Source organism: Amaranthus tricolor, chromosome 4 (genome assembly GCF_026212465.1).
Source record: "Amaranthus tricolor cultivar Red isolate AtriRed21 chromosome 4, ASM2621246v1, whole genome shotgun sequence".
Classification (NCBI taxonomy): Eukaryota; Viridiplantae; Streptophyta; class Magnoliopsida; order Caryophyllales; family Amaranthaceae; genus Amaranthus; species Amaranthus tricolor.
Genome location: NC_080050.1, coordinates 25,933,220 through 26,077,398, shown reverse-complemented (window position 1 = coordinate 26,077,398; position 144,179 = coordinate 25,933,220). Strand labels below are relative to the sequence as shown.

At 32.8% G+C, this 144,179-nt stretch overlaps 11 protein-coding genes across 16 annotated transcripts; 7 read left to right on the top strand and 4 right to left on the bottom strand.

Moving 5' to 3' along the window:
* Window positions 1–1,694: 1,694 nt before the first annotated feature.
* Window positions 1,695–7,244, top strand: LOC130811162 (protein PARTING DANCERS homolog). The gene is made up of 8 exons (XM_057677348.1): window positions 1,695–1,995; window positions 3,858–3,982; window positions 4,071–4,159; window positions 4,234–4,329; window positions 4,413–4,507; window positions 4,600–4,640; window positions 4,717–4,800; window positions 5,969–7,244. Exons 1-8 carry the CDS (start codon window positions 1,986–1,988, stop codon window positions 6,116–6,118), a joined length of 690 nt encoding a protein of 229 aa, XP_057533331.1. The 5' UTR covers window positions 1,695–1,985; the 3' UTR covers window positions 6,119–7,244.
* A 3,779-nt stretch (window positions 7,245–11,023) lies between these two features.
* LOC130811167 (probable protein phosphatase 2C 2) lies at window positions 11,024–16,421 on the top strand. Of its 2 annotated transcripts, XM_057677353.1 has the most exons (5): window positions 11,026–11,490; window positions 12,688–12,855; window positions 14,243–14,413; window positions 15,092–15,271; window positions 16,060–16,415. In XM_057677353.1, exons 1-5 carry the CDS (start codon window positions 11,164–11,166, stop codon window positions 16,213–16,215), a joined length of 1,002 nt encoding a protein of 333 aa, XP_057533336.1. In that variant the 5' UTR covers window positions 11,026–11,163; the 3' UTR covers window positions 16,216–16,415. The 2 variants fall into 2 exon arrangements, with proteins under 2 accessions (XP_057533337.1, XP_057533336.1); XM_057677354.1 differs by lacking the exon at window positions 15,092–15,271 and having other exon boundaries at window positions 11,024–11,490; window positions 16,060–16,421.
* A 5,394-nt stretch (window positions 16,422–21,815) lies between these two features.
* LOC130810494 (histidine--tRNA ligase, cytoplasmic) lies at window positions 21,816–30,112 on the top strand. The gene is made up of 7 exons (XM_057676577.1): window positions 21,816–23,281; window positions 25,744–25,923; window positions 26,823–27,080; window positions 27,293–27,427; window positions 27,767–28,048; window positions 28,598–28,738; window positions 29,133–30,112. Exons 1-7 carry the CDS (start codon window positions 21,929–21,931, stop codon window positions 29,436–29,438), a joined length of 2,655 nt encoding a protein of 884 aa, XP_057532560.1. The 5' UTR covers window positions 21,816–21,928; the 3' UTR covers window positions 29,439–30,112.
* Window positions 30,113–30,738: 626 nt separating this feature from the next.
* Window positions 30,739–37,300, top strand: LOC130810984 (uncharacterized). The gene is made up of 2 exons (XM_057677105.1): window positions 30,739–30,915; window positions 34,712–37,300. The coding sequence occupies exon 2, from the start codon at window positions 34,741–34,743 to the stop codon at window positions 34,915–34,917; it is 177 nt and encodes a 58-aa protein (XP_057533088.1). The 5' UTR covers window positions 30,739–30,915; window positions 34,712–34,740; the 3' UTR covers window positions 34,918–37,300.
* Window positions 37,301–41,107: 3,807 nt separating this feature from the next.
* Window positions 41,108–45,739, top strand: LOC130811432 (uncharacterized). Its single transcript, XM_057677760.1, has 2 exons — window positions 41,108–42,073; window positions 45,263–45,739. The coding sequence occupies exons 1-2, from the start codon at window positions 41,396–41,398 to the stop codon at window positions 45,392–45,394; spliced, it is 810 nt and encodes a 269-aa protein (XP_057533743.1). The 5' UTR covers window positions 41,108–41,395; the 3' UTR covers window positions 45,395–45,739.
* A 3,313-nt stretch (window positions 45,740–49,052) lies between these two features.
* Window positions 49,053–63,047, bottom strand: LOC130811431 (SUN domain-containing protein 4-like). Of its 4 annotated transcripts, none has more exons than XM_057677759.1 (5): window positions 62,795–63,047; window positions 55,641–55,731; window positions 50,776–52,148; window positions 50,320–50,405; window positions 49,053–49,453 (listed from the first exon to the last, which is right to left on the bottom strand). In XM_057677759.1, exons 2-5 carry the CDS (start codon window positions 55,717–55,719, stop codon window positions 49,228–49,230), a joined length of 1,764 nt encoding a protein of 587 aa, XP_057533742.1. In that variant the 5' UTR covers window positions 55,720–55,731; window positions 62,795–63,047; the 3' UTR covers window positions 49,053–49,227. The 4 variants fall into 4 exon arrangements, with proteins under 4 accessions (XP_057533742.1, XP_057533739.1, XP_057533740.1 ...); XM_057677756.1 differs by lacking the exon at window positions 55,641–55,731 and adding an exon at window positions 54,844–55,046 and having other exon boundaries at window positions 62,795–63,044; XM_057677757.1 differs by lacking the exon at window positions 62,795–63,047 and adding an exon at window positions 54,844–55,046 and having other exon boundaries at window positions 55,641–56,031.
* A 6,764-nt stretch (window positions 63,048–69,811) lies between these two features.
* Window positions 69,812–72,553, top strand: LOC130811025 (uncharacterized). Its single transcript, XM_057677161.1, has 4 exons — window positions 69,812–69,966; window positions 71,204–71,415; window positions 71,775–71,952; window positions 72,113–72,553. Exons 1-4 carry the CDS (start codon window positions 69,933–69,935, stop codon window positions 72,247–72,249), a joined length of 561 nt encoding a protein of 186 aa, XP_057533144.1. The 5' UTR covers window positions 69,812–69,932; the 3' UTR covers window positions 72,250–72,553.
* A 2,400-nt stretch (window positions 72,554–74,953) lies between these two features.
* LOC130811023 (endoglucanase 9) lies at window positions 74,954–77,571 on the bottom strand. The gene is made up of 5 exons (XM_057677160.1): window positions 77,294–77,571; window positions 76,350–77,003; window positions 75,992–76,103; window positions 75,690–75,853; window positions 74,954–75,600 (listed from the first exon to the last, which is right to left on the bottom strand). Exons 1-5 carry the CDS (start codon window positions 77,519–77,521, stop codon window positions 75,283–75,285), a joined length of 1,476 nt encoding a protein of 491 aa, XP_057533143.1. The 5' UTR covers window positions 77,522–77,571; the 3' UTR covers window positions 74,954–75,282.
* Window positions 77,572–89,860: 12,289 nt separating this feature from the next.
* Window positions 89,861–105,821, bottom strand: LOC130809718 (SCY1-like protein 2 A). Its single transcript, XM_057675494.1, has 14 exons — window positions 105,046–105,821; window positions 104,849–104,953; window positions 102,048–102,149; window positions 101,726–101,908; window positions 100,360–100,486; window positions 98,840–98,901; window positions 98,665–98,751; window positions 97,742–97,828; window positions 95,212–95,325; window positions 92,668–92,796; window positions 92,413–92,475; window positions 91,611–91,772; window positions 91,389–91,507; window positions 89,861–91,282 (listed from the first exon to the last, which is right to left on the bottom strand). The coding sequence occupies exons 1-14, from the start codon at window positions 105,550–105,552 to the stop codon at window positions 90,403–90,405; spliced, it is 2,727 nt and encodes a 908-aa protein (XP_057531477.1). The 5' UTR covers window positions 105,553–105,821; the 3' UTR covers window positions 89,861–90,402.
* A 1,640-nt stretch (window positions 105,822–107,461) lies between these two features.
* Window positions 107,462–125,410, bottom strand: LOC130810609 (uncharacterized). Of its 2 annotated transcripts, XR_009041071.1 has the most exons (21): window positions 125,256–125,410; window positions 124,683–124,735; window positions 123,982–124,023; window positions 123,831–123,896; window positions 121,905–121,943; window positions 121,519–121,629; window positions 120,533–120,644; window positions 119,246–119,291; window positions 119,030–119,101; window positions 118,316–118,378; window positions 118,051–118,205; window positions 116,118–116,182; window positions 113,895–114,045; window positions 111,932–112,037; window positions 111,715–111,850; window positions 110,166–110,230; window positions 109,871–110,035; window positions 109,358–109,430; window positions 109,212–109,277; window positions 108,202–108,257; window positions 107,462–108,100 (listed from the first exon to the last, which is right to left on the bottom strand). XR_009041071.1 is itself a non-coding variant. In XM_057676737.1 (20 exons), the coding sequence occupies exons 2-19, from the start codon at window positions 124,684–124,686 to the stop codon at window positions 109,231–109,233; spliced, it is 1,518 nt and encodes a 505-aa protein (XP_057532720.1). In that variant the 5' UTR covers window positions 124,687–124,735; window positions 125,256–125,410; the 3' UTR covers window positions 107,462–108,100; window positions 109,212–109,230. The 2 variants fall into 2 exon arrangements, 1 of the variants encoding a protein (XP_057532720.1); XM_057676737.1 differs by lacking the exon at window positions 108,202–108,257.
* A 4,155-nt stretch (window positions 125,411–129,565) lies between these two features.
* Window positions 129,566–143,934, top strand: LOC130810608 (uncharacterized). Its single transcript, XM_057676736.1, has 9 exons — window positions 129,566–129,840; window positions 130,954–131,065; window positions 131,271–131,461; window positions 131,806–131,900; window positions 131,982–132,389; window positions 132,664–132,772; window positions 140,912–141,557; window positions 142,321–142,447; window positions 143,435–143,934. The coding sequence occupies exons 1-8, from the start codon at window positions 129,706–129,708 to the stop codon at window positions 142,440–142,442; spliced, it is 1,818 nt and encodes a 605-aa protein (XP_057532719.1). The 5' UTR covers window positions 129,566–129,705; the 3' UTR covers window positions 142,443–142,447; window positions 143,435–143,934.
* Window positions 143,935–144,179: the final 245 nt, after the last annotated feature.

Below are 144,179 nucleotides of genomic sequence, written 5' to 3'. Positions count from 1 at the left end.
TCGTGTTAAAAATAAATAAGACAAGAATAGCAATTTAAAGATTTTTTAAACTTACACTCTTGTAAATTTTAAATATATCGACTTCAAGATGAGTTTAAATAAGGACAAAACCAATATCGACACGAAACCCAATTTAACCGACTCTGATATGAAATCCAAATGATCTCCTTTGATATTGTTTATCCACGCTATTTTCTTATTTGGCTCCGATATCATTGCATAGGGAAAAAAATGTGCCACGCTGAAAATAGTTGGGTATGGTTCCACTAAATCTTAACATGGAAGCTCACAATACTTGCAAAATGCAATCATACATGATACAATTACGGGTCAACACGGTTTGATTTAGTCTGGTCTAACTCTAAAATAAGATCAAACTAAAAATTTCGGTTTAAAAATTTTTCAGACCGGACCGGATCAAACCATTTTGCAAAGGTTTGGTCTAGTCTGATCTGGTCTACGATTATTTACTGTTATATTTTATCCAAATTAATACATGTAATTATGCAAATATTTCACACCTACAATCAATAAATATAATAAATTGTAATTAGTTGATAACATCAGCATCATTCAAGTATATTATTAATATATAAAAATAACTACATCTTGAAATATCTAGGTAGCAACTTATTTTTTCTAAAAAAAAAGTTATGATTTCGACCATAGTACAGTTTGCGGTCTGGCTTGGTCTGAAAAATAAAAAACCGAGACTAGACTGTAAACCGTAATTTATTTTGAAAACAAAAAACTAGACCAGACCATTTAAACCCTATACCAGACCAAATACTAAAATCTCGGTTTAGTCCGATTTGGTTTACGGTTAAAACCAAACTTTGTTCAGCCCTACATACAATCTATTAATTTTATGTATAATAGCATAAGACAGTTTGATTGTGAGCATGACATTTGTCTTTTTTTATTGGACGCTATTAGTAGAATTTGACTAATTGACATTTTTTTTTGGATTTACCATATTTATAAATTTGCATTTTTGGAAAAAGTTATACGTTGATGGATGCCATAAATTACAATTATTCCCATTACACTATTATATATAAATGTACTGTTTTAAAAATTATACAAGGAAATATATGATGTACTGTGTAGAAAATTATATATTGTCTGATAAATTATCGAAATTACAATGTAATATATATGATGTACTGTTTGAAAAAGTATACTGCAAAATATATGATGTACTATGTAGAAAATTATATTGCATAATAAGTTACATGTATTCCAATTATACTGCAATTTAGGAAATTACTAGAAGTACATAATTGCTTTTTTTCCAACAATTGTTCTTTAAAACTGAAATAACATAAAATTTATTTAATAGATCATTAAATATTAATTATTTACATTGTTAGATTAATATATTTACAAATTTGAATTTTAGGAAAAATGTCAAGAATATTAAACCAAATGGCAATTTGGCAACAAATAAATTAATGCAAAAAAGTAGCCAATTATAATCAGTTTGTATGTCAGGCTATCTCAGCTATCAAATATAGTGTAATAAAAATCAATCAACTTAAAACATTGTCTGATTTTTGGTAATGTAATTACTCCTTCTTAAAAATGTATTAGTACTTTAATAACAAAAATTACAATATAAATAGTGTAAAATTTAATATTTTTTATTAGTTTAAAATTTTATTAAAATATCTAAGGTATTTAAAAATTCTGCACGGGTTTTATCCCAGTGTGCTTATATTGGTGAAGTAACAAATGCACTACAAAAAGTACAAACATCTTGCACAGTGGTGACTGGTGGAGCCATTGAAGTACTTCGTAGTATTTTCTTCTCCCTACTGCTAAATCAGTGCTTCTCCTTTTAGTTTTTACATTGCTGCTGGAGTGCTGGTCATCCTTTAATTACTCCCATTAAAAACCCTAGCAACAAATTTGTGCAATTCTTCCATTCGAGGCTCCGTTCGGTTGATCATTCTTGCTGAATACCGAGAAGTTGGTTTTAAGACATGGCTAAAGGTTAATTTAAATATAACTAGCAAAGTTTTTTTAGTCAGTATTCATTTTTTGTGTTCAATGTTGAGCTGCATTGTTGTAGTTCATTGTCCACTTGTTTATCTTTGAATTCACAAGTCATTAATGAGGATTCAATATGTCAAGTTAGGATTGGTAATCAAGTATCCTTGCAGAGATTGTTTGTATTTTGTGGTTAATTAAACCATTACTTTGCACGCCAAATGTTTTTTAAATGTTCAATTGAATATTTGAAGTTTTGTCTCTTATAAATTGGTTTGAGAAATATAAGAATTTAGGTGTGGTTGTTATAGGAATGGAGGTGTTGCCATCATCGGGGGGTTTGAGTTCTTAATTTAAGCAGTTGTTGAGACTTAAGGTGATCCTAGAGAAGTCAACTGTTGATTGGGAGTTTCATGAACAATGATTGTTATTGTTGTAGTAGTATTTCTAACTTTTCGGTAGAAAAGTAGAAATAATGAATTTGATTACTGCTGTCTGTTAATGAATATTGTTGATTTTCTGTATTTTTTTTACGGTTAATTGAGCAAATTAGCGTCTTGCGGAACAAAATAATCAAATATGTCTCTATTTTATAAGGTCAATGTTTTAGTTTTTGCTTGGAGCTTCTAAAATATGCGAGACGATCCTATCTAGATATTTACCTATCATAGGCATTATCTCTTATAAATAGGGAGTTGTTATTCATTCATCCATATGATTAATTAACAAGTGATACACTTCTATATTAGGCCGTGACAATTCATCACATAATGTCACCATGACCCACTTATGTGGACACAGGACACTCATGGGCTCGGGCACACAAACCCACGGGTCAAGGTGTTGACTTGCACATACACTAGGTGAGGTTCATTGTTTCCCAAAACCATATGGTAGTAGGAGAATTGGCCCACCCAATATATATGCAAGTCCACATGGAATCTTGTCTCACAGCGAAGTATTTCCAACACTCCCCCTCACATGTCAGCCACATCATACCAGGAACCACCTTCGGCTCTAATATCATATTAAGTTGTGACAATTCGTTACATAATCTCACCGTGACGCACTCATGTAGACACGGGACACCCGTGGGCTCGGGCCCACAAACCCACGGGAATGAGCGTTCACTTGCACATACACTTGGTGAGGCTCATTGTTTCCCATAGCCATACGCTTTTGGGATGTATATGTCTCCTTAACTTATGAAGTGTGTGCACCTCATAATTCCCCGATAATATGCTGACATTCACAATAAGTCCAGTCTAATTTAGCACTCCACAATCAAGGTTCATCAATAATTAACTACAATTTTACACTACACATATAAATTGTATTCCCTTTAACCACTATTTTGTATCTCGATTGGGTTTATATATTGTGAGAGTTTGCATTTTTCTTATCACCTTAATACTTAGGGTTTTTTGTACTAGTCTCATAATTACATATATATATATATATATATATATATATATATATATATATATACATACATATATATATATATATATATATATATATATATATATATATATATATATATATATATACATATATATATATATATATATATATATATATATATATATAGTTTGTGTGAATTTCCTTGTATCCCTTATCTTGCATTTATTCTCTTTTATCAAATATCTCGATTTACCCATTGCATACCTGCATTTAACCTAACAAGGCTCGTATAAAATGAGAAAAAAAACTGAAAAATTGGTTATACGTCCTTTGGCAAATTATTTTGTACTTGGGAAGAATATATAATTAGTTGAAGGATCTTTCTTCAGTTTGCACTTATGTAGAAATGTGGGATTCCTCATCTTACTTGTAAACATTTGTCCAATTTTGTTGTCATACAGGTAGTAGTGGAGTATGTATGATGAATATTAAGTGGAGAGAGGAGCAACATCCATCCTTCATCAACTTTATCTCAGCATTCCTTAATGCAAACTCTTTCCGACTTAATGTTGTTCCTATTGCACCTGTATTTCACTTGTACCTCTCTTATTTGTTCACAACCTCAATTGTTTTATACTTGCTTATTAATCTGTTCATACTGTCCATATAATTAGGATTTTATTTTCAACTGCGGAGGTGTGTCAGTAGCATTTGTCTTTTTGACTTCCTGGGATTGCACTCATGCCTCACAGATGTATACCAGGTCACCTTTTTATTAATTGTGGCACTTCTTTAAAGTTTAATTGGGAGGGCTCTGACTGTGATGTCTTTCCATAGGGTGCATAAGTTAAAGGAGCAATTTGCAAACCTCTATGTTGTTGTTACCCTCCCAACCAGGGAACAGAATGATTCTTATGTTCGCTCTTACGTTAAGTGAGCTCTTTAATTGATTATACATTTTTGAATTAGCTTGGACTCAACTTGATACTGTGGTACATATCTTTTGAGCTGTGAAGGAGTGGAATTGATATTGGAAGGCCTACATTTCTGCCAGTTCTTGATTTGGAGATGGGATTTGAGAAAATTGTGAAGATTGCTCACGCTCGTGGTGGTAAGTAGAAGAATTTGAAGTGGCTAAAGTGCGATTATTTTTATTCGTTGGTTAAACATTCATTGTTTATTTACTGATGAAAATTTGTTTAGTGTGTAAGCAACAAGATATTGTAGCAAGGATGAAGGCTGAGGTGGGTACTTCTCTCTCAGTGGCATTAAACGTTGTGATATGCAAATTGAATGTGATTTATTTCTTTTTGTCTAAAGAGGAAGCAAGCAGTACAGGGGATGGACGCTTTTCTCAGGGTGATGACATCCATACCTGGCATAGACAACCATGATGCAAATTCGGTAATTCATAAAGTATTATTAAATACTGCTTAGGAAAGAAATCGCTTGTGTTAATGGCTTCTTGTTCTTGTTGTGGTTGAATGTGTTTTACTGCCAATTTGCAGACTACAAAAACCAAATCTGTGAAGAGCTTTATTAATATTTTGAAGGAAATGTGAATACTCTTTTACTTGATTCCATAAGAAGGATATTTAGTCTTTTAAAAGAGAACAATGATTTGCTACCTGAATTACAGAACCTGTATGGCAGTATAGCATTGAGCCCCTTACCCTCTACCAAAAAAGAGAATGCAGAAGACAGTAAGCTTACTCCTTATGAGGAGAATTTGTACAACAATCTGGCTTACTTCATTCTTTAATACATTTTGTCTCTATGGAGGTGAAAATTTCCACCGTCTCACAGTATGGCTTCTGGCTTACCGTGGTTGTTAGGAACCTGTATGGCAGCATAGCATTGAGCCCCTTACCCCTCCCCTCACCAAATAAGAGTGCAAAGGACAGTAAGCTCACTCCTGATGAGGAGAATTTGTACAGCAACAGGCTTTCTTATTTTTTGAATACTTTTTGTCTCTATGAGGGTTAAAGTTTCCACGGACACACAGTATGGTTACTGGCTTACTGTGTTGTTAGGAATTGTCATGCTCATTTTTTATGTGCAAGAATAACAAAAAGTGAAATGTTAATTTGAAGCAAAACCCACTTGCATTGAGACTTTAATACGGTGAATCTGAACTGAAATTATTGAGGTTGAAACTCTTATACGGAGTCATTTTGAACTCGTAGGCGAATGGTTAATTGATCCTATTTACATGTTGCGGTACTTGACAGTGCAACGGCGGTTACTTCCACAAAAAGGATTTTATTATGGAGATTGATTATCCTGTACACTTGAAAACTAATTCTCTTTCCTTTAATCAAACCACTACGAGAAAAAAATATAAATGCTAGTTCTACTTCATCATCCTATCAATAAAATTGCTGTCTCAATTCAATCATCAAAGTATTTTTGTGTTTTGATCATCACTATAATGATTTTATTGATGCAGTCCTGATCTCAGATAGTGACAATGTATTCAAATTGTAATTTTGTTGCATTCTATGTTTTGCATTGCTACATGCATATTTACACTGCTTAAGAATTTGTACTCACACATATCTGCCCTTTCCAGCTCAATCAAGCTATTGGGTCGATCGAAGCAATAGCCAAAGCCTCAAAGGAACAGATTCTGGAAAACACCGATCTTTCAGCTGACAAGGCCGAGACAATTTGGAGATTTTTCCGGGATCCAAAATACTATCTTAGTCCAAAATTGAATTGAGCGAAGATATCAAAGTAGAGGCATGAATTGTCATCAGCTTGCTCTAGGTAAGTCCACTAAATAAATGACCAGTCATATAACATACAAATTCGTTAGAATTCAAGTAACTAAAACTTCAAGTAATGAAACTTTCAATGGATATCTCTTGATCCCAGTCAACAGAGATGTCATGTAACTACTACTGTCTGGTTGTTATGTGCTTGTTTAATCAGTCTGAAACAATGAACTTCTAGAAAAGCTGTGTGATTAGCACTATGTTTGGCTCTGTCAATGCCCGGCTGCCCGCTCTTGTTCTTTCTTCTTATTTTAATCACATTGTGACTAGCTCATATCCAGGCTGAAGAATGAATGTATAGAGTTGGGAAAAAACTAATTTTCTAGCAGTAGTCTTGTGCCCTGTGGGCATTATCTAAACAACCAGATTACACAATGAAATTGACACTGTAAGAGAAAACTGTGAGTTGTGACTGCAAATTGACAAAAATTTTATGTTAATAAATGTGGGTTTGACTTTGTTAATCTCTTCCTCTTAATTTTTACTTACCTTAGCAAGAAAGGGTTGAAATAGACAATGGACTGAAGAAGCTACTACCTAACTTGGGTGGACTGAGTTTAGCTGAAATACCTACCTAATTTGGCTTTTTATTGATCTATGAATGATTGAAAAATGACTTGTTAAGTTTCAATGTAATGGAGGTGATTTGGAGTTATTTTGGTATTTGTTTGGTTAATAGTACTAATTGGTGGTAATGAGAATGATTTGTTTGTGTAAATTTTCATATATATATATATATGATGTCATTACCAAGTTTGATTATAAAAAAAAATTTTTGTTTACAATTTTCCATTACCACCTAATACCACATGTTTAAATGGTAATGCATTGAAATGCATTTTGTGAAGAAATAAGATTGTTGAAGGAGAATAAGTATGGTCATTAAATTTGTCAAGAGATATTCTTAACAAAATTACACTAACATTGTATTATTATTTCCAATATTTAGTATCGATTACCAAAATTACACTAACATTGTAATACATTGTATTAGGGACATAGATGTATAATGTAACGTAGGCAACATATTGAAGTTTATTATACTATACTAGTGTAGAAACTAGTGCAATGCACGATTTTTTTTAATGTCGACATATACAATATATGATATTAAAAAAAATAAAGTCAGAGATATTATGTAATAGAAACACTCAAATTTGACTGTTATATGTATAAATTAACTCTGTAATTTTGAAAATTGTCAACAATATATTATATCCTCTAATTTACTAAATTTAGCTATAAATAAATATTAGTCATAGATTATTTAATTGTAAGATATTTGTCAAGATCAAATGATATTAAATTTATTTTAGGCAATAAACAAATTCGACAAACTCTTCTTAATTGTGACACTTAGAAGTTTTCAAGTTTTTTACTATAGTGTATGATTCTGTTGTATTTAGATGTTTGTAAATTTGATGAAGAGAGAATATTGGGAAACATTAGTGCAAATACCAACAAAAATAAGCTCAACTATACTTGCGATTTTAGTTTGGGATATGTTCTCAAATTGAATCATATACATAAAATAATTGGCTTAAAATGTTGAATAACAAACAGGCAAATAACAAGGATAATCATTGGAAAATTGATCTTAATTTGGATTATATCGAGGATACACCCCATTAGAATTTTTCATGATAATGTATGGTTTAAATCTAATGTTAAAATTTGTAGTGTTTCAAAATTTAAGGGCCTTTTTCTATTCTTTTTGGTTTATAGGTTTTTGTTTTCTAAAAACACAAAACAAATTTCTGTTTTCAGTTTCTATTTTTGACAAAATATCCTTTTTCGAAACCAGTTGTCATATATAATTGAATATTATTTTTTTTAAAAAAATTATAAATCTTGTAGCATTAGAGATAAATTAGATATATGTTTAGATTTTTGAAAAATTGATTCATATTGAGTATCGATTTCAAAATAATACTCATAGGATTTAAAAGATTTAAAAATTTTAAACTTAGATATGATGGATTATGGTCAAAAATAGATTAAGCCTTGTTTTTACTCTACTATTTTTACAATTTTAGAGTCTAAAATGAGAGTAATATGTCTTGAATAGGTCATGGTAGGTTCGATTCGAGTTTGGTTACAATTTAGAGTGAGAGTCTAAGTTAGTTCAAGTTTGTGGATTGAGTTTAGTTTGAAAACATTTGACTCATATCGATTTAATTTTTATTAGGCTAAACCCTTATCCAAATTCATTAATTATCAAAAAGTAAAATAAAAATAAAATACTTAAATTAGGGTCAAATATGAATCCTAAAAGATTTAAAATGAGTCACAAACTCACGTGTCATAGTTCAGTTTTAAGTTGAGGCCTATTTTATAGGTTGGCTCTAGGTACAAGTCGAGTAAAAATTAGTTATAGGTTAGGTCATGGCTCACAACTAAATCGAGTTCAACCAAATTTCACTAATTTTTGGTGGACCTAGACTCGTTGAATCTGATGGGTTTAGGATCCTAAATGAGTTGTATTTTAATTGTTTAAACTTTACTTTTTTTACATTTTTAATGAGACCTTTGTACATGTTAAAACTTTTTATTAGTACTAAACTGGGTCAATAGGTTGTATATAACTTTAAATTGAGTCAAAGTAAATATAAAATAGATTTAAAAGGAGTTTAAGATGGGGTCTAGAACGGATTTAGTGGCTTGAATGAATTTTGCGGGTTTGGCGGGTATGGATCTTGAAAATTGAACCCCAACCATACCTTAATAATAAGGTTGAGTTTGAGGTGAGTCCAATAAAATTTTAGAGCTACGATCATCTTTATATTGGGTACTTGAGTTAGGGTCAAACATGATTTGAAACAATGCATATATATCAATGATTTTTATGGGGTTGAGAAAAGACCCCGACCCATCGATTCTAAAAAAAAGTTCTAGAGTCTAGACCTTTGAATCTAAAATGGCTGAAGAGTCTTGTTAGGTTGAGTCTATTTAGTATTGCTTTAGTCTACAAATCGAATATGTGTTTGAGACTTGTTCAATTGGTCAAGTTTAGTGTAAAAACATTAATGTCATGTTTGGGAACGATGATTTTATTTAGAAATTTAGATTCTGCTCAAATTTATTGTTTGGCAAATTAAAAATTTATAAATTTGGATTTGGATCAAATTTCACCATTGTTTTTAAAGTAGTTAAAATTAAAAATTTGAGAATGATTACCCAAACCTCGTCATTCTCAAATTCTTCATTTATGATTTTATAATTGAAATTCATAATTTAAAATAAAATACTTGTTTTGAAACACTACATAAAGTTAAATGTAATCTTTATTTATTAGATCAAGGTCTCTTCATAAAATAAGTCCTTCCATTAAGGTTTGGTTTGGGGGAGAAGTTTGGGGCAAGACCAACTACGTACTAGATCCATAATTATACGACCATACTTAATTGTCCTGTAATTGAAGGAAAATTTTCTTAAATCCAAATTACAAAACCATAAAATGTGGTTTTCATTTCTATGTTGTAGTTTCACAAATATAAAACAAAAGTTGTTTTTAAAAACTATTTTATCAAGCTAATTTTAGTATATTTTCTAATTAATACATAAATTCTTATCAAATAAAACGATCTTACGATAAATCTATTTCTATTAAGCTGACTATAAAAGCAATAAGTCAATAACTATTGATACCCAAAAGCCAAAGCTATAACTACTTAGATATTCAATCCCTACCTGCATAACTACCTTGAATGGAACACACCCTCTATTTGCATTTTGCCCCATTAAATAAGAAAAATAAATTTTAAAGAAAAATAAAATTTAATTCTAGATTCTTACACAATACATCCAAATTTCCCCTCTCCTTAAAATACTGTTTACCATTGCGGCGACTAATATAAAATGATGTCGGCCATATGAATATATAATGCACTCCAAACTTCTTTGTTTAGAGTTTACCCAGTCGTTTTCAATTGTGCGACCTTAGAAACAAACAGTTGGTATTTATTCTTAATTCCACTATTAATGTTTCTCCTATTATAATCAAAATGTTCGACTATATAATATATTTTGGAGTTTCAACTATCACGAGTTTGAATATCACTCACCTCTGTATAACATATCCTAAGGCGTTAAACATCTCTTAAGTTTTTAGTTGAGTTGGTCATTAATATAAATATCTTTTTTTTAGGCATATTTACATTAACCGCGTCAATTTGATAATATTTTTTCATACATATAATACAGATCTAACTATTTACATAATTACCATTAAATAGTTACATTTTCCTTTAATTTTTCTTTACCTACCCCTCCAACGTGGTCTCATGGTTCTATTCCGTTTTCTTACCATTAACATCAAATTAAATGAAACATTTAATTAAAATAAAACTAATTATTTATTGTAAACACCCAATAAAGTCAACCCCTAGTGAATAAAAATGATCTAATTAAATGCGTCACCGTCCAAGACTATTTCTGTAGCTTCATTAAACCAACCGAACATTCGACCAATTCTTTATCTAAATCTCTCTCCAATCACAAACGTGCCTTTGTTTTATTCAAAAAGACCATGACAAACTTCTCTTAAAAATGGGTGATTTAAATCATTATTAAAAAAAAATAAAAATAACAATAAAATAAATATAATATAATTAAAAATTAAAATAATAAAATTTCAACCTATCAAATCCTGTTATATATAATTGACTTGTTAATTTCACAAATAACTATTATTTACAAAGAGTTTAAAACCTTTTGTCCTATCTCCTCCTCCTGCTTTTGACTGGTCCTAATCATGCCTTTCTTTTGCAATTCCTTCCTCTTTAAGCAACTTTTTATTTTGACTTTTTCCATTTATAACCACTTCTAGCTCCTTGTAATCATTTAGTACTCCTATTTCTAAACCATCGTATGTATGTGTATATATATATATATATATATATATATATATATGTTTTCGTAAGTAAGTTATGATTAAAGTTGTAAATCTATTTACTGTCGTATTTTCTCATTCAAGACTCAAGCTTTAGCAATGGAGGCAGGTACTCTAACCCTTCAAATCCCGTCTATGGTTTCGCTTCCCTTCTATGGAGGGAGGCCGTATTCTAAAGAGAATGAATCGTCTTTAGTTGATGGTAATGGTAATGTTGATTCGATTAAGATACGAAAGAGGCCCACAATGCTTGTGTTGCCTGAATATTGTCCTGAGAAAGAGTTTATTTTAGAGAAAAGAAAGATAGAAAATGTTGAAGTTGAGATTAATGATAGAGATTATGTTGTGTTGAGTAAAAAAGGAACAAGAGAGAACATGGAAGATCGTTTTAAGGTTATTACTCATGTTTTTGGTGATCCTAAACAGGTACATTGCCCTTTCATCTTTTTTTCATCATTATTTTCTAGTTTCTTGAGATACCGTCTCTTTGAGAGACGTATTTTAAGTCCAGCTTACCGTATTTTTAATTCTTACTTATATTATCCTTAATGCCTACTTTCAATATTTTAAATGTCTACTTACATGATTCTTAATGTCTACTTATAATATTTTAAAAAATATATAATACAATAGACCGACCCAATTAAAGATAGTCTCTCAATCTCTCAAAAGAATTTGTGATCACCAAATGGGTCCACTTGTATGGACATATGTATGGGGAATTCGTGGGCTCGGACCTACAAACCCAAGGAAAATAAATGTTAACTTACATATACAGTACTTGATAAGATCCCTTCTTTTCCAAAACTATATGATAATAGGAGGATTACCGACGTGAGATATTTGAAGTATTTTCAACAATTTTCACACCATTATATATACATTATTGACTGTTATCCATTATTAAAATTTAATTTAAATGACTTAAGTCATAATTTATATTTTGTACCCCCTTCGATCTTTTTTGATCTTTCACTTTGGGTTTTTCACACATATTAAGAAGATATAATCTTTGGGTTGTAGTGGATATTATTTTAATTAAATAGTAGTGTGAAGTAATGATTGTATTGGAAGTATGAGATTGTAGTGGGTATTATTTTAATTAAATAGTAGTGTGAAGTAATGATTGAATTGACAGTATGAGAGAGAAAATAATTATAAACAAAAGAAAAGGGGTATATTAAAAGAAAATGGGGGGTTTTAAGGGGTAAAAGTGGGATAAAAATTTTCTAAAAATAAAAAGTATTCTAAAATGTAAGAACTTTTAAAACTACCCATTATAATAATGTGGAAGATCAAACAAGAATAGAGGGAATATAAGGTTAATGTTTTACACATTTTTCTTAAGTACTCATTTTGTCGTATTTATTTTGCATTATTTGCTATTTTAATTCGTTCCACTGATTTAAATCACTTTTATTTTTGAAATTAACACAGCATTTTCTTTTAATCTTAGATCTTAACTCATTCGTACATTTATTACAAAACGTTCATTTTTTTCTTAAAAAATAGGACATAATAATAATACTTAAAATGCTTGGGTTTTCAAGTAAAATTAATTTAGAATTGGAGGAAAATAATATACTTAATTAATGTTTTTATGGAATGTGGGACCATATGTAGGCGTTTTTCAGTGTAATAGACGGACATGGAGGCGTTGGTGCAGCAGATTACGTGGCAGATAATTTAGGGAACAACATTCTCAATTCACTTCAAAACCATGATGGTCAAAGAGTAGAAGAAGCCATACGAGAAGGATATCTAAACACTGATAAAGATTTCCTAACACAGGTAATTATTAATTTATGATTAGCGGATTATTAATTAAATGACGTATAAATTAATAAAATATGTTTGTTTCATAATTATCTGCGTTCTTAATAAATCGGGTACACTTAAATTATATGAATGATGGAATATTTAAAAACGGCAGAAACTTTTTCATCAGGCTGTGTCTAATAATTGGAAACAAGTAATTCATTTTAAATTGTAGATTTTAATTTTAAAATGATATAGGAACAAATTTGAGAATGACAGGGTTTGAAATTCGTTTCTAATTCTTAACTTTACCTACTTTTAAAATAATAATGAAATTGATTTAAATCCAAATTAAATTTTATTGATTTGTTAAACATTAAATTTAAGTCTGTTCTATAATTTAAATGATATTTTCATTTCCAAGCATAAAAAAAATTTATAACAAAATAACAAAAACGGAATAAAATAATAATGATAATTTCTTAAACACATTGATAATGTATTGACTGTGTCAAAGTGTGTACGTGACAATACCGAATGGTACAAGATAAGTATAATTACATTATTATTGACTTGGTCTATGGCTCTTAGCTTGTACTACCTGCCAAGTAACAACAAACCTTAATTAGGGCAAAATATAAATATTTATTTAAATCAAATGGCATTTTCCTTGTTGATTCTTGGCTGCATATTCGACTTTTCATGCAATTTTCCTCTAGACACCTTAATAAAATAAATATTTTTTTGTTTTGGTCAATTTGTTTTATTTTTGGTCCTATTATATTAAATTTATCTCAATTTTATTTTAGATATGATCCTATCACTTCACTCTATATTTTTTTCTAATTTGTAATATCTCATTATTTTAATTCATCATATTTAATTTCTTAATGTTCATAGTAGAAATCAATCAATAAGATTAAATAGATTAGCTATATGAAATTAACAAATAATTTGAGAAAAAGTGAAACAAAATAAGGTATATATAATATATAACCAAAAATAAGGTCGTTTTGCCATGGTAAAATATTTTAGGAGCCCTGAGTGAAAATTAAAAGACGAGCATGAATGTTTCGTTTTTTAAAAATATCATTGAGAGTGTATTAATAGCAAAAATTAAAATAGTTTCATTTTTTAAAAATATCATTAAGAGTGTGTTAATAGCAAAAATTAAAATACGAACATGCATACTTGATTCATTTTTCTAAAAATACACTGAGAGAGTATTAACATTTTTCGATTAAACACTTTGCTAATTTAACCCAATTGACTCATGAAATACAACAACTCGACAATATATGTATTTGACTATCTAGACTAACTAAAGGATTATCTTAGAAAAAGAAAATATTAAATAATTCTGACTAATCATTAACTAATTATTTTTATCGTTCATTATGTGTTTTTGTAATGTATGTAGGGTGTAAGCAGTGGAGCATGTGCTGCGAGTGTAATCATTCGAGGTGGTGAATTATACATTGCTAACGTAGGAGATTGTAGAGTAGTTTTGAGTAAAAGAAGAATTGCAACTACATTGACTAATGATCACAATCTAAGCAATCAATATGAGCGATCTCGTATTCAAAGTTCTGTAAGTGCATCCAACATAACCTACTACCATTCATTTTTTACTTTCAGTAAATCTACTAAATCTACTCTTGTGAGAGACTGTCTTTTTATGACACAATTTAAAAATAAGCAGCTCATATGCTAATAATTTATATGAGTGAGTTTTCATCTTATTATTTATGGGGCGTCTCAAGTAACTGTAAGACCGTTTCATACAAAAAATTTATTCTTTCAGTGAAGTCATACGTACCTTTAAGTGATCAGCTTTTAAAATCCGACCCGTACACCTTTTTTTACTTTTTAAGGATCTTAGCATGATTTTTCCTTTTAAAAACCACCTATTATTGTCAGAATATATAATATATCATTGGGCCTCAGGCTCTCAATCATCAACTTAAGCTTTTGGTTAAATATAGTTTCTTAACATGGTATTAGAAGCCGTCGAATAAGAGATCACTGATTTGAATCTCAACCAACAATCATTTAAACTAGAATATTCATCGTATTGTACGAGGAGGGCATCTGCTGCATCTACACTTCTAGCTCAAAGGGCTCTCGTGTGAAGGGGTGTGTTAGAGTAAATAACATATTTTAGGACTACAACCATTAGCTTAAGATTTTGGTGAATTTTTCAGAATTAAAATTTCTTAATATATTATCACAAAGTTTGTTGAATAATAAAAATAAAATAAAAATGCAGGGTGGATTTGTACATAGCTGCAATGGAGTATGGAGACTTCAAGGTACTCTTGCAGTGTCAAGAGCAATTGGAGACTTGCAGTTTAAAGATTGGATTATTTCTGATCCTGAAATTCATAAAATATCCCTAACTTCAGATTCTGATTTCCTTATAATGGCTTCTGATGGATTATGGGACAAGGTAATTCACAAAGTTTGTTAGGTTGTGACAATGCCACATAATTATTTATGGGCCCATGGGCTCAGGCCCACAAACCTATGGTTAATAATGACTTGCACACACACTTGATGAGGTTTTGCTCTTTCACAAAACCATATAGTCTAAGGAGGATAACCCACCAAACATTACAAGCAAGTTCACAACCTACTATCTTAATGATGAGGAATATTCACCACACGTGAAGTATTTCCAATACTCCCCCTCACATGTAAGCCATATCATATCCAAAACCACCTTCGACTCCGATACTATGTTAGGTCATGATAATTTATCACATAATCATCCCATGGGCCCACTCATGTGGGCACACCCACGAGGTACTCGTGAGCTCGGCCCCACAAACCCATGGATAATGGGTGTTGACATGCACACATTTGGAGGTTAGCTCTTTTCCAAAATCGTATAGTGTTAGGGGAGGATTACCCATTAAACATTATATGCAAGTACACAATCCACTAGATGTGAAATCTGTCTCACATGTGAAGTATTTCCATCAAATTCAAGATCCTAGTATAGAGTTGTCCAAACATCTGTCTTTGCATGTATGTTGAGCTAGCTCGAACTATTAGTCTCCTGTGTTACATGTTACTCAATTTAATATTAATAGGTCTTTAAATTTTTATTATTATGTTGAAGCGGAGGGCACAAGCTTCTTTCGCCCTACCCTAAATGCGACCCTACATAATTTAGATGTCAAATGATGAAATATTGATGCATAGTTTTGTAATTTGGTAAATTGATATTTTCAGGTGAGTGAACAAGAAGCTGTTGATATTGTTTCAATGGAGAAAGCTAATAATGCAATGAAATGCTGCAAAAAGCTGGTTGATATATCATTTAGCAGAGGCAACAAAGATGACATAACTGTCATGATAATCTACCTTCAAAACTTTGTTGTAGCTTAACACCAAATTATTGTTTTCATGTTCAATTAACATTAATCAATTGATTACTGTATATAAACAAATTTAGTGAAAATAAAAAAATATAATTATTTAGATATTATTCATTTATAAACCATTTTTTTAATGGTCTTTTTATGTAGGAGATATTTATTTCTTAATTCTTTAGCAAAATTCTTGTATAATGAGTAAAACAAATTAATGTGAAAGTATAAGAATTTTTTTGTCAAATAGTTCAAAATTAGAAAAAAGGGAGGGAGTATTTGGTGAATTTTTTAGATGATATATAAAATTTGAATTTCATCTCTCTAAAATTAGTTTGATTTGGAAAAAAAAGAAAAAGAAAGAGGAGAAAAGGAATTAAGAAATGTATGTGGGTTGTTTTTAAATCTATTTTTGCATAATTTAGGCTATGAAGCACTCTTGTGTAGGAAGAGAAGTAGTCTTAGTATGATATGAAGCACTCGAATCAATCACCCTATTGTAGTCATCACAAGCTACATTCAAACACTCTTTATCACCAATGAAGAGCAAATCATCATCAATAATTGCTAAAGATGTAGTAGTTTTCTCATCTGACTTCACTTGAGAGATATCACCCTTTCTTTCAATATCTCTTTTTATTTTTTTGCAAAACCTTTTAATATGACCTGACTTGTCGCAGTAATGATAAATTACTCTACTCTTGGAGTTAGACTTGTCCATGGAATTGTCTCTACCTCGGGGAACTTGACTTTTGCTTCTCTCCCTGTTAGACTCTTGTGCTTCATAATTAGCTTCAGAATGATTGGAGAAACTTATCTCTTTACTCCTACTCTCTTCATTCAACAGACTAGCTTTGATATTTTCCATTTTCAACTTACCATGCATCAGGAGCAGAATTGCTTAGTGACATAAATAGTGTGTCCCAACTATTTAACAATGACTTTGCAACTCATCATCTAAAGAATTTTTACTACGAACAATTGATTAATCAAACCCTGAAATTCATTCAAATGTACTACTTTGCTATTACCATTTACCATTATAAAATTCTAACTTTGCCAACTTTCTCATCATTGACACTTTACTTAGAGCATTCTTCTTCTCATATAGTCATACATAGCCTCAAGTTTCTTCCACAATTCATTAGTATTCGTGTCATTTGCAATATGTTGAAGCACACTAATATCAAAAAAATTGTCTAACGTTTTCTACTGGTTGATGGTTTAATATTTTTCATTTACTTTCATCTTGACCAATGGGCATAAACTAATTTAAGATTGGTTCATACAACATGTCCTCCATCTTAGTTTTCCACACAACATAATTAGAAGAGTTCAAATAAATCATACCATGCATATTAGTTTCATCATATAGTATAAACCAACACAAGAATGACACCCAAGAAATATAAACCTTGCTCTTGATACCACTATGTTGAGAAAAAAGTAGCACTATAACACACAAATACTTTCTCCTTTTGTGTTGTTAGATGAGTAAAGTGTAACAACCCAATCAAGTAAACAATAATAATCTCACAATCAAACACAACAATGCAAACATGCAAAAAAGTAAAGCACACACGATATTTATATGTGGAAACGGAAAACCTAAAGAGGAAAAAAAAAAATCATGGCACCGTAGGTGGTACCAAACCCTTCCACTAATCACTAATAAATTAATGAATACAACCCTTAAAGCACCACATTGTGCCAAATTGCTAATGATGCTTGATCAGTTGGGCTACTTTAGCCGTAGATACTTATTTATTGTTGGCTATTTGTTTATTTTATTTCATTATCAAATTAATTTATCTTTTTAATTTTTTTGCTCACATAATCTATATGAGTTTTATTACATTTTTATTAGTTCGTTCCATAGATTTTGTTATATTTTTTTTTCTCATAAGTCATAACACTTACTCTTTCTATAATTCACATTTTCATATTTAACTTATTTTTTATCTTTTATACATTTTTTTTCTTTTTCATAAAACATTAATTTTTCTCTCTTTAGTAGCAAAAGTAAAGAGTAAGAAAGAGTATTTGGCACATTTATTCAAAAGCAATTTCTGGATGCTATTCATAGTTTCCAATCCATGCCCCTTCATAGAGTGCTAATAATCTAGTTTTTTTTTAGGAAATTTAAAATTAATAATCCAATATTTCACTCAAGGTAAAGATTAGATTATTACAAAATAAAAGAGTGTGTTGATAGAAAACTAAGGACAAAAATTAAATTATTAAAAAATAATTCAAAAATAAAATTATTAACAGCGAGTTGAATTATTAATATTAATTTTTCTCACCAGAAATTTACTTATTATAATGTGCACTACACCTTTTCCTTTCTACAAGAATGTGAGCCTTTTGTGCATCATATTCATGGATTAATATACTTGGGCAACAATTAGAATCTTCTATTTTCTTTTTCCTAATATAGAATATAAAATAATTTTTCTGCGCTTAAAAATAGTTTCACCATTAATGTACTTACTATACCATAATCCTAAATAGATGTTCTATTAATATAAGGGCAATAGTGTAATTTTATTAATTTTTTCAAGTTTCATTCCCATTTATCAAATAAGGACATACTCCTTCCGTTTCTCTAATATAGGATTATTTTTATTTTGGATTGTCTTTTTTATTTTGTGTTTTTTTCTATTTTTGAAAATGGATCCATCACTTTATTTTTAATTTTACTCACATATTTTAATCTCTCTCTTTATTTATTATAATTTTATTTTTTATTAAAAACACTCAACTTTCGCTTTGATGCTAAATCAAAAGAAACGAATGTGGAGTAACAAATAAGAGATGAGATCATGACACTAATTTTAACCTTAAAATAAGAAGTCCATAAGCATTATTCCCTTCAAACAAACGTATCAAACAAGCTTTTAAAAATGAGTGTAGTTATACTTTCTCCATTCCAAATTACTTGCGACATTTGCATAGTAATACTATTAATCAACAATTTAGTTTACATAATCTTTACTTATGCGTAAGAAATAATATAATCAGGTGAAATTTTATTTGATTCGCCTTGAAGTCTAGTTTTTAAAAATATAAGTTTCTTATTTTTTATCGAGCAAAAATAAAGATATTTAGTACGTGTAAAAGAAATATTAAAGTAATTTGGAACAAGGAATTACTACCTTAGTAGTTGTAGTTAGGGGTATTAAAAATATCTGATCCGAATTATCCGATTCGGAATATTCTAGGAATATATGATTTTAAAAACCAGATAATTTATCCAATTTTCGAAAATGAGATCCAGATTTGAATATTGGTAAAACTGACTATTCGGATATCCGATTTTCTAAATTTTTATCATTTTTTATTTTTTTAAATATATAAATATTATTAAGGAAAAATTACTTACAATAATCCAATCTTTTCATGATTTTTCTACAATAATCCCACCATTTGATTAACTATGAATAATTCCAATTTTAAAGAGTATTTTCTTAGAATAAACCGGGTAACCTGATAAATTACTAAAGCAAGTTTTATATTCTAAAAAAGGATAAATTAAAATAAAATATCGAAAAAAATATTAAAAAAAATTCTAATTTGTTTTTATTACTCAGAATTTTTTAATGTAAATTTTCAAAATTTTTCTCTGATTTTACATTAATTTTATTTTATTTTTTAGTGAATAACCTACTATAGTGGCTCATCGGGTTATCCAATTTTACTTTAGGTAAATACCCCTAAAGCTGAGATTACTCATGGTTAATCAATAAGTGAGATTATTGTAGGAAAATCATGAAAAAGTTGGATTAATCTAGGTAATTTTTCCTATTTGTAAAGAAATTTTTTGTTTAGGTTGTTGAATTTACTCATATACATTTCTCAACTATAACTAAGTTGCATAACTAATTTATAATAATTTTTAGATTGATTAAAATCGAACCATATTCTCAAAATGATTTGTATTAAAAGTTAAAAAATAAGTTTGATTAAAGAAAGAAAGTGAAATGCGCTTAAACATTTATATGTACAAAAATTTAATATCTTTTTAAAAAAGTCAAAAAAAAATTATATGAATTTTATAATCAGATATACGGTATCCGATTTGAATTAATCCAGATATTCAAATTCGGGTTTTTGAACTGAAACCGAATCATAATATTCACTATCCAAAAATTCAAATATCCGAATTTCTGATTCTGATTAATCCTATATCAGATTTTAAACACCCATGGTTGAAGTTATGATTTTGTCTTGCACTTTAAATTCCACGTGGTAACTCTGAATTTTTGACTTTTCCACAAATATTTTTTAAATCCACTTGGTGACTTTGAACTTCCAACTTTTCCATGTGATAAACAAAATGCTAAGTTTTTGGTTAAATTAAGTACTTATTTCGACTGAAATTCGAAATATGTGGTCAATTAAAGTGATCACGACGTTTATTTTTTGAAAAAATATCATTGCGTTGGGTAAAAAAAGCGTAAAGTCAACAAAAAAAACACCTCTTTTGTTTACCATGTAGAAAAACCCGAAGGTTTAAGCCTAGATTAAAAAAAGAGTTTGTCTACCACATTTTTTTTTGCTTTCTGTGATTGATTCATCTTTCTTTGCCATTATCATGTTTGAAAGTTGGAGACTTTTATTGTTGCTTTGATTGTTTGTCACTTTGTACGAGATTTCTATGGACACAAATTTTCAATGTTTTTGAATATGCTTTTTGCAATTGAAGTTTTATTGTGCAACCAAAATATTGTAAGATGATTATGGCCAATGAAAAGTAATTATTTTTTTTTATTTCATGATCTTTGTTTGATTTTTTTTGTAAAACCAATATGTCTACTTAGAGTTTTAGTACACTCAAAATTCGAAAACAAAACATTTTTAATGGTAGTTGAATTCAATGTTCTTTTACATATAAAATGCCATACAACTAACGGCCCGTTTGGTTGATGGTAATGAAGTAATGGGAATGAAATGTTGTAATGGCAATAGTAATAAAGGAATTGATATGAGAATTGGTAATGAAGATTCTTTTGTTTGGTGTGCATGACTAAAGAATGGTAATGGAAGATAATATTTCATTGATTGCGTTTGGTTGTTAGTAATAAAAAATGGTAATGACTCTTAGTTTCATTATTGTATATTTGTATCTAAAAGCATTATTGTATCTAAATTATTCTATCTAATGATTCTTTTTTTAATAATAATATTTTTTTGGATAATTACATACATTACCTTTTTTTCTTCATTATTTTTTTTCTTCGGCTCGAAACAACATTACCTTATTTTATTACCACAGTAATACTTCATTACCATTACAGCCTAATACCAGGTTGTTTGATGGTAATAAAAATGGCCATTTTTGATAATTTCATTACTTTATTTTATTACCATCCATTACCATTAAAGGCATCCAAACAACCAAATTTTTTATTACTTAATTTTATTACCATTACCGCCCTCTAATACCATGTACCAAACGGGCCGTAAATATAAACATCTATAACTATTTTATTAATATGCAATTTTGTATTTTACAATCCGATTTCACTATTCGACTCTAAAAGTCTTACTACTCATAATAAAATCCCGATTTTAACGGCCTTTGCTAGTTAGTACAATTTGGCGTTATTCTTATTCTTAACCTTTATCACTTTTTCTTTTTTTTTTTGTTAGATATTTAACCTTTGTTTCTTCTCTCAGCAGAACCCTAAAAGCCTCTGCTTTTATTCTTCCTCTTTGAAGCTCCTTCAATGGCTACTCAAATGGCGGCCATTACCATCGGGGGAAAAGGTTCTTCTCTCTCCTCTACATCAATTTACTTTGTATCAAATAAGCTCGCTGAGGTACGTATTGATTCTTCCATTCTTGATAAACTATCATCATCTTCAACCTCATCAATAAAAAATCCATCTCCTTCAATCAAGTACCAGATATCATTTCCTCAATTTCTAACCCTAGAAGAAGTACGAGCTTCTTCAACAGTTTTCTTGTCGAAGCTCGTACTCTCTAGCTCCCCAATTCGTGTTGATTTACCCAATTTGATATGCCAAACCCTAAATTCGAATTTAGATTTTGAATCGACTTCTTTAAATTTTAAATCAATTGATGTTACTGAAGAGGAAAAATGTGTGCTGGATACTTGTTTATCTGTGTCTATATTGGATGGTATTTGTGCGTTGTTAGACTACGGAGCGTCGCGTTTATCCCTTGTATCGGAAGCTGTGGCGGCTTTGTCGTGTGAGACGTCCAAAGCGAAGGATTCCGCTTTTAATTTGGTTGATTCAGGGGATGGTAAGTGTTTGAAGGATGAAGCTGGTGTTGCTAGTGATCTAAAGATTTTGCTTAATGGGTCTAAATTGGTTGGTAAGGTTGAGATTGATGCAGTTTCCAGTATTCCTGAAATATATGGGAGTTTGAGGGAAGCTGTAAGGGTAGTGCATTCGAGAGTGAGGGTGCAACTGAATTCAGTGGGGAAGGGTGTGATTAGTGGAGTAGGAAAGGCATGGGAAGGGGCATTGGTGGCTTTGGCAGCGCCACTTCGGAGTTTGGGGGAAAGTAGTTTGATTCGATTGGGTTTGAATGTTAGTGGTGTTGGTAGTGATGGGTTGAGGTCGAGTTTGAAACTTCTTATTGATGAGAAGTGTCCCACTGAGCAGAGTTTAAAAAATGCTTTCAAGCTAGGTTTAGATGCTGCATTTGAGATGAATTATGCTCAATTTGTGCACAATGTTTATGAATTGTTTTGTTTGGTGATGACTGTGGTTGCTTGGGAGATGATAACTGCTATTGTTGCACTGGAGGGAAGTGAATTGCTCGGTAAGCAGGTTTTTGCTGCTAACTCCGAGGATACAAAAATGGATAAGAGGAGTGATAAGAAGAAAAAGGTTTTAGGAAAGGGTACATCGGCTGTTCTACAACTTATTAGGGAGAGATTGCAGGGTGTTATAGTAGATGGAGTTGATGAGTCTGCTAACTTACAAAACTTGACTGAGAATCTTTGCTTATTTTTGGATCCCAAGGTTCCTGTCTTTAGCGATTTCTTAGAGAAGATAAAAGAAATTGTAGAAAGCAATGAAAGCAGAAGACTCCCAAAACTTGCGAAGGTGATTATTTATTTCATCTAATTATTTTGTTTAGTTGCTTATGTGACATCTTACGCCTGTCATGTTTTAAAACTATAGTGCTGGCTTCAATCTCTAAAAGCTAAAATATTTTAAGCTGCTAAATTTCTATTTTATTCCTCCATGGCTGTAGATATTATGTGTATTCTTGCGACCATATGGTTTTTAGTACCGTGCTGCAATGCTTTGTGGTTCATTTAATTTACAAAATTCTTTAAAGTTTGTGAGAGGTACCATTCCTATTAGCTATCTTAATTCTCATCCATGAGTACTATCTTACGGCTTCAGTATCGCTTTGTCACTTACTTGGGCATGCTTTCCTGGTTGTCTCATGTTCTTTTGTTGTTGTTTGACTCATTCAGCTTAGTTCTCTAAGTATTGTAAGCATGAGTTCAACTCACTATATTCTCTATATGACCTATGCACTTCAACTCACTATACCCAATTTATCTATGTGTCATTTCCAATTGGAGCTAATTGATAGGAACAAAGGAGTATATATGATATATAAAAACATTGCATTTGGTGGAAAATTTTTGCACAATACTAGTAAAGATTTCAAATATATATTTAAGGAATCATTTGTTTAAGTTCTATAGTATAGAAGTAGTAATTCAAGTTGAGAAATGCTCCCTCCGTTCCTAAATTATGTTCTCATTTGCCATTTTGGGAAGTTTCATTTGTTCTCCTAAATAATTTTCTTTTTTCATTCCATAATTTTGGTCATATTTAAGCCTTATTTTTACTTATGCAGTTATGCTGGACAAAATTGTTCTTTCTTTTTTATTATAAAATATCAATAGTCTAGTCTGGTGGTCCCTACATGTTCTCTATTTACGATTAAATCCAATATAAAATATCTAATCCTCTAGATTCATATTTATCATTATCTATTTTTATTTAATTTTATTTACAGGGTCCCTACTCTCTACATGTTCCGCACTTACAATTTAAATCAATATACAAAATTTCTGCTATCTATCTTATCATTACTTTAATCACAATTCACAAAGATTTTATCTTTCTTAATTCCCGTGAACAATTTTGTGTGAACAACGAGAGAGTAACTTAGATGAGCATGACAAAACTTGAGTTTTGGCTGAAGTTACATTACTGATGTTGCGAGTCAAGATGAGAAATGCTCACCTTGACTCGACTGCACTCGTTACGCTTTGTAGGGTCTACTTTGGGTCGCAACTATTCTATGGATTCTATAATTAATACTTATAACAACTACTTACAATAAGAATGAAGCACCTAGAGATTACAGTACTAAGAATAAGAGGAGAAGCATCTTTTGTTGTATAAGTAAATTAATAGCTTTGCTTACATTATCTAAAAGTTCATATTAATTTTTTTGTTGTAGTATCTAATTTTCCATTTGTCACTTTTAAGGGGAAAGGGTAAATTGTAATTTGTAAATAACAAAATAGTTGATTGGTGCAGTTATTCTTAGACAAAAATTTGTCATTCTAGGAGTTGCTTCAATGTTAATATGATGAAATGTTAAAGAAATAGCTATAGAACTATGTAGATAGGTGAATACTAATTGAATGCCCTTGAAAATTAAAATATTATTGAATCATTAAGATTATTAACGTTTAGTGCTACTAATGGAGAAATAGGCTATTACTTTTGACTATGTGTAATGCTCTGCTACATATAAAAGAAATTGAAATGATTGTGGTGAACATGTTCCTTCCACAAGTAAGTCCGGGAAACCTTTCACAGTCGAATTCAGTGGATGTGACATTTCCTGGCTTAATGAGATTAATTTTTTTGTACCACCGTTGTCTGTTTGTTTGTTCTACTTCGACCAATGGAAATTATAAAACTTTTTGTTGAAAGTAGGAAGGGCAAAAAGAAATGGAGGAAGTATCAATAAGACCGATGATTTTGTGATCAAAAAACTATTTGGCAGTTGATTGGGGTTTTAATCTTTAGAATCTAGTTTGGAAATAGAATCCGTGTTTTGAGGGCTGTTTTTATCTACTAAATACATAATTACTGAGATGGATTTTACCTATGGCATTTTTTCCTGATGAAAATACGTTAAATGCAATTTTTCTTGAGTGTTAGTTTTGGGTATTTAATGATGTTAGAGTGATGAAATGTTGTAGACTTGTAGTAGGATGTTAGTTTTGGATTTCTACTCTGGTGAAGCAAATGTCCTTTTGCTCCTTTAGCATGCTTCTTTCCATGTACCTCTAATGTCTTTTAGGCCAGAATTGATTATGCTGTCGTTATGCATGTTAGAACGCCTTCTGTAATAAGCTAGTCACTCATGTATACATGTTAGTGCATACTTTGTTTGATTTCATTTTTTTCTGTTCGGGAGTAATATCTTTTTGTTAAAACTTGTTCCAAGATATCTTGTCCTATTGTGAGCGCTATATAATTCCCTGGACTATTATATCTGTCTCTGACTCTTCCGTGCATTTCAGGGTACACGTGATTTTGCTAAAGAACAGATGGTAGTCAGGGAAAAAGCATTTTCAATCATTACAGATGTTTTCAAGAGGCACGGTGCAATGGCTCTGGATACTCCTGTTTTTGAATTAAGAGAAACTTTGATGGGAAAATATGGAGAGGATTCAAAATTGATTTATGATTTGGCTGATCAGGTACTCCTTCATTCTGCTCCTGCATCTTGAGTCTTGAGGTTATTTTCATTATCAGGAGAGTAAGTAGCTATATTTAATGGCAACTGTTTATGTAGGCCCAAAGGGACCAACCCCCATAAAATTCTTTAGGTTGTTATACAAATGCAAACTGTTGTATAACTATTACAATGAAAAGATGTTCAGCAGTTAAGAGTATAGTTTCTAAAGTAGTGGTTGAGAGTTTGATACTTAGCCCCCATAGCTTTTTTGTTTGAATTATAGTTTCAAAATCCGTTACTAAATACATTTTGTTTGCAGTCAGCAAATCCGCTAGTCATCTTTTCTCAGGGATGCTTAAATATAATTTCATTACCCTAATTGGTGCTTAACCTTCCTACCTGCTCAGATTGAGAAATTTCCTGGCCTGCTATCCCCAGCTGAACTGAAAATATGTAAGTGAAATTGATGGGATGAACAGACCTTTAGTCCTTGTCACCCAAAGCTTACTTATAATTATTAATTGTTTTTCTTAGCCAAACCAAACCTTTACCTGTTACATGAATTGTCAAATGTGCTTTGATATTAAGGAAATATAAAAACCTTTGTGTCTTCAGATTTGAGTTCTTTTACATGCTGCTATCAAAAAAGTCAAATTTTGCTTGTTTGACAACTTTACGTACTGGAGTTACAAGTTTGAAAAATGTTGTATATCCTTATATGTTTGTATCTCCACGACTCTCCCACCTGAATTCCTAGAACTTTCTGATAGTTTTGGATCTTTGCAGTACTAACTTGTATCTTTCTGTGATTACTGATCTATTAGTTGTAAGTTCCATTTCTTTCTGTATAGTTGTCTTAACTCAAATGACAATAATTTTTTAAACTAATTGTTATTCTTTTTGTTGCCAAATTCGTTGCAGGGCGGAGAGCTTTGTTCTTTGCGATATGACTTAACTGTACCATTTGCACGATATGTGGCGATGAATAGTCTTACATCATTCAAAAGATACCAAATTGCTAAAGTTTACAGAAGGGACAATCCATCTAAAGGAAGATATCGTGAATTTTATCAATGTGATTTTGATATTGCTGGCCAGTTTGAGAAGATGGGGCCTGATTTTGAGGTGGTTAAAATTTTGACCGAGCTTCTTGATGAATTGAACATTGGAGACTATGAGGTAGGATTTGCATGCATTTATCTGCAGCTATTTGTACATTTAAGTTTTGTTCGTGTGATTTTTTTTTTGTCCATGCACCTTCTTCAAATTAGATATTAACCTCTAGAAGCATATCATGTGATGCAACAGTGAGCCCTCAGATTGCATCTTTTTCTTAATTGTTCCAGAAATTATGATCTTGAAATTTGTCCTTTGCTGTACTGAAACTGCAGGTAAAGTTGAATCATCGCAAGTTGCTGGATGGAATGTTAGATATTTGTGGGGTTCCTCCAGAAAAATTTAGGACAATTTGTTCAAGTATTGACAAGCTGGACAAACAGTCGTTTGAGCAAATAAAAAGGGAGATGGTGAGATTTTAACACCATGCTTTATGTTCACCTTGTATTGAGAAATTGTCGTCGTTATGAACTTGCATCATGTCCATATGTAATGAGCGATTTCTTTGCGCATTCCTAATGGCTAGCGGGAAAAAAGATAACCTTCTTTTTTTATGAGAGCCGTGTTATAATTCACTCTATCTTGCATCTCCTAGGATCAAGAAAGGTTCCTGTTAGTCGTTGCCATTGTGGGAGGGAATAAGTCATTATTTATTCAAAGTATAAGCAATTTATATGGTGTTTATGGTTCAACTTTTGCCCACTATGACATAATTTGGTCATTGATGAAGTGTTTCTTAACTTATGCAGGTGGAGGAAAAGGGTTTAACTGCAGAGACAGCTGATAGGATTGGTAGTTTTGTGAAGGAAAGGGGATCTCCTCTGGAACTACTTATGAAGCTCAAACAGGAAGGCAGTGAGTTTTTGAAACATGAAGGTTCAGCCCTTGCACTGGATGAATTGGAGGTTTTGTTCAAAGCTTTGGATAAATCAAAGTGCATAGATAAAATAGTTTTCGATTTAAGTCTTGCAAGAGGTCTTGATTACTATACTGGGGTGATATACGAAGCTGTCTTCAAAGGGACAACACAGGTGAACATTTCACATACTTTTGCAAGCCCTCCTCATTATGTATTTACATGGCATCAGTAGTGTTTACTAGAAATTCATAATGACTTATACTTCTTTCACCCTTTTTGTTTATCCGTGCTTCTGTTTTTGTCAGTCCTATTGTGTATCCCTCTTGTAATCTTTCCTTGTTTGGCATTCTTTCTTCATCAGCTCCCACCAATTTATCTCTCTTTACCACTTTAACAGACCATATGAAAATTACATCACTAATACATTGTACTCCTTGATTTGTGGCTAGAGTAACAGGGACTAGCTAGAGGGGGCAGAGAGATTAATTGGAACTACTAGTCATGTCTAGTGCTTAGTCGTACTTGCCTTACTCTGATCAAATCCCAGCAGTAACTGTTTTTTTCTTCATAGCTTCCGCCTCTTTGTTCGTTGAAAAATATATACATATATAGAATAATTAGATTTAAAATATTCTGCTCAGGTCCATTTTCCTATTTATATTACTAGATATTCCAAATTCCTGATATATGATCAAATTGACTGACATGTGTATGCTACCAGGTCGGATCAATTGCTGCTGGTGGACGCTATGACAATCTTATAGGGATGTTTGGTTCCAAGCAGGTTCCAGCAGTTGGTGTCAGCCTGGGAATAGAACGTGTATTTGCTATAATGGAGCAGAATCAGAAAGAGCAAAATCAGGTGATAAAAGAAGATTCCTTTTCATATGTGTGTTATTTTGTTCTAATACGAAACTGAACAACTATTGTAGCCGACATTCATGACATGTATGGTGATTAATAATTCTGTATCCCATCTGAGTCACGATACTTTCTGTAATTGGGTGTCTTCAGAATTATTTACTTCACGAGACTAATACCTCTTGTCACTTTGGGTATCGGTAACCTCTTTAAACGATTGCCATATTTACCTTTATGTCAATCTGCGATAGCGTTATGTAGAGAAATGAGAGGTGTGTTGCTGTGAAATGTTGCAGAATGTCTGAAATTTTTTCATGAAAGATCATCTTATTTTGAAACCTTATGAACTTCGAACTCGATATACTGACTGCTTCCTGATATAATGCATATGGCAGGTAGTAAGAGCTAATGAAACCCAGGTTTTGGTGGGTGTTATGGGAGATGACTTGAGTTTAGCCGTTGAATATGTGAACAAACTATGGAGTGCCAAAATAAAAGCAGAATTTATGCTAGTAAAAAAGGTTTTCAAAATCTTCGAACGCGCAGAATCATCTGGTATCCCATTTGCCGTCATGATTGGTAAGCAGGAATTGGAAGCGGGGATGGTGAAAGTTAGGGACGTAAAGGCCAAGAAGGAGGATTTAATCCCTAGAGATCAAATGGTTATGGAGGTTCTTAACAGATTAAGTGCCTCATCCTGAAACAGCAAACGCTGTGATTTTTTGCGTTTTTGGTACATTTTTTTGTTCTATACAAAGCAGTTTCGGATATCTATAATCAATGGATTAACGCGGACTATAAACACAGATTTACGCGCTGTATTAGGTTAGAATTTTTTGTTTTCCTTTTAACCTTTTATTATTCTGTTAACTTCCTACTTTATTTTTAAACTAGTTAATCGGAAAATATAAAAATATTTCAAGCCTGCCTTTGATTTTAGGGTTATTTTACTCTTTTATAGCTGTTGGGGTTACACGGGTATAACGGGCAGCTGAATTTTATCAAAAAGTGGCCTATGACCTGACCCAGGATGGTTGGATTTTCAACTTAGAAACTTTTTTTCTTAGATTTGACTCATTTAAACTTTGGGTTGTCGAGTAGGTCAAGCGGATCAAGTGCTTTAAAAACCCCTACCATTCATTAGCTTTTGGGCAAACTAGTGAAGCAGTAACACTCTTATACATTGAATTCATTAGTATTTTTAAGTACGTTCTCTTAAATTTTAAGGGGTTTAAATTTGAGTGTGTTACATATTTGAATAGAATTAATATGTTATGATACCTCAGTAAATTGTACTATTATCGTGTCAAAAGAAACTCATTTTAAACAATTCGACCCGATATCCAATAAGTGTTTTAACTTTGAAAGATAAAAAAGGCTCAACTCAATCTACGTCAAACATACCTCATTCATTCAAGCAAATCCTAATTTATGATTCTAAATAAAAATATAATTTCAATCTTATTAAAGCCGAAGCCAACCCAAAAATATAGAATCAAACCAATGAAATTCATATTTGAATAAAAAATCAACATAAATATATAAATTGGAACAACTTGATCTATTAAACATGTGTTGTTGACTCTTTGAGTGTTGAACATACATACCAAAAAGTAGCATATTTTAAAGGGTTATGTACTTAATGATATATAGTACTCCTTTTATTTTCATTTGTTCTTTTTATTTATTTTTTATGTAGATTTTACTGCACACTTAAAATTTAAATAATTTTTATTGTGAGTTTTAAACATTTTAAAAAGTTAATATGTAGAAAATACATATTGAAACCAATCTATCGAGATTCCACATGAATATATATTTTCATATAAATTAATAAGGAATCATAATTAAAGTTTAACAATAAAATTCCTAAATTTTATTTGAAAAGAAGTGACGGATTTTTTAACTAAGGACTACAAATGAGCATAACGTAGAGGTCTCAGGTTCGAGTCTAAATGCATGCATTCTTTTTTTTTTTAAACCTTTATTAAACCCTAATTTCATTCCATTTTGCGACATCCCCATTTTCCAATTCCCTTTCAACAACCAGTGCCTGCAAATCGAGCCTACGACTGTTGTAACTTCCAAGGTTGGCGCTTGACCTCGACTCCCGGCCCACCGCCATCCGTCATCCGCCTCTCTCTTCTTCATTTTGCCTTCAGTTTTCACGCTACTCTGGTAATTGTTGATTTGTTTCAACATTCAATTTCTTTTGTTGCCTTTTTGATTCAATGTCTATTTGTGGGTAATTGTTTGATTCATCAACTTGGAATAATTGTGGATAATTGTTTGATTATTGATTCAATCTCTGTCCTGCGTTATGCCTTCAATTTGTTTTTAGATAATTGTTTGATTCATAGACTTGGTATAATTTGTGGGTGATTGTTTGATTCAATTTCTACTTGTTTGATTCTTAAACTTGAATAATTGTTCGAATGATCTTTCCCTTAATTTTTTTCTCTGTCACTGGTCTTTTTCATTGTTTGGAATGAGTGGAGTTCTAGTGTGAATAGGATGTTCCATGGGTGTTGTTGAAAGAGAGAAACTTGGTTTTGTGAGGACACATCTCCCTTCCTTTTTGGCTTCAGTGTGTACGGTTTGAGTCAAGTTAAAGCTTGTGACTAATACTTTATTGCTTACTAAAAATAAATGGAGTAAAACTTTGACATAAGCTAAATGAACCAATTGCAATGGATTAGAAATCCCTAAATTCAATATTAACGCTGCAACAAGTATGGTTCTTTGAGTAAGGAGTTTATTCTTCTTGATTAAAGTCTTAATCATGACAGCACTCGATTTATATCTGGATCCGCTCAGTCACACTTTACGACTCATCGGCCACCGCCTTTAGACTCAGTCGTTCAGTCACTCTCCCGTCCTTCCGCACTGTCGGCCACTGCTGTTTCCTCACAATTTACCGTAGTTTCTGCCTCAGTTTGTGCTATTAATTTATAGTGTTTCATTTTTTTTGTATATCTTGGTTGGCGTTCGTGATTTATTTTGTAAGAGTTTGATTTGGGTTCTATGCAAACTGTTGTTTAACATTGTTAGAGGATGGATGTTAAATTACAGAGGAATGAATTGAAGATACCCGAATCTCTGTAACAACATTTGGAGAAGATTAAGGAAGTTAAATGATAAGAAATGGAATATCAGTTACATTATCGATATGAAGTATGTAACTGATACTTTCTCCGATTTTTTTAGTTACACATGTGTTGACTTCGACACTATTTATCTACCACACTGGCTTGGTTATTGTCGTTCATCTATAAGTTAAAACATAATCATATGAGTTCTTGTCTGAATCGTCTCGATCGGAAGTTTATTAATTTTTAGTTTTTATAGTTTTTTATTTTCATAATAGTTAGAGATATTAATGATTGAAAACATGATAATGAAAGACACTGTGAAGTCAAAAGTTAAAGAAATCGCTTCAAGTGGATGCTTCAAATACCTTGATCCATATTTCAAAGTAGTGGGGACATTCAATAAGATGTGACTCAGAGAATTAAGTATGGGTATTGAAAATGAAGAGCGAAAAGTGGAATATTATGTGATTGAAATGTGTCCTTAAAGTTAAAGGATAAATTTTATCGAACGAGAATTAGACCGACGCTACCATATGAATCAAAATTGTGGGCTGTTAGAAAGAATCATATTAGAAAGATGAGAATAGTGCCAATGTGAATGCTTCGATGGATGAATATAAATATCTAAGGGATAGAATTCGAAACAAGTATGTAAGAATGAGTTTCAGAGTTGCAAATGCTGAGTAAAAGACGAAAGAGAATCGTTTAACATGGTTTGGACATGTGTAAAGATGGAGTATAACTGTATACGCGAACCTATATGGACTAATATTGAAGATGATTGGAGAACATGAGTGGAAAAGGATATAAGTGACCTAAACTTACAAATTGAAATGGTAGAATATCGAAACAAATGAACAAGAATAATTTATATGGACGATCATTGGCTTATATATTGGTTTTTGTATCGCACTCTAATCTTTTGGGATTAAGGCTTTGATATTGTTGTAACGATTAAAAACATGCATTGGGTGTTGTGAAAAGGCAAATGGTGCAAGTTAAAAAACAGAAAGTAATTTTTAAGAGTTGAATCATAAATGATAATGTTGGAAATATTATTTTTTGTATAATCTGTTAATGATAAGATTAACCTTGGAGAAAATTTGGGAAGTTATATGACAGAGGAGATTAGAGAAGGTAAATCCCTCATTCTGTAGCCTTTAGCGGAGACTAGCAAGCTCAAGCAAAAAACCCTATTGGGATTTACTTTAGTAATAAAGTAAATTCTTTTATTTATTGGTTCTTTACTTCTCTTATTCTCTAATTCTTTTTTTTAAAAAAACTATTTGGAATTCCTTGTTTTAATATGTAGTTGATTTCTTGGTACCGATTTGAGTTTGATAATTGGGACTTTGGGAGAATTGAACTAGTTATTATGATGGTTACATATCATTTTTTTTGATATGTTTGTGTAATCGCTTTGCTTTTGATTTGGCAAATTAAATTAAGAGCTATCTATATATTTGATTTTATTTTACCTTCTAGTATTGAATCTTATGTGAAGGTAAATTTAAGGTGAAATAGTAATTGGCATATACTCATTAGTTGATAGTCTAGCTACAAGAAGATTTGAACTCTCCAATTTCAAATCTACTCCCAACAAAATTAAAAGTTGATTTGTGGGTTTACTCGGTTTCTGCAGTCACCCAGTTGCCATATTTTACCCATAAATTAAACAAGCACAATAATTTGAAGCATAATCAAAACCAAAACGTTCGAAAGAGATTAGAAAGTAATGTGAAACGTTTGAAAAGCAGACTTATAAACAAAGTAAATACTGCACACGAGAAAATGAGAGATAAATGTCAATTAAGGAGTAATCAACTTAATATTATTGAAGCTTCCAGGCTCCAAGCACAATACTTTTTCTTCCCTACAAAATGAATCACTGTAAGATTTTTACCTTTGGGGGTGTTTGTCAATCGACTGTTGGCTTTTTTATTTGGTTTGTTTGTCCAGTTGGAAATGTTGACTGTTTTTGTTGGATTTTAAGCTAGCTGACAAAGTATGTTGTTTATGGAGATGTTTGGTAAATTTAGCTGAAAAAATGGGTCAATAAGCCAAAAGACAACAAAAAAGCTAACTGGAATAGCTTTTAAGCCATCTACCAAAATACTTTTGTTTTTGTTGTTTAACCAACCAACAAACCAAAAGCCAACTAAAAAGTCAATGTAAAAGCCAATGTCCAAACACCCCTTTATGTCAACAGTGAATTGCTTCCATTTTGTTCTTTTTCTTGGTTTTATTGATAAGAGGAGCAGATTGAAATGTATTACTTCCACTTTCACTCGACTTCTTTGATAAGTCATTTTAGTTTTATTTTTGGGCTATTAATAAAATTCATCATATTAGTAATTTTTAATTCTTTTGTTTCCTTTATACCAAATATTATAGAAGTATACCAAAGAGAAAATCAGAGTGCTAAAGGGCACCGAAGAAGAAATTGTTTTTTTTTTTGAATTCTATTTAAACTATGATTTTAGACTTTGTATTTTGTATTGGTTTATTTGATTTTTGGGTTGCAAAATTTCTCCAAATATCTTAATCTTCCGTTGAGATGCATTTAAAGTTTATCATCATTGATCTTGATTGTTTAATCATCAAAATTCCAAAATCTCGAACCTGTCATGGGTGGTGGTGTTAGAATTTTTGATGTTTCAAGGGCTCAATCTGATGTTTCTACTTTTCATTTGTGTGTAATTCTAGATTCTTCTTAAAGGACTGGATTAATTTGTATCTTAATGCCTGGGTTGCTTTGCTTAGATGTAGTTTTTCTCTCTTAGTTGCAGTGGCAAATACTTTTATGCTATAGTTAATTAGTAATTACAAACAGTTGTCTGCTTTGATTAATTACATAACAATATGACCCTCGCACGTAGCAGGTGAAGGCCTCTTGTGTGTGAATTGAATAATGGGAAAGGCTAAAAAGGCTGGTGCAATATTTATAAGGCTCGTTTCTTCTGCTGGAACTGGCTTTTTCTATGTGACAAAGAAGAATCCCAAGAAGCTTCCAGAGAAGCTTGAGTTCCGCAAATATGACCCTCGAGTTAACCGCCATGTATTATTTACCGAGGCCAAAATGAAATAGGCAAGATACTGCTATCTACTTTTGTATTTCGTACTTTCTTCCAGTAGTGATGATAATAACCAAGATTGATGCTTGATTTTCTGGAATGATAGCTCTAGTAGTGGTTCATAGTATTGTTGAACACTATATATGGATCTTTGCTAAATAACTCAATTTTGCATTACACCATTTTGTGAAATCCATACTTGTTCATTTTTAAGTGAATTTTAAAAGTTTTTTCAGTTCTCGTATTTTTTTGATTCATTTTAACTTTTTGAATTGATGAATTTGTACCCATATCTACTTATTAGTAGTATTCGTTGTGTAGAATTTTTTGTGCTATTTGAAGCTAAACTTTTTTAAGTAGACGCATTTACATGGAATGTTGTAAAGATAAGATTGAAGTTGTGTTCCAAGTGATTGCGGATTAATTGCCACTTTTGAAGTTGTCGTGAAGTGAACGTGTCATTCTTCGGTGTTTTGATATGGAATACAGGTACATTTTTTATAGTTTTTGCAGTTTCTTGACTTCATTGCTGAGTGATATTTGATATTTTTTATTTCGTAGGTCTGTAAAGAGGTTATCTGCACAGTTAGAGTGAGTCTTTAGTTTGTTGCTGACTAGTAATATTGCATCCTTTTTATGTTTTTTATTAAATAGTATCACTTATTAGTAGTTTGTCTTGCTATTTGTCATGTGTTGCCTTTTTTATTTGGAGGTCTTTATCGAGTCGAGTTTCTCCCTGACCGCCACCTCTTTATCGCCTGCAATAAGGGTATGGTCTGTCGTCGTCTTTCCCACCCTAGACCCTTGATTTTAGCTTCTATGAGTGGCATATACTGGATATGATGATGATGGTTATGATGACAATCAGTCGATCACTCATTAGTTGTCCAGTGCCAAATAGAATATAAAGTACATCAAAACCAATTTTAGAAGTCAAGAAACTGCATCTAGGGATTACGTATAGGACTTGATTTAGGTAGCACACATCTGACCCTTGAAACCCCGCCTCGGTGAGGGCATAGGTGGACTTAGAAGCCACTATTTGCATTGGAGAGTCTCAGTTTGGCTTCTTGTGTAGTGGCTTTTGATTGCAATTCTATGAATGAAGATTTGACAAAAGATGGTGACTTATTGATTGATTGCTACTCTTTCCGTTATTGGTTCTTGTTATTTTTGGTTTGGGAGCTCCCTGAATTTCATCACATGGCTCTTTACTTTATCTTTTTGGCTGGTGTGTTTTCTCTTGGAAAGAGGGATCAAGGAAAACTTTGTGGAGCAAATTTAAGCTATAGACTACAAAAAACGGTGTGATTGCGACGATTAGCAAGCAACGAAAAATAAATTGTCATCAGAAAAACAAAATCAGTGACGAATTGGCGATAGAAAAGCAAATTGTTGCAAAGAGCAAAAAAGACAATGAATGGTGGTTGGTTTGTTGTTAATGTCTGAATATAAAATTAACACTTTGTCTAATTTTAGATCTGGTTCATTCCAAAACACAAAAAGCTTCTCCCTTCCAATCTCGATGCCTTCTTCGGCTTCAAGGTAAGTAGTTTTTTTCCTTTTCCCAATATTTCAAGTTTTAAAGGGTGAAAATGAGTGATGGAAATGAATAGAGATATTTAGGCAGATCAAGATGGTGGAGGGATGGGAAGGATGGTAAAGGGGACGGAGGAAGTGTGGGTATTTTAATTACTCCTATTATTATTCGTTTGCAACGAAAATATTGGTCTATTATGGTGACAAACATTTTGGTCGTCAGTTTGTCGCTAAACGGCATGTAGCGACAATTCGTCGCTAAGCCAAAATAGCCACTAAAACATGGGATACCTTAATAGGAGTTTGCAGTTTAGATTTGGAGTTCAGATAAGATGATTAAGATGGTAGTGAACCCAATTTATTCTACTTTTCCTCCAAAATTAACATTCGATGATGTATTGGATAGTTCCCAATGTTTATATTCTTTTATGCTCAATCATGTTATATAGTGTCACACTTAGAGGTGGACAAATGAGTGAAAATGACCCATACATTTAAAAAAAATTTGAATTAACTTGTCAACTAAGTTAATGTGACAAGTTTTCTACTCTATCAGTTCCTCTCCATTTGCATTACTTATTATTTTAATTTATCTCATTTATTTTACATATTTTCTTTTTTTGATAATGATTTCATTCTTTCTTTTAATCTCGTTCACAAATTTATTATTTCTTTTCATCTTAACCATTCATTTATAACATTTACTTTTTTTGTCTTATACTCTAATTCAGTTGTCTTTTCCATTAAAATTTACCCAAAACTGTATAGGTGCAATCTCAGAGGAACAGAATGAGTATTATAGTCTATACAATAAACAATTTATGGATGTTCTTAACCTTACCAACCCCCCCCCCCCCCCCCCACCACCCAAAAAAAAAAAGAAAAACAAATTCTTGGATATGTAATATGTTCAATCAACAGTAGTAGCTATTGGATTAGATTCATCCTTATTAGTAGATCTTCAGCTACATCATTAGAAGTCATTCCACCGTTAGGTCTTCTAAGCTTCCATCTCCAACTTTGAGAATTCAATCTACAAATTGTCGCATTGCAAATCTTTTAAAAGTCTAGTTTTGCTCAAAGATAATATCTTATCTTGTACCCTTTGGAATCACTGGCAAAATTTGCCTAAAATCACCGAAGACAACAACTTAGCCGCCAAAAATTAATTCAATTTACCATTTGGAGTAGGGCTTCAAAACAATGCTTGTCATCCCAAATATTGAGCTTAGTTCTTTTAAGAAGGTTTGCTAATAGACTTTTGGATTCTATGTCTCTACACAATGAATTTCGATAATAATAAAGGGTATTTTAAATCTTGAATATCCAATATTTCCTTTAGAAAGTAACAAAGATGTTATGTCACTTGAGGCAATATGAAGGACAATTTAACTTGTAGACATGCACATAATATCCTCTACATAAATGTCTTTCCGATGTCACCCTATCCATACAAGAAAAAAAAACCCTCCACCTTTTTTAATAGCTATGATAATTTCATTGTATATTAAGGTTTGCTCTTCGGTCATCAATGGAAGAATTGGCAACTATAGCATTTCAGCTTTCAAAGAATCCTCGTCATAATTAAGCTCTTCCATAATTAGCTTACTATGATCATCTTTGATGAAAATATCGTTTGGGCACATATCTAAACACATATTCATCAAAGAACTACCACTATTACAATACTTGCAAAGCTGTCTCTTGAAATCATGCAGAGCGTAATTCTTTAATTGATCATCTGCAAGATTCAAATCTAAAATATATAACTATAATTATTTTATGAATCATCTATAATATAATTATATCAATAATTTTATCCCATAAATATATATGATATAAATATTTAGTGGCTCATTTTAAATTTTAAATTAAATAAATTAATTAATTTCTATATTAAGTAAATCCATGTAGCATAAATTTCAAAATTGAAATTTCAAATTTAAAAAATTTAATTAATTTCTAATGAATATAATTAATTCATGTTATTTTTTACCTTATTTGATTCATCCAATCGAGCAAAATTTCTAGTTGATTGGTTATTTAATAAATTTTTAAATTATTAAAGTTAAATCTTTGATATGAAGTAATTTAAAATCACTAAGTTATCTTATATAACTTAATCTAAGACAGACTCATACGATTTATTTTTTAAAAAAAGGTAATTAGTCATTTAATTAAGTTTTTTTGGTAGAAAATGACATGCTAGTGACTTTCTATCAAAATAATAATAATATATCAAGGACATTAATTTATTCTTGTATATATATTAAAATATTTTATTTTAGCTATATTTATTATTGTGTAATGTTTAATTTCCTAATATTATCTTTGTACATTGGTATATAGTTGATTCAATACAAAAAATTACTTAAGGTAAAATATTCTTTTATGATATCAAAAGCTTAGGTTATTTTTTTAAAACCCTAATTTTCTCTCTCCTTCACTTGTTTGTTGCTCTAATCACATAATAGTACTTCTCTATTACCACCATGTTTATTAGAATCTCAATCTTAATTTACAATTTTATGATTTTACGTTTCGAAAAGATTAACCTCATCTACGTACTTCACCATGTAAGATTGATAGTCATAATAGCCTGAAAGTTAATAATAAAGGATAGAGTTTTTTTAAAATTTGCGATATATTTATCACTTTATTAATCCTTATATTAATTTTATTAAAAGAATGACCTCACCTACATACTTCACAAAAATACTCGTATTTTACTATGAGGAACAATCATAAGAGAAGACGAGTATTACTATGTCCTCTTAAATTTACATTATTTGCAAATTGAGTATGTTTAAACTTAAAGATAAATGGAAAAACAAATTAAATTATGTGATTGATATAAAAAGAGAACTAAAATATATGAATGTGATTAATAAGTTTTAGTAAGATTTATTTTCAAATAAAAAATAATACTCTTCTGACAAAATTAATTTGCCTCATTTTTTCATTCACAAAAACTTGTATGTGGCCACCTCACGCGTGCAACCAAATTTGTACTTGTCGAATTCAAGCCTTAAAACATCAATTTTAAGATTTAAAAAGACAAATCTAACACTTAGAATCCTTACTCCATGCCTCAATCTTCCTTTCCAGAGGTTTAATTTAATTTTTTAGTTATCGACTTCAACCTTAAAATATTCATTCCCCCACTTAAAATGTCAATTTTAACTCTTAAAATCCCTACTCCAACCCTTAGTTTAATATTTTACTTACCTACTCCAACTGTAAAATATTCATTTCGAGACTTAAAATGTCTAGTCCAATGGTTTAAAGATTGTCAAATTCAAGACTTAAAATGTCTAGTCTAATAGTTTAAAGATTGTCAAATTCAAGACTTAAAATGTCTATTTTAAGGTTTAAAATGTCCAATTTAAACTTTAAAATGACAACTTTAAAATTATGGATTGGACCTGTGAGTAGTCGCACGTATGCGGCCGTCTCACAGGAGATTTGCTGTTTTTCATTTTAGTTTATTCCAATGAATTTGCCTCATTTTATTTTTTATAATACAATCGCACCACTTATACACTGTTTGTTCTCTATATCTTTCACGTTTTAACTTACTATATTCAATTTATCAGTTTTCATACCAAAAGTCAACCAGGCTAAATAACTGACATATAAGAGTAAAAAAAAAGTGGTTCAACTCAAACAAAATATGATGAAAATTTAGAGGGAGGCAACAAAAGTAGAAATGTTCTCCCTCCCTTCTTATTTAATACTCCATGTGTTCCTTTTTATTTAGAGTGACTTGACTTAATAAAAAAATAAGACTCTTATGGTACCTATAAGGGAGTATTCTCAATTGTTTTTTCATCCTTTTCAAAGCATGAATTCGATGTTTAATGTGTACAAATAGAATTTTATATATCAAGTCGAACCCAACAATAATTTACATAGAACTGTTCAAAATAGATCCGATAATCCGATATTTATCCGTACTTATAACGAAACCCACTTGACCCAACTTCAATACGAATTTAAAATTATGTAAATATCAATGTGAACACAAAATTCAATTTTAAACCGATCGAAAACACGCCCAAAATTAATCTAACAACCCGAACAAACACCTCTAATTTTACATATATATACTCCCTCTGTTTCATTTCAAATGTCTCGTTTGCTTTTGCACGTTTGCTAATGCACTAATTCAATACTTAATTGCGATAATTGTGTATAATTAAAAAATTATAAAAACTAGGTATTCATAAACCTTATGTTGAGACGAATTAAACAAGATCTCATTTGACTATGTTTTAATGTATGGATTAAAAATAAAATACAAATAAAAGTAATTGATGAATAATGACTCAAAAGCAAATATAACGCTTGAAAAGAAACAAATGGAGTATATTTTAACTCGGTAAATATACGTGATTTTTCATGTAATATTATAAGAGTACAATTCAAGATGGTCTCAGTTATCTAGAAAATCCTAATTAATTACGGTTATTTATAAATCATTATAAAAGACAAAAAACTTATTAATAAAATAAAAAACACAAAAAGATAAATTACAATGTAAAAAAAGTCATCTTTTCATATGGTGTGATTTGTCAAGACGGTAAATAACTGTTATTAACCTAGAGTTATCCACGTATTTATTTAAGCCAATTAGTAGTACAAACATCATATTTGGCAACTTGATAAAGTACTGTTCGTCTCCTCCAAAATAATACTACTCCTCTTCTATACTTTTTCTCTGTTTTTTTCTACTTTACACTATTTCTTATTTCGTACTGGAAACTGGAAAGAATCTTAGTAAGAATAAAACAGTGCATATATAAAAAGGAGAATCTGGTACCTTCCTTTCCAATCCCATTCATGTCATGATTCTGGTTTACGCACTTTTCTAACCCAAATTCTCTTTTCAATTTCATTTCCTTTACGTTTTACCCCCAATTCAATTTAGGGTTTCCTTTTCCTTTTGAGAAAATGGATGATTGGGACTGGGAAGTGCTCCACGATTCTCAAGAAACTGCTCCTGTGGTAGAAGTACAAGGAGTGGAAGTAGAACTACCCCTAAAATCGGCTTCTTCTTCTCCTATTTCTTCTGGTGATGGTGGCGTTATTCGTTCTGATTACTTTTCACTTGATTCCCATCACAGCTATGTTGAAGATGAAGGGGAATCCTCGGACAATCCGAGTTGGATTGATCCGAGTGGTAGTAGCCTGGTTGGGAGAGGAGAAAGAAAAACGAGTAGTTGCAACTCTGATGCTAGTGATGCTTCTGATAATATTCTCTTAATTCAACCTCATACTGATTGTTCTGCTGGTCATGGAAATGGTGTTGATAGTGGGGAAAGTAATATGGAAGACAAACATGAAGGAGGAGAAGAAAAAAATGAAGTTGGAAATGGTGTTTTAGTGAGGGAAAAAGAGGAGGAGGAAGAAAGAGGGTTGAATTTGGAATCCAATGAGAACAAGAAAGTAGTATGGTGGAGGGTACCTATAGAAATGTTAAGGTATTGTGTGATGAGGGTGAATCCTGTTTGGTCTTTATCCATGGCGGCTGCGGCTGTAATGGGTTTGGTACTGTTGCGACGCCACTACCTTAACAAGGTGAAGCGTAAGACTATGGGATTGCAACTTAAGGTTACTGTTGATGATAAGGTCTGTGTTCATTCCCTTTTTCTGCATAATTATACCTGCTATTGTTTTTTAATCTGTGATTGTGTCGTTTGTTGTTTGTCAGATGTGCAATGTTTACGTGTGTTACAGTATTATAGTAAGGAAAATATATAGCCGCTTGTTATGGTTGAAATTGAGTGCGGCCATTTCTCCTTGTCCTCTCCTTGGAGGGGGCATAGATTGATCTTTCAGCTACCCTTCTCCCTCGGACCCCGATGTTATGGTTGCCGGTTATTTTACTTTAATATTATAAAATGTGATAAAATGACAAGCTTGTGTAATTTTAGAAATTTATATGGAATGGATGAATCTCGGTTAAGATTTAGGTGTTTGGTATGAGGTATGGAAATGGAAAGGAAATGTTTAAAGAGGGGTAATGGTATTGACTTATTGTTAAGTATTATTATTATTATTAATCGTTTTGTACAAAGAATCGTAAATGTATGAGAATGGTGATAGAGGGGATGAATAGAATTAGGTTGCTTGTTTATTTGTTGATTGTTACCTTCAAAATAAAGGAATCACTAATGACTACCCCACACAACTAAAACAAACATTAGGTAGTACTTAATAGTATGTTTTGTTTCATCGGATTCTATTTCCAATACTTCAAAAATAACTACCAAACACCCCTTGGTGCAACTTAGAAAAATAATTCAACCTAATCCGGACTATTGATTTCATTGGAATAAATAATCATTTCACAGAATCATGTTGCTAGCTTTGTCATGATTGGCTACTAATCGTTTTTGGAGATATGATAAATATGTTATTCTGCTCACATTTTTCTTGTTTCAAGTACCATCAAGTTTTGTTTCTGTTGTTATTCGATGTTAATGAATCTAATTATGTGGGTTATTCTAAGTGTTGTCTTATTGCCTGAGGTTCTCTCCTCCAAAGAGTGTAATGTGGCTAGTTGTTCACTTCTCTTCTGCTACTGCGATGTAGTTTGGGTAGTCAGATAACTTGCAGTTTATGCTACACTTCATGATAAGTTGTATGGAAAACTCAGTTGACTTATATTTTGAGGAACTTAGGTGATAGTTAGTCTAGTGGTGTTACACTGTTACTCTTCTTCATTTGCTGGAATGTACCCGGAGCTGTCAGACGACTTTCAGTTCTTTGAATATATCAAAATAATGTGGAAACTGGAGTTGAGCTTTTTTAGAAAATAAACTTAAGAGAGTGGAATGTTTGAGAGTAGTCGAAATGATTAAAATGGTACGTAACAGTTATGGTGGGTGTATAGGGAAAGAAAAACATTTTTATCCTTTTTGCTTTGATTTATTTATTGCTATTTCCTCCCTACAGAATTTGAAATCAGTAGGTTTATTGGTATTGCATAAATATTTTCCCTTTGTAGCAGATGACAAAAGATTGGAATTAACCAGAGAAATTATGTCTCCTATCCAACTTAAAGTTAACATAGGGAAGTCTCAAGTTTACGTAAATGTTTTCGCTTTACTTTATCTCTACTTGGTTTGACATTATTATTGTTGTACTTTTTTCCATAATCGGGCCACACGCTTCCTCCACAAAATTTACCTTACTGTTTCGTTATACTCAATATATGTGCCTCTATTTTGGTAACTTTGAATCAGAATGGAGAGAGAATATTTTTACTGGAATTTCAATGAAACTCCCACTTTACATTTTAAATTCATTATACAAAAGAGATGGATGGACAAACCACATTTGTGCAGTCAGCTTGCACTTCCTTTTCTGAAATAGCTTGTGAGAAGATGTCAGCGTGACGCCATGAACAGATTTCTAGATAGTCTCTGTTCTATATGAGTGTTTGCTCACACCTTTAGTTGAGTTTGGGGACTAGATAGTCTCATTTCCTATCTGTAATATTGTACGGGCTCTGAGTGATCTTTAGTAGAGTAATCTGAATACCTGATAAACTGCTCTAAAGATATTTCTTTTTGTTATGTTTTGCAAAACAATATCTAAAATTCATCTTAGCTATTTCATGGGCATTATAATACCAAATTCTAGATGGTTAAATTGATTGATATATAGATAGGATCGGGTTCCTTTTTCAAGTTTTGATTGAACTATGGTAACCTCGGTTATTCTTGCTTATCTTACTTGTTTGGTGTATTGATTGTCGAGGGGCGCCTCGGCGCATCTTTGACATTAGTTACTTATGTTTATACGCTTAGCATGGTGGTGCACATTCAAACTTCAGTCTGTAAGCTTGTGATATAAGTTCTCGACAGTTGACGCTATGACTTCTTCCCTCATTTTTTTCCTTTTATATTGTCTTTTGGGGGATAGAATTTATAAGGAAGAGAATTAGCACCCATATGTCATCCTTGTATTATTGGTAAATATATAAAATAAAGTCAAACTAAAAAATTTAGGCTACTTTGAGTTATAATCTGGGAATATTACTGTTGCAATTTTTTTCGTAAAGGGGAAAGAGAGGGGGTTGTAAATTTCAATTTTCCCATCATCCCATTGAGTAAATATTCTCCCACCCTAAAATGGAGAATTTGTCTCCCCCCATAAAAGAATCATTTCTTCCCATTTTCATCAACCATATTTAGATTTTTAATTCAACGTATTTCTTCTTAAAATATTTCTTCCCACACTCTTAATGAGTATTAAGCTATGTTTAGATTAGAAGACAATTACAAGTTTGTCATAAATGCATCTCTAGAGAGTGATCTATTTGAGACGGGCATATCTAAAGTTTGTTATCTGTTGAGGGAAACATCCCTACGTATTACTCTTATTAGTTAGTTAACTTGGAGTAGTTGATTTCTGACCCAGATGGAGAAAATAATGAATTAACACAATTTCCTCCTGCCATATTTAAGTCATCATTTTGCATTATTTTCTCCCAGATACTCCCCTAGTCCCCTTGCCTTACAGAAAGGCTTATTGGACCCAATTGCATTTTAAAAATACTTTTTGACAACATTGAACTATGTTTCAGACAACTACATTTTTAAATCTATCCTCTTTTTAATAGAGGGATTGATATGTTCATGATTGCGGTTGAAGTCTAATAGAGGCGGGATTTTGGAATAATTAACTTAGTTATTGAAACCAGTACAGAAAAAATTACTATGGCAAGCTCCGCGCTCCTATTACTATCGGTGCTAGTAAAAGCTTAGGCAACTATATAACACTGCTGTTTTTGTTTTTGGGTTATTGCAGAAGGTATCTCACTTTATGACTCGTGTTGCACGACTTAATGAAGCATTTTCAGTGGTGAAGCGCGTACCAATCGTACGGCCTTCGTTGCCAGCGCCTGGACTGGCTCCATGGCCAGTGGTGAGCATGAGGTAGGTCCCCCGCAACTGTGATAAAAATGGCAGCATCTGTTTGGACTTGAGGTCAGAGAGACAATATGCTTGTTTGTTAGTACCTTGGCCTGCATCTATACCTACTACGTATTATAGTCTGTGTTTTTTCCTAGATTAAAATACTTAACATATGTGAAAAACTTATCTATCTGTGCATTATAGATTTCAGATTTTACTATGTTAAGGGTGTGTTAAACCGGCTATAGCCGATAGATGTTCCTCGTACCGAATATGCTTTGCTTGTATTTTGTAAATCTTCTGGAAGATGTTGTTTTCCATTTCCAACAGCATTGTCCATTGTTAGGACATTCATCTCCTGATATGTGAATATATTGGTGTTCCTTTTTATATTTGGCAAGTTTATCATTTTTGTTAAACATGTTTTAGTTTTTTATAATTACCTTTAATGGGGAAAAAGAAAAAGAAGAATCATCATCATCAAGACATCAACCCACTATCCCGCTCAAAAACAAGGTTTGGGTGAGGGAAGATAACAGACAATCTATACCCATATTCAATTAGAAGGGAGGACTAGAGGAATGTGGTTAATTTTACCCGGAAAAAGAAAAGGAATACTTATGTTTAACACTTGCTCGTTTTAAGTGTTATCTCGTGAGGTGGTAATTTAGTGATCGAGCATACCACCGCTCGGATTACGTTAGACCAGTTCGAGCCTCACCAATGCACCAATGTTGAAGAAGACGAATCCGTTCTCGGATATCATGTATATCCTATATGATCTTTTAGGATATTATAGGTAATGATTCTGTACACTGAATCTAAAATTCTGAATGTTGGGCCAGAAACTTCCAACCAAACGAAATTTGTTGGTGTTAGCCTGTGGACGGTTAGAAAAATTGATCCTATGTTGAGAAATTTTGTGTGTGATAGTTGGTCAAAAGTAGTTCATTTTTAGCTGTCGTATTCTCTTGTTTGTTGCTTGGACCTTTTCTTAGTGTAGGGAGTATTGTTTAATTCCAAAGGCCAATTTTTATGCCAACCAAAAAATCAGCTTAGAAAATAATAGTATTTCCACTGCTTTATTAATAGACTTTTTTGTACTAGTTGAGAAGTCTTACTTGGTCTCTTTAGACTTGTTTTGTACGAGGAAGTTTAGGTAAATTATAGTTATTTGCGTGGGAAGTAAATTACTACTACGTGGCCTATGGAGAGATCTTTGGTGTTTTTAATTTATCTTTTTCTTGTTTTATTTATGTTATTATTATGTCTTTTGTTTTTTTGTGGTGATTTATAAATAACGGTGATTAATTAGGAATTTCTTGTCTCATTCTCATCTCATTTGGGCATGTGAATCTTGTGGCGTTTTTAAATATAACCCTAATTACAAGAGGAGTGTACATTGAAAACATTATTTAACTGTAAGAAGCCTTTTCCAATTACGAGGGTCTTTTGGTTTGATGGAGGAGAGGATGGCATAGCGTGAAGTGAAGAATATTGGAGCTTGATTTGGATTATCGGATTGGTTTTGAGTTATGTGTTTTGGGTCGAGTTAAAATCAGGTCTTGTGTTTATATTGTTTTTTTATACCGTTGAAAGTCTTTTTAAATTGAATTTATTTATTTAAAATCGGTTAAATATCAAGTCGAATTTGTTTTGGTGAAGGTTGGGAAAGAGAAAGCAAGAGTGCGAAAGTGAATAAAAGGAATAATCACGTGGGTAAATAGAGGACGAATACTGATTTTGTGTGTACATTGCTAATAAAGAAATAGGAAATAGATGTCATTAAATAAAATGAAACAATTCTATTACCCATGCTTCATGAATAGTAATGATTAAACAGTATTAAACCTAAGCATGCAATTATAGAGGGATTAAATTTATCTGTTGGACAAATATAGATTGAATCAGAAATCAAGAGTTTGGAGAGAAGTTAGAAGTTATACTTTTATCTATAAAGATGCGTGAAAATTCACTGAAATTTTTTTGGATAAGGGAAAAGGGAGACTCAATATGCTCTTGTTAGAAGGGTCGATAACATATTGTTGTGAAAAGAAAAGTCGGAAAAGATCTAAGAAAATATGGGAGAAGCAAACTAAAGTTATTCTAAATGAGTTATATCTCTTTAAGGGACCTAGTTAGAGATATGAGTAGTCGAAAATGTCGAATCCATGTAATAGACTACTAATTATTATTTTTCCACTTTTCTCTTATCCCTATCTGTCCATGTCTTTTGTTTGTTTTTGTGTGTTACCCATTTACTTTTCATGTATTGATTCTTATTGACCCATATTTAGTTTAGCTTGTGTTGTGTTTGGCAGATCGTTTTTTCCGTAAAGATTTGTATGTGCTTCTTTACTTGGTGTTTAATTGACTATATTTTTATTTGCCCTCTCTATGTGCGGAATATTAATAGTGTTTTTTACCTTTATTCGGACTCTATCTTATGCGGGATACTGGGAGTGTCCTTTACCTTTATCTTTAGTTGTCTTCTCCCACCCGAACCTTGATTTCTAACAAAATACTGTGATGGTGACTATAAGTACAACTTGTTGCACAATCAAACAAGCAGAAATTGAAACGCTTTTATATTATTGTTTTCCAATTACTACAATTTATGTATAAAACATCCACGGGAGAAATTATTTACTCGTGATCCAAGATTCTTTGCATCTCATAATTCCAACACTATTTATCTACTACTCAACCAAATATCGTTTTCATCTTATTATTCTTATTACATAAATATTATACCCTTTTAATTCCTTTGATTTTAATACAATAAATAAAAGTTATTTATTCATTTATAAGAAAAAATAAAACAAAAATTAGGTGGATGAAGAAAAATGAATGAGCGAAAAAATGAGTTTGAGTCGAATCTGGGTCCAATCAGACCCTAACCCAGATTAATTTTTGGTGGATCATACCCAAACTCAGACCTTTAGGGTTTAAAAATTTTGAATTATGATCTAATCCTGTAGAATTTGATGAGTCTATGGTCCTAAATGGATCTTGATTTAATTATTCAAACTTTAACTTTTTTACATTTTAAAGGTTTCATTAGTATTACAAAGGGTCTATGAATTTGTATATAATTCTAAATTGAGTCCAAATAAATTTAAAAATAGATTTAAAACAAACATAAACTTAATTTTAAATTGTATTATAGGTAAGATACTAAGATCTAGAGTGGAACTAAAATGAGTCTAGCGGGTCAGGGTCTTAAAAGGATCCAGAAAGAGGATCTAGGTCTATGTCTAGGCTTTGTCCTAAAAGGGTCTGGTCTAGGTTTGAATTTGGGTCCAAAGACCCTAGACCCATTTATTTCTTTTGGACACGGGCTTACATGATATAATACACCTAGTCAAACACCAACTTTACCATCGGATAAATAATTGTCATATGATTCACTAATATTCTCGCAATAAGCACATTAATAAAAGTGAAGCGTGGTTAATTTTGAGCTATTTTAAGACCTTTTGCGCAAATTCAACTTGTTACACATCAGAAATCAAAATCCTGATTGTAACCATTGCTGTCTGTCGGCAAGTTGTGAACATTCCACTCGTTATGCACACAATCAATCATCGCAGCGCTTCTAAAGTTACCAGAATACCCAACGTCCATGATCGAAAATACCCACAAACTCGAAATTTGTCCCAAGCTTTTCATTACAGATGGGGTTTTATAATGATAATGCAAGAACATACTTTCATACATTTTGGTCTGCCAAAAACACTTGAACGGAGTGCAAAGAGCCAAAGATGCAAGTGTTTCGGGATAATGTGGATCGTTCATATATGATATATACTATACTTGTATAATATATTAACTCAACGAGATTATACAAGCCGCGACTTATAGTGAAAGGACGACGATAGTACTAGTACAGCTCAAAAATAGAAAAAACCAGGAAGACTTCAAACAAAATTTCCTGGATTTCTCCGACTTATAAACACTATTTACCATATCTGTGAACAGCATAAAAAGCGACACAAAACCAAAAACTACGCTTATAAGAAATACCACGATACCCTTGCTCTCCATGTGAAACTGTCTTTCCTGGACCTTCCTGATATCAGATCTGCAAAATTCAAGGGCTGGTATCAGAAGATAGAAGCAAAGTGTATTAAAGACCACAAAAGGTGATGAATCGATATGGTATCAGAAGCCTAGATGTGCTTGGTGTGTAAGGTGTGACTTGACTCGAATATACTAGGATGGTAGACTTGATGTATGTGGTTTTGTTTGCATAGTACACTACTATGCTCCTCTTTGTGTGGCCTGTCTCTTGGGCCCCTCTTCCAATGGCTTTTTCCCCTCCAAGGATTTTTATGGCGGCGGTTTTAGGTCCCCCAAGATTCAGTGTTTTATCAATAATATTTCCAATTTTCAAAAAAAAAAATCTCATCAACCCCTTTTTTCATGTGGAAAGGTTAGGCGCTGAGTATGAAGGAGACTTGTGTTGCATTCACAGTTGTAACCCAACATGTTGTCGTGTGAGGGGACGTAATAGTGTATATAACATGTATTGGGGTCTCAACCATCAGTTTAAGTTTTTGGCTAAGTTGGTTCCTTAACATGAATATGTAGACAAGTAACAGCTTAGCACAAGATACAAACATCAAGCTCTAACTATAAATATGACGGTGACAAGAAAAGTTCCGATCTCAAATCTTTCCTCCATCAAAATGATATGCAATCTATCCGCTCATCCCTAGTATATTACTAAGATTTTTCTGAGCATTCAGAGTCCATGAATAAAGTAATGATAAATCCCTACGATATGCTCTTTAGTTTCCGACCCTTGATGGAAACTATCAACAATTTCCATTTCTAAATCGACTCATTCAAAGGTACGAGGAATAATATAAAAGGGAGTGGGTACGGATGAGCAATCCTCATTCGAGGGACAATCAACATGATCAAAGTATAGGAACAAAATACAACCTGAGAATAGCATTGTCCTTTAGTACAGCATCCAACTGCACAGAAACTAAGGATCTCCAAGCCACGAGATCATCAACATCTTTAGCCTGGAAACAACGAATCAAATATTCAACAAGTCACAAACAAGATCTTAGCCATATGGAATTATCATGAAAAACAATAATACTTCCTCCGTTCTGAATACATTACAATTATTGACATTATTCATCGTTCAAACTTATTTTATATATTGCAGCTCATGTATAAGAAAAAATATAGTCAAATGGGATCTTGTTTGAACTGTCTAATTGCATACTTTCGTGATATCAACTTTTTATATTTTTTAGATTAGATGTGTATAGTTTAATATATAAATGATGAATATAACACATTGGATTGCGTAAAAAGACAAAAATGGAACGAAGGAAGTATTAAAGAAAACTCAAAACTAAAATATGATGAGATATCAATACGTACAATAACATCCTTGCTATCAAGAACATTCTTCAAATCCAATCTGGTCTTCTCCAATAGCCATTCTTTCTCTTCCAAATCGTTATCAAACTCCTTGAAAATGTTTGTATATCGAGAGTTAACCTCCTCTAGATACCTTTCAAGAACAGATAAACTTAAGTCTAGTGTTCGAACTTTTTGCATGAGTATCTTAAGAACAGTATCACCAGGCATCCGACTAACTTGGTGACGCACTTCTTCAACATGATCAGGACTTCCATCAATAGCTTCATTGTGTTTCAAATTTTTACCTTCAGCCGTTTCATTTTCAAAGGGATTATCTTGATTTGTGCCGCTCTCAGCGGATTCTGCAACATGAGCCGTTGGTTCCTGATCAACTGCCGGTTCTTTGTTTTCATAACGATGATGATCAGGAACATTTATTAGATCCTCCAGCATTCTCTCGACAGCATCAACACCATATACCTCAACACTACTGAGTGTACAATAAAACTCAGATCCATAATGGCTCAATATATTCAATTTCAGGTACCTCACCCATTTGGGAACCGAGAGTGCAAATCTTTGAGCATGCTTCACATTTCCGGCGGAAAAGTTACCCAATTTTTCCCACGTTTGAGTAGGATAAACTTGACTACCCAACAGCTCGAAGTCTTTCAAATTCGAAGAGTAATGCTCAAAATTCGCTATTTCGATCATATCGACTAAAGTTTCTTCAGAGAGTTCTATGACAACAAATTTCCCCTCGGCTGAACATGGGTTTCTAAGATACTTGTCCTTATCCTTATTCAAAATATTAGAAGCACCTTTAGCTTCCTTGTTCGAATCCAATACCTTAGCTCCCTTTGCTGCTGAAGCATAGTTGTACTCACCACCCCCAGGTTCCATTCTATGAATGACATTCCCTGTCGCACCAGAAACATTTGTACTGCTAGAATTAAGGGCCTTCTTCTTAAATTCTTCCAGACCACGAGGGACCGTACGACTTAGTCGCTCAGTCTTTCCATTTCCCTTCTTTTTTTCCTCGTCGAAGTTGGAACCCTCCACCTCAAAACTCTCGGTAGACCCCAATATACCAGTTGTGATGCTACTTCTATCTACTCCAGTCTGTACCTCAGCGTGGTCCACGGACCCCAGAACATCAGTTTTGGTATGGTTTCCAGTATCCTCCCCAGAATGAAACTCGCCAGCAAGTGCTTTGGTTACATTATCATCAGTGCAGGAAGTCTCATAGGAGTTTTCAGCACAAGTTTCATTCAAATGCTTATCTTCCAATAAAGCCAATTCATTGTTATGTACAGGACCAGAGGCTAGATCGCTTCCTTGCTTGTTTTCATCGAAGTTTGAGACATTGAAAGCAGGTGCTTCAGATTTATCTGCACAATTTTGTAGACAGTCAGAAAATAGTGCAAAGAGTGACGTCACATACGGCTGCCTATTTATTCATTACACTTTGAATTTCTAATCAACACACAGATTATTAAATGGGTCTTTTCATAGTTAGAAATAACTAAACAAGTGCACATGGTGAAGTCACATTCACCTTCCCATTCATCCAAGGACAATAAATTACACTTCGATTAGCATATAAACGCGCAAATTATATATGGGTGAGTTGTGCAAGACATAATCACTAATAAGAGCTGATCAAACACAAATTCAGTTTCTGCTTACAACAGTTAGCACAGCCAAATGTTTCCACTTTCAACTTATAACATATATGGTATTCTCTTCCCTCCTTTAGCAAACGAACAGTCATTGCTACAGGCTGTGAAATAATGTTATGCATATGAGAGATACCTACCATATTGAGAATTTTCATCCTATTTTAGATGCCTAAGGGCACTTGGAAAAACAAGGCTAACTGATTTATTCAACAAGATTTTGCGAACAAACATGATTTCAAAGACTGGAGAAGTTCTCTAGTAGCCATTTACAAGAACAAAGAAGAGCGGAGGAATAAAGTCATAATGAAGTTATGAAAAAAGTGATAGAAATATGCATGAGGAGATATACAAGAACCACTTCGGATTTATGCTTGAGACATTTACAATGGAAGCAGCTCATCTGATGAGAAAAAAGATGAAGTACCATAGAGATGGAAAAAAGATTTGCACATGCTTTTAATTAACTTGGACAAGCCATATGACAAAGTAATAAGAAAAGCAATTTTGTGAATAATCACTTAAAAGGGTATTTCCAAAAGATACATTATTATAGTGCAAGATATGTATCGAGAAATGAAAACAAATATTAGGGCATGCGACAGGAAAATAGAGAATATTCCAATCACAATTGGTCTTCACCAAGGTTTGGCCCAAAGCTCTTTTTGTTTTCAAGCATTCTTAGATGAAATATGATTTTAAGAAAACGTGTCTTGGTGCATGTTGTTTGCTCACGACATTGTTTTAATAAATAAGACCAGAGAATCAAAAATGGAGTGAAGACTAAGTTCGAACGATGGAGACAAGAATTGCAGTCATGAGGGCTTAAATTAAGTCAGAGAAAATAAGCAGAAACACTTAAAAGTTGAAAGAGAAAGACATTGTTCCATGCTTTTAATACCTTGTCTCCATATTCTACGATGGTGCGGATATCAAATAAATGTGAGCCATATAATTAAATGTGGGAGGCAAAGGATGGAGAGTAGCCACTAGAATATTATGTAATTGAGGTTTGCCCTAAAGCTGGAAAGTTTTATGAAACGACCATAAGACCAAAGCTACTACATGATTTTGGATTTTGGTCTTTTAGAAAAGATCATGTCAGAAGATAAGAATAGCAGATACAGCGATGGTTAGATGGATAAGCAGGTATACTTTGAAGGATGAAAGAGAACAAGTTGAGGCAATTTGGGAAAGTACAATAAATTGAGTATTGGCTAACCGATAAAGAAGATAGAAAGTTGGAACTTGAAGCTTTTTAGATTTTAAAAGAAGACGAGGAAAACCAAAGATGACTTGGAGGGCATGTATGCAAAGGGATATATAGAATATACAGTTACTAGTTGAGATAGTAGAGGATGAATAGAGAAGGAGAATTCATATTGCCAACCAATGAAACATCTATTGGTTCAAGTAGTCAACCCTAATCATTTATGATTGAAGCTTTAGCAATGTTGTTGATTGTTTAAAATGAGCTTATCTTTTCAAAAATTAGACAAAAACAACATTGAGAACAATCAATGGCTAAAAGCTCTTTTGTATGAATTATTAGTTCTATTTGAAAACAATAGGTCACCTTAGACTTAAGGTGCCAATTGCCAAAGTGCGTTCGTCAAAGTATGTATTACCCTAGTATTTACACTCGTATAATATGGAAATCACATGTCCAGAGCTATCATTAAAAATTTCACAACACAGCTTGATAAGTTTTAATTATGATATGATTATAACACTTGAATGGACTTTATCACGAAGTTCGAAATGCCACTTTGGTAAAGAAAATGGACGCTTATAACAGTTGATGAGGAAGGTAATCCATTTGTGCCCATAATTTGATATGAAATGTCCTACATGAATGTCTATGATCATGCATCTCTATGAACAACCATGTACTCCTAATGTCCACAAATGTTTACCCCCATTCCCCTAAGAGTGATACATCTTAGTAAGTAGGGACTCTTTAGCTAAAAAAGGGATTAGGGCAAACATTCGGAACATCCTAAAGATGCATAATGGTCGCGATCATGGCAACGACATAGTGATGCGGTTATCCTAACACCAAGTGTTAGCTGAAAGTGTGAGATATTCCCCAAAACAACCCAAAAGTAGGCAATCCTTAGCTAAAAAGGAGATTAGGGCAAACATTTGGAACATCCTAAAGATGCGGTAATGGTTGCAATCACGGTAACCACACGGTGATGCAATTCTCATAACACCAAGTATTGACCAAAAGCACGAGATTTTCCCCAAAACGACCAAAAAACCGATTTTTCTTATACCTTGACAACGGGGAAATATTCAGTCTTTTATTAAAAACCTCTACAACGCGGGCAATGCAATGCGATTTGTATTATGATCCGAGTAACATAAACAATGCTGAAAACAAAAGGTAGTACAAGAAGCACACCTTGATGTCCATCACCATGACTGATCCACGAATTCAACAGAAAAATGAATGCCCAAAGAAGGATAACTAATGAAACAGAAATCTTATACAAATACTTTCTGCCAATAGTCTTCTCTATCACTCCCCGTCGCAGAAGAGCTCTACGTGATCTCTGCATCTCTCATCAATCCAACAAAATGCACTTTACACACCCACCTTACAACCTACACCATTTACAATTCAAATATAACAAAACCCTAAATTTTAACACCCACATAATTAAATTGATTTGAATCTAAGTAAAGTTGAAATTCAACAAAATTAATTTTGAATGCAAGCAAGGGTTAATTGAATTGAATAAAGTAATACCCTTTGGCGTATAATTGAAGAATAAGAATATAGAGTAGTGTTCACAAGAGTATATAAAGGTTTGAAATCAAGTAAAAAAAACAGAAAATTATATCAAATAATTCAGAAATTAAAGAAGGGAAACAAACAAAATACATTCAAAATTCAAAAAAAATATATTCACTTTCTGCTTTCTTGGGTGATTAATAACAATAATAATTAGTAATTCATAACGTAATTCGTTGAGTTGACCAGCGTGTAACGGAGTAATTCTTGTTCAATTTTTATGGAAAAATATATATTTTTTAAAAACAGAATAATTCAAAGAAATCAAATCAATACTGGGTTCTTTAGGAAATGGATTAATCGATCTTGATTCATTGAACCCAGAAATAAGAATTGAAAATATCATTTTTTTTTTTCCAAAAACGAAAAAAAAACAAAATTAAAAAGGGAAGAAAGAAACTCACAGTCATATAAAAGTGGGAGAATGATGAAGAGATGAAGAAGAGTTGAAATTGAAGGGAATTGGCGATTCATCTGATTCATATTATTTCATTCCTTAATTTGAAAAAGGAACAATTAATTATTATTATTACTATTAATAATGGAGTAGTAAATCAATTCTTTAGTAGGGTAATGGTAGTACAAAATAATAATCAGTAAAAAAAAAAAGATAAAAAAACTCTGAATCGTATTCATGAACACTCCATTGGGTTCTACTATTTCCTTCTTGTATGGGGACTGGAATGGAGATTGGGGATATCCCAATTTCTCTAATTTCAAACGTTATGCGAGTCATTTGAGGTGGACCCAGTCTCCGTCTCCGATTACTTCTCCATCAAGTACCTATACGCGTATCTGTCGACATTTCTGTTACACAAATTCTTGGGAGAAAACATCTCTATTTGAGTGTCTCTATTATATATTTTTTACGATATTATAAGTATGTATTAAGAATAATATAAGTAGACATTAAAAATATTAAAAATAGTCATAAAGAATACAATAAGTAAACATTAAAGATAATATAAGTAGGCATTAAGAATACGGTAAGTAGGTATTAATTTTTAATGAACTGGGCTTAAGATACGTCTCTCAAAGAGACGGTCTCTCAAGAGACTAGCTGTTTTTGTTAACAAATTTTTCAACGTAATTTTTTTAGTGAGTCATCTTTATCGTGAGACGACTTCAATAATTGTGTCAGCCCAAACTATTTAAAAAGAATTACTTCGTTGTCGTACTAATAATTTTTAATTAATAACCGTTATTTGTAAATCACCACAAAAAGCCAAAAAATAGTAATGAAATAAATAAAACCAAAAAAAAGTAAATTAAAATCATAAAAGTCTCATCCTATCAAATACTACCATGTAAAAGTGATTTGTAACTTCACAAATCATCGTTATTTAATAAGACATCCTTGTTGTTGTACAAATATGAAATCATATTTTATCAGCTCGTCTTGGACTAGATGGTCTCATAATGAAACCGTCAACTTGGGTCGGCCCAATTCGCGCGTGTAACAACCTTGGATTTTTTTTAATTTTCTAGGCATTTTTCAATTATGATCTTAAAGGTATCAATTTTGACCTTAAAAAAATCAATTTAAAAAATTGATACTTTTAAGGTCAAAAATGATAAATGCCCAAAAAATTGAAATATTGTTACACGCGCGAATTAGGCCGACCCAAATTGAGGGTCTCATAATGAGACTGTCTCGTCCAAGTTTTTGTGTTTATTGTTTATTTATGCTTTTTTACTAACGGGTTTTTTTATGGATTCGTCTCACAGTGAAAGGGTCTCACACAAGAGGAGTTGTTTTTTAAAATGAAACAGTCTCATTTAAGATTATTTGTGTTGGCCCATGTACATTTTGTAGATTAAATGATCACTTGTAATTTTGAAAATGATTATTATATAAATGAGCTAATTATATTATATGGGCTCGTCTCATGGTGAAATAGTTTCATACAAGACGGGTCCATTTCATGGTGAAACAGTTTCATACAAGACGAACTGACATTTGTTTGATATACTTCTACAGTTCTACGTTCCTAATCCTCTATGATAATAGTAAACAAAATTGAGTTTTTTTTAATAAAAAATGGATATTTGGTAATAAATAAAATGAAAAAAATGAATTATGTGGATAAAATTATAAACATATAATGTATTGATAAGATTAAATGAAAATAATGGATCATTGTCAAAAAATAAAAATGATGCAAAATGAATAAGACTACCCGAAGTTAGGGATAGAAGGAGTACATTGTTAAATAGCATTTCCCTGGCTTCATTACGTTTAGAATATTTTATATATAGAGAGAAAAATTTAAACAAGAGTTAAGATACTCCTTCCGTATAATTGAATTTGACATTTTCAGTTTGGTCTTTCTCACTTAATTTGCATCATTTTTATTTTTGGATAATGGTTCACCATTTTTTTTAATCACATTTATACATTTTAACTCTTTTTTAATTTTATCCCGACAATTTATTTTGTCTCTTCATTTATTACTACTTTCTTAAAAACAACTCAATTTCTCTTTGATGCAAATCAAAGAGGACGGAGTAGGTGCACATTGTTAGATTCATCTCAATGAATAGAAATTTAATATAATTTTTATAAAATATATTTATAGATATTAAAGCTCGAATTATACTTGAAAGATGTGTAAAAAGGTCAAATATAGCCAACATAGTTAAATGGGTTGGTACTAATTGTGAAATAGGAGTATTAATTTGATTTTTTAAGAAATTTATTATTATTTAATTTTAAACACTATAAAATAGGTAAAAATACTTATAAATTATTTAAAAATTATTTTATCTATTTCACTTATTTTACATTATTTTAAATTAATGTCTAAACGGTTTTTCTCTTCTCAATGTAAAATATATTTATAAGTTTTTTTCAATCTACAACGATCGTCTTACTTAAAGAATACTTCAATGCTACTTGCTAGAGTATTTGAGTATTTGACGTCTTCAAGTTGAAAACTACTTTTTTCGGTGATACATACAATAATAATTAAGAGCTACTAAATGTGTGTATTAATTTTTATTTAATTTAGTTAAAATTATTAATGATAAATTAAATTGAATTAATTTCTGGTTGGTACTTAAATTATGTAGAGTGATTTATTTATTTATTTAAGTAGTAATTTTAAGATTTTAAATTCAATACTATCATTAATTTTTTATTCATCTAATTTAATATTTATTTAATACTCTCTCCGTTCTTTTAAGTTCTTCCACCATACTATAACGGATAATTTCATACGTTCTTTTACCATACTATTTTTAGAAAGTTTTTATCCCACTTTTACCCCTTAACTCACCCCTCCCCCCCCCTTTCTTTTACTATACCCGGAATCATCCGGATTCATTTATTGTGTTCTTGGGTGTTGGACTTTTCATTATTACACCTACTGCCTTCCTATTCTTCCTCCTCCTCTTGAACGGTCGTTTCTCTTTCTTCATGAACACCATTTTCATGGCTTTTCCCCCTGTTTGTTCTTCATTTTTAGTGCGTTTTAACTGCATTAAAATGTAGATCGATTTATTCTCATTATTTTGAGGTTCGTTTGTTTTGGCAAAGTTTCGAAATTTAAAGCCCCCTGTTCTGGAATCCGCCATTATCTTCTTGTTAAACCTTTAAGTCTTTGCAATGGAAAACAACGAATCTAAGAGTGACTCCACAATTCCTTCATATCTTTATGACGGTCTATGCGATTATGGTGAGTTGTGTTCTTGTTCCCTCCATGGTCGTTCCCATTCTTACTCCGATGAAATTTTGAAGTGGTCAAAAAAAGATCTTGAGGCATATCAAAAGGTACTTGAAGATGATGCCACATCTGTGTATCATGAATCTCCACCAACTTCTCCTTTTGTTGAAAAGGAACCATCTCAATTATATCCATTAACTCCAACTAATGTGAAAGAAGATGAAATCAATTTGGTTGTCCCTGACACTCCTTAAGATGTTATTGCTTCTAGGGCAAAATTGAACCCCAAAAAAGGTGCTTGATGATTGTAAGGTTGTTCTGATTTTTCGTTTGTTTTTTTTTTAATTAAATTTGAAAAATTAGAGCTGGTTTTATGTGTTGTTGTTTGATGCTGGATTATGATGATCTTGTATTTATGTTTGATGTTTGTTTTTTCGTTTGTTTTTTATGTGTTGTTGTTGATATTGTGTTCTTCTGGTTTATTTGGGGTTTTTTCGTTCTACTGTTGGTATTATGTTGCTGGTTTTACGGTTGATGTTTATTGCTGGTTTTATGTGTACAAACCCCTGTGATGTCAAATTGTTGAACCTTTAAATTCTGAAAGATTTACTTTGATTACTTGGTTGAGTAGCATTTGGTAAACCAAAACCCATCACTTGATTTTTTAGCATGTTCAGTTACTTCATTTGTTGATGATCAATTGTAATCTGAGAGGTTTCATAACCTCTATGAAGAATTAGGGGGCATTTTTTCTGAAATTATGTAAAATAATGAAGTGACTAGCTAATCAAAAACATGCACATTAATCGTTAATATGGGTTGTGATTAACAAATTGTTGCTCCTAAGTTTTTAAAGCTACAATTTTAATGATGATTTGAACAAAATAAACTGAGGAGCTTTGATGTTTGTCATCCTTGAGTTTCTTCAACTGCCTGATCATAAGCATCTTGAATGATCTTTGTTGTTTGTGCAGCATCCTCATTTTCTGTTAATGCTTGTGTTTGTTGTTGATCGCTGTTTGGGTTAAGAAAAGCTATAGCTTCTCTAACCAATTGTGTTGGGATTTTCACTTGAATCCTTAACCTGCCATTGTCTTCTTGAACCTTCTTTCCAAAGTGTGGTTGTATGTAGTCATTACACCCCTTAACTTTTAGAATCCCATTTAAATGATGTTGTGATGAGATCCACACATTACTTAAGGTATTTGGATGTAGCTCTCTGAATGCATCCTCAACCGCTGTGATTAATTATGTCATGTTTTTGGGCATCTTTTTATGTATAAGTGATTGTATGCTCCTAAAGAAACACAAGTCTAGAATATTACAATCCGGACTATTTAGAGGTTGTTGAGTAAGAATGAAAGTTAAACCCCTTTGCCTATTGTGTTGTTGCCATATTGGATCATCGTTTGTGATATGAGCCCTTGCATTATCTTGTTGAATAAAAATAATGGAAGGTCCTTTACTTGGCCATTTTCTTAGTATAGCCGAAATCAATTGTTGTATGAGCATATTCCTATAAACTTCTTGATTAACTGATTAGGTTAGTTTAATTTCTATTGAACCTCTTGGTCAATTCTTTGAATCTCTTTGTGCTGCCACCCTATTGACAAAAGGAAAATTTTCAATTTTCCCATCAAACGTAGATTGACCAAAACGATTCCATCTAGGCCTAGCAACGACCCCTAAGAACATGGCCTTAGGTATGAACTTTGATGACTTCGCTGCCCTATATGGGACCTTTTCTTTGTGTGCTAAATAAACCCTTTGCGTTTTCTTGGTTAAATAAAACCACTTCTCGTCAATGTGAATATAATCGTACATTACATTGTAAATCGGGTGTCTTTGAATGGTGTCTTCTTGGATAAGGCTCAAAATCCACTCCACCCTCCTTATTTTGTTGGCATCGGTTAAAGTCGGGTGTAGTGGATTTGAATGAGCCTTTATCTCGCCTCTTTTTATCAACCTTCACACCGTTGACGGTGCCAAATCTAAACATGTTGCAACATCTCTAATGCAAGTGCGTTCGCCAATGGGTCTAGGCTCAAGTAAGTTTGGTGGTACAACCACTCTTTTTCTTCCACAATTTTTTTACTTGGATTCCACAATATATGGTTTGTTTGCTTCTTTGGTTTGTATTGCTCATTTCCATAAATCTCGGATGGTTCTATGTGTATAGCCGTAATTTTGAGCTATGCGTTTGAATGTACCATGAGGAAGTGAGTCACTAACTTTTAGTGACAACATATCTTGGAAAATAAGTTGCCTTGACTCATTCGTGACTCTTGGCTTATGCTGATTTTGTTGTTGTGGTCCTATTTCTTCTATATTCTGTGGCTCTTCTTCTAATTCAGAACTAGACTCTGGAACGTATGAATTCGATCCAAAGTACCAAGCCCCCTGTTGCTCATCTTCACTTCCTGAAGCCATTGAAGGCTAATGATGCGATGATCTTTTTCACAAACTGTTTGGCTACTGTTTTCGAATATATATGAAGAATTTGTAAGCTGTTAAGAAAAGCTACTAATTTTTGGAAGATAATGATGCTGATTTTTCCAGATTGTTTGGTTACTGATTTTTCACAAACAGCAGCCTTTATAGGCTAAACTGAAATTTGTAAGGTTATTTTTTCAGATTATTTGAGGTAATTTCTGATTAGAGTACATGTAATTGTTGATCCATGTTAGTTTAATTTGGCCAATGTATGTAATTTGCTGATCCATGATTGTAAATTTTTTATTTTTTGTTGGTTTTTGTATGGAGGGATTAAGTTCCCTCCTTTTTTTTGATTGTAGAGCTCCAAACTTTCCCAATTTGAAAAGTTGGTTAAATTACCTCCATTGTAAAAGGTTCTGTTTCATTTTTAATTAATTTAATAAAATCAGTTTTTTTGTTTTACTTTTATTTATGATTATTTTCTCTTTCATACTTTCAATACAATCATTACTTCACACTATTATTTAATTAAAATAATACCCACTACAACCAAAGATTCTCTTTTTCCTAATATGTGTGAAAAATCCAAAGTAAAAGAACTTAAAAAAACAAAAGGATTACTTAAATTCAATACTACAAACTAAAATTTAGTTTAACTGAGATAAATTTTGATATAAAAAAAATTTAATTTGATTTAATCTACATTGAAGATAGCACGTCATTTAAAACTTTACAAGGCACATCAACTTATCAAACAACATTAAAGTGTTAATTTGTTATATTGAATTAGGAAAATAATATAATGCAAGTTATATAACTTATAAATCAATCTACCATTAGCAACTTTAAATTTGCATCATTAGTTCATATTTTTGACATTTAAGTGTTTGATTATATGAAGTATATTGCACTGTCCCTTTGATTATACCTCCTTTAATTATATTTACTGGAAGATTTTTTTTTAATTAAATGAAATAAACTATATGAAACAGTAAAACGTTTTACGGCCTATTTGATTTACCATATGGCGGTAATGAGAATGATTTGTAATGTTAAATTTTATCAAAAGTTTCATGTCTTTTTCATGGTGATGAAACTTTAATCATAAAAAAGTTTTTTTGTTTACAAATTTCCATTACCACGTAATACCACATCTCCCAATGGTAATGCACTGGAATGAATTTTATGAAAAAATAGATGATTGAAGTTGGATAAATATAGCCATCAAGATAGCCAAGAGATTTTTCAACCAAAACTACGCTAATTTTCATTCTCATTACCACAATTTATTAACACCTACCAAATGGGTCGTTAACGCTTTCTAAAATCAATTTGATGATCAAATTGTCTAAAGTATCATATATTATAGTAAAAGTTATATATGCTATAAAAATAATCATGAATCGACTATAAATCTATGGAAGTAAAAGTATGTGAAATATAATAAGAAATCTTACCTTAAAATTCTTTTTTTTTATGCTATAGAAAGTTAGTCTCCAAAAAAATTAGAGTTAAATCTCAGATCTTTCAATATAATAGTAGCTAATAGGAACAGTATTTTGTAGAATTCTAATAATAAATATTACTATCAGTAGCAATTATAAAATAAGAAATGAAATCTAATTGGGAGGAGTTTTAGTAGTGTCAAGTGTGGGAGTGGGTTGGGTTTTGAGGGTTTTGGAGGGGAGCTAAAAAAGAAAATTCGGTGGATTTAAGCGTTTAAAAAAATGTGGAAGTTGTGTATCTGACAATTTTGAGTATTGATCACGTTAAACGATGGATGATGAGGAATGGAGATTGGTGCATACCACTGTCACTGAGCTGGAATCGCATCATTGGTTCTCACACTTAATAGCCACGTCATCAATGCTTCTCTTTTCCTTACACCTGGATTTTATGTTTTCTTGTAATTGAAATTCAATTTGACCTACTTAAACCGATCCGAAAAACATATTCCGAAATCAATTCGATGATTCGAATGAACACCTCTACTCTTATTGTTTCTTAAAGAAGTTTTCTTTTGTCATTTTAAGTGTGTTTATTTGTTGTTGTCGTAAATAATTTTTTTATTTATATTACAAATTTATTTTGAACAAAAATAATTTTGTTCATCCTCATTTTAATATTTTAATAATGCTTATGATCCTTACAGATCTTCACTAACTTCATTTTTACGTTTTTATATTTCTTTGGTTCTCATATGTTTTTCACTAGTTTTGTAAAATTATTTTTTATTAGTTGCGGTCACAATATTTTCTCCACTAACTTTTTTATAATATTATTTTAATGTTTATGCTTTCTACTTCTCCTCCATCAAATTTATTATTCAATAAAATAATATATTCACTATATTAAAAATTTTATTTTTCTTAATTCCCGTGATTATTCCTTGTGGGAAGTTATGAGAATTTCATTAAGGAATAGAGGGAGTACTAAGGTTGTTAGAGTCGGAATTTTACATAGATTCGGGAATGAGGAAAGATCATGCAAATATTTTTTTTATATACTACCCCCTTCATTCCTTTTTGTTTGTCCACTTTATGAGGGAGAAATGTAAATTTAATTTAGGAAGTATATATTCAAGACAAAATATATTCATATGGGATCTTGTTAGATTTATCTTGATGCAAAGAGTTTTAATATATAATTTTTACAATTTTTTATTATGCGTACTATGAGATATCGATGCTCAAAATTTGCGTTGAAATACGCGAAAAAGTAAAATAGACAAACAAAAAGTAACGGTGGGAGTATATGATACTTAATTATCACTTATATTTCTTCATATTTCATTTTTATAGTTTTGAGGTGTAAATAAAAATTTATTTGACTTTAGCTTTTTATTGATTAAAAGGTATAATTTTAATAATCTTTGTGATTTAATAAGTATGTGAATTGAGCTAGAATAAAATATATTTTTTTATGATTGAGACTACTCTTGTATGATCTGATCGTTGGATCATAAGATCGTATTATGATCTTATCAACCATATTCTTGATCTTGGTATGATTGTAGATCTTACCATTATTAAGATTCTACTTAAGATCCAGATCGTTTATTTCTTTTTTGATCGTAGAATTCTAAAATTGTAGATTAGAGTCGGGATTCTGATAACCATAACTATTATTATTATTATTATTATTATTATTATTATTATTATTATTATTATTATTATTATTATTATTATTATTATTATTATTATTATTATCATCCAAGTACAAAGAGTTTTGTATAAGAATTAAGAAACTCAAACTATGTATAATAGAAATTTATATAGTTATTTATATAGACATTTAATTGCCAAAAAAAATGCGTATCTTTTTGTTAAAAAATTATTATAACTCATAATGAGATAAAGGTGCAAGTTAATGAAGTGTAAGATATAAAAAAAGTTGTGGCAAAATAGACATTTATATACCTATTTTTTGCCCAAAAATAGTTATGTAGTAAATAATTTAAAACAATAAAATAAGAAAAGTGTAACAAGTATAATACAATAAAAGAAATACTATATAAACATTGTTTTCCGATTTCTCGTTTTCTATTTACTTTTTACGGTTAGTCTGATCTATTTTGTGACACATACTCTGTAATTAGTGTGCTTTTACTATCAGATCAAATTTGTCCAAAGCTCATAGCTTCATAGGTACTTGGCGGAGAAAACAGGGATAAATGAATTAATGAAATGAAAATGAAAAGTTAAATTTGTGGATGAAATTATAACAAAAAGTGAGATAAATTTTGTAGGACAAAAGTATTTTCTATGTTTGTAATATGGATTGAAACGAGTAGAATCTGGATCGAGTCTAAATGGACTAAGATCCAAATTAGTCGATTAAAGGAGGATTTGCAGGTCCAACTTGTCAGGGTCTAGATTAGGATCCACAAGTCCAAGATCATGTCCAGGTCTAAAACGAGTACAAGCTTATTTTCGTACAATTAATTGAATATTGCTTCGTACTAGGATCGGCTATAATGTTACAGGTTTGGACTTTAATTAATGATAATAATATATAAAATAAATTGTTAATTAAAATTCAAAATACATCCAATAATATTATACACACTACAAATTTCTTTAAAATATCAATCTAATTCCAAAAGTTTCTAACATAAACAAACGTTTCTTCATAACATAACCTAACATTCAAAATAATGTTACTTAATAAAAAACGTAAATTAGTAGACCATTAATATTTTTGTAAAATATATATATATATATATATATATATATATATATATATATATATATATATATATATATATATATATATATATATATATATATATATATATATATATATATATATATATATATATATATATCCTTTCTATCTAAAACCTTGGCACACATCCCGAGATCTAATAAAAAAACAAAATCAAATAGATGATTATTGTTTTTTAACAGTTTTTGGAGCAGAAATTGACATTCTTTTTGGTCCTTTCCGAAAACACCCTTCTTTTTTTAACCGTATTTTTAAACAATTAGGCAAAAAGATTTGAAAGTTTCCAAATGCAAGAAAAATTTGGATTATGAAAATCCTTCTATTTTTTTAAAAAAATAAAAATAATGTTAAAGGGAAATCGAATTCTAGGATTTGGATTGAGCGAAGAATCTAGGGAAATAAAAAAAGAAAAAGATTCGATAGTTACTAATCATATTTTTCACGAATCGTCCATTCAAACTCGATTCCTGAATCGGACAAATTCTTCAGTGCCAGAAAAAAATAATTTGGCTAATCGAACAAGGACAATAAAAAAAAAAAGAAAAAATATCAAAAGACAATAGAAAATTAAATATTAATTCTCACTTTCCTTATAAATTCTCTAGCCATCCATCGAAATTTGTCTTTATATTTGCCTTCTTTTTATTTGGCAAAATAAGAAGAAACAACTGCTATAAATAACTTTGTAATTTAAGGCTTTTGCAAATTATAGTCACAAAATTTGTTTTTACGAATTATGTATGACTACTATAATCAAAAAGAAATAGGAAAAGTTATCTTGAATAATCACATCTATTGCCTATCTGTGAATGATCCCTAAGATTGATTATTTCTAAATAATCTGACCTTTGTATGTATATTAACCGACTATTGTAAGTATCTACTAGTCGTTATACTTGCCTTTTCTTCTTCCTTATAATTTTTCATTGGTCTACCCCTACTCCTTTTTGGTGGTAGATACCTACAATAACTGATTAAATTGTGACGCCGTGATGTCTGCAAAAGAATATAAAATGGGCAATAGGTTATACTTAAATCCTACTATATTGCTAGATTTCGGTAACTTTGACCAGAGATGATATGTTATACTTGAATTTTACTATCGACTTTACATGAATGACTTTTGATATTTTAAAATATATTTAAATTCAATTCTTATTTAGCAGGTCTGATCGGGACTTTACGTCCTTCAATAGTAATACCGCAAGTGTACGGCGTAGCTTAGTACGGCTGCAAGTACAGATCAAATCCACAAAGAGTGGGGGTTAAGTCAATAGTTTCTCGATCGATTAGTGCGTTCGAAAACGTATAATAAGATGTTTGGAGATAGAAATAATTAAAGCAAGCAATTAAAAGTGCTTAATGAAAATAAAGCATAAAAATAAATAAGGATACAATGAACTAAAACAAGGATAAATGATCAATAAGCTAAGAGGCATAGGTTAGACTTTCTCACCAAAGTAGTGTTTACTAAATTTTAACATAAGGTCATGGATGTTTTGTTATGGGGAAAAATGTATCAAAAGTACGAATGTTCTCTCTCGAGCAACAAAAGCTTCCTAAAACATACTCAACTACCTATTCTCATGGAGCTAAGCATAGTTTAAGGCATGAAGCACACATTCAACATTTCCAATCAAAGCATCTACCTATTCTCATGGAGATGTCTTAACTTTTAAGCATAGATTATCGTTAAAAATTGACTCTCGCCCTCAATTCATCAATACTACAACATGATAGCAAAATCCATCTTAAACCATAAACAACACAACCAGGCCAAAGGTAAAGAAAGCAATTCAAACTACATACATGGTGATAATGCCTAGCCTAAGCCAAAACAAACTACACACTCATACTCATATTGAAATTGTAGATTGCAAACAAGCCAAGAACCATAGATGAATAAATTAAACTAGAGTATCCTAAAGAGATGAGTGCAATATAAGTTGAAGAACTACAAGCATGAATATATGAAACTAAAGGCAAACAATCAAAGCTAACTAAGTGACATGAATTGAAAATAATATAAGCAAAGATAGAAGTTACTCTTTTAGGTTCAATCTAAGGATGAACAAGATGATTTGATGATTCAAAATAATACATTCCAAAAGTTTCAATAATAATACATCAATGGTTGAAGAATCCAAGTTGCAAAATATTACAATAAAGGATGAAGTTAAGATTGTAATTGAAAATTAAAAGTACTTTATTGAATTGAAAGGGAAATTATGCTAAACACTAATTCTTAATTGAAATGAAAGCAAAGCTATAAAGAATACATAAAAATTACTCAAAATGAAGGGTGAAATCTCAGATGCCTAGCTCCATCTTCCTCTTCTCTATTTATAGCCTTCAAAAACAAGAGGGGGGGAGGGGGGTGGTGGTTTCATGATTGCTCCACCACCCCTAGGTTGTAGGAGGGGGGGTGCCACCCCTAATGAATAGGGTAGGATAGCTGGTAGTCTTAGCAGTAACAACTAGAAGTAGGGCTGAACAGAGTTTGGTCTAAACCGTAAACCAAACCGGACCAAACCGTAATTTAAATATTTGGTCTGGTCTACGGTCTAAATGGTCTGGTCCGGTTTTTTTTAATAAAAAAACGGTTTCCAGTCCGGTCCCGGTTTTAAATTTTTCAGACCAGACCGGACCGGAAAACCGTAATAAATTCCGGTCTGGTGAAAACCGTAAACCGTAGACCGAAACCCGTAATTTTCATTTTATTTAAAATTTTAAATGTTACTATTATCAATATTCTGGAAATAATAGGTTTAATCAGGTGCTGGATACCAGGGTAGTCTGGATTCTGGAAGGGTGTCTAAGATTGCATAGTGCAGACCAAGATGGAAGATTAATTCTCTACTTGGCTACAGATAAACATTATGACCCATGATTCTATTATAATCAATGGATGGCATACTGACTAGTGACCATTATGAATTTACTTTATGTTCTATATTATAAAATTAGTGATGTACTTAACTATTAAAAATTTGTAATGTTTCGGATTAAGTGATGTATTTTGTTTACAAATTATCGTTTATCTTAGATTCTCAATTAAAAAAATACAAAAAAAAAAACCGTAGACCAGACCAGACCAGACCGTTCTAGAACGGTCTGGTCTGGTCCGGTCTGGTGTCTTGACTGGTCTGGTCTGAAAAATTTCCAGACCAGAATTTCTGGACTGGTATGATTTCTTTGTCAAACCAGACCAGACCGGACCGTGTGCCGCCCTAACTAGAAGCAACAAATGTAATTGGACCTCGAATGATATTTAAAAAGATCTCAAAAGCTGCTGCCGCCTATCTCACTCGACCCGAGCGGAGCCCGCTCGACTAGTCGAGCTACCATCAGGTCCAACATCAGAAACTTTAAAAATTAGACAGAATGTGAAAATTAGCTCCGCTCGACCCGAGCCATCTCGCTCCACCAGTCGAGCGGATGTCCTGTACTCCTGAATTGAATCCTGCTAATGATCAGAAGTTACTGGAAGTTTGAATGCACTTCGCTCGACTTGAGCCAACTTGCTCGACTGGTTGAGCGACCTTTAGGAATGTGATACTCAGCTTCTAATCTCAAGTACATGCTCCTGGACTGCTCGAGCTACCTTGGCTCGAGCTTATTTTGGTCGAGGGGGTCTACTTTGACTTCTTTTGGCTTGTTCTTATGGCTTGGCTCATGATGTTTCACTTCTTTGAGCCCTCAGCATTTAGATGAGCAATGTATGCAGCAAAATGGGCTAGTTTGTGCTCGGTGTTGATGATTAGATCCTGAAATGAAATAAAATACCAAAGCAACAAAACAAGCGTAAAATCCAATAAACCAATGCAATAACATATAGTTTCCTCACGCTAAACAAACCACTTATAGAGGGTAAAAATAAAGATAAAATGTAGCTAACAAGGTCTCCTGATAGACTGTCTTTAAAGCCAACCCATTAAAACTTAATGTCTACTATCATATCCTTAATGTCGATTATATTATCCTTAATATTTACTTACAACATCCTTAATGACTACTTACTATCTCATCCTTAATGCCTAGTTACAATATCTTTAAAGCCTACTTACAATATAATTATCAGGCTATGCCTATTAAAGCTTAATACTATCTCCTTAATGGCTATTTACATCATCATTCATGCTTACTTACATCATCCTTAATATCTATTTACCGTATTTTTAGTCTTACTTCTAATGCCCAAATACATATGTACTTATGTTTGTTATAGAGTATACAAAGGGTGTCTTAATGAAAGACTCCATAAAGAATTTGACCCTCTCTTTTAAGGGTTTTGTTTCGTCAATTACAGTAATTCAAGAAGCAAACAGAAAAGCCGGTCATCATCTCCATTGAGTTGAAGCTTCTGCCATGTCCGGAAATACAAAGTGCACTGTTTACATTGGTTACTTCTCTTTCTTCTACTTCTCAATTTAATTACTGTACTTATCATCGTCTTAATGTCTTCATATTCTTTTTCCTTGCCCATGTCTATTTCCTATTGTATATACTTATGTTTCTTCATGAGACCCTAGTTTTGATATGTTGCACTATTTCGCACTTTAAAATTTCAATTTGATTCGATTGATGATTACATCACTACATGTACAATTATTATGGGCGATTAGTTGCTGAATTGCTGTTAACATTTTTGTGGCTATTCCTGATTGTAATTACAGCCACAAACGACTGTATTTGAATGTGTTAATTTGGATTTATGGAATTTCTAAACATTAATGGCACCATACTGATTAATTCCGAATCCGAACGGCTAGTACTTCAATGGCGGATCTAGGACTTAAACCTAGTGAGGCAGTTAAACACAATCACTACAAAAATAATTCAATAAACAGATGTAGAAACAATCATAAGTATATATATATATTTTTTTTTTCAATTCAACCTTATATAATAGGAGTAAAATTCAATAATCTATCTCGAGGCGTTTTCATATCTTAAAAGCTACATCCTTCTCAATAGAAGTTACCAATGAATGGTTTTGTTTCTAATTTGCGATTCATTACTAGTGCTTATGTTCAGCATTTATAAATAATATTATTATTGAAAACACTTATGCTCAAAGAAGTTTGTAGCGTAATTGGCTTAGTGAGAGCACAACATATTTGCATTTTGGTCATAGGTTCGATTCCCAACATCTTCTTTTAAACTTTTTTTTAATGTCGGTGGTCTCACCTGAGGGCACAGCTAAATTTGCCTATGGTGAATATTCTGTTGTACCCTTCAAGTGGATCATTGATTTGTATACTATAGATAGACTTGTGTTGTACTGAATACTTTTTGCTGAAACCTTATATGGGTGATAAAAAAAACAAAATGATGCTGAATATGAACTTTCTACACTTTAATGTACCAAAATTTCGATTCAATTGAAATTTGATAATCTACTGTGTTTGAGGATTTCTAAGCTTGTAACTGAACTGTTAACTAATTCAATTGATTATTCATTAAGTATTTTTGGATGCACCCAATGAGGCCATTTGATAAGTCTATTGAAATTGACTTTGTAGTTTTTATCAAAATGTAATTTAATTGGATTTCTAGATAGTAATGGTAATTTCTGATATTTATATAATACTTCTGAAAAATATGATGGCTAATTTTCTCAACTTTGATGCCTGTAGGTAATTTGGATGAGAAAGTTACAGATAGGGTTCTGTATGACATTCTTATCCAAGCAGGCCGAGTGGTTCATTTACACATTCCGCGTGACAGGGAAACAGATAAGCCCAAGGGTTTTGCCTTTGCGGAGTATGAAACTGAAGAGATTGCAAATTATGCTGTCAGGCTTTTTTCTGGTCTCGTGACTTTGTACAATAGGACATTAAAATTTGGGGTTTGTTTCCGCTCTTTAGCTCATGTCTTTTCCTTATTCTTGACAATTAGTATGGTTTTCCTAAAGGCTATACTTACCCATGGTATGAACCTCATGTGGTTTTCAGGAATTTCATTTGCTTGCCTAGTTTGTTACATAATACTATATGTTACATTAATCTGAACTAAGAGTATAAATCAAATAATTTGCCCTTTTTAGGATTCTTTTGTAGATTTTGCAGATCCTTAAGAAGAGATGCTATTAGTATATTTTTGTCTAATACTCTGCTTTATAACTGCTGTTTCATGATAAACCTGTAGTGCTGCAGTTAATTTACCAAGCTATTAGCTTATCGGTGGTTGTATTGGTTTAATGAACAGATTTCTGGGCAAGATAAGGCATCTGCTAACGTGTCGTCTCCAGCAATGCATCCATCAAATTCACCTCATAGGTCTAGGTTTCATCCTGTGCCTTTTAACAATGTGGAAGATTCTCATCATTCCACTAGATTGTCTTTGTCCAGTAGGTATGCCACACACCCAGGGGATTATGAGCCAGGTATTTTTTCCCCTCTATTGTCTTCCTCAGTATTCAACCTGTCTAGCTGTCTCTGTTTGCTTTTCAACTTTTTCATCCAAAATTTCAAATGTTACTCTCTGTTTGCTTTTTAATTTTTCGTCCGAATTTTTGAATGTTGGTATTATTTTTTTTCATTCAGATTTGCTCCCCCCTGGCGTAGGACAAGATTCTAGTACGTTTAGATCTCGTAATGATGGCTACACTTATGATTATTCACGAAGAGTATTTGGGGCAACTATGGATAGTATTGGTCGCTCAAGGTCAGGGCGCTATTAAACAAGTAATATTAATGCATACGCCTCTTGTTAACTTCTCCGAGCATGGTCTGATTGCATTTCTGAATTGTATATTTAGATTGCCTAGTCTACCTTCTAATTATAGTGCAGGATTGAACTCTTAGAAAATATTGTATTGCCATCTTGATGGTTTCTCATAGCAGTAAATGTGCTTGTTGTGTTATCTTATGTTGCTTTGTGATGTTTCATATTTTGTGATTGGTATATGCTGCGATTAGCTAACTCTAAATTTTCAAATAGCATGTTGTTCTCTAATATTACAAATGTTTCTATCTTTAAGTGCATTGAAGTTACATATTCTTGAGCCATCGCTATACCATTACTGCCCAAGGAAGTCAAAGAACTCTTAAGTTTGTTTTACTGCTAGCACTGGTGAAATTGAGAGTGCCGATTCAAAGTTTATGTTTATCTTCATACTTCCTTCGACATGGATGTGCAGTTGAGGATGTTAGACCTTGTAGCTTGTTGTGATCTTATATTTTGTTGTAAGCCAATTGTTTTGAAGGAAGTTAATTAGAATAGATTTAATTAATCTTTAATCTCCAGTTTCGTGAACAGCGCAAAGTAAATGCTTTTCATTAAGTTAACATGAGCACTTTGAAAATGGCTAGGCTTAGATGAAGTGGGATAATAGTTTTTGCGATAAAAGTGTAGTCTTGGAATAATATATTTATAATTGATATATATGTATTTTGAAGACAACAACAAGGCCATAGCCGTAATTCAAAAGATTGGAGTCGGCTTGGGATGTTATTAAGTTTTACCGAGTCGATTGTCACTAACCTATTGCTAACCCTCCTTTATCCGTGCTTGAGACCGATAATAAGTTACACTCTGATGAAAAGTACATAAAATTTTATGTCTAGTTAAAAGATAAAATTAATATGCTGGTATATGTAACTGATTCCTTAATTATTAAAATAAGAACCTCAGAAGTGATAACCTTCCAGGTGACATTCTATTTCAATTTAAAATAAAATACTTCTTTCGATTTTAAAGACTTGCAAAGTTCGATTAATATGCATGAGAGCTTTATTGACCAAATGTTGCAACTTTCAAAACCAGAGAAATATTGAAGTAAATAAAGTACAATGAAAGATGAAGTGTTTCCAAAAATATAGTAAAGATAAACATAAGATTTATTCAATCTTAGTTTTCGAAGGGAATGTGTGCAGAAGCTCATGTAAAGAAACCTATGCATTGTGGTAGCTCTATGTTTATAACTGAAAAATGGTTGGATGAGCAAGAGTTTGGAATTTTAAATGTTTGGTTGGAGTTTTGAAGGGGCTGAACTAAGCATTGTGATTGCTCTATGTTTCCGACTGAAAAATGATGGTTTAAATCTGGACCAAAGCAGATAATAGAGGAAGTGTAATTTTTTAAGAGCTGGTTCCCTTTTTTAAAAAAGGAACAAGGCGATAGAAAATGCAGCATATAAAGAAACCTAAGTTGCTGCTTGTGAATTGTATTCAGGACCCTAAATCTGTTAAGGGTTTATGTGTTTTTAGTGTTGCTTCTTTTTTCTGAAAAAGGAACAAGACAATAGAAGGAGCGTCATTTAAAATAACCAAAGCTGCTGCTTGTGAATTGTTTTCAGGAGCCTAGTTCTTTATTGTGTTTTTAGTGCGATATGTCATGTAATGTCTGCTCAACCTTTTAGGGGTCTTTTAGCTTATCAAAAGATACTATTGTTGCTACCTCTGAATTTACATGGCTGAATCTTTGGGTGTTTCTAATCGGACTACTCGAGTTTATAGATATCATTGTCAGTGGTCAAATTGAGATTGTGTAAGATCATAGTGCAAAAATAAGGCTGCATATCGGCCGTATCGTAAGTATTTTCAAATTTACCGAACCAGTATTACCGCATTGTAAAGGTTTTTAAAAACCGCATTTTAGGCCGTCCCAAGCGATATTTTATTGTTTAGGCCGATATTTGGCGGTACGGAACTGTATCGTTTTAATGCACTGACACGTCTGTTATTGCAAATTTGCAACTGTGATCGTTATCGCAGTTTTGCACTATGCATAAGATATGTTCAAGTCCAATTGTCTAAGGCCCTCTATGTTCATGGGTCTTTAGTTTAGGTTTACGTAGCTCTTATGATTGATAATTTGATATTGTCTGTGTCTGTCAACTAACTTTTGATATCTACTGTTTTTGGACGATTGTTTATCATTCTTTCGTCTTCTCTTAACTTTTGGTTAAAATTAGCCCTTTCTTTGTTGTACTTTTTTCACATTTTTTGATTATTCTATCCTTCCACTTCCTCTCTCCTTTAGGTATATTTATGTAATGATTTAGAAAGCAGTAGTTTGTAATTTATCTGGGTTTTGTGATGATTTCTGCTTGTCAAAGTGCTATAGTTTAATTGCTGTGTTTGAGATCAAGATTGTGCACCAAGGCTTATCTATTTTTATGGACTGTTCTGAGTAACATTTGCTGTCTATTGACATTTGCTTGACTTGATTCTTTGAGGTTCTTTGAGAAGTAATGACATCATGGTGTTACTCAGGGTAGTCCTCTGTTTCATCTTCCTTGTCCGGGGTTTTGCAGGTTCTGTAGTGGGATATAAATTGCACCCTTTTCTGTTTTATGCTTTATCATTGTGTGTCTGTGTTCCCTTTTTTTCTATTACAAATAAACATTGAATAATCATTAATACGGAAGAATGAACTAAATGGGAATCATTAATTCATTTTCAGTGAACTTCTTGAAGTCTGTGATAATTCACTTATGCACAGGCACAACTAGTACTGAGGGCATTTGCCTCACAATGGATGATGGTGCATGAAACCTTAGCATTTTTCTCATTTTCACCCAGTTTTAATTTTCAGTACAAGGTAAAATTCAGGAACAATGACACAAAAGTGGATTAAAAAGTAGAAATTAAGAAAAAAAAAAGGAAAAGAAGCTGGCTCAACGCTCTGCACTTTTGATTAGAGATTATCTACTGGAAGAGCACGTTGCTATCATCTATTAGGTTAATTGGATAAGTCAGGGACTTTGTTCCTAAGAAAAGTAGGCAAGGGTTCCAATGATAGCTGCATTTGTATATGTGGCTGGCTCAGAATGACTGTAGTCTGTACGATCATCATTGTAGGCATCATTCTGGTTGGGACCTCCAACTACAGCCCCTATCAGAAGGTTGGGGTTAGGATTTGAGGTGTAATAGTATGCTTGGAAGCCATTGCTGCAACCAATAGACTGTGGCTGTTTAAACAAAGAAGGTAAAGAGGAAGCTCTGTGATGAATTCTCTTGGGATAGTTTGCCCCGTATCCTACCATGTAGGACATCCTCATAGAATTGTCTCCAAGTATGTAATTTATCTGCAAGTAATCAATATATGCGTTTCTCGTGAATTGATAATGTCAATAAGAGAAAGTTAGAAACCATTAGGGTAGAGATAGATAGAAACCTGTCTTCTGACAAGTCGTCGTAATGTTGTTGGAGTGACCACAACAGAACCACAGTTGAATGTGTGTCTGGAAACAGCCATGAACTTGGAATAAGTAGTGAGCAAGAAGCTAATGGATGTCACATATTGGAGGTTACTTCCGCTTAGCTTATACATCAAACCACCTGAAAGTGTTACACTTATTCGTTAGTGGTGTGAGAAGTTGATGTATAAGTCACCATGAGAATATCTCACACGAGTTTGTGCATAAATGATAAAACGTAACTTGCTAACCGAGAAGTTAAAATATTGAGTGATTGCACCTGGTGTGTATTGGGTGGTGGTAGAAGGGCTGTTGGGCAATATGCGGCAAATGAAGTCTTCTGCCCCTTGTTTAAATGGTTCATAGTTCTGGTCCTTGTTCAATAACGCGTCCTGAATGAGAAAAACACCGGGATTTATGTTGAGTGGTTCTTTGGTGATAACAAGACTGAGATAAGTGAAAACATTTATCAACTTGTCTTGTATGAGACCGTCTCACGGTGAGACGACCTCAAAACAAGAAGCCCATAAGCTGAAAGTTTTTATTATTGGGCTATTTAACCCAAATATGAGGTATGTCTCACGGTGAGACCCTCTCATACAAGAATTTATGAAAATTTATTTGTACTTTGTACCCACCCTGGAGAGGAGGACTCGTGCACCGGCAAACTTGTTATCCCAACTGAAAATGTCAGTGGCATCATTAGCTCCTAAAGACTTGATGAAATTCAAGTAATAGGTCTGTCTTGTTGCTCTGAACAGCCAGGCTGCTCCCCACAGCAGCTCATCTTTGTAGCCTGAATATGAGCAGTAGAAAGGACAGACAGCTGACCCAAGAGAATCACTGTAAGATCCCCTATACTGTATAGCAAATTGCATTACTTTCTTTGCAGTTGTCAACAGCATACTTGCATATCTCCGGTCACTTTTCCGGAAAACCATAGAAGCTGCAGCGAGTGCAGCTGCAGTTTCACCTGCAACATCGGAGCCTGGATTGCTGGGAGAAACAGAGTAGACAGAACGGGGAGTATCCATGTCCTCAGGTCTCTCCCAGCATTTGTGATCTGCATTGGGATCGCCAACCCCAACGTATAGCTTCCCGGGGGTGGCAGTGGCACATTTGTAAAGATAGTTTGTAGCCCAATGGATGGCAGCCTTTGCATTGTTTATCTCGGACCCCATTCTGCCTCCAAACTCTAGGACACCCCATGACAGCATGGTTGTTGAAAAAGCCATTGGAAAGTTGAACTTTACGTTGTCACCAGCGTCATAGTAACCACCCATTAAGCTCACCTGTAACCATTCAGAAATACAATTTTACAGTTATTATACGGTCTTAAATTTTGTTTATCATTTGTCGCCGTAAATGGAGAGTATATGATGATCATTGGATTTGATTTTCTTAATTGTATATTGAAATTTGATAGGGCTGAACAAATTATAATCTTTGTTATCAAAGCTTTATCACGAGTCATGTCCTTATTTGTGCGTTTTTGGACTATTTAGTCACCGAAGAGAACTCAAATCTCTTTCCATTGATAATGTTAGTTTTAACAAAAGAAAAGAAGGAAAGTGAAACATACCCCGGCAAGAGAACCATCACGAAGACCGGAGTGGGAACGCCAAGTGAGGCGTTGATCTCGAGGAAGTTTCCCCGACCTTTGGCCTTCAAAAAACAATATGGATTTTGCTAACGCATCTCTATAGTTATGCTTTGCTTCAACAAACAGAGTGCCAAAACACAAGCAAAACACCAAGACTGGCAGCGAGAAGAGGTGCAAAAAGTTTCGAGAACCCTTTCTCGCTGCCATTTTAGTCCTGGTTAGTATTTACTAATGAAATAGTTAATTACCTAACTGTTATGGGCTTTAATCTTGGTTTTCTAAAGCTTTAGAAGTTGAAGTATATATAAACTCATGGTTGGGTTGCAAGAAAAAGGGAGACTTCGATTAATGGGATGCTTATACCTTAAAATAAGGCTTGATTAGTAAGATTCGTTAAAAGTTAGTTATATCTATATAAACTTCAACTATTTAAGTTACCATTAATTTCCCACGTCCTTCATTTTAGTGGTTTGTGCTGCATTCTTATTCTTATACTATACCATATGTTTGGTAATCGGTACTATATGGTAAGATTAAAAATGAAAAGTTAGTATAATTTTAGTAGAAATATCGTTTGGCAAATTTAATGGTCATTTATTCTCCTTTTAAAATCTCATTTTTCTCATAAAATTCATTCTAATATATTATCATTTGAAAATGTGGTATTAAATGGTAATGGAAAATTGTGAACAAAACAAATTTTTTATGATCAAACTTTCATTAACATTGAAATGACATGATACATATTATAAATATTTATATTATAAATTATTTTTATAACCACCAATTAATATCGATAAATATACGGGACGCTAATTCTTTAAGTGGCTATACGTTTAAATAATCCCTGGAATACGTGTATGATTTCAAGGATTAAAAGGTGGATTATCCTCCTAACTCTCCTCTTCAATTGATCATTTAAAATTGTTGGCTTGTTCTATAGGAATAGTGAAAATATGTGAATGTAAAAGTGAAATATTGGATTAACTGAAAATAAATCTGATAAAATAAGTCTAAGAGAATATTAGTATTAAGTTGAAAATTTAAGATAATATCAAAGTTGATATCTTGAATAAGATTTTATCTTTTTCACCTAAGAAACAAATTAGTTCTAATAAGGATTTTATATGGATAATTAGAACAATTTAGTGTAGAAACCAATACAATGCACAGTTTTTTTAAGCTACGATATATATAAACATAAAATATTAAAAAAATAAAGTCAGAGTTATTATGCAGTAGAAACACTCTATTTTGACAGTTATATATATAAATTAACTTTACAATTTTGAAAATTGTCCACAATATATTATGCATTGCATTAAATTCTCTAATTTACTCAATTTAACTATAAATAAATGCTAGTCAAAGATACTTTAATGGTAAAGATATTAATCAAAATCAAATGTCATATTATTTTCTTTAACCAATAAATGAGTTTCGTTTGGCAAACTCTCTATAGTTGTGACACTTGAACTTTTTCAAGCTTTTTAGTATAGTATATGATTGATCAATGTTTACATTTTTCATTATGTTGTGAATTGAAGTCATTATTATTGACGTTTATTCTAACTTATTGTCATCCGACATAGTGTTAGACAAGTAAAAAATTTTAATGTTCTATTATTTTCGTCTATATTATTATTTTTACCGAAATTAATTTATTATTGTTGAGGTGGATATGCGGTGATACAATGATGGATAGGATCAGGAATAGGAAGTTTTAGAAAAAATTTGGGGTTGCTTCTATTTCTATAAAGATGCGTGAGAATAGATTGAGATGGTTTGAAAATATTTAGAGAAAGACTTTGACGCCTACGTGAGGAGGATTGAAAGCATCGTAATAGAAGGTAAGAGAAGTTGAGGAAGACCTAGCTAGGGGAAAATGGAAGGAACAACTAGAGAATGACTTGCATGACCTACGCCACTTTGAAGACCCAACCAGGGATAAGGGTAGTTGGAGGCGTCTTATCTATATCTTGGACTATTGATACTTTTTTGCTTGCCAGTTGGTGTTCTTGTTTTTGTCTTTGCCTTTTTACATAACATTTTTTTATTCGTTTTATCTAGTTATTTTTATTTATTTATATGTTTTTGACTACTGAGATTTTTTTTTTTGAGGATTCATCTAACTTTCTTGAACCGAGCGACTCTTTGTTGCACTTTACTTTGAGTTCCCGTTTTCATTCTCTCCCTAGACCCTGATCATAGTTCCTATGAGCGAGATACACTAGATATATTGATGATTTGTATTAATTTATGATAGTTTGGCAAATGCACCGTATTGGTTCATAGAGTTAATATGAATTTTAAATTTTAAGCATAGAAAATGTAATACTTAAAACTTATACGTTTCAACGCAGACAAATTCCTACTGAAGGAACTACTTTTGTGATTATCCCATTATTCATGGCTCATGCAATTACGTTTGGTTGTGCGACTACCCACTAATAATGAGTAATATGAATATGATCATCCTCCTAACTTCCCTACCCCATTACTTCTACATTACTTTTTCTGTTTCCACATAAAAAAAAGATTAAAAAGCTTTCACATAAATTAATTATGTAAAATACAAATACCATTCAATATTTTTTACATTTTTTGTTTTTCATTTGTCTCTTCAACACTATTTTGACCTCAATATATAATTTCACTTGTGAACGTGTATCTTGTTTTAAAACAAAGTCTAATATAAATATAATATGAGATTAATTGGTCATTAATAGCTCTATCATACTTATTAAATAATTTGTGGATATATTTGAAAAATAAAAATCTAATTTTTATGTATTTTTTGGATGAAAAAACTTAGAGGAGAGGATGCGAAAACGGAAATGGTATCATCATACAAGTTTAGTAGATTTTTGACAAACAAACAAACACATTTTTGTGATTATATTATCCTGATTAAATAAATAAAAATTAAATTTATCGTGATTAAATTTATCGAATACATGACTTTTATAAAGCAAAAATTAAAAACTAATTTTTTAAAAATCATTTATTGAATACATCACTTTTTCATTTCATCATATATATTAAATTTTAGGTTATCTATATAGAATTGCTACAATAAATTATATAAATACTTAACCTATTTAGCTACAATTTAAAAAAAATCTGATTCTAAATTAGGTAAATTAAATATTATTCACTAAAATAATTCCATTTGTCAAGGCTCTATAAAGATGATATTTGTCATTTTTCAGCATTTTTATTAGTATGTATGAAAGATTGCAGATATGCAGATCCAAGATCAAGATTATCTTGATCTAGAAAATGAAGAATTCAGAAAGAAGAGAAGAAAGAAGCTTTTATTTCTGATATATGAAAAATCCAATTAACTATTACAAGAGGAGGAAAAAACATATATAAACATAAGAGATAGAACAAAATATTGATGAGCTGTCCAGATCAACAAGCAGCACCCTTAATACCCCCCTTCAAGATGGACATGAAGGATAGTGAAGAAGGCCAATCTTGGAGCAAAGAAAGTTGTGCTGAGCAGCCCCTAATGGTTTTGTCATTAAATCAGCCAATTGAAGACTGGAATTGATGTGTGAAAGAGAAATAAAATTAGATACAATATGATCTCTAATGTAGTGACAATCAAGCTTGAGGTGCTTAGTTCTTTCCAAGAATACTTCATTTTCAGCAATGTATTGAGCTGATTTGTTATCACAAAAAAGAGATATAGGTCTTGGGACTAAAACCTCCAGATCTTGTAATAATCCTTCTATCCATACTAACTCACTTGTTGTTTGGCTCATGGATCTATATTCAGCTTCTGTGGAGCTTTTGGAAGTCACCTTTTGCTTCTTGGTTTTCCAAGAAATAAGAGATTGTCCAATGAAAACACAGTATCCAGTGAGGGATTTGCCTGAATAAGCACAAGTTCCCCAATCAGCATCACTATATGCCTGAAGTTGAAAATCAATGGTGGAACTGTAGAACAATCCAGTATTGAGAGAACCTTTAAGATATTTCAACACATGTAAAGCAGCTGCAAAATGAGGAGCCCTGGGAGCACTCAAGAACTGGCTAAGTTGTTGAACAGAATAAGAAATGTCAGGCCTTGTCATGTTTAAATATAGGAGTTTCCCAACAAGTCTTCTGTATGTTTCTGGATTAGCCAATAAAGCACCATTCAAAGTACTGAGTTTGAGACCTTTAGGTAATGGAAAGGGAGAGATTTTGCAAGTTTCCATTTTGGTGTCCTGAAGCAAATCAAGGATATATTTCCTTTGATTCAAAAGAATCCCTGCTGAAGTTCTATGAACTTCAATACCAAGAAAAAATTTCAAATCACCCAAGTCCTTAATACTGAAGGCTTGGTGAAGTCGAGATTTTATATTAGAAATAATTAAAATATTTGAACCAGTAATTAAAAGATCATCAACATAAGCAACAATAACAGTAAAATCAATTCCATCCTTCTTAGTAAACATAGAAAAATCTTGCTTGGATTGAATAAATCCCAAAGAATGAAGCAAAAAATTTTTAAGTTCAATATTCCATTGTCTGGAAGCCTGTTTGAGGCCATATAAAGATCTATTAAGTTTACATACCTGACCAGGAAGGGCCTTGGAATACCCTTGGGGAGGGAGCATATATATATCTTCTGATATGTAGCCATGTAAGAAAGCATTGTTAATATCAACTTGTTGAATACTCCAGTGTTTAGCAGCAGCTATGGCAATAAGAGTTCTTATAGTGGTAAACCTAGCAACAGGGCTAAAAGTGTATTTATAATCTTTTCCTTTTATCTGTTTATCACCCCTAGCCACTAACCTAGCCTTGTATCTTTCAATGGTGCCATTAAGTTGAAATTTTATTTTGTAAATCCATTTACAATCAATAGGAGTTCTATTAGGAGGTAGAGAAGTTAAATCCCAAGTATGATTATTTTCCAAGGCTTGAAGTTCTTTGTTCATGGCATTAATCCATTTAGGATCATTTTTAGCTTTATTATAAGAAGTGGGTTCATAAACAGAGAGCATGGATGAAAGACTATTTAAGTCAGTAGATGACATATGTTGAAGAGAAGGTTCAGAGTAAACATTAAAAGATAAAGAAGAGGGAGAAGAAACATCTTGTGGAGTAGTTAAAGGTTTGATGTTAGGAATATTGGTTACAAAATCTTTATATTTAGAAGGTAAAGAGGGAATTCTGGAAGATCTTCTTGGATTAGGAAGAAGAGGAGAAGAAGCAGGGGAAGGAATGAAAGTATTTTGCTGATCAGATTCAGAGGTAAAAGAAGGATTGATGCTTTGAGGAGTAAAAGAAGGAGATGAAGAAGGGTTAATGGAAGGAATTTGCTGGAAAATAGAATTATCTTCAGAGATATCAGATGAACTAAAAATTGTTTCATTTTGCTGAGAATAAATTTTAAGGGAATTATGTTGTTTATAAGGAAAAATGTTTTCTTTGAAGATAACGTCTCTGCTAAGAAGAATTTTGTGAGTATCCAAATCATATAATTTGTATCCCTTCTGATCATAAGGATAACCAATAAAAATACATCGTTTAGCTCTAGGAGCAAATTTGTCATTAGTTTTGTAAGCAGGATAACATAAGGAACCAAAAATTCTGAGATGATCAAAATTGATAGGTTTGTTCATGAGTAATTCATATGAAGATTTCCAATTTAAGACAGGGGTGGGCATGAGATTGATGAGATATGTGGCAGTAAGTAAACAATCACCCCAAAATTTAATTGGTAATCCAGCATGAAATCTTAGAGTTCTAGCTATATCTAAAAGATGCCTGTGTTTTCTCTCAACTCTTCCATTTTGTTGAGGTAAACCAGGAAGACTTCTTTGGTGTATAATGCCTTTAGAAGCAAAAAGAGAAGAACAAGATTGATTGAAAATTTCAGTGCCATTATCACTTCGTATGATTTTAACAGTGGTGTTAAATTGATTGCAGACATAAGAAAGAAAATTAGATATGATATGAAAAACTTGATGTTTACTGTGAAGTAAATGTGTCCAAGTAGTTCTTAAGTAATCATCAAGAATAGTAAGAAAATATGTAGCTCCTGATAAGGAGGGTGATCTGTATGGACCCCAAAGATCAATATGAATAAGAGCAAAAGGAGTAGAAGCATGAGAACAAGAAACAGGAAAAGGAAATTTATGATGTTTACCTAAAATACAAGATTCACAATGAAAATTTTCTTTATTAGTATTTATTTTTACATGAGGGATATGTTTCATAGATGAAAAGGAAACATGACCTAATCTAGCATGAAGTAAATCAAGACTAGAGAAAGAATGTGCAGTGTTAACAACAAGATTATTTGGAAAAACATGATTAGAAGAAGCAGAAGAACACAAGAGGTATAATCCAGATGTTCTGGTAGCAGTAGCTTTGACCTCATTGGTTGTAAGGTCCTGAAAAATACAAGTATGATTAGTGAATTTAGCAATAAGATTGTTATTATCAAGTAATTGACCAACAGATAAAAGATTGTGTTTAAAAGAGGGAACAAATAAAACATTGTTAAGAATGATATCAGAAGTGAGTTTTATAGATCCAGAATGAGTGACAGTATTAGTAGAGCCATCAGGAAATCCAACAAGAATAGGAGAATGTAAAGAGTGAAGAGAAGAAAAAAAATTAGAATTAGAACACATATGTTCTGAAGCACCAGAGTCTATTATCCAAGAATTGGAAGAAATATTAGGAATATTAGAGGAAGCAACATGAGAAGCAAAAAAAATACCTGCAGAGTTGACATTAGTATAAGAAGAAGTAAGAGGATCAGTAGATATTGATGATTGATTCATGCATTTAAGAACTTCCTTGCATACAACAGATAGCACTTAAGGATCAATAATAGGAGCAATCATCTTTGCAGAGGAACCAGAACCAGGAACGGATCCGAGAATAGGAGCATTGTCAATTTGAACATTAGCAGCTGTTCAAGAAACTGACTTAGATTTCTTGTTTGCATACCACTCAGGATAGCCTATAAGCTTGAAGCATTGATCAATGGTGTGACCTTTACCTTTACAATGCTCACAAATTCTTTCAATTTTAGATTTCTTGAAATCCTTTCTCATAGCAGTAGAATTATCAGATTTGAATTGATGAGCAACAAAAGCACTAATATCATTGGAATGACTTGAATGGAGATTATTTTGATGTTGTCTCTCAACAGATTGTAAAATATGATATACCTTATTGATGTTAGGTAAAGGGTCAGTGCTAAGAATATTTGTCTTAACTTGATCATATGCTGGGTTGATACCGGATAGGAATTGAATTAATTTCATTCTATTGTGAGCATCTAAGAGTTTCTGAATAATACCACAAGAACAACTAGCAAGAATACCACAAGAGCAATCAGGAAAACCTTCTAGGTCATGAATTTCATCCCAGATCCTCTTTTTTTTAGCATAATATTCAGTAATGGAAGAATCATTTTGTTCAATAAGAAAAAGAGACCTATGTAAATCAAACAATTGAGGCACATTGCTTTGACCATATCTATCTTTAATTTCTTTCCATAATTGATAAGCTGAATCAACAAACATAAAAGTTTCTGCAATACCTCTCTCCATGGAATTGATAATCCAAGATCTTACAATGTAGTCATTCCGGATCCATTTCTTGAAATCAGAGGAAGAAGCGGATGGTTTGAGAAGAGTTCCATCAATGAAACTTACCTTATTTCTTGCATATAAAGCCATCTTTACAGATCTACTCCAGTTAACATAGTTAGAACCCGAAAAAAGAAGAGCAACGATAGAGTGTTGTGAAATGTCAGATGAAGAAAGGAAATAAGGATCATCAAAAATGAAATTCATATTGTTTTGAACTGGAATTTCAGGATTCAACGAAATTTCATCGTTGATAGTTAAAGGAATTTCAGCATGTTTTGAAAAAGGGGTTTCAGAATCCGCCATTAAGCAAAAAAACAAAGGAATCAGAGAATAAAGAAGAAGATAGAACAGAAGCAGTAGGAGCGAAACTTTCGCTCTGATACCATGAAAGATTGTAGATATGCAGATCCAAGATCAAGATTATCTTGATCTAGAAAATGAAGAATCCAGAAAGAAGAGAAGAAAGAAGCTTTTATTTCTGATATATGAAAAATCCAATTAACTATTACAAGAGGAGGAAAAAACATATATAAACATAAGAGATAGAACAAAATATTGATGAGCTGTCCAGATCAACAAGCAGCACCCTTAATAATGTATGATATGATAATTATTAATAGCAATAATATTTTACACTATCATTACCCCTTTCTAAGTATTTCCTTTTGTTTCCAATTCTCATATTAAACAACAAAAAACCGGTGAGCCTAAAAATACAATATATGGCACTATTATTAAACCCGTGTTAATGTACGATATTTTTAATAATATGAGCTTTTTTTTTCCATTGAAGTTTCAAGTTTGTTAAGTATTAATATATATGTTTGTTATTCTTTAAACTTAATAAATTCAGATCAATTTAAGTGACTTTATTTTTTAATTTAATTTAATATGATTTAAAACTCTATTTTCAATATGTATAAATAGATTAATAATTATAAACATTAAAAATTATTTAGAAGAAAAAAAATGTAAAACAAATACCCGTTCCAGAAAAGATAATGAATAAATCGTTTTGAGCTTTTGACTATCAAAGTTGAAGTGTCAAAGCATTAAGTAAGGCTGCCATGCCAAATTAACGACCAAGGAAACTTGAATCATTCGTAACCTTCAAATTCAATTAAGAGGAATGTTATTTTTTTTTTTTTTGGGTCAATTTAACTTTTTTCTTTTACATATTTAAATTAAAAAGGCTAGTTTTCAAGACTTATAAAAGACTAATTTCAAAGCTTAAATTTTGCATTCTAACTTTAAAGTTTAAAGTAAGATGACTCATATATTGAAATTGGTATTAAATTTTTGAATTTGGTGAAATTCAACTTTTAAATTTTGGTCTTTTAAGTTGAATTTGATATGTCCGAATAAAAAAAGTTTCTAGACCTAGGTTAGTCACACAGGTTAGGCTGTCTCATAGAAGACTTACTGCATTACATTTATGGTTTGTTTGGTTATGGATTTTAATTGGAGATAATGAGAATGTTATGTAGTGTAAATTTTCATGATATGTATCATATCATCCACACGGTGATGAAAGTTTGATTCTATAAAAGTTTTTTGCTCTTAATTTTCATTACCACCTAATACTATGTGTTCAAATGATAATGGACTGGAATGAATTTAGTGAAGAAAATGAGATTGCTGAAGAAGAATAAACATAACCATTAATTTGCCACAAGATGTTCCTACTAAAATTACCCTAACTTTTTATTACCATTCCCACCATTTTAGTACCTATTATCAAATATACTATAAGATTTTACTTAAAGCCCCAATATTGTTAATGGTTCTCCTAGATTTCATAAAACTTAAGAAAATTCAAGCCTACATGAATTATATTGTGAAAGACTAAAATATATTGTATTTTGAAAATTTCAAACATACTAATAAGCATTATTTTGGAATAAAAAACACATGAATTAACATGCAACTGTCCTAAATAGAGTTACATCTTATAAAATTGAAAATCATCATTGTTATACCCAGTATATTTCGTTCATATGAAACTATAATAAAGTCATAAGGATCTAGGGTGGAAAGGAAAAGCGACAACCCTTACCCATATAGAAAAATGCAGTCAAAGAATTTTTCGACTCGAGAAAAATCCTCATAAAAAATCTTTAGAAAAAGGTGAAAAATGTTGAATTTAACTAATATTAAGTTGAAACACATTGAGCTAATATTAAGTCTATTGGAACACGAAATAATTGATAGATGATTAGGGGTCTCATATATTAACAAATTTTTTATAGTTTATCGGTCAAGTGTAGTTCAGTTGGTTATGTGTCTTCCTGTGATAATGTTGGTTAGGAGTTCAAAATCTCTAATACATACTATGAGAATATGAACTTCTTATTTAAGGTCGTCTTATCGAGAGACGATCTTTCACAAGAATAGTCTTTTATCATTAGCATCAATTTACTAAACATAAAGTAGTAAATAGGCCTCTATAGTCTTTGCTCTAACGCCCCGTTTAATGATATGAGTAGATAATATGCAAATACATAAAGAAGCCTTTTTAAACTTTCATTCATAGTTGATGAAAAATTTTGTCTCTTGCAACATTCCATCAAGTATTTGATTTAGCCATCTTGGCAGATACGAGCCAGATTTTATACATTAATGTTATGTACCTTTTTATGCATATAATTGTATTTTATAAGCAACACTATTTACTAAAGAATGCTAGTAATCCTAGAGAGTTTGAAGTACACATGTGAATCGTGAGTTAGTTTAGTGGTTGAAAATCTTATGTTTCACCATCTACGTGAAGGATTAATTCTTTCTGCTCTTGCCCGTGGAGATTATATTGAAGTATTAGGATTTCACAAATTTTTATATGAGACGTTCTCCATAAATAGATTGAATAGTCCAACTAATATAATTATTTGTTATGGACTCCTTATTTTAAGTTTGTCTTTTCGAAAGAGCGTCAAGAGTAGATCTTAGGATTTATGACAATTAAGTGTTTGCCAAGTAATTAAAGAGGCCCTAATATTGCCAATTAGTGTTTGCAATAACAATTGACAAGATCCTTCTTGATTCATCTTTTCTTTTAAAATTTGAAATGGCGTAGTAAATAATACAAAATCAAAGCACAAAATAAGGCTTTAAGTAGAATAATAAATACTTAATTATGTAGAAAATAAATAAGCTGATTGCTTTAAGGTCGATAATCATGGTTTGAAAATTGTGTAACTCGGGATTCGATGATAGTTTCCTCTTTAATTTATTCATTGCATCAAATTGACATTCTTATTTTAACCTAACTCCTTTCCCAAAACTACCAATCCTCCATTTAATATGTTATTGATATTTACAGGGTTATATATAAAAATTAATAAATTTTCTTTTGTCATATGTTTTTTTTTTAGTTTTTTAAGAGAATGTAGCATAAAATTGGAAAACACTTAATGTTTTTAGAAATTATTTTAAATTTACAAGAAAGAATAAAATTAAAATAATAAAATATAATAAAATATCTTATATATCAAAGGCAAATATTATATTGAAGTACATTAGAAATTCATTAGATTCTTTCTTATATTATATATCATTCTCCATATTATATTCTATTATTTCATTACCAAATGTCATTAGGTGGTTCCACATAGGGTGAAGTTTAGAAAGGACGAATGTACGCAATCTTATCTTTTTAATTGTAAAAGTAAACTAATAGAGATTATTTTCAATTGACTATTAATAACAAACATTATATATAACTTCACACAGATAAAAAAAGTGCACATAATTTAATGTGTTATTTTTCATAATTACAGATGACATCATTATAATTCCATAAAGCTCGAACTGCACTCATGTCGGTGTGATTCTTTAAGGGCAAAACATCAACCCTACTTGCTTTTTGCTTGCTCTTTTACTAAGACCATTCATTACAATCAAGATTCAAATTAATTTCTCAAAACATCACTCGAATTTTGATAAATACGTAACCTAAGAGCATTTTTATTATGGAGTTTTTTTTTTCACTATTTAAGAGCATTTTTAATGGGCAGTTTTTTTCATCATCATGTGATATTTCTTTTCCTTTCTTATGAGTGAACAAAGTAAATTCATGTGATGAATGTTCAATATTCATGGGAGTGCCACATGGCATTAAATGATTTGGCCAACAAAATGATCAAAATAACTTTTTTCACTCATATTTTACAATTTTAATATCATAAATTATTTTTGTTAAAAAAATATAAAAATTATATCAAAACATAGAAATTTTATTCACTATTTTTAGAGATCCATTTTACTACATTTAACAACAAAAAATCATTTTTTTTTTACATCACTTGTAAAAAATAGGGGAAAGAAAATGATAAGAAAAGCTTATGAACTTGTTTGTTTGAATGATGTGTAGGAAAGAGAAATGAAAAAAAGATGAGATTGATATTATTTTTAAGTTTCATTGATAAGAATGCTCTTATAAAGCATCATTTTAATAAGCATTTTAAAAATAATAAATTTTCATTAATTTTATAGCAGTTAACACACTCTGACGGGCCAAAGTAAGCTTTTCATTGATAGCAAACATAGATCTTCAAAAGTAAGCTTTTGTAACTAGAGAGTCTAATAAAAATGCTTGTATTGAAGAAAAATATTTAAGGAAAAATAAAAGTCATGCAGTGAAAATGAAAATAGTGAATTTAAAATAAAAGATAAAGGTAAGATGATATAATGATATGAGAAGAATGAAGGAAAGAGGAGATTATCATCTTATTTTGGAGTGGAGAAGGAAAATCTTTCCCTCCATCACACTAGCGTAAATATTTACCGAAGAGATTAATTCCTCAATTTGCCTTCTTTATCACTTTACAACCAATTGTTACCATTAACTACAATTATCTTCTTTTAATTGCATATACTTTAATAATCTTATTTTTTTTACCTTAATTTACCTTCACAACCAAGACCAATCAGAATATTAGTCTCTGAACTGTCAATCCCATTTGGGCAATCGTATAAATGATCAAAATCAGGAACTACATAAGAGATAAATCGTAATAGTTGTACAGTAGGAGTACTTGTTCAGCCAAAATAGTTGGCTATTAATGTTCAAACTCACAAAAATACAAGTCATTTTGACATTTAATCAAAGTGTTTACAATTACCAATCTTGACCTCTCACTCTCTACTTGCCTCCTTTCAGGATGTTGCTCGGTTTTTCTCGTAAATTACATGGACGATCCACCCAAAAAAAAATATTATAAACAGAAAAAAATGAAATAAAAGAGCAAAAAAAAAATGAAAAGATCATCCACACGTAATAGCACAAGTGATACAATGAAAGCAACAGGTCTATAACTTACCTGACGCTGGATCATTTTCACAACTTTCATATTGTTCCAAGCAAAAATCACATCATCGTGTTTGTGCAACCTTGATACCCATTGGCTGTCACAGGCCGTTCAATCTTTAATCTTTGACAGTGGTGGCTCATTATAAATGAACACCGGATACATCTTTCTAAAGCAAATCCAACAGCGGTGGCTGCTCAGAAGCTGACTTGCGTGCACCTGAAGTCACTCCAGAGTGACCTTGAGCTCCTCTGCCTCTGCCCCTACCTCTCCCAACAGCAGTGGAAGGCGGTGGAGCTAATCTAGGCGCACAGTAGTCAGTTTTGGCGGATGAGAAAATGGAACCGAGATCTTTCGCATTCCCTGAATTAGAGTTCCCTTGATTCTGCTTCAGAACGCCTAAATGCTGCCCGCTTCCTAGTCCAGTATCAAAACCCAAGCTGTTCAATCCTGAAACTCCCTGATTTTGTTTTAATGGCTCGGAAAAATTTGTACCGGTAGCCCAGCTAAACATGTTATTGTTCTGGAAAGCTGTATTGTTTGAGAAACCCGTGTTAGAACTGGACCCAAGCTTGTTAGTTGATAGCCCTGAAATTCCACTGTTTGAGATTCCAGAACCATTAGGTCGTGGAGGCCAATCAGCGAAGGGATCTATGTCATCAAAGCTTGCAGTGGATGCCTTATGATTTTGCATCTCATCACTACTTGTTTGAGAGGTTACACCAGATGTACGAGGTGGCCACTCAATATCAATTGATGGACAAGAATTCATCATTTGCGAATTAGAGACAGAAGGCAATACTGATGAAGTTTCATCAACAGACTTCATTGGAGGTGATGCATTTGTTGAATAAGATTGGCTAGATGCGTCTGAAGTTCTTGTGGCAGGCCAGTCTTCATCCCATGAAGCACTCTTCTTTACAGCTGATACTGGAAGGGTTCCATTTGATTCTTTAGGCAGTCCCGTCATAGATCCTAGAGAAGGAGATGATTTGACCTCGTGAATTCCAGACTCTGACACAGATACTCCTCTTTTGTCCTCTATTTTCCTGTAATATAAAATCAATCCCATGCAACTCAAAAGACAAGTCATGCCCATTGACCCTCCCAAAGAGGTGTGTAAAAATAACAATATACATAAAGGGAGAAAGTAACCTTAATATGTCCTTTACAAAGGCCATATATTTTGCAAACTGCTGAACATTTAATTGCTGAGCGATCAGAAGAGGAGTGAGTAGAGGGAGGACATGTTCTGCGACAAACTCTGTTCCATACTGAAATAATAGGTGGAAGCCTGAGGTGAATAACATCTAATATACACCTAATGACCTAATTAAAAAAAGCATTTTTTAAATATTGGTATTACTTAGCTCATACCTGCTTCAAAATGGAGTTAGCGACAGCAAGTGTACACATAAGAGTAGGCTGTGAACGGTCAACTGCTGTGCAACGTTGAATTGTTTGCAATACCTCCAGGACAGCATTTTTATCAAGTGTATGTATCAACTCTCCTAAGCATAGCAAAGCATTCACTCGCACCTGCCCATCAGACACAAATTCAACAGATGTAAGCATAGCAAAGCATTCACTCTTATCCTGCATTATGATACAGGCCACAGCAGGAGTGTTCTGACTGTGCTGACAGAAGATCAATTGGGGCCATGCCTCCACAGAATATAGACTGGAGGGAGTAGGGACACACATGCATTTTGAGTATATAGCTAATAGCTCGATACCTTCAGATGGAGGAAGTTGGGAAACACTGAATTTAAAGAATGGAGCAAATAGCTTCAGGTGGCAAACTAATATGCCTAAAAGCTTTCATAAAGATTAGTTATGATAGTTACGATAGTCAGATACCCGGTGTAAAATAAGTCCGGTATGCAAGTGATTATGAAAGTTTCAAAAAACATATGAGCAAATAATAAATAAAATCATATATAACTCAAAGGCTGCCTATCTCTCAAATTCCAGTAGGGAGCACCCATCAATCCCATCCAAAAAAGCAGTGTAAGTAGTTTGAACCATGAAAGACATTTAACACCATCAAAGAGAAATAAACAACAAAAAAGTGGATGAGTATCACGAATGTCATTCAAAAAAGTGACAAGATAAAAATAAAATTCAGTATTCAATATAAACTGTTAATAAATACAGGGAAGATGAATAAGTTACTTACTGCAGCCACAGTGGTCCTGAGAGCCAGGCCATGCACACGAGTAACTATCGCTTGTTTTACCAACTGAAAAGAAGGATTGAGAAGTTTTACAAGTATGCTTAAATGGCAATGCAAAATACAATTGAACTATGCGCTGCACAATTTTTATTAACATAGTTTCATAAAACCCTTTTCCTTTTTATTTCAAATCCATTAAAAATCCCCGTGAAATTATTAAAATATGCAGCGTGAAATATTGAAGATCACAGGCCACACCTGAGGATCCAGAAGTTTTGTAAGTGGAACTGTTCTTTTCAAAACTTCCTCTTGTATTCGAGGATCAGAATCATCATAGGCTCGAACAACCGTGGGAAGCACACGTGAAACTAGATCTTCATGGCTGCTCTGAAAAAATACAGACAAGGAGAAAGTTGGCGAAGCACAAACAACGCAAACATACAGTGAACATACACCAATGATACTGATGCCAGAGCCTTCCATCAGATGGATCAGCTGCATGGACAAAAATCATGCAGAATCTATCTTCTGTCATGTGGTAATCAAACACAATTTACACAACTAAAGAAAAATCATAAAGCACGTGTCAAAGCACAAGAAAGAGGCTTCAAAATTAGCCCTTGTCAATTCCTCAGAGAGCTCAGGTTAACAAAATATCCCTCTCATCCAATTCCCGTCTCCCAGAATGGAAAAAGGAGGAGTGTAAAAATAGCAGACACCGACTTTTAAGAGTTAAGCACATGTATGGCACCTAGCTTTAATGCGAAGAAGAAAATGACATAAGTGACATCTTCTCGGTAGAATGTCAATTGAGCTTTCAAAATCTCAACATGGCAGTATGCCTATATAGACAGCAATTTATGGCCTTTGCTGATGTTTCTATTTGCGAGATTTGGAACTCTTACGACTCTCAATCACACCTCATTCCAAATTATATTCAGCATGTATGCCCCATTGTGATCCCTCCATGTTCTTCAAATTCTCATATAGTTTGTACTTCTCCCATCTCTTTCTAAAAAACACTCTCTTCCTTTACAGTACATGTCCTGCCGGTCCAAGAAGTTTCACGTATAATGGCATAATGGTCTGAAAATGCATAAATCCTTTTTATTCATTAAAACATCATATAAAGCACTAGCACATCACATTTTTGAGGTACTCCCTTCATCCCACTATCATCTTCCCATTTGTTTTTGCATACATGCCAATGCATTAATTCAATTTTTAATATTTTAATTTAGGCATAACTAAAAGTTATAAAAATATTGATATTAATAAAATTTTCATCGAAACGAATCAAACAAAATATTTGCTACCAAGGTCAATGACTCACTAAAGTAAACTGGCTTATTAAAAATTATAAAAAAAAATTATTATTTTGATGGAGCTGCCAAGGGTCAATTGGAAACAACTTGTTTGTTAGTTTTATCATCAAGGATAAGTTTGTGTACATCCGACCCTCCCATACAGCCACTTAATGGCATTAGGGTGATGGAATGGACGAATCAAATACAATCTCATTTGACTATTTATTAACTTGTAGACTTAGAATGAAATACATACTAACAATGATTGGTGAATAGTGCCAAAAAACAAATGGTAAGATACAGAGGGACAGAGGGAGTATATATTAAACCAAAATTTGAAGTTTGAGAAGTTCTGGTTTTTATACTCCTATTAACTTATTTAGATTTTATGCATTTACTTATATTTCCAAATAACTGCCAGGACAAATGAGTATCACTTTGAAATTAGTAGAATATGCATATATGATAAACGACTTACATCGAATTATACTACTTGATCATATCCTACTTCACTGACACGACATACTCTCTTCTACCACCGCCACAGGCCAACGATACAGCACAAAATTTGCAAGGAGATCCAGATGTGGGATTCGCAATTCAACAACTCAAACTTTAATTTTTAGCTCTTCAAGGGGATAATATTTCATGGAATTTCCAGGTAGAAACTATCATTACAGATCCCATGTTTTGATGCACACAGTAATGGACAATGAAAATAAGAATTGGAGATAAGCCACCACAGGTAACTAGTAAAGACTAAACCAACCTCCAATTTAGTTTCTCATGACAGTGACAACACAAAGCTGATGGCAGACAGTTCATAGATCATGGGGTAATGTTCAGTTTGAGGGTCAAATCTTGTATGGTTGAATACAGGAGTAGTGAGAAGCTATGCATTCTTGTTGTGCTAGGGTGTCAGAGAAGGAAACAGAGCATTTGGCCAGATTGTTTGAATCTTAAATTATTATGGCCAAGTTGATGGTAATAGGGGCTATGTGTTTTGAGAATAAAATAATGTCGCTCCATTTGGAAAAGGGCTAAAGGTTGAAATAAATAGTAGAGAAAGAGTGTTTTCAAGATTGATAATAGGAGGAATTTGAATTATCAAGGTATCATTTCCTACAACTCTAAACATACACACATTTATGCAAAGAGACACAGAAATTCATATAACTGAGAAGATAAATGAGGTTGTGCCACTGTGATACAATTGACAATGCCCAAGTAATCAAGGAGGGGCAAAAATGCGGTAACCGAACGGTGAAGCGGTTATTGTAACGCCCAAATATTGGTCAAAAGCAAGAGATATCCCTTGATACAACGTAAAATGCGGCTTTTTACACCTCTACAACGCGGGAAATATTGGTTTTTTTTTAAATTACAACGCAACCAATGCGATGCGATGCGGCCTTATTTTTGCAGAGTGACCTCGATAAAAGGTCAACAATAGACAAAAAGAGCAGCAAAGAAATCAGATTAACAGTCAAGTCACCTTGTTTATTAGTAGCTCAGCATGCTTCATAAGCAACAACAATGTTTCACCAGAAGCAGAATTCAAGACTGGAGCAAGGGCGGGCAATGTTGATAGCTCAAATTCTTCTTTGTCCTGCATTATATAGTTGAGACATTTTTATCTATGTGGTTTACAGTTAGAAGACATAGAAAAGCAGAAATTCAGAATTAAGTACCCCTTAACAGTTTGAAATTGCCAACAAAAATTCCCATAAGAATAGAAGTACATATCTAAACCGCAAATACTCATCATATAAGGACAAACATGGAACCATTACAATGCCAATCACATGAATAAAAACACTGCATAAACCTAAACTAGACTTGTTATTTTACCAAATTTAACCATTTTTAGCCAAACTGGTTATTTTTAACTAAACTGAACTTATTTTTACTGATTTACGCTGTTGTTTCTTTTCTGCATTACGTAATGTAATTTAACTGAACTAATGTTTAGCGAACTGAAACTTATCTACGCTAAACTCAACTAGCTTTTAGGAACTAAACTTCATTCTGTTGAACTGAACTTACTTTTACTAAACATTAATGGTTATCACTGAACCAAACAGCAGCTCAGCAGCAGTTTTAAATTTAGAAGTCACATCAAGCAATATCTTATCTTAAACAATTTTTATGAAGGTGGAATACTATAATATTTCAAATTTTTTAAAAACAAAATTTATTTATTTATTTATTGTAAAAAAAAATAAAAAATAAAAAAATACTGATTTTAAAACCATCCACTTTCACCCCTCTAAATTCCACAAATTGGTTTTAAAACCACCCACTACCCTTCTTAACCTCCCACAACTATACTACATCCTTAATAACTTTAACTATTTCTTATTCAACTACAATATTATACAACTTATACATATGTAGTTTCATTTTCATTCCTCATACCATTCTTATTTTCCTATCATTACTCATTCATTCTTTCTTTTTCTCATCTCTTTATCAAAGTTTTTACGGTCATATTCAGCTTACAAAATTACAAGAAATCAGACATCGTTTATGCGGTCCGAAATACTAAGAGCACGCATATGTTTAACATTTCTAGGCTCATTTCAAAGGATGATTCTTAATGTCCATCTAATTAGGGTTATCCCGTTAGTATTACGTGCTATCAGCTATGTGGTAATGCTTATAAATGTAAAGTATAATTATTATTATTAATATATTATGATGAATGTACTTAATATTAAGTTGTGTTATATCTAGTACTACTTTTACTATTACTATTTATTATTTATGAGATAAAATATGGTTTAAATTAGAAGATAAATACCTATAATATTAATCACTATTGCCACCAAAGTAGATTGATGGTAAAATGATGACTTGGCCAATAAGACTACACTAGGATATTTGAGATATGTAGTTATTGGAAAATTATAATCATAAACACGAACTATGCAAGGTATGCTTGGTCACATGATTGTATGTTCATCGCATAAATATACTAATCACTTAAAATGAAACACGAGGAAAATGAATCCTGAAAGTGTGTTGCTCAAATTTTGATGTACTATGCTGTATGGTCCTTTTATTTGTTGTGATCGATCAAGCAAGAGGGGTGTGCACACTAGGATTACATGAGACTACTTTGTTGGTCTTGATTAATTGAGGTGACGACCTCCTTATGAAGTAGGTTTAGGTGTACTTCCCCCGCCTGCGTTGCGTTCCCTCAAAACTAATAATTGGAAAATATGGTCGCTCAATACTAATTTTCAGATAAAAGAAATAGACTTATGTGGTATTACCTAATATGTGAAAATGATTCGTCAACCTTATTATATTACTTTCTTAAACTATTTTCAAACTTAATTATTTTACTAGATGAAGTTGGAATTATTCAATTATCTGAATTTGGGAGTGTTATCTCTTGTTTTCTTGCACTCTTATTTGCACTTTGTAGGTTAATGATCGTTTGGGAACGTGAAGTGTGATTCACCTAGAAATCAGTTAGTAGTAAACTAGCTCTTAGTATAAACATTTCAGTTTTAGTTGTGTTTATGTTTCATAAGGATTAAATTTTTCAAACTTTTCTAAGTTGTAAGATTTGTTTAGTTTGGTTTGAATTACTAAGTTATTTTATAGGCAGTAACTGTTCCATGATTAGGACATGGTTCATGATTTTCCTTTCTAAAATGTACTAAAACTTAGATCTAATTATGGGGGTGCTACAAATATTTTCTCAGAAATTGTAGAAATGATGATATATAAATAGAAGATGAAAAAACAAAAAGTAATCCAAAATATAACTGCTTTCATGGATAAAAAAAATACTAGAATGCAATCACTAACGCAAGCAAAATGCAAACAAACATTGCCATCCGCCAAAAAAACGATGTAGAGAAAGCACATAACAAAACAGTTCCACACAATAGCTGCACTTACAAAAGCAAAAAAGGAAAAAAAAAAAAAAAAAAAAAAAAACTAACATGTATCCATTTGTTCCCAATTAATATTAAAGCCACAAATAAAGAAATAATGTTCATTGTCCATACCTGGGACTGTGCTATTGTCAATACCATTGGCAATATCATTGGTTGCATTACCACATTGCGCAATTCAGCACAAAGAGGAGGAAGGACCTGAGAGCATCACAACGGAAAGGTTCATCAGGTCCGCAAGGATGGCACGGACGGGTATAGCAACAAGACAGAAAATTGCAAACAAATATATGTAGGCTATTTGAGGTTTTTAATCATGAAAATTATTGCAAAGAGAGACTGAAACAGAATGAAAAATCATGAAGAGAAATACTAAAGTGGTTTGTTCACCCAGGCCACAACATCATCACAAAACTAAAAGGCAAGAGAAACAAAGATCCACTAATACACCGAGAATAGTCTCGAGTAACTAGATATTTAAGGTTTAATTGTAAATTACTAACATAGTATAAAAATGAGGTAATGGTCGCGATCGTGGTAATGAAATGGTGATGCGGTTATCGTAATGCCTAAATATCGGTCCAAACCATTTGATATCCCTTGATACAGCCCAAAATGCTTTTTTTACACCTTCACAATGCGAGAAAATTCTTTTTTTTTTCTAAAAACATTTACAACGTGGCTGACGTGATGCGAAGCGACCTTATTTTTTAAACAATGGTATGGAAGAGTATGTTAAAAATAGAGTTTTCATGAAAGAGGGACATGAGACTATCCCATTGATATACAGGAGTATGTTAAAATACAGTTTTCATCCCCTCTACATCGGAGAATCATTTTGTATCGTACCAGTTACACCACTACTTACTGATCAAGAACTACTACTAGCAATTAACAGGTGAATTTAAAAAAGAAACTTAGCTCAGCAAGAAACTAACTACGCAAGAGAGAAGCTCAGTATTTCATAACTATCCATGAATTATGAAAGGTAGAATTAATGGACTTAACATATAGAACAACAGTAAAGAAAGTCAAACCTTATACCGCAACACTCTAGGATCAAAATCCTTCCACATATCTGTCAATGCTTTCAAAAACTCAGACTTCTGCATGTTGTCTCGCTCCTATAGAACAAATATGCTCTTTAATAATCTTTAAGTAGTAAATTAATGAGAAACCTTCAAAGCTGTGAGGATAAAAAGAGATTCTTACAAGCAAGTGGTCCAAAAAGCGGAGCGCTCGCAACCTTGTATCATCTCGGAAGAAAGGTGAACCTTCAATAGATTTGGAAGAAATTATTTCATTTTTGCATAGATCCTTATGACAACATGGAGTTGTCACTTATGCTAATTCGTGAATACAAGAAATCACGCGATCTAGTCCAGTTTGAGGCAAGACCAAGATCACATTCTTAAATCCAAAATGATTCTTAACAGAAAAGTTTCACATTTATAAGAACTTGGAAGGTAGTACAAATGTCCTTCCATAGACGTGGGTATACAAAAGAAAAAATGTATCTTAAAAGTACAACAAATCCTTTGATAACAATGATTTCAATCCTTACAAGGACATTGTCTCATAGGAGGAACATTTTTGAGCAAATGCAATACAACAATATAATTGTGGAAAGGAATATGATCTCAAAACTAGGCTTACAAATTTACATCTAAACAAGACGAGTGAAAGGAAGTTAAAATCTGATCCATATGAAATAGTGAAAGTATGAAGCATGAAAATAACATTTAAATTAACATATATAGTAAGGCCTCATAATATAGATCAGATTGTATCTTCGACAGATATCTAACACATGGAATCATCAACCCTGCGTCCATGCCTGTATTGCAGCAGAATGATCTAGTCATCAAATCAGTGACCTAACCAAGAAGTTCATAGGCTTCAAAAATTGCTTCATCACTTTCAGTAAATAAAAAACTTCCATTTTAGAGGTCAATATATTGTAAGCTGGAAAGATATTCGGTTAGGAACGGGAACAAAGAACACAACGTAGATTGACTCGGGAACGATTGGATACAAGATACATTATGTATAAAAAGCATATTTGAAAACAAAATTAAATTAATTAAGGAAAAATTGACATTAATAATCTAATCTTTCACTCATCCGCTGTGAATAATCCTACCTTTAGATTATTTTCTAATAATCCAACCTTTGTGATAAATTTGCCACAACATATCGTATTACTAATAATAAGTAATAACAGGGTATGCTGCTAGCAAACTAAAATTAATGTTGGATTATTCACAACGAACTAAGGGCAAATGTTGGATTATTAGAAACTAATCTAAAGGTTGGATTATTCATAGCGGATAAGCAAAAGGTTGGATTATTAATGTCAATTTTTCCATTAATTAAATGATTTTTTTGCTTTAAATTATTGTTTTTAAAATGAATTTTTTCAGTTTTCTAGGTTTCATCTCGTTCTTTCTCCCTTCCTCTTTTTTAATTTGTAAATGAAGGTCAAAATACATTTTAAAAATCTTCTACACCAGGACGTCACCTTGAGCGATTTGGGTCACGTATTGTGGTGATTGGGGACAGACGTTCCCGGATCGTGGAACGTGGCTACGTTCTACGTTCCATGAAACTATGGTTCAAATCTAAAGTTCGTTTGAGCCCGACACATAATTTTATCAAAGTCAACAAAACCAAAGACACCAAACATTCACAACGTGTTAAATATAAGGGAAATTGGCATTTAAAGCTTGTACCTGTGAACTCCAAAGCTGAAGGCCTCAAGGACTCATTAAATGAAAGCATCCTCTGTAGGTCTGGAACAAACTCTGACGGGATGGATGAGAATGTCTCACTAGTTAAATAGTTCAATGTATTCATGTACTGCCAATGAAACAAATATTCAGGATGGAAGACAAATAATCCAGGTGCAAGAAGAAAAACAAAGATTACTTAAGCCTGTAGAAATCATCTACTTCATCCCAATTCAATAAAACATTCAACGGTCAATCTAAATCTGATAAGATATCAAATTATTGGCCAATACAAAAATAAAATTCAGTCAAGAACATCGAATAACAGATTTTTAATTGGTTTAAAATAGTTCTCCACGTGTCCAAATGTGTTCCTCGAGCGTAGAAAGCATTTGGTTTGTTAGAAAAACTCAAATCAATTTATTAATTTAAAATGGTTTTGAAAGAAAAGATTCTAAAGCATCAGTCAATTTCGGAAGAAAAAGAAGGATTAGATGAACAAATATTTGATTCTTCAACATGCAAATGATTCACGAACATTTAATAATCACTCATTTTCAAAAAAAAAAATCATACTTTGTTCTACTTAGAAAACAGAAATAGATGTAGATAAGGAATTTCTCAAAATTAGATATACAGAATAGGATTGAGGTGTCAATAACATTATTGTTCAACCTTTCCAAATTGGAGTTCGCGGGGAGGAATTCTTAGAATGATGCAACACACAGAAAACTTTAGCATGTATCGGATACTAGAATTAGATTGTGTTAGCTGGAATTTGTTCTCTTCACTTCACATTCCTTAAAAAAATATCAAGATCTCAATGTAAAACTTCTTTAGCACCTGATATAATTTCTTATGAAATTACTAGTATACGAAAGTAGTCACTGCCAACAATGATAAGAAAATATCAGAAGGAGAACTTCCACAAACAGAATGGTTATCCTATTTAGGACAGTGGAAGCTAGTTTTACGCTTCCAAGTTCCAAACCCTCATCCACAAGGTGGATTGCAGCATCATGCAACTGGACTACAAAATGGAGAAACTTACTGAGTCTATAAAATGTAGAAATTTACTGAGTCTACAAAATGGAAAAACTTATTTGCTGTTTTGCCTTGCTTATCAGCTTCTAAGCCTCCCTAGTCTATAGCCACTTTTCAGAACGAGCAAAATATTTGTGTGTGTGTGTGTCTATAACTATCACACAGAGCAGCAAGTGAGTGGACATTTTCAAACTACCAAAAAAATGGATAACATTTCTATGAACACATACAAAAAGATCACATAATGTGTTAGACAATAGGAGCATAACTTAAAAATCCCTTAATAGCATCAAAATTTTATACCACAAATTCCAAAATGATATACCATCTTCAAATTGTTGTGGCAGTCCAATAAAGGTTTACGAGCAATCAAGTGATAGGCAAGGCATCCAAAACTAAATATATCTGATGAGTGTCCAACTGACAATTCTTTACTGCGAACCAACTCAGGGGCCGTGTAGTTCAAAGATGGTTGAAGTGGCAATATGGAATCCTCCACATCATATTCCTGTAAGCCAACCAGTTAGAACTGAGTGATAAGATGTTACAGGCAAGGAAAAGCAAGGGCAGGTAAACTTTAGCTGATGATACACTCATTTTTCCAAAACAAAATTGTTCAATATATGCATGGGCAAAGATCAACATACAGCATAGTGGAAGAGCTGTGCACCAGCAGATGCCTGGTCGAAAGATATTGCAAAACCAAAACCACCAAGCTTCCAAGCTCCATTAGCAGTAATCAACACACTCTGCAACATAAAGTATTGAGAACACATTTTGAGGGATAACTTTTTAAGATAACTTGACTATAATTTTTTAGCTTTGGAATTGCCACATAGTCTTACTCATTCATAACTAAGGATATAACATGTTATCTCCTTAACCTTTTCATAGAAAGTATTGTCATCCCTATGCTCTCTCTATTGCTCAACATAAAAAACGAAACCCTGAAATATGCTCATGAACCAATGCTACTATGGAAAAGTAGATTTGACATCCTAGAGCATATTTGTAATTCAACAACAATAACAATGTCAAAGTTTTGATCCCGAAAGATTGAATTCAGCTAAATGAACCATAAATTACTCCAAGTGGTAATCCACATGAATTTTTCTCCATTTATTCGGATTATCTACGTTCTCCACTTGTAAGTTTAGGTTCTATATATCATTTCCCACCTATACCCTCGCTAGGTCATTTTTAGTCTTTTTTGCCTCTTTTCAAATCCCCTAAGTTTTAAGTTTTAATTTTTCTTACCCGTTCGCCAACACCCCATCCCTATACATGCCGAAACCACCTTAAACAATTCTATTTTATCTTATTCTCAATATACACAATGCCTAAACCATTTCTTATGTCTTCATTTTGAATTCTATCCTTCAACTATGTCCACTTATCAATCTAAGGATCTACATTTCAACTACTCAATTCTTCCTACAATAGTACTTCCTAAGAGCCCATCATTTGATTCATAAAGTGAAAGCACATTTATAATCCAATGGAGTAAATACCAAAACAAGAAGGATGAGGAGGCACATAGATATCGAAAGGTGTGGCAAACAAAGAAAGATATATCCCAAAAACCTAAATTCAACAAAGAAATGTAATGCTTCGAAAAGTTCATTCCTTCTCAGGATCGCCAAAGTGTGGAGCATGTTATTTATTTAATCCACATTATTACCAGAAAATTTTTAGGAACTTGCAGAGATGCCCATAATTAACGTCAAACCCTCAAAACGTCATTAACTTTAACGCAATAAGGTAGCCATAAACAGCTAGCAAACTCAAAATAGAAAAATATTTTACTTTCAACCTTAGCACTCACACATAATGTCACAAAAGTGAAAAGTAACTAGCAAAAAAGTCCCTATATATGTAGCTTTTATCATCAACGCTAAGATTATCCACGAGTGTGACAATCTTATGCTTTTATTCAACTCGACTTCAACTCCTTCAATCATTTAGGAACTTCAAATTTCCATATTGAAAATTTCTTAGTAGTATTTTTTGAATAAGTTTCTTGTAGTATTATTGTATGAGTATAGAAATTTTTTTAAATGCACTCCATATCTAACAAAGGCACCAAAAAGACAAAATAATTCCTAGCTGAATAGAAATAGTGCTAATAGAACAATGAGGAAGTATTACCAACATTTTACTTTTGGGAAAAACAAAATCTAACAAAATACTACTTCTAGTTCAAAATAGTTGCTACACTTATCACTTGAATGGTAACTCCTATTCAGTAATCAATTTTTTTTACTTTGTATTCTTTATGTACAAGAACATTGTCTCCTATCAATATTAAAGATCAAAACAATACATTGAATAACATGAAAACAAGAAGTCTAGTAACTAATTTGAACAAGAGGAAGTAAGAAATAATGTCAAAGAATAGGACCATAGGAGAGAACCAATGCATTACAAGCCTAAAATTATCGATAATTCTAAGCAATTGAAATGGATAAATCCCTTATTTGGTGTGCAACGTTTGTTTCTTAGGTGTGACCTTCTAAAGTCTAACCATCTACAGTAATAGCAATTGGGCAATATTCCCGAAGTGCAAAGCACAAAGTGCTCACTCAAATCCCCTTACTCAACTCCCTTTGTCCCTCTCATTTTGCACCACTTAGCATTTTAATATGTCCCACTGATTTTGCAGTATTTCCTTTTTAGCAAAGGTCTCACTCTCATTCTTTTATTTAATCTCATCCACAAACTTATAACCTCTCTCCATCTTAACCACTCATTTTTATCTTCCACTTGTTTTGTCTCATTCTCCAACTCAATTTCTCTTTCCAATAAAATTTACCCATTTTGCAACACTAGCGGCCCGTTTGGTAACCGGTACTAAATGGTGCGAATGGTAAAGAAAAGTTCGTGTAATTTTCGTAGGAATATCTCTAGACAAGTTTAATGGTTACTCAACAATCTCATTTTCTTCACAAAATTCATTTAAAATTCATTCAAATGCATTACCATTTAAACATATATATTAAGTGGTAATGGAGAATTGTGAAGAAAAAAAAAATTTTTATGACCAAACTTTCATTACCATAGGAATGACATGATATATATCATGAAAATTTACACTACAAGTTATTTTCATTCCACTATTTAGTATCAATTACCAAATGGGCAGTAGGTGCAAGAATAGAGGGATAAAAGGAGTATATAATAAACAAGACAAACTCCTTCAAAACCCATTGCTAAACATCAGCCAACAAATCATTTAGAATTATAACCAAACATAAAACTCCTAATTTCTTTCTTCAACTAAAGTAATCACTCGTCTCGATTGTCTCACCATCCTTGGTCAATCCAAAATGTTTCCTCTTGTTCGAGTACAGAAAATTCACTACACATTCCATTTGATAAACTTGGTCAACGCATAATGCGAAAGAGAGCTTCTAAATAAATGCATAAAAGTGGAAGATAGCTCACTAACCTCAGGAGAAATAGCACGGTGGACAAGACGAGCATTATTATGAAGAAATTCCAACGATTCCGCAACCTGAAGCAACCCATGTTTGACTTCCAACAATCCCATTTCCTACACAAATCCCAAAACAAGACACAACTCAAAATCAAAACATGATAATTTCACCCACAATCAATCATATCAATAAAATAATAGAAGCATACCATAGCACTCTTAAGCTCCTTAGGAACATTGCCAACGTTATGCAAAACACCAAGAACATTAGCAACAGAAGCAAAAAGAGGCTCAGTAACAAAAGCCATAGCATTCTTAGTCTCATCCAATGCCTGCACCACATGAACAATACCAGGATGCCGAATTCTAACCAATCGAGACGCATCGTTCCTAAGTACATCTAAAAATGCATCCTCCAATGCCTTGGATAACCCAGTCCGAGTCCTAGCCTCAGAAAGAGATCGCTTATCAAGCAACCAAACACAAACTGAAGAATACTGAGAAGTATTAGTAGTAGAAGCAAAAGATCCACGAGGTTTAGCAGAGTATAGCTTCCAAGCAAGACCAGGACCAGCTGATCCAATTTGATCGATTAACTCATAGTCTTGTAAGGGTTTGGGACCCGTTACTTCTTGTACCGTTGTTGTTACTGTTTTCTCGATTACCGCTGCTGTTTTCGCTAATGCTTGTGTTAGGGTTTTCATATTTAATGACATTTTAACAAGATTTTGATCGAGATTTGAGAGAATTTGAGAAGTGATGATGATTCAATTTGATTGGATTTGATTTGAATTTATGAATGATTATACGAATTTGTAATTCGATTTCTTTTTCTCTCTCCTCCGTTGTCGTTGTCGTCTGTCGTCGTGATGGGAGAGAGATTTGGAGTTTATCAATGGAGTTTTTGAGGGGTGATTTCTGGTTGTGAATTGAATGTTGATGGTGGAATTTCCTTGTCAGTTAATGAGTTTTTAATTAGTACATTTTTGTTTTTTGTTTGACGTTTTTAAGGTGTTTGGCAATGTGTTTATCTATTTTTTTTTTTTCTGGTTTTTAGCTTTTAATTTTTAAATAGTTAAAAAAATTTATTTGATAAATGATTTTAAATTAACTGAAAATTTAATTTTTAAGTCAATATTAAAAAAATCTTGTATACTTTTAAGTATTGAGATACTTAACCTTGTATATCTTTTTTGCAAAAAATTACCTATATTATTTTTTTAAGCAAAAAACTATCTTATATGATCCAAATGTTTACAACACACTACAAATTTTTCTTTATTTTGTTAATAACGGCTTAAAAAAGGAGAGTGATTAAGAGAATTTCAGTTGATTGCAAATGGGTAACTAAACAAGGGTAATTTTTTTCTTATACATTCTGCTTAATTTTGATTTGATTTATGAATATTGGTTGATTTATGTGTAATTTGTGCCTAATGTGATTGATCAATTTCTTTCATTTTCCTGATCGTTTTCTAGGGTTCGGTTGATTGAACTTGCTTTTAATATAGATTTTTTGATTTTTTTTTTCTTTTGTGTGTTAAATTGTAAAAACTGTACCCACTAATTTCAAATTATAAAATAATGAAGTCAATCAACATTAGATTGTATTTTGGTTGTTTTTTGAAAACTAACAATTAAAATACCAAGTATAAACAATTAGGTTTGAATGCAATTAAGAAACTAACAAATAGAAAAGTTAAAAGAAAAAAAAAGAAAGGACTGAAATGTGCTTCAAAATATGGCACTAATAGAGATCAAGTAAAAAGAGAAGGGGAATAACGAGAAACAATTGGATAGTGAAGGGAAAATTAGAAAAATTACGAAGAAAGGGTACATTTAGTATAACAACCACATGCTTGATCAAACCTCCACTTGAGGGTTACAAATGTTTTCTGTCAAGTGGTAGTATTTTGCAAACGTCTTAGTCATAAGATAGGTTTTTGCAAAAAAATAGAATATAAAATTTTTTGAAAATTTGAAATGATAAAGACAAATTATCAACAAAATGAACCAAATAAGATAAGTTTCAACTTATTTCCAAAATTAAGCGTGAAATTTCTAAACCTGTGGTTTGGGACTATTCGCAGTTAGTAACTGTGAATATGTCAAAGAAAATACAATAACTGTTCGCAGTTACTAACTACAAACAGCTTTGACTTTTTTTTTACCTGTTCACACTTTGACTTGTTCGCGGTGGAAGCAGGTCAAAAAAAAAAGTCAAAGTTGTTTGCAGTTACTAACTGCAAACAGCTATTGTGTTTTTCATGACCTGTTCGCAGTTACTAACTACGAACAGTCCCAAACCACAGGTTTGGAAATTTTACGCTTACTTATAGAAACAAGTTGAAACTTATCTTATTTGGTTTATTTTGTTGATAATTTATCTTTATCATTTCAAATTTTTCAATTTTTTTTGCAAAAGATGGTATATAATAAGTAGCTTTTTTGCAACTTCTCCTTGATTAAAATAATATACATTGATTGTTATTTTGCAGGGATTTTTTATTTATTATATCAAGTGTATCAATCTTATTATTAACTCTAAAGATTTAAATTTAATTTTAGACTTAAATATTGCTCCAACACATAAAGTTAAAAAAAAAAAAAAAGGATCAAACCCAAGCAAAACACAAATGACTCCAATTTTTTTATTTAAGGTCAAAAGCCATTGTTTTTTGGAATTAAAAAATAATGATGAGAAACAACTCTCAGAATCTTTGGATCAACCCAATTAGAAAATAAATCAATTTCAAAAGGTAAATGGAACGAAAAAAAAAGACCTAAAAATGATGGGATAAAAGTTTCTCGAAGTTAATGATTGGAAATCAACAAACAAAATGGTTTGCTAACCTTCACACTTTTGACTAGTCCAAAAATATGTAGTTTTACGAGTACTGAAAAGTGCAACAGTTCGACACGGCTGAACTGCCCTAAACCGGAAGTATAATTATATAACCAGCCTATAAGGTATAAACTACGAGTTGGTTGGCTAAAGCAGTAAACAGACCCTTCTATGCATCAACCAATTGTAGACTCTCATACAAAGCGTCAAGGAGTATGTATATAAAGTACAACACCCCAAACTACAAATTTCAGATTAGATTTGAAACCGAGAGATGCAAATGCATCACATTCCAAATGCAAGCTTTATTTGGATCTTTATGACGACTTGCACCCAAAAACAGCAATGAGCAGCCAAAAAAGTGTAGGTTTCCCGTCAAATTATAAATATACTGTCCTCACATGCTGCTACTTCTGAACCTGAAGCAAGGAAAAGTTTATCATAATTAGAAAAGATTTGTAATTAGACACCTGAAAGTGTGTACTATAGAACCTTAGTTTTTATAAGGCAGTAGGCGCACCAAGGCACAGCAGGACAAGCAAACGGTTGGGCTTTTTGTAGGAGAGGCATATTTCTCTATATGAAAGCTTATAAAACAATTGTGAACACTCAAAGCAACATGAATACATGTATCCACAAATTGAATAAAAAATCCAAAACATATGTTATCATTGCGCTAAGCAACTAATATAGCAAAAAATAGTACAAGGGTACCTAAAACAACATTTTAAACATTTTGACCAGTCTTCTGTCTAAATGCTATCAAAGATAAGGAAAAAATGAGTAATTTTAAAGAAGAGAATAACAGGTGAAGCATGGCAAAAGCGCAAAAAAAAAAAATAAGCACAAAGTGCGCTTCTTCATTGAGCCCATACTAAGTTTTTCTAAATCCTACCTTGGAGGCGCGCTTCATAAAACCAAGTATAGAACAAATTACAAATTAATGAGCAATGAACTGACATGGAAAGGTAAAGTTAAATGGAGTTGATGATTGTATCAATTGGATTGAGATGAAAATACAGAAAGTGAATATTTTCAAGCATTTGAAAGTCTTGATACTTTGCAAATGAGTTCAGAAACTCAACAGTCAACACAAAACACACAATATATGCTCTTCTTTTCTCTCAACTCCAATTATATAGTTTATATAGCTCACATCTATTCCTTATTCAAGGTATTCTCCAACAGAAATATAGTCGGATTCACATAGAAATCTCATTAGGCCACTAAATAACCAATCATAGCGATCATACAAGATTAGGGACTAGATAGTGCCATAGTGCAAATAAATGGGAATGGACATGGTGACATGGTGAAGGAGGTGATGTGGCTGTTGACTTGTTGTTCCACCAAATATTGGCCAAATCATTAAATATCCCTTGAACCGACCTAAAACATGTTTTAATAACATGTTTACAATGTAGGTGATACCAGTTCATTAAATTTGAAAACCTAGCAATGCAGCCTTGTTTTTGCTCTATGGAACAGTGTAAACCAAGCAAACCTTTGAAGAGCATCCAGGAATCATACCTATCATAGCAAAATTGTTTTAAGAGTTTCTAAGGTCTGTAATTTTCCCCACAGCAACAGTTTTCCCTACAAGTAAAAGAACAATTATCAGAATGCACACATACAGTGATGAAAATTCACCAGACTTGCAGAAAAAATGAAATTACCTTCAGTTCGGAGAGTAAACCTTCCAAGCTGCGGAAAATCAGAAAACTTTTCCACACATATCATGTTGTTTACCTACAAGAAAAATCAATATGACCAATCAGGACCAATTTCATGGTCATTTTCAGTTGGCTAAGGTAAAAGTGTCAACAGATTTCAATACAAAGACAACTAAAACAAGAATGATTGAAGCTTTGTTGGTCACAGCCTCAAAGAAGAGTAGCTGCATCAAATATAATTGTAAACGTAATGGCAATCTAATGAAATGCTTCATAAAATATCAATATAAATTGCAGTTAAGTTAATATAAAAGAAATAATGTGAATATACAGTTAGATTTGCATACTACTTCAAAAAGCACATACATACAGAAGTAAATCACTAGAAGTTTTGGCAACCAGACACTAAGCATATTATGGTGTGAGGTGACTATATAGTATATACTGATAATAACAGCTGGAGAAAAAAAAATATTTTACAAGGGCTCACAACAAACAATTAAAAGTAAAACAAACCTGGACTCGGCACACAACAATAGAGTTACTCTTCACAAAAAGAACTTTCTTCTTCATCGGTTTCCTAGTCTTTGTATCAATCTGCTGCAGCAGCTCCACAATTTCACATTCTTCAACAACAGAATGAACATGCAAGACTGCCTTGTACCCAGCAGTAAATATTGCCTGATGTACACGTATATTAACAAAAGTAAAAGACCAATATGTGCTTATGCCCACTAATACTATCCTCTTCAGAATACAAAAGAAGAAAGATAAAACGAAGAAACAAAGGAGAAGGTAACATCTCACATACATTATCAAGCAACTCAAGGATCTGCAACTGAGCAACAAACTCATTAACAACAGAAATTGGCTTGGCTGTACAGAGAGAGAGAATGAACATCAAGGGCCAAAAAATCACCAATCAAATCCAGAAAAATTAGCAAGATTTAAAAAGCAGGTATATGATCGACATCACACCTATCAACAGTTACAGCGTGATTGGATTTTTATTCGGTTATCCATAAAGATTTTAGAGTTCAAAATACAAATACCCATGTATTAGACATTTTAAATGCCTCAGGCCAAGTGTATAACAAGGGTAAGGTTGTGTACATCCGACCCTCCAAACTCTACCCTACGTGGAGCCACTTAACTGCATCGGGGCAATGCAATGTAGTTTTTGTTGAAGGGAAAGCGTGATTATCTAAGCAACGATCCTAATTTAATAGAGCCAAAGATGTATAGTTCTTTGACTTTGGATTAATATGGACTAGTAAAATGACTTATTAAATCATGTAAACTTATTGATGTGAAGTTTCTGATGATGTTTACTATCAAGCATCAATGGGAAACGACCTCTTTATTATCACTAACAAGTGTATAACTAGGGTAAGGTTGCGCACATCCGACCCCCCCAAAACCCCAGCCTAGGTGGGAGCCACTTAATGACATTGGGGCAATGAATTGTCATTGTTGAAGGCCAAGCGTGATATCGAAGCATCCTAAACCATACAAGGTTTTCATATGAGCCAGGTCAAAGTCAAACTGAAACCTGGCAAGACGTGTGTAGCTCCAAAACCTTAAAGGGCACTGAAAGAATGTACTAGTACAGACATAATTTTACATTGTCGATTTATGATTTGTAACGGCACTGATTCAAAAAGCTTCTGATTGATGTATCATAAATTATTACTGATAAATGTTTGCTCACTGCTGGATGTATGCACACTACCAGATGTAAGGTCTGGCAACACATAAGAAAACTCTAATACACTAGATAGCAGAATAAATGCACCCACTAGATGTTACATTCGGTTCAGCGAAAGATCATTCATACATTTAGTATAAAATTACCTTGACAAAAGTTAAAAACCATCAATAGTTCCCAAGAAAACAAAAACTTTAACGACCCATTTGGTGATTAGTCCTAAATAGTGGTAATGGTACATTTTTAAAGAATATTTTCATGAAAAGTAGCATATCATTCTCATAAATGAAATTCCATCCTCAAACATGCATTTTTCATCACAACTTTTCATTACCACCTAATAACACTCTATTCAAGTGATAATGGTATGGAATGAATTGTGATGAGAAAAAAAATCTTTGGAGTTGGATAAGCATGAGCACGAACCTTCACATGTGATTTTCCTAGCAATTTACACTAAATATACTACCATTACCAATTATTAATGTGTACCAAACAGGCTGTAAAAAGTACATGTAGATGCATATGAACATAGCTCAGTCAGCAAACAGTCAAACCAAATCATCAAGCTCTTCAAAGCATAAACCGACTTCAAAAACAAACATAAAGTTCCCAGGAAACCAAGTTAAATTACAGCACACAAAGAACTTACAGACACTTGACAAGACAAAGCCCGATGATATATCTTCTTCTTCAATACCGGACAATCTGACTCGCAGATTTTCACCAGGTTCTGCGCGTTTAACCTTTTCTTCATCGACATAAATTGCAACAACTTTCACATTAACCTGCAGGCCATGTGTTAATTGTTTCATTTATAGTAACATCAGTCTCAATTCAGATACTAAACCCAAATATCAAAACTAAACCTTGTTTGGCATGACAATCAGTGAGTCACCATCACGTATACAGCCAGACTCTACTTTGCCCATAACAACAGTTCCCATGTCCTTAAATTTGTCTATAATGGGCATCCTGCAATTAAAATTGATCATTAGAAGTACAGGAAATACTTACATCCAAAAGATATTTGTATCATAACAAGTGAAAACCGTGGAAGAAAGAAAAATTAAGGTCAAATCAGTTGCAAATTCTAACATATTATCACATCAAAAATAAATGAGTAAATAAAAATACAGATGAAGTCCAGGTTATGTTTTCTCACAATATATTGGGTCAATTTTTCTCACCAAAGACGACTTGAATTGAAGAGGTATATAAGGATGTGGTTGAATTAGGAATGTCGGGACATATAGCACTAGATGAGAATGAATAAAAAAAAGGAATTCTTGCAGACAATCTCTTAAGTTGATTAGTTTTGGTTCATATCTGACCCTATGCCTTGGCATTAAGGTTTTAGCATTGTTATAGAAAATTTTGATTAGCCAAACTCGAAAGTATTGCATAGTAGTTCCATAAGCACTGTAACTCCATTTTACGTAACAAAATTGTGAATATGACGAGCCAAACCCAATTATAAAACCATAGCACAAAGGTGATAAGCAAACGACACACAAGTAACAAATAGGCAAGACAAATCACAAACTATATTCTTATAATATGATTTTGCATGGAACCAAGATAAAAAAAACTCTAATTACTACATTAAATAATTTGATGTACGCAATTCATAAATTGCCCAAATGGTCTAAAATTTATGTGTTTCACTTAGAGATCCACTAGGAAATTAAATCGAATGATACAAAATCAATTCCATTGACAATTAATAAGAGGTCAAAAAATATTCAAATTATTACATTGCCTTTAAACCTAAAGGATCATATGTAAGCAAAACCACTCCCTTGTAAGGGGAATCATAGGTAAGCAACCATTCCCTTGTAAAGATAAAGGCGATTTCCAATTAACCCTTGAATTTGAAATATCATAAGCACCCTCACACATATAAGACATGGAGAAGATAAGGTTTAATGAGTCTTTTTATTTTAGTCCATTATAATCAAAAAAACCCATCAACTCTAAACACTTTGCTCCATAATAACTGATATAGCATTTAAAAACAAAAATATAAATATAAAAGAGCTAGCTAAAACCTATATTTGAGTTGTGCACTAATTAGCATCTCAATTCTCACATCCGAGAAAATTGAAAACAACCACAAACTAATACTTCAATAGCCAAACAACTTTGCAATGTAGTAGTCTTACAAGTGACTAGCTTCCTCAATGAGTTTCATCTAGCCCCATCTTCATTTATTCTAAAGAGTTTAAATATGTAGATAAGAAACAATCATTAAACCCTGAAACTGTAGTCATCTCAAGAATGAACTTATTCCTAACCCACTTATGTTGTACTCCTTCTGTCCCTATGAAAATGCACCTAAATTTTTTTGGATGAAATTCAGTGGAAAGGGGAATTGGATTGATGAATAAGACAAAAATACAAGTGATGATAGAAATAAGTGGTTAAGATGAAGAGAGATCATTAGTTTGTAAGTGAGATTAAAAGAAAGAGAGTGAGACTATTACAAAAAAAGAAAATGGTGCAAAATGAGAGGGATAAACCAATATAGAAAGAGATGCAAATTGAAAGAGACAAAGGGAGTAATAATCAAACAAGGACAAGAAAACTAGTGATTAATTTTAGTGTACATCAACCTCCAAATCAAGTCAACCTAAAAGATTTGATTATTTGAACATGAAACCTCTAGAGGGCATGTAAGAGTGAAGACGTCTAAGACCATGATCAAAAAATCGAATAAAAGTTCACAATTTAAGAAATGCATATATCTACCACAAATCACCATTAGAAAAGATAGTGTTGAACAATATTCTAATTGATCCCATCCGATGGGTTTAACACAAAATAAGGTACCTAAAGGGGCCATTTGGATCACGTGCAGGCACTTCAACAGCATCTAGGACTTCAAAAAGACATGGGCCATCCCACCATGGACATACACTTTTGTCTACTCTTGTTTTCAAGTTAGATCCAACTAAACCTGATATTGGAAGAAACTGGACATCTGCATAGTACATGTAGTCAGAGATAGAATGATACGAAATCATATAGACAAACGCATAACCTAAATCTACACAAATAAGCTTCCTAAAAAGTGCAGATGGATAAAAAGTAAAGTATCAAGCAACGATTATATATCATGTATAATAACCAAGAAGCAGTTTTGAACACGTGTCACAAGTTTTCCTACCTAAATTTATTGTTGATGTGGACCATTTTTTATTGGTTAAAATGTATTTATTTGCTGAACCAAAAATTTGAACACGTGGTAATAAATGATCATGTATCACTATCAAATTATGAATATTTTATACTTCTACTTCCTCTATCCCATTAACACCTTTCCATCTCTATTTTGGGACAATTTTCCTATTTCTATTTTTGGCTGTTTTTTTTTTTTACCTTTTTAAGATGTCCCCAATAGTATTTTTAAACCTTTTTTAGTAGTCCCCAATTGATTTTTCCCATATATTGCTCGATATATGCACACAATGGACACTATTTAAGCGGTTTCCAATGGTTCCTTAGAAACCGTGCATATTGAAATGGAAAGTATCAACTGGATGAAGGGATAATGATTTACTACAAAAAATGATATGCTTATTTCATTATTCAAAACAATTTCATAATTAAATTATTTAAATAATATATCATGACAAATGCAATGAGATTACATAAAATGCCCTGTACAAATCAAAACATTTGTAATCTTCTCCAAGAAACTATCCAAAACATAAATAATGATGACATAAAAATTATGAAAAATTATATTTCAATATAATTTGACATTATTTTCTACTCCCACTGTCTCACAAAATTTGCTTGAATTTCCTTTTTAGTTCATCCCACCAAATTTGCCTAATTTGCCCACAAAATATTTTTATCTGATCCACAAATTTAACTTGCTTTCTTATTTGACCCACACATTTTTCCTTCAGTTTGTCCAATATAATACCATCATTACCCACTTTTCTTGGTTTGTTCACCAGTTGCTTGCCTACTGAGCATATTTGGTGGGATTGAGGGGGTATTATAATCATTTGTTTAAATTAATATATCTCAACATTTTAACAATATTTCAAAACTTACACATCCTAAAGATATTGATAGAAATATGTCCATATAGTTTGTCAAAATTATAACGCATCACATACCATAATATTTCTCATAAGTAATATCACATAACATTTACATGTTGCAATAACATTATAAATTAGAGTACTAAATAAATTAAAATAAGTAATCTAAATTTGCAATGTGATTTAAGTATAAATGTCACATTTTTAGGTAACAATTCACACATCTTTTTCTCCTTACAAATTTGAACACAAAGTTACACCGAGAATTTGTAATTCAATGGCATAAATATACAATAAGATAAAAGAGATATCATTTTCAATATTGAAACTTGGAGAATAAATTTTAATGAATGTCTCAAATGTGTATAAATATATTTTAGCATAATTAAATTAAAGGTATCAATAAACTTTTAAAAAAAACATGCATGCTCACAAGGATTTTTCAAGTATATAAGGGTGCATGGTGCACTAAGGTGATATAGATCCTAAAGCCTAGACGAAAAGCGCAAGGAGAGGGGTGCCCCTTATAGAAGTGAGTTGCTTGAGAGAAGACGTAAAAATGAGAAAAAGGTTCTAATTACACTGTTTGCGCTTTGCGCCTTAGATTCGTCTCAATAATACAACCTTGCTAGCCATATAACCATAAAAAATGCTAAGGGTTATGCACCGTAATTTTTAACACAAAACCTAATAAGCAGCAGGTACCATGTAGGGCTTGGATCACGTCTATTTTCTCCATTAGACAAGTAATTTTAAAATAAAATTAATAATTTGAAATTCATAAAATTTATTCAATAATTGCAAAAAGCATATGTTAAAACAATACTTTAATACAAGCTAAAGTGGGATTTCATTGTTTTAATGGTATAGTTTGTGTCATTTTGGGTTAATTCTATTTGTGAGAAAAGTAACAAACATAAACCATGATCAACAACATAAATCATTCATGAATCGGAAAAAGATGTAAAACAAAAATTTAAATATCAAGTTCAATCACCTTTCTTAACATTGTAGCCGGAGGATTTCAAAAAAGGAATCATCTTTGACTCGATTTCATCATACCTGGAACAAATGGGCCATGTCCATAAGATGAGGCAGGAATAACTAGTAATGTGCTAATTGCATGTGAAGCTAAAGCATTTTGTGGACGTGGATTAGTGACTAACTGCTGCAGAAATTTCTGCCCCTACAACCTCACCAACACCAGCCCCCCAATAAGAACTAAAACAAAGAAAGGTAATAAAACATGAAAATAGAAAATCATGGGGTTAGCCTTGTGGTTGAGGGCTTTCCCTTTCACCCTTGTTACATGAGTTCGATTTTCATCACCAACACAAAAGATTAACTTCCTCTATGCCTTGCATGTACCCACAAATCAAAAATATATATAAAAAAAACATGAAAAGAATTGTCTAACAAAAACAATATTAACGTAATTATCAAAAATCAAAAAATAGCAATAAAGAAACAATTGTCTCAAATTTTGAAGCATCAAATAATATCAACCATAATAATATGAAATAAAGCCAAAAGATAAATATATACATATGAATCACCAAATCCTTTAATCATCAATCTTCAGCTACATCACCGTCCTCTCTTGATATGATTAATTTCACAAATCTCTCGATCACTTCTTCAGTGCTGACGTAATTAGAAATACTCACAAGTTCATATAAAATATAAGATTTAAGATTAGCATCACTATTATTGTACTTTTCTATTATTCCATGTTCTAAACTTCAGCTTAAAATTAGATTTCTCCCTAAACAAAGGCGAACTTAAAATTTGGAAGATGTCAACTACAGCCAGAGAGAATTAAGCACTTTTTGTTCAGCAAGGATGGATATTTTCTAGTGTGTGCAGAAATTCTAACAATCAAGTCTAACTTATACAACCTAAATACCTAATAGAGACTATTTCCTTGAGAAGCTATTTTAAAACTGAGGCGAGAAGGTTTTCACCTCTTGGAGTTAGGCTTCTCCTTGTAATGTTTTACAAGACCTTACAGACCTGAAGTTAATGGAACCAATAAGGCAAGTTATCTATTATCGAGTTCCATGAAAGCACATCTCTATTTTTTGTATTTTGCTATGGAAAGGAAAGTTTAAATAACAAGAAACCAGGAAGGCTTTTCTTAGAAGCTACAACAAAAAATAAAAGAGATGACAGATCCACAACCTAATATAAGTTGGCTGATGTTATGTGAAGATACAAAGTCAAAGATCTGCTGAAAAGTGTGCCTAGCTAGTGCAACAAGCACGGGAAGAAAAATTGCGAGGAAACCACAAGGCCACAGGCAGGATCAAGTGCATCCCAATTCAACAAGCAATCAGAAAGCTCAACTAGAAGTTATGTGAAGCCGAATGCTCACGCAAGCTTGCCAATTAAATTCAATTAATGATCACCAAGAGACTGAAGTTGTCATGTACATCATCATCCCAATTCGTGGCTAAGAGTCATTTCTCCCTGTCTAGGCCCAACACGCATACATCTCACCCGGTCTAGAACAAGACCACATGAGCAAAGTTAAGATAGACAATGAGTATGGCTGATCCAGCTGAAGAATTTAGAATACATCATCATCTTTTACAGGTAATGGCCATTTCATAGCTAGATGTACATAGAAGAATGGATTTTATGCATTGTTGATCAATATTTATAATCAGATCATTCAGGCTGCTACATTCTCTACCAAATGCATTGTTTATATTTGCATCTCTTAAACTGATTCAAATACTGCATGCTTTTGCTGAGCACATAGCAGAGAGCTGCCTAACGTTACATTACCAGTCATGAAAACCTCCCCCTTCTTTTTCCCGACAAGAAAGAGTGAACAAAAGGACAGGCACAATTATAAATAATGTATCGACAACTGCTTCAAAATTTAGAATTTAAAAATCTCAGATGTGACAAAGAAAATGACAAACCTTTCTTTTGACCAGCCGACAGTGGGCTCATCCATCTTGTTGACAACAACTATAAGCTTAGAAACACCCAAGGTCTTTGCAAGCAAAACATGCTCTCGCGTCTGACCTCCTTTTTCATATCCAGTTTCAAACTCCCCTTTCCGAGCAGAAATAACCTATATTTATAGGCAAGTAAACGCACAAATGATCAAAAGAAGCAAATGTTTGAGATCATGAATTCAAAGTTGAGGCACCTAAAGGAAACAGAAAATACCAAAACACTTACCAAAATGCCAATGTCAGCTTGTGAAGCCCCGCTGATCATATTTGGAACATAACTTTTGTGACCCTGCGATACAAAAAATATCACAATTCTAGTGCCCAGGAAATGAAAAGACACATATACAGAAATGCGGACAAGTTACAAAAAATTTCACAATATTAGGGTTCCGAGACATATAATTGACTTGAAAAGACCATTATATTAACTGTTAAAAGTCTCATTACAACCAGCATGCTCTTCCTCATCTCCCAAGGCTTTACACGAGAGTTCAAGACCAAAAAAATGATCTAATAGCGTGAAAAGACAAAATCTAAATTAAAAGTTGAGGGATTGTCACATTTGCCCTGTTATATCACTATAACCAATCAATCTTTAGAGGGCCTGTTTAACTTCTTCCTCACTCTCTCTCTCTCTCCGTTTCTCTTTCCCTTTTGCTCTATGCATCTAGGTAAAGCGTAGCAGGAAAATCAAGGGTCGGAAAGCAGCAAAAACTTTCCATATATTAGGTATTAGTTATGAATAGGAAGATAACTAACAAGTCAATAAAAAAATTGAAATGCTTATCAACTGTTCCAAGTGCACTAGAAAATTATCTTCAGCTTCATTTACTTGCAAGGATAAAAATAAGTGCTGAAGTAAACAGACTTTAGCATTAAGCTAGTTTTAAGCCCACAAAGAGAGAGGAAAAATAGAAAAGGCTGAGCATAACATAATTACCGGTGCATCCAAAATGGTAAACCTAGTTGTCTCTGTCTCAAAATGTGCTCTTCCAACTTCAACAGTAATCCCCTGTCATCAGCATCTTAGCAATTAATAACAATCTCCTATTAAACAGAAACAACAATACTGAAATGATATTCAAGATTTAATAAATCACCAGCCTCCAAATGACCTCAAACTATCAAAAACACAATCTAGAAGTACAATACACACCTTAGAACGTTCTTCTTCATTGGTATCCATAATGTATGCCATGTACCTAACACAAAAAATCAAATTCAGCTTAAGCAAACTGCTAAACTTGACTAGTCCATAACATAACTTCAACCCTGTCACACTTCAAGGAATTAAAAATACATATTTATACACTTTTGTGGACCTCGAAACTGATGGCACAGAAGACAACCAATAGATATCTCAAATCACAGCCGGTAAAAAAGGCATGATTCAATCCCTCTTGAGTTCTCAGGTGCATAATACTTTCTTTCTCTAAAATCCTATATAGGATTCTTTATTATGTTCTCTTTTTAACTACAGTTATAATATTTTCTTGCATTCTCCTACACAGTTTTGAAAAATGTAAAAAAAAAAAAGGTCCCTTTTTATCTCACTTCTTGTATGAAAATGATAACTGATCATTATGTCCAAATACTATAACAACACTATGTATTATATATATGATATATTGGGGTGTAACCGTGTCCATAAATCTATATCCGAATGAGGGACACTTTAAAAACTTATTTCCATATCCTTGAATTCAGAATTTTACGAGTCTAACACTCAGAGCCATATCCAAGCCAGAGACTGTATAGTATGAACAAAACAGATTCCATCAAAGGGGACAAGTTTCTATAATACTAATAAGTCTTGAGGCCCAACAAGCAAAAAAATATAATTAAAATTTTCAGTTGATGAAGGTCTAAGATGATGAAGATCCAGACCAGGTGCTGAGATACACCCCATCACTTATAAAAGCACAAAGATAATGGTATAGTTTGGGTACTAAGACACAGTGTTTGTATGCACTCCAAGTATTATATGTAGACCAAGGCTGAAAACTTATATGATTCACGAGAAGTAACACAAAAAAATGCTTTCCAAAATAAGTACTCATATTTCAATAAATACATGTCTGTTTCCACCATAATACATCCTAGAGTCTGGATTCTGGAAATCAATACAGCTGACAAATCAGTGCCTCTGCTCCTGTTGGGACATTTCAAGTTGGGCAGTTTTAGGTTGTGTCTATGATATGCTTGATCAGCATATATCCTTATCTTATATTTTACACTTGGATCCTTTCTCGGGTCAGGTCAACTTGGACACAAGTTGTATGCTATAGGAATCACCAAGTTCTTTTGAAGTAGGCTACAAGCAGAGCAATAGAATATCAACAGTTTCTCTTCAGAATTATCATTATCATTCTAATGGAACTCAAGCATCATATACTAATAAGATAAGATTATGCAAACATAGCTACTGAAATAAATGTCTCACCAGCTGTCTCGAGCTTTATCCTTGGCTTCTTTCTCATACTTCTGGATTGTACGGTCATCAACTTGCCCACTGAGGAAAAGTATTTGCCCCCCAATTGTTGACTTACCCGCATCTGAAACCCAAACATCAAAAATGTTTCTAAAAACTTAAGGAAAAACAAACAAGAAAACTAAAGAACGATAAGAAAGCAAAACATCAATTTTCATAATTGCAAACTTCTCATGAAAACCCCAAGTCATTATAGGAATAACTACAAGGCAATAAAGAAGCTCAATAATCTTATACATATAGATGAGAATGAGATTCAAATATTCAATATAACCAAGATAATACAACAATATAAGAACGCAATCTTCCAACCCAGATCTACTGGCCATGAAACGGTAACTTGTAACATCACCTGAAAACCTACAACTTCTAATAGATAGGAAGTGCAAATGATTTCCATAGGAAGGGCAAATGCTTTAGCAAGCCATTTTATTATAGTCTAATACAACCCTAAATCAAGAAGTACAAATCTTTGTCTCCATTGAGAATGAATATTAAAGATCATAACAAAGCGTAACTAAATGACAACTATTAGCAGTGATGTAATGTCTTGCCTTTAAAGAAAAGAAGATACGAGATAAGTTTACTGCATAAACCTAGCAATTATTATCAACTCGCATCAAAGGAATGCTAAAAATCATTAGTATCAAACCAAAATTCTCCCTATAAGTTGGCACATAACAAAATACCTTCATCTCATAACAGAAGGAAGAAACCACTCTTCAAAAAAGTGTCGCAATATCACATTTACCCATCAAACTATTTTTGCAAGGAACAATTTATTGAGAGAAAAACAAACAGCTTGACATCCACAAAGGCCCTCAGATAAAATAAGCAGAAAATGTAGCCAAAAGATTAGCTCCCTAACAATGGTAGTTCACATCTCTCATCAAGAGCATGTGCAAAAGAGAGATGAAGCACACCACACATAAACTCACCAACATGACCAATAGATACAACATTCAGATGACGTTTCTTGTTCTTAGCCTCTTCGCTGGAATCCACTGCTTCCTTCATTTCAGTGATGGGAGCTTCCACTTTTCCCTTATCTGAAAAGTTCCATTCAATTAATAAGCTACACGAGTATATCTCACTAACATAACAATGCACCAGCAAACATAATAAATCGTAAGTTTTATTCAATTAAAAAAATAACCAGGTTTGGAAAAATATAGTGAGCATATAAAAACAAAAAAGAACGGGACCAAGAAACTGAAGATGATGAGTAAAAGATCGCAAACAAAAAATCTAGTAAAAACGACATAAAAGGATACAAAACAACATAGTATAATCAAATAATATCATCACAAATCCTCAATAGTACCTTTTAGGTCAACTTGCATATTAGAGGGCTCTTCAATCCCTGAAAAATAATTTGAAGAGAACAAAGTCAAAATGTTGAACGAACTAATGGACCCCAGCTCATTTGTTCATCTAAACATAAAATAAAACCAATGCATTAAGTTAAGGTTAAAAATTTAACCCTCAAAAAAAATATATATAAACCATTTAATTAAACGGGTCAATTTTAAGTAGGGTCAACCCATATAACTTAAAAACAACCCATTTAAAATTTTCCTTTTGCCCTTGCGAAGTGTAATTATATTGGATAACTCAAAAAAAGAAAAGTTGAATAACTCAAAAAAAGAAAACAGCATGTTACATATGGCCCAAAAGAAATGAAAATAGTGTCCCAACTGAGAAAACCCAAATGCTCATTTGTCAAACCCTAAAATTAAAATGAGAAGAAAATTTATCATTCGACATTCGCTCGTTCGATTTCACACAGTCGGTTGCCTTTTCTCCACTATCTTCTCTCCATCTATTTCCTTTTCTCCTTCCTTCTCTATATCTTTGGAGTCCTAACTTCAATCATCTAACTCCAAAATTATCCCTAAAAGTCTAATTGCATCGCTCTCTTTAAAACTAGGGTTTTTGATTTTAAGCAAACTTGAAGATTTCTACTTAAATGTCTACATCACCAATCGCAAATGTATTGTACAGGTTTTGCGACCAAAATCTAGGATGCAATGACAATCAAAACCGCATTTAAACAATATGCTCCATGCGTAGGCATAGTGCTAAAACAAGATTGTATTGCGACCGTTTTGTTAAGGTTTTTAAGTTCACCGCGACCGAAATTTAGGATGAAAATTATTCGTATTGACCATGATGTTAATTTTGTGACCATTACCACAATCGTGGATGAAAATTTATTTTGTACTATGCAAAAATACGTGAAGAGAAGCGGAATCACAATCCACATAAAGCATATACATGGAAAAGAATGAATTGAAGCAAGTGAAGATGCAAAGAAGAAACAAATTGGCTATGAAATTCACCTAGAGCTAGGGAGGCCTATTAAAAAATATAATGTTCAAAGAGAAACATCTTTCACTTATACTCATAGGGCAATTTGTCTCATCAAGCTTTGATATTCTTATGCACTGCAATTGAAATTTGTTACTTCAAATCACAACTGTGAAAACTATATCATAATTGATCATATGTTGGAATGACTTCGAGCTTTGATTTATTCTTTAGCCTTGCTTATAAGATATGAATTGAAAACTATCTCATATTTGATTATCTATAAGAGTAACTCCAACTCCTCATATTACCAAACACTAAAGTGTTGGCAACTAGAATCTAAAAGCTAGCAATTAAAACAGTCGTAGATCAGCTACTCAAAGACATCTTCAATTTGAACTCAGTCCACCAATATGTTGAACAAGAAAAAGTAAAGAAGCCTTCCCAACTTGTTATTCATGATGTACTTTTTCTTAGATGATGTAGACTTTAAGAAGTTAGAGATCTAGCGCACAATGTGAAGAAACTAGTAGCAATATTACGTACCCTTACACTCTTTAAAGGTCCAAAGGACTTGTTTGACACTACAAAGATCACAAACTAAATTATCATTTTTACATAGTATTTTGATCCACCTGTAGTGACAAGAGATGTTGAAGATTTGAGTACACAATGAGACTCGAGTTAGTGGATGTAGCATACATGGAAATCCATATAGTCCTTACGCAGGAATGTTTGTACTTATCACTTAGACGGCCACTAAATTTAGAGACTTCAGGGGTGGTGTCAAAACCAGCGTTAATCACTTTGCAATTTGTTGCCTAGTTTTGTTAAATTAGCCCAAAGCTCCCATGTTCCGATGCACATGTGGTAAGAAGATTACCTAATTATAGGAGAATGGTTAAAACAGAAAAGAAGAAGACTTCACTAGGAAATATACCTTCCTCCATTTTAGCATCATCAACATTTGGCTTAGTCTCCTCCACATCCATTGCACCACCATCTTCTGTTTCATGCAAAATATGACAGGGTCAACGAAAGTACAGACAGTGCACAGAAGGAAAGAAGGTATATTAATGACAGTCACTTACCAGATGAATCAAGTTGCAGACCACGTATCTCTTCTGCAATATCTGGCACATGCAAAATTTATTGAAACTTGCAACAGTTAGAAAAAAATAGTGTACACACCGTGAAGAGACTTTAACACAAGGAACACAGGTCATAAATCACAAAATGACAATATAGACAGTAGCATGAGTTTCTCAATATAGTTCCCTCTTTATGGTGCAAATACACACAATCAGAGAACCGTTTTATCAGCTTGGGAATATCCACCAAAATGAGGGTTCTTCATTATTTTTTTTTTATTTCATTACTTCTTTCCCTATAAAAAAAAATAATGGTAAAACTAAGGAATTTGTATTCCTCTGCACTTCAGCCTTTTATTTCTGATATGGCGAATTTCCAAAGTGCCAGTGACTTTACCTCTTAGATGTATATGTATTTTTTGAAAAAATGTGAAATAATTATCAGAATTTATTCATCTTTTTTTGTTCTTCCATTTTTTTATCAGTTAATGCTCTTTTGAAATCCTAGATCAGCCAGGGCATGCAAGTACACAACCTTACGCATCAATATCATAAAGAATAATAATTTAGCTATAAAAGATCTATTCATGATAAACTCGATTACAATGGAAACAACAGAAAACATTTTAAGATACCACCAAACAATAACAGGTTTTGGAAAAATAGAGAATGATGCAATAATGGAAGAAAGTTATGCATACCCATCTTTGGAGTTGGAACCTAAGGACTGAAATCAAAGTTCAGAGAATGCCTCCTGTACAAAATAAATTTCAGTAAGGAACAAACAATAAGACCCAAATAAATAAAAATAAGAGCTGTAAAGCAAAACTGAATATTTGATGGTAAGCAGCATCAAACAACAACCAAAACCGGATTAAAATCAGCAAAAATCCCAAACCTAATTTAATAGTGAGTGAACACGATTAATCTAAAACGTTCAAACAAAAAATTACAAATGAGCAAAAAGCAGCAATGAATGTAAGCAGCATCTAACATCAACCAAACCGGGATTAAAATCATCAAAAATCCCAAACCTAATTTAATAGTGAGTGAACACAATTAATCTAAAACGTTCAAACAAAACATTACAAATGAACTAAAAGGAACAATTGAAACATGAATCTGACAATTAAGAGCTGATAGAATAAATTTAAAAGCATAAAAAAAATCTAATTAATCACTGTTTAAAAAGAACAAACAACTAAAATTAGTAACCAGAACAAATAACGCAATTAAATAAAGTAAAAGCAGATTAAGATATGAAAAGAAGATACCTGAATTCGCTTATTCGTGAGCACGAACAGCAAAAAATAGAAGCGCGAGAATAAAATGAAAATAGATAAATTTGTGCCGACGAAGGAGAGAATCTGGAAAAAATGATGGATGAATGAATGAATGAATGAAATGAGCGTTAAGTGAAAATAAGTAGTTCCGGCCTCCAGGGGTTCCTTTTGCACTTGTTTGTTTGATTCATTGTAGGGCTGGCATGACCCGACCTGCTAACCTGATCTGAAACCGACCCGAAATTAGTGGGTTTGGGTTTAGATTTTTGACCCAATTAATTAAATGGGTCAACCCGACCTGATCTATTTATTTAATGGGTTAGGTTCAGGTTGAATATTTAAATCCGAAAAAAACTTGTTTAACTCATTTATTAAATGGGTCAATCAAGTCAGGTCGACCCATATTTAACCCATTTATTAAACCATTGAAATTTTTTTTTAAAGTTTGAAACTGGATAAGTGCCAAGTGCCAGCCAAGCCCAAGTGTATCATAAACCCTAAAAACCTAAAATAATCATTATCGCCTTCCTCAATTCCTATCCACTCCAATCTCTGTGCGCCTTCACCCTTCTCCTTCCTCTTCGATTTGCGGCAGCTTCTTCTCAGTGTGACTGTGCGTCTTCTCCTTTCTCTTCTCTGCGGCACCAAGGTAAGAATTATTTCTTTGTTTTCCCATTTTTCTGATTTTTTTTGATCGGTTTTTTCTGATTTGGATTGTGTTCGATTTTTTTGATTTTTGCCTTTGCCGATTTGCGCCTCCAGTTCATCACTTCCTCAGTTCCTCTTCTCCTTCCTCTTCTCTTTTTTGTGCGATTCAGATCTTCTCCTTCCTCTTCTCTCCGGCAGGTTCTTCTCTTCTCCTTCATCTTCTCTGCGGCACCAAGGTAAGTCCGATTTTTCTGTTTTTTTTATCGATTTTATTTTTTTAGATTTGGATTGTGTTCGATTTTTTTGTGTTTGATTTTGATGTTCATTGCTGATTGCTGGAACTGATTTTCTCTCTTTAATTCTTCATAATAATTTGGTTCGTGTTTGTGTTATTTAGGGTTCGATTTTTTCGAATTTGTTGGGGTTTCATTTTTACTAAACTGGTAATTTGCATCTTGTTTTTTATTTCATTTCTGTTTCATTTTTATCGATTTTTTCGATTTTTCAGTTTGTGTTATGTTTACTCCATTTTTCTTTATATTTTGCAAGATTCTGTTTAATCCTGCTTCATTTTTACTCCTGCTTGCTGCTTCTCTGTGCGACTTCGGAGTGCGCCTTCTCCTTCCTCTTCTCTGTGGCGGCACCAAGGTAAGAATTATTGATTTATTTCTTTGTTTCCCATTTTTCTGATTTTTTTTTTTTTATCGATTTTTTCTGATTTGGATTGTGTTCGATTTTTCAGATTTTTCAGTTCAATCTTCCTGATCTTCAATTCAAGCTTGTATTGTGTTCGATTTTCAACTCCATTAATGGATGAAAGTATGTTATACTGTGTTCCATTAATGGATGAAGCTTGTAATGCTTTACAGTGTTAGCCATAAATTAGTTTTTATATTGTAATTTTGTAATATTGTAATTTTTTGGTCAAATGGGTCAAATGACCTGAAATATATGGGTTCAATGACCTGAAAAAAAAATGCAGGTTAAATGGGTCATTAGCAGGTTGACCCGACCTGCAACAGATCAGGTCGGGGTTTCAATTTTTGACCTATTTAATTAAATGGGTCAGGTTCAGGTCAAGGGTCTATTGACCCATTTATATATGACCCGAACCTGAAAACGACCCAACCCGACCTGTTTGACACCCCTAATTCATTGCCTTCTAGGTTAAAGGGGATTCATCAGCGGCGAAGCTATTATTTTTAATTAGAGAGGTGAAATTGTCAATATATTAACAAATTATTTATCGTATAAAATTTAGAGGTGTTTAAAATAAATATGATGATCCAAAATCGTAACTGATTCTATTTGACTAAACTTCAAAAATGATTTACAATTATGTAAAAACAATGTGGACACAAAATCCGATTTCAAACCGACCGAACACCTAAGCCGAAATCAACCAGATGACCCGAATGAATACCTCTAATTAAAACTAGTTAAAATATAGAAATTTTAAAATTATATATACTGAAATGAATATGAATCATTGCAAACATTATATTTAACAAATGGAGTTGAAACTTTTCAATAATTATCCTTTAAAAAAAACTAAGAGTACTTTTGACTCCATATATTTGCCTCGTAAGTCTCAAAAAAAAATTATCAAAATTAAGATAGCAAAAATAAAAACACACATTAAAAAGGATGAATGTAAAAATGTGAAAGATAAAGAGTAATGACATTATAATATAAATTTATTAGTCTATAAAAAAAATAGTTTATATTATGATTAGATTGCTTAACCTTAGATTTCAAATGTGCTACTTCAACCATTAAACTATAATAACATTTGTTATAAATTTACATTCTTTAAACTATGAGTTATATTAGCAAGGGGGGCCAAAGCTAATATTACACAAAATCATGTTTTCTGCAAGGGAGGTCGGGCCTCCCCCAGCCCCCCATGTGGCTTCACGTATGGGATTTATAATTATATAAGTGGACGGTCAAAAGTGTATATTAGTGAAAAGTCAATTGAACACGAAGCGGGTGTTTGACACAAGGGAATAGGACTTAAGAGATATTAAAATGAGGCTTTTAAGTTGAGACTTTGGAAATAAAAAAGACTTGGAAGAAAAAAAAAATGAAAGTCTCAACTCAAATACCTACCCTCTCCTAAGACATTTTCTTGAGGATTTTCTCTCATTTTAATCTCATTCCATATTCTCATTTCCTTTAAACAAACAAAGACTTTGACTTAATTTTGAGACAAAGTCCCATTCCCTCCGTCAAATCTCTCGTGCCAAACACCCCTAGTGTAAATTGTTAAAGTGATAAATGATAACCAGGGTGTTGAAAAATGGTTATGGGTCAGTTCGGATTTGGAAATTCGCATATTTGGTTTATGGTTTATGAAACTTATAACCCTGTTTCGATCCAATATAAAAAAAGTTGGATATCCGAAATCCGAATATATATATATATATATATATATATATATATATATATATATATGTCATCGGATTGATTCAATCCAAAATGTTACATATATAGTATTGTTTTGGAGTAATATTTAAATAACCTGATTCAATGTTAAATGATGCCACATCTGATAATATAAAAGTTGAAACTTCTAATGAACTCCTAAAATTATTCAATAATTTGGCCCACATCTATTTTTTTAGGGATAAGGCAGGGAAATTTAAATTTAAAACAATTTGCGGATAATGTGGAATTTAACCTAGTTAAGACCCTCAAGAAAAAAACTAATACTTTAATCAAGTTAAGACTGTCAAGGAAAAGATTATCAACAAATAATTGTTTTGGGCATAACCACGTAAAGAAAAAATAATTAACATTTAAAATTATTAATTATTTTCATAGTTTTTTTTATTAGAGTAAATGATTTACAACCCTAAGGGTTGTACATATGAATTAACAAATTATTTTTGTCATTAAAAACGTTAACTTGTCTAAAAAATATAATCTAGAAATTGAAAAACAATCAATATTTTATATAATTTTTCAGCATTCCAAGAAAGAATAAATGGTAAACTAATAAAGTATAATTAAATTTTTTATGTTTCTAAAGTAAAAGTAATATTAAATTACATAAATAAAATACAAGATTCTATCTTATATACTCCCCGAAGGGCTGTATATATCATTTTCCTTCTAATCTCTCAATTTGCAGGGCTCTCTTTAATTGAGGGTTTAATCGTATGCGCGCTTTCTTCCTATCCTCTCCCTCGAAGAGTACAATTGTACGAGTATGGTCTGTTTGTTACCTCTTTTCCGGATTCTGTCATTGTGCGGGATACTGGATTGACGACCATGATTAAAAAGACTAATGACAAATAATTTATTTAATGGTTTATTAACATTCTTTTTGAAATGCTTTTATTAACATTTTTTAAAAAGTATGAAATTTAAAGAGTGTTTAGCAAATGACTGATAGCTGATTTAGTGGCTGATTTTATTATTTGATTTGACCAGTTGATTAACAACTTATTCCTATCTATAAGCTATTTCAACCAGCTAATTCACCAACATTAGCATTGACCACCAAATCCTCTATTTATATTAAAATAAGCTAAAATTACTTAATAAGCTAATTTCCTAAACACCCTTTAATAAAATAAACTAAAAGAATATTAAAAAAAATTACCTTTAAAAAGTGAATATTTGAACGCGATTTTAAGACATTCGAACACAGATTTGGGTCATATATAAAATGGGCGAAGCTCCTAGAAGAAACATGGGGCAATAAAGGACAACGTTAGAAAAAAGAGGCTCAACTAAATTCTTACAAACGCCGCAGTGCTGTACAGAACCACCGGGATACTAAAAAATGTTCAAGAAGGCCGTCGAGGCAAAATCCTTACAGAGATTATCAGGAGCTGATAAGAAAAAGTTGAGAAGATGCGTCAAAGATAAGTTTCCTAGAGCTTCCGATGCTGATATTGACACCCTTCTCCCACCCAAGGTTACCATTTTCTTTTTCAAAACTTATCCTACGATCAGTTAATAGATTTCGTCGGTACTGTAGGCGTGAAAGATTTAGGGTTATTTTGTTTCAAATTATTATGAAAATTGAAAATTGCCCCTTTCGCAATGGGTGAAAAAATTAAGAAAACGAATAAAGTGGTATTTCATGGAAAAGTGGGAGAAATGTATGAATTTAATTGAAAAATAAGTTGAATACGGGGATGAGAATTAAAAGGAATGTGGGTTATTTATAAAAACATATATGGGCAAATTTAGTTGTGAGACATACAAAGTGAAGAACATGGAGTAGTTGTGGTAACAAATTAAGGTTGTGCACATCTAACTCTCAAACTTGCACTAATTGGATTTTCCACCTTTTGATATTGGGGTATTTGAATTTTGTCAAAATGTAGTTATGTATTAAAGATTTAAAGTATTTGATTAGATTTGATGCTTTTATTGAGTGGAGGTAAGTGTTTATAACTCAAAAGTAGAAAGCTTACTATTTGTAACGGATTAATTTCGCTAAAAGCTTAAGTTGATGTATGGAGCTCCAAAATATATGTTCTACACTCACCTTTAGTAGTCATTGTAGTTGTAAATGGTTATGGGAAATTTTGTGTGTAGAGAATTGTGTAGTTGAGTATAACAAACAGGTTTAGGTTGTTGTAATGGATATACAAAAATGGATTTCGGTTGCTTATGAATAAGGAAGGCATACAAAATACTTACTTGCCCATGTAAGCTTTGATTTTGTAAGCAATTGACCGTGGGAGGAGTAACTCACCAAGCTAGAAGGTGGCATGATCCACTTTTTGTTCCTTATTTCGATAAGGCTAGAGATTCATGATTCATTTTTTGTTCCAAATTGATGGGGCTTGATATTTATAGATCTTTGATTTTAAATTATATTTGACTATATTAAATGAATTATTAACTCATGTGCTTTTCTATTAAGTGAACTTGTTCCACATTATGTTTGTAACCAACTTTCAATTGCAATCAATCTTTTTGTTTCAAATCGGTGGGAGTTGTCATCATTATTGGAGGGAATTTCTTTGCCCATGACGGTTTGTTGTACTTTTACTAATTGGATTTGCTCTATGTTTAGGGGGATATTACTATTGCTAAGTTTCAAAATCGTGTGCTTGTGTATGGCGTTGAAGGTGGCTTCCCTATGTTTTTTGATACTGATGGAAGAGGATCAGATATATACCCTACAGGTAATTTATATTTTTTGTGCTTTAAGGTCTACCGCATATTGTTTGGTTTAAGGTTTTGGCATTATTTGTCTTCTTAGTCTGACCAAAACGCTCGTCTCTGCTTCTTTGTCGCTCTGAGCTATTATATTATTATATATGTTATTTTTACATGCATCCTGAATGAGCTAGTTTGCTAAACTCTGCTCTTTGCTTACTATTGTGACAGTTTATGCTCTTTGGAAGGCCCCTGAGCTCTTGCCAGCTTTTATGCTAAAAGGGGGAGAGGTTTCGCGGTTTGTGATTGGAGGGGCAGACTTGATGTTCCCCGGCATTAGTATACCACCAGAAGGGCTTCCATCATTTGCTTCTGGGGAACCATGGGCAGTAAAGGTTCCTGGAAATCCCGCTCCAATCGCTGTAAGCATCCAAAAGTAAAGTATTTGTATATAGTATGCAATAATATTCTCAATGGATCCATTTCAATTTTATAGTCTCTTGGTTTTGGAGTGTAATGGACTATAGTAAATTGGCTCATTAATTCATGTGCACTTCCTATTAATGTGAAGTTGCGCATGATATTTGTTATCAAGGGTCAATTGAAAACAAACTCTTTGTCATTACAAGGGTATATATTTGATCTCCAAACCTTACCTAGGTGGGAGTCGTTGAATGAATTGAGATTATGGAATATTATTGAATATTTTTGAGTGCTCATTGAAGTGTCCCTAGAGCTTTTTTCTTTTAATATCGTGTTTGTTTAGGTTGGCTCAACTACTATGAGTAGCTCCGAGGCAATGAAAGCTGGCTTACGTGGAAAGGCTTTGAGAATAACACACTATTATCGTGATTCACTATGGTAAGTGTAGAGGAATCTAGGTGTTGTTTAATATAGTAACTAAAGTGTATTGTTTCCTGATTGTTGGGATCGTTTTTTCAGGGAATCCGTTGAAGGTCGTTTTGTGCCTAACAATGGATTTTTAGAAGATGTGGTGTACCCTGATCCATCTTTCTTAGCTTCCATGGCTTCTCATTCATGCGAAGGCGATGATTGTATTGATAAAACAAATGACAATGAAGAGAAAGTTGACCCAACTACTATGGATATTACTTGCTCAGAACATGATCCTTCTTCATCTTTTCACCTTGATAATAAAAATGACAATCCTGAACAAATTGTATCGGAGTTGGATGGCCTGAAAGTTGTGGAGAATGATGAATTGCGTAGTGAGGATCAACCGTCCTTGTCAGTAGAAGATGTAGACGTGCTTTTAGATAAGTGTCTTCTTCAAGCTTTGCATACAATGGTGAAGGATAGAGATCTTCCAATGCCAGGAAGTACTTTATGGTGAGATAAATTATATTAATTTTACATCGATGTCCAATCATTTGCGCAATATGCATGTTGGTTCAACAAGGTGTTTAATCTATCTTCTGTTATTTTGTTAAATTCTCCACTTTTTATGCGAAGCCTGTTTGGATTTAATAGTAGTTCTACGACTAGACTATTGGCAATTTGTGTAAAATTATCCTTGTTTCACCTATGACCTTTTACTCTGTACATGCATTCATCGAAAACTATATTGTACCGGTCTTATAATAAATGCTCTTTCTTATGATAGGTCAAATCATGTTTTACCATGTAGACCATCTGGCGTAACTCTTGATATTAAGAAGTCATCTTTCAAAAAGTTGTCAAAATGGTTGCAGTCCAAAGCATCTAATGGATTGGTAATATTGAGATCTTCACCCCATCGCTTATTTATTGTCAATGATTTGCATATATATTATTTGCTACTTTGAATTCCTTTTAAACTGTCTTTCAGTGTGTTGTCTTTGGACGGTATATTTATGGTCGGGAGTTCCTTGATGACTTGTTATATAAGAATGCAAAAGCAAGTATTAAGACATCCTTGTAGTAAAAAATACTCCATCAGTTCCTTGTTCCTTAATGATGTTCCTATTTGTCATTTTGGGCAGTTTCGTTTGTTGTTCCCTTAAAGAATCTTTTATATCGCAAATTTTGGACATAATTAACCTTCTTCTTCATCGTAATTTTAATATTTTATTAATGCGTAAGGCTGCCAACCTGCCACATATCTTCTAATAACTTCATTGTAACATTATTATTTTGCTTATGGTCCCCACATGTTTCCCACTAACTTTATTTAAAGATTTTTTTAAATAATTTATGGTCTCTATGTCTTTTCCACTAACTTTATTTTAATAATTTTACTAATGCTTATGGTCTCAAATTTTCTCCATGAATTTTATTAATCAAAAAATAATATATTCACCATCTAAAAGATTCAATTTTTCTTAATTCCTATGAACATTTTTTAAGGGAACATCAATAGGGAATGGAGGGAGTAATACAATGTAATTATAAAGAGAATTTAATGAAAATCATTTATGATTTATTTAAGACTCCATTCTAGATTTCCAAGTGAATCCAAAGCCCTACCACAACTTTAAGTAACCTTGAGAGCAAAATCCTTTACCGTGATAAAAATTTTACTAAATAGAATATCTTATTTTCACGACATTTCGTATAGGATATTTTATGAATTTTTTTTCACCAAATTTCATATAGGGATACTTTATTATACTTCCGAGTGAAAATGCTATTAGTTGAAGATATTAAAGAATAGTTTACAGCAATATTGTACCGATACAACAACATGGTGTTCAAAGTGACTCCCTTTGGAGGGGATTTGATGTAACCCTTGTAGTGAAGAAATTGTTTTCAACTGATCTTAACTGCAAATATTGGAGCGATATGTGAGAAAATATGCTTCTTAGTAGATGTACATATGCTATAGACCCTTATTAATTATGATAACTTGAATGCAAAGGTCTCAAAATATATCATATATTTTTCCCTTACTGTTGTCCTTGATAAGTATTGACTAAAAATTTATCTCTTAATGGAATTACCACAAGTGCACGAATCGTTGCACTACCGGGTAGTGTTCATGAGGAAACAAGGTTATGCGTATTAGTCAGATAAAAAGAAGGTTGTTCAATACAATAACAATAAGGTTTACAAAAAGAAGAGTTAACAATCAATGATTAAAAAAGGACACGGTTAACTCATTCATGATGACTATTCAATGGTGATACACTGGCTTCTTAAGGGTCATTAAAGGGTAGCGAATCGCACTAAGGGGAACAATCCGATCCTTGATAGGGCTTGGGGTTGCCTCCTTCCCTATTCTCGTAGGTAGAGGATAAAACCCTTAGGTTGGAGGGTGGATGCAAGGTTCAATCCTTATTGATCCCATACATCCAATTCTATCCATTGATCAAAGACTAGATTACTCAAAATCCAACCCACGTTGGTATATTGGAAGCAACCATAACAAACTTTAGCCAATGGGCAGAATAACCCCCTATCTAAGCCTTTAATCAACCCAAAATCAACTAGATTTTCATCATCATCAACTCATCACAAGGGTTAAGTTAACCCCAACCTAAGAAGAATACTCACTACTTAATTCTATTGCTTAAAACATCATAATGGATAATATAATAAGATATAAATGATCAACAAACACAAGAACACAAATAATAAAGCTATTGAGCAACAATGGTGAAAACCACAAATAAGCATAAAAACAATAATAAACTATCAGAGTATCAGTAATCACTAGAGAGAAGTATTAGAAGATACCTACAAAAGATGAGAACAATTGGAGAACAAAGATGTAAAACCCAGAAAATGATTAGCTCAAACCTTCAACAATGGAGGTTGAGGAAGAAGAAAAGCCTCAACTTGCAATAAACTAAAAGATTGAGTGGACTATAACTAGAATAAACTTTGATTTAAGTATTTTTGTGATTTTCAATTATTGATTTGCAAAAATAAAAGCTAGTGTTCAAGAACAATGATAAGATAAACTAAGAGCATAAGATGATTCTTCCAAATTAGGCTAGAGTAAGTGAGTGTATTCTCATATTACAAAATAATTCCTTTATTTAGTGTTGCTCAAATGATGTAACCTGTGTCTTCCAAATTAGGGGAATAATCCTGTCAAAAAGTAAATAGGGTCGTCAAGGAAGCAACCAAGCTGAAACAAACCAAAAAGACCAACTTTTAAAAGAAAACGACCAATCGTTTTGATGGGAACGATCGATCGTTCCACACTCTGGATTCTTCCGCCTTCTTGTTGTTGATGCTGTGAAGGGAAGGAGTGGTCGTTCCATGTTCTGTATTGCATCCTTCAATTTGTGGTTCAGGCTTGAGGGGAACGAGTGGTCGTTCTACTTTTTGATTCATGCTTATTAGAGAACGGGTGGTTGTTCCACTAGGATGGGTGGTCGTTCTCTTCTTGACATCCTTGGGGGTGGTAATCGCTCTATTAATTCTATCTTAGCTTTGTCTACCTCGATGCCCACTCGAAGGCAACTTGTCCCAAAACTACACCTTTATTTACCATAAAGTGGCACTTTTCCCAATTTAAAATCAAGTTCACTTCCTTGTATCTATGGATATTTCGAGGTTGGCTAGGTAACTCACAAAAGATGACCTATAAACTGAGAAGTCATGCATAAAAATCTCCATTATATTCTTAATAAATTGGGAAAAGATTGCCATCATACAACGTTGAAAGGTGGCAGGAGCTTTTTTAAAGACCAAAAGGCGTCCTTCTATAGGCAAAAGTGCCATAGGGGCATGTGAATGTAGTCATTTCTTGGTCCTCGGGATGAATAAGGCTTTGGAAAAATCCTGAATAACGATCAAGATAGAAAAAAATGTGAATGCTTGCCAATCTCTCCAACACATAATCAATAAATGGCAATGGAAAATGGTCTTTTCCGTGGCCTTGTTTAGCTTTCAATAATCAGTACATATTCTCCACCTGGCGACCCTTCTCATTGCCACATTTTCACCTTTGTCATTGGGGGCAATCATCATGCTTCCTTTCTTTGGAACTACTTGGACCGGGCTAACCCACTTACTATTAGAAATTGGGTAGATTTCACCTCCTCTTAGAAGCACAAAGAAACCCAGTTAAACTTCTAATTCCCTAAGCTCTTAAAAATATTGTTGCTAAGACAGATATGCAAAGAATGCAATTAAATGAACTACAACTCGAAAAAACTCCTCCAACTCGTTTTATTAATGAAAAGTGTTTGAGGCATTTACGGCTCATTTGGTAGGTGGTAATAAACGGTGGTAATGAGAATGAAAAACTAGTGTAATTTTGGTTGAAAAATATCTTGGCTACCTTGATGGCCATGTTTGTCTAACTTCAATGATTTCATTTTCTTCACAAAATTTATTCTAATACATTACCATTGGGAGAGGTCGTATTAGATGGTAATGGAAATTTACTTTTTGGTGATCAAAATTTCATTAGCGTGGGAGAGATATAAAACTTTTGATTAAATTTTACTCTTAAATCATTCCTTACTACCATTTAATACCACTAACTAAACGGGCCGTTAGGGATATGGCAGTAGACACATGATCTCTTTGTTACTCGTGGGATGAGTTCTCTTTTTACCATGTTTCATGGCTCATATATAGAACTCACCCTTGAATGTTTGAGTTATATTTTGTCTAATGATGATAATGATTCAAAAGTGCTGCATTTTAGGATTAGAAATAAGGATTAGTCACTGAGGGATGACCAATTAGCTAACATTATAGGAAGTGAAAATATGGGCATCCTAGACTTAAACCAATGCTATCATGCTTATTTTGTTTCGGTTGCTCATAAGTACTCATGCTAGGAATTTTAGAGATATGAAGATGAATGCTAAACATCATCCTTCCATAATCATTTGGTTCTGTTTTATGACAAGGCAAACAAGGTAACATCTAAAGATATGTACATCTTAACCGGTGCTCTTAGGTCTAGGGTGCTAGCCTACCGTATCAACCTAACCAAATCTCTAATAGAATCTTTCAAGGATATTATCAATAGTTTTGGAGTCTTCCAAGCCCTAAACATCGGGGGGTATTATAACACGCATTGCGGTTAGCGTGGCTGGATTTGTGGAGCCCCACATTACCAACCTCAGAAAGTTTGATTGCATAATTAATATCCCACACACGGTGAAGAAAAAATGGATGTTGGATTATACTACTCATGTTGATGGGTTAACCGAGGGCCTTCCTAATTTCCTCCTTCCTGTTGCATTCTACCACCACTCAATGACTCCGCCACCAACTACCGCATCCCCCAAAACGTCTACCCGAACTTGGCCTTCCGCAACATCACATCAACGCTTAGAACAATTCTATGACCAAGACCAACCCCCACCCCCACCCCCACCCCCACCCTTCAATATGGAAGATGCCTTTTGCTAATTGACCCTCAATATGAATCAACGGTTTGATACCATTAAACAAAGGCAAATGCAAGACTTTGAGGATACCTCTAGAGCCCTCCGACCCAATTATGCAAAATACTATGCCCGTGGATATATTCCCTCGGGAGGCCTCCACCCCACGTGGTTCAATGCACCAACTCCACCTCCCGTGTATAATTACACTGAATCTAGCCTTTTCTATGACACTTTTCCATAGGGTACTACATCGCACTACCCCATACAGAACTATTTTGGCCAAGGGAGTTTTGAAGTGCATAATGGAGAAGGGGACTCTTCTGATGTGAGAGGAGCTCACAGGTGTTGGGACAATGATGATCCCAACATCTATTTGGGAGATTATAGAGAGAATTTCCTTGTACCTTTTTTCTAAGGGACAAAGCATTTGGGATGATGCTTAGTCTTGCTTGGGGGAGGGTACACTTTTCATAGTGTACATATTTGTCAATCTTTTTCTTGCTTGTTGGTTTTGCTTGTCACTCTTGTAGTTGGTTGGTTTTGCTTGTTAGTCTTGCAGTTGGTTTACTTCGATAAGTGTCTCATCCACCACCCTTTTACATACCCATACCTAAACGCTGTTGATGATGGTGACTTGTATATGCTCTTTGCGATGAGTGGCCTTACTATTTCTCTTGCTTTTGATGTCCCAACCACCTTTTTTTAGTTTTTGAGGTTCTATGGGCATCATTGTATGACTTGCGGCTCAATTCCCTTGACTAGGAGCAAGTGGACTCCCAAGTTACAACTTGTGGGACCATCCGTTGCTTGGGGATAGTGGCGCCCTGCAATGAACCGACCAAGGATACTAAAAACAACAACTAATCCTAACTTACAAAATAGAAAGAGTATCTAATAGTAAAATGTCAATAATTCTCTTGGACGCTTTGACCCAATTTATCACATTACCGACTGCCTGGAAGTTCAACCTTGCCTTCAAGGTGGAAAAATTAATTGGGCCTTCCACCGTTAGCAACAAGAATGAGGATAAATGGTTGAGAAAAATATGTCGCGAAATTTGCTGACTTGGGATGGTTATTGGAAAATTCATTCGGGAAATGGTTCACAAAAATTGGTGTGTGAACTTGAGAAATAAAAGAGTCAAAACTGAAAAATAGAGTGGAATAATTTGGAAAGGGCTAAAAGCCTCAAAAATTCTTGGGCTTAGAATGACTCGGTCCACCCTCAAATAAAAGAGTTCACTTTCCAGCTGAATTTTTAGTTCTTTTTTCACTTGCCACTTTCTACCCTTAAAGCCAAACAACCCTAAGTATACAGCGGTTCTTTCCTAGTCATGTCCTCCATCGTTTGCAAACCCCCTTTCCCTATCTATCCTCTTCCTGCCGCCGGCCCGTCAGTCACCAGATTTTTCCGGCGTTGCTGCACCTCTTGCCTGTGAGTCGCCCCCATTGATGTCTGCTTCTCTCCTTCCTTTTCTTGCGCAATTTTCTCTCTGCTCTACTCCATTTGGTCTTTGTGAACTTTCCCATTGTCGACCACTACTCCGTCCATCGCTCAAAATTTTTCAGCGGCCTTACGTCCCGCCCAAGAACCGCCTCCATTCCTCCCCTTTCTTCTCAATTCTTTTTCTCCCAAACCCTAATTTTGCTTGCCCTTGCTCACCGAATTTTCGCGCCCTACCACACCATTCATCGCCGTCCCCGTCTTCCCAGGGCCACTACTTGGTTCGACAATCTTCACCCCCCATTTCCCGTGCATATATGCCATATCACCGTCAAACCCAAACTCAGGTGACATACCATCTTCAACATGAACATCCAAAGTCCTCTTCCTCTTTCTTCGTCTCTTCATAGGTCCGCATTTCCTCGCACTTCTTCCTGGCCTTCTCCATGCGCCTCCACACGCGCCGCCCAATGTGTCACCACACATGCCTCCACACGTGGCAATACGCTTTCTTTCTTTGTTTTTCTGTTTCGCACCTTCTTTATCTTCTCCCTTCTTTTTCTGTTTCCCTTTTTCTTCTTTATTTTCTTTTCCCAAATAAATTTCGTCTTTCTTTTTCTGTCTTTTTCTTTATTTTTCCATAATGTAGCCTTACCAATTCTGCTCAACCTTCTCTTCATCTTCTTCGGCACTCTTTGATCTTCTTCTTGGTTCATCGGATTCTCATCTGGACCTGTTAGTTGATCCTCACATTTTTCCAGCTCTTTAACCTTATATCCTTGATCTTTCACTTTTACAACCTCTTCTTGTTCATCTTCTTTTTTTTTCTTCATAGTATACAATTACCATCAATTCACCCGTCATTTCTTGATGGAGGATGAGGAGTGAAAATCCTTTGTGACTACATTCATGTGTCGATAATTCTGCATCAAAATTGTCATCACAAATTCCTTGTCCTCGATTTTCATAAATTTCACAACCCCTTTTAACATTTCTACGGGTGAAATATCAGCCCCAAAATCCTCAAAAAACGCTTCAAGATCAACTTGAGTATTTTTTGAACTTACGTCGTCGGCGACGAGTTCCAATCACCGTAATCGTACGGCTCTGATACCATTGAAATGAACTGGCCGAGAACAGTAACCCAGAACAAATAATAAACACACAGTATTGAGCAATTCGAGTCTGCTCCTAACCCCAAGGACTATTCCTTATTATTCAAATCAAAAAGATGTCTCATTATTACAAAGCTAGCTCTTTTTGGCTTGTGTAATCTTTGGATTATGTTAGGTCAGTTTGGGTTGTACCCGCTTTGATTCCTTTTGTCAGGTCTTCTGATACTAGGTTGAAAAGTCTTCTTGTACATTCTTAAATTTTGGATTCATTTTTTCGCAACCTTCCAGTATCACCAATTGTTCCATTCTACCATCTATAGCAAATAAAAGCCAGACATTGGTGTATAGAACCTTCATTTGCCTTCCCTTCCTATGGCCCAATATCTCTCAATTGAAATGTCATATGTTGGAAATTGGATTTGGATCAGATGTTCTTTTGACACTCAATAATCTTTTCTTCAGGTATCAGTATGCTTGTAGATTTACAGTAGTGGCGTCAGCGTGCATTGTCTTCCCTTGCATATTTGGACGCGTCCAGTGATGTAGTTTTGTTAACTGTTTGCATTAGGGTTGGCCTTGTTATCAGAGTCAAGAAGCTAGAAGATTTATACTATTGATGATTTCCATTGAATTCGTGGAATTTGAGGGTAACTGAGTGGCTGATTGGAATGAAGTATGATAATAATTGCTTCAAGAGTGTTTTTATCAAGTTATCAGATGGATCAAGCTAGACTTGGACAGGTCATCCTAAGCTCCGATTATGGAGTTTTCTGTCTTACATTCTGCTGTTGTTTGAAGACTTGACCTATTTTGTTTTTCTTGCATCTGATTTGGCATGTAGCTTCAAGATTTACTTGTTTGCAGTTATGTTAATTTTTTGTACAGGCTCGTGAGTTGTTTCATCGTTTGCTTAATATTGTTATTGTTGTTGCTGTTGTTGTTATTATTATTATTATTATCATTGTTGTTGTGATTATTATTATTATTATTGTTGTTGTTATTGTGTGATGTACAGATATCAGTAAAAGAGGATAAACATAAAAAGGAAGTAGTACTATATTCTGTCAATCGGAGTCATGTAGATTACACATCCTTCAAGCCTGAAAAAAGACAACCAGATAAGATTGAACAAAACAGTGACCAGGCGGCATCTGACTCTCACTCACAAAATATCTTGGAAATAGAAGAGATTTATAAGCCAAGCATTCACGTCAACTCTATATTTTCTGCTGTTGGAGCAGATACTGGAGGATATTTCTCTGCATTGGAAGCCACTAATGTTGCATTTGCGTATGTTGAGAAAGAGAATCTTGTAAAACCTACTAACAAGGCAGTAGTGACATTAGATGCTGCGCTATGTGATGCTTTGTTCAAGGGAGCTATTAAAAAGGGATCAGCTTACCCAACAGAAATTCATAAAAAGGATCTAGGAACAACTTTTCTAAGTCGAATGCAAGCTCATCACAAAGTGACTAGAGGGTCCGACTCTGTGATTAGGAAGGGGGCTGTAAAACCAATTCACATCATGACAGAGAGACGACAAGGGAACAAGAAAATGACGAGGCTCTCTGGTTTTGAAATATTCTTGCTGGATGCTGAATCATTGGCATCAGAACTGCAAAAGAAGTTTGCATGCAGTACCACAGTGGCTGAATTACCTGGTACCTTGTCTTTAATTGTGATTGTGTTTTTAGGTCCTTACTCTGAATAGCTGTTGGATCCTTGGTGGGCGGTGGTTCTCGATATTTTAAGTGAGTCTAGATGTGTAGGTGGTGCTGTTGAATTTTCAGTTGTAGACTGTTGACATCTTTTTGTTTTGACGTTATCAATTGAAATCTTAAAAGATTTCTGGGAAGAGGGATCTATGGTCTTGATTCTCTGTCTTACTGTCGTATGACATAGAGTTTGCATGTGGTTCTTTTCCCCCCTTTCCATAGATGTCAATGACTTATGAGCAAAGGAACATATTTGGATATCTTATAAGGCATTATTCCATTGGTTCTTTTGTGAATAGTGTGACCGCCTTTGTGACACCTTCTCGCTAATGAAACTTTTTCCTATTATTGAACACTTGGCAGGGGGGGGGGAACAGTGTGACCGCCTTTGTGACACCTTCTCGCTAATGAAACTTTTTCCTATTATTGAACATTTGGGGGGGTGGCGGGGGGTTGATTGGGCCTTAGTGGAAAGTAATCCTTGGGCAGGTAAACCGTGAATTCCCAAGTTACTGTACTTGTTTGTTTTACTTCTCCCATCCTAATCATTCTTTCTTGTAAAAAAATTAATCCTTGACCTTCCAACTTGAGATTGTGTTTTGCTTCCTCTTAGGGAGCATAAGTAGGTTCTTTCTATTTAGTATATCTCTTTCTCTTTTACTTACTTTAGCTCTTGATACTACTATTGTTTAATATCTTTAATTTTCAGGTAAGAAGGGACACGAAGTTCTGGTTCAGGGTGGTGTGATCGATCATCTTGCAAAATATTTAATTGATCAGTATGGAGTTCCAAAGAGATACATTGAAGTACTTGATAAAACAAGGAAATGATGGAGGTTAGTTTTAGTTTATGCTCACTTGTTTTTGGTCATTGATTATGCTAGTAGACTATGGACTTACGGTGTTTGCGTATTTGACAAACCTTAGACATAGTCACAATTTATGAAATCATACTTTGTAGAGTTTGAAAATAAGTTTGAAATTGAAAACAGTACCTTAAAGATTGTTCGGAACATTTATGGAATTTTGTGATGATGAATTCAATACCATAGATATGGGGTTTCTATTTCTGGAGGCCGAAAGTTAAGTAATGAGTAAAAGACTAAGAATATGCCATAGTATGTTGGACCTTGACCTTCAATTCTGTATGGGTTGTCTTTCTTCCTTTCAACAAAGCAATTTTGTTAAAGATGAAGCCATCAAGAATATATTGGAAGGAGTATTTTGATGACTTGTTCAATGGATGGCAAAGGGGAGCGATTTAAGACATCTTGATGGAGTTGGTGGAAGAGAATAGAAAATTTCTGAAAAGAATAAGAAAATAAAGATGGAAGAAATTATAAAGAAAATGAACCCAAAAAAGTATTTTTGTTGCTTTTAATTACTTAGGGAAAATGAGACTCAATCATAAAATAAGTGTTCGTCAACTGCATATCTAATTTTACAACTTTTTCCCGGTTTTCGACTCGAACTGCCAACACAAGTAGCCTTGTCAAATTCGGAGAAATGTTATCAGGTCGCAGAATCCTTAATTGAAAGCGCTATCCGTGTTTTGTGTCCGACCCCTCTCTTCTCCCACCAAAAAAGTTCTTTTGACTTTGCTGTCGATGCTGATTAGTTTTACATACAAATCGGCAGTTTTTCATGAAATAGAATTAAGAGGTACTTTCTTAATGAACGCTCAGGGGCTTCCGTTAGCTTTTACCTTTGAATAATATAGCTACAACATGCTAATTCTGAATTCTGACAGTTATTGCACAAGTTTTAAAGACTATTGTCCATGGAGCTTTCTCTGGAATTTGAACGAGTATAATGTTTTTCAGGTCTGATATGCATGAGAAGAAAAAACCTTATCGCCTTTCCATGCAGTTTTATGAACGACTCAATGGATTTGGTTATACCAGGGATAGTCGCGCATTCCAGAATGTGCAGAAAATTTTGGCAAGCCGGTTTTGCCTGATTTTGTGGTATTTAACAGCTCGTGTATATTGAGATTCTGATTTCCTGTTCTTTAGATGATGCGAAGAAAGTGTTATGATTGTAAAGAAATTTGCTGCATATGGCTGTTGACAGAAATTTTATAAATCAAATCTGAAGGTAATGGACTTGCTGCAGTTTTGACAGGAATTTTTTTTTTTAAAATTTTATTTTGTTTATTTTCATTGCGTACTAACAACTTCTTTGTTAGTTTTATTACTAACAAGGATAATGTTGCTTACATATATGACATTGGCGTAATGAAATGTTGTTGTATACTAACTAGAAAGTTTGTGTTGAATTGCTAGCATTTTTCAGAATTTTGTTTGGCTGTCTCTTGGTTGTACGATTCTCTTTGTTTTCATATGTTCTGAACTAGGATTTACGAATTTTAGTGTCAAATTTTAACTACGATTTCTCATCGATCTATAACAAAAACATATTCATGTGGGATCTTGTTAGATTTGTCTCAATATATACTTTTTAAATATAAATTTTTTAGAATTTCAGAATTTCACAATTAAAATTATTTGATTTTAAAGTATGCATTGAGATATGCAAAAAAAAGTAAGTGGAAAGAATATTTGAAAA

What these genes read in the sequence shown, in the direction of transcription:
- LOC130811025 (XM_057677161.1), top strand. Translation starts at nt 69,933, where the DNA reads ATGTCCGGAAATACAAAGTGCACTGTTTACATTG. An exon ending in ATAGGACATTAAAATTTGGG is followed by an intron (nt 71,416 to 71,774) that starts GTTTGTTTCCGC and finishes TTTAATGAACAG; the next exon opens with ATTTCTGGGCAAGATAAGGC. An exon ending in CCCAGGGGATTATGAGCCAG is followed by an intron (nt 71,953 to 72,112) that starts GTATTTTTTCCC and finishes TTTTTCATTCAG; the next exon opens with ATTTGCTCCCCCCTGGCGTA.
- LOC130810984 (XM_057677105.1), top strand. Translation starts at nt 34,741, where the DNA reads ATGGGAAAGGCTAAAAAGGCTGGTGCAATATTTATAAGGCTCGTTTCT.
- LOC130809718 (XM_057675494.1), bottom strand. Translation starts at nt 105,552, where the DNA reads ATGTCATTAAATATGAAAACCCTAACACAAGCATTAGCGAAAACAGCA. An exon ending in TTCAGCTTTGGAGTTCACAG is followed by an intron (nt 98,902 to 100,359) that starts GTACAAGCTTTA and finishes AATCTATTGAAG; the next exon opens with GTTCACCTTTCTTCCGAGAT. An exon ending in GCTTTTTGGACCACTTGCTT is followed by an intron (nt 98,752 to 98,839) that starts GTAAGAATCTCT and finishes TTTGTTCTATAG; the next exon opens with GAGCGAGACAACATGCAGAA.
- LOC130810609 (XM_057676737.1), bottom strand. An exon ending in AAGCTGACATTGGCATTTTG is followed by an intron (nt 118,206 to 118,315) that starts GTAAGTGTTTTG and finishes CTATAAATATAG; the next exon opens with GTTATTTCTGCTCGGAAAGG. An exon ending in CGGCTACAATGTTAAGAAAG is followed by an intron (nt 114,046 to 116,117) that starts GTGATTGAACTT and finishes TGTACTATGCAG; the next exon opens with ATGTCCAGTTTCTTCCAATA.
- LOC130811431 (XM_057677756.1), bottom strand. Translation starts at nt 55,000, where the DNA reads ATGCAGAGATCACGTAGAGCTCTTCTGCGACGGGGAGTGATAGAGAAG. An exon ending in TCATGGTGATGGACATCAAG is followed by an intron (nt 52,149 to 54,843) that starts GTGTGCTTCTTG and finishes AAAATTGTGCAG; the next exon opens with ATAAATCTGAAGCACCTGCT. An exon ending in AAGGACAATGCTATTCTCAG is followed by an intron (nt 49,454 to 50,319) that starts GTTGTATTTTGT and finishes TGAATTTTGCAG; the next exon opens with ATCTGATATCAGGAAGGTCC.
- LOC130810608 (XM_057676736.1), top strand. Translation starts at nt 129,706, where the DNA reads ATGTTCAAGAAGGCCGTCGAGGCAAAATCCTTACAGAGATTATCAGGA. An exon ending in CCAAAGCATCTAATGGATTG is followed by an intron (nt 132,773 to 140,911) that starts GTAATATTGAGA and finishes TGTGATGTACAG; the next exon opens with ATATCAGTAAAAGAGGATAA. An exon ending in CACAGTGGCTGAATTACCTG is followed by an intron (nt 141,558 to 142,320) that starts GTACCTTGTCTT and finishes TTTAATTTTCAG; the next exon opens with GTAAGAAGGGACACGAAGTT.
- LOC130811167 (XM_057677353.1), top strand. Translation starts at nt 11,164, where the DNA reads ATGGAGGCAGGTACTCTAACCCTTCAAATCCCGTCTATGGTTTCGCTT. An exon ending in TTTTTGGTGATCCTAAACAG is followed by an intron (nt 11,491 to 12,687) that starts GTACATTGCCCT and finishes GACCATATGTAG; the next exon opens with GCGTTTTTCAGTGTAATAGA. An exon ending in GATCTCGTATTCAAAGTTCT is followed by an intron (nt 14,414 to 15,091) that starts GTAAGTGCATCC and finishes ATAAAAATGCAG; the next exon opens with GGTGGATTTGTACATAGCTG.
- LOC130811432 (XM_057677760.1), top strand. Translation starts at nt 41,396, where the DNA reads ATGGATGATTGGGACTGGGAAGTGCTCCACGATTCTCAAGAAACTGCT. An exon ending in AGGTTACTGTTGATGATAAG is followed by an intron (nt 42,074 to 45,262) that starts GTCTGTGTTCAT and finishes GGGTTATTGCAG; the next exon opens with AAGGTATCTCACTTTATGAC.
- LOC130811023 (XM_057677160.1), bottom strand. Translation starts at nt 77,521, where the DNA reads ATGGCAGCGAGAAAGGGTTCTCGAAACTTTTTGCACCTCTTCTCGCTG. An exon ending in CACGAGTCCTCCTCTCCAGG is followed by an intron (nt 76,104 to 76,349) that starts GTGGGTACAAAG and finishes TTTCTCATTCAG; the next exon opens with GACGCGTTATTGAACAAGGA. An exon ending in GACGACTTGTCAGAAGACAG is followed by an intron (nt 75,601 to 75,689) that starts GTTTCTATCTAT and finishes GATTACTTGCAG; the next exon opens with ATAAATTACATACTTGGAGA.
- LOC130810494 (XM_057676577.1), top strand. Translation starts at nt 21,929, where the DNA reads ATGGCTACTCAAATGGCGGCCATTACCATCGGGGGAAAAGGTTCTTCT. An exon ending in TGAACATTGGAGACTATGAG is followed by an intron (nt 27,081 to 27,292) that starts GTAGGATTTGCA and finishes CTGAAACTGCAG; the next exon opens with GTAAAGTTGAATCATCGCAA. An exon ending in TCTTCAAAGGGACAACACAG is followed by an intron (nt 28,049 to 28,597) that starts GTGAACATTTCA and finishes GTATGCTACCAG; the next exon opens with GTCGGATCAATTGCTGCTGG.
- LOC130811162 (XM_057677348.1), top strand. An exon ending in ATGTTGTTCCTATTGCACCT is followed by an intron (nt 3,983 to 4,070) that starts GTATTTCACTTG and finishes CCATATAATTAG; the next exon opens with GATTTTATTTTCAACTGCGG. An exon ending in TAGCAAGGATGAAGGCTGAG is followed by an intron (nt 4,641 to 4,716) that starts GTGGGTACTTCT and finishes TTTTGTCTAAAG; the next exon opens with AGGAAGCAAGCAGTACAGGG.